The 129,121-nt window shown below is 42.0% G+C and overlaps 2 protein-coding genes and 1 pseudogene across 4 annotated transcripts; 2 read left to right on the top strand and 1 right to left on the bottom strand.

Moving 5' to 3' along the window:
- Positions 1–7,506: 7,506 nt before the first annotated feature.
- Positions 7,507–58,999, bottom strand: GEMIN5 (gem nuclear organelle associated protein 5). Of its 2 annotated transcripts, none has more exons than XM_055285503.2 (28): positions 58,671–58,999; positions 57,750–57,910; positions 56,377–56,558; positions 52,628–52,779; positions 51,982–52,101; positions 49,067–49,199; positions 47,936–48,101; positions 46,410–46,622; positions 45,350–45,435; positions 41,889–41,971; positions 40,521–40,657; positions 38,475–38,548; positions 37,542–37,723; positions 33,197–33,336; positions 32,019–32,190; positions 27,736–27,963; positions 25,513–25,626; positions 24,646–24,768; positions 23,181–23,276; positions 22,640–22,777; positions 21,432–21,579; positions 19,291–19,410; positions 18,537–18,747; positions 15,917–16,168; positions 12,054–12,216; positions 10,913–11,414; positions 9,008–9,104; positions 7,507–8,407 (listed from the first exon to the last, which is right to left on the bottom strand). In XM_055285503.2, exons 1-28 carry the CDS (start codon positions 58,834–58,836, stop codon positions 8,240–8,242), a joined length of 4,527 nt encoding a protein of 1,508 aa, XP_055141478.1. In that variant the 5' UTR covers positions 58,837–58,999; the 3' UTR covers positions 7,507–8,239. The 2 variants fall into 2 exon arrangements, with proteins under 2 accessions (XP_055141478.1, XP_055141480.1); XM_055285505.2 differs by having other exon boundaries at positions 51,982–52,098; positions 58,671–58,836.
- On the top strand, positions 58,499–91,668 carry MRPL22 (mitochondrial ribosomal protein L22). Of its 2 annotated transcripts, XM_055285502.2 has the most exons (8): positions 58,499–58,938; positions 61,662–61,864; positions 61,943–61,991; positions 71,599–71,716; positions 77,055–77,120; positions 77,819–77,896; positions 82,239–82,308; positions 88,941–91,668. In XM_055285502.2, the coding sequence occupies exons 2-8, from the start codon at positions 61,837–61,839 to the stop codon at positions 89,150–89,152; spliced, it is 621 nt and encodes a 206-aa protein (XP_055141477.1). In that variant the 5' UTR covers positions 58,499–58,938; positions 61,662–61,836; the 3' UTR covers positions 89,153–91,668. The 2 variants fall into 2 exon arrangements, with proteins under 2 accessions (XP_055141477.1, XP_055141476.1); XM_055285501.2 differs by lacking the exon at positions 58,499–58,938 and having other exon boundaries at positions 61,726–61,864; positions 71,581–71,716.
- Positions 91,669–117,383: 25,715 nt separating this feature from the next.
- On the top strand, positions 117,384–118,233 carry LOC129485693 (cytochrome c oxidase subunit 7A-related protein, mitochondrial-like; annotated as a pseudogene).
- The last annotated feature ends 10,888 nt before the right edge of the window (positions 118,234–129,121 follow it).

The raw sequence follows: 129,121 nt of genomic DNA, 5'->3' as shown, positions 1-129,121 counted from the left end.
CTCCCCCACGCCCACCAAATCAAACCATTTTTCGTTTCTTACCTAATAATAAAAAAATAGCCATAGTAGAAGTCAAGGACCTAAAGCAAACCTTAGCCATAGAAACCAGATATCAAGGTGTTAATGCCTGGCCGGAATGGATTAAATATTCCATTCACACCCTAAATAAAAGCGATTGTTACCCTTGTGCAACAGGCAAGCCAGAAACCCAAATTGTTCCCTTTCCACTTGGATTGACCTCCAACCAACAAGGCATGAGCTGTATGGTAGCTCTCTTCCAAAACCCCACAGCCTGGGGCAATAAGGTATGCTAAACTCTCGCTGCTATTCCCGGAAGTTAAAGGCCCTGTAGGTCAGCCCCCGAGGGCCTCCGATTAATAATGTAAATTTTACATGCCTCTCACGACAGGGGGAAAATTTGGCATTCCTTGGAAGCCTAATGGGTTCAGGAGCTAACCAATCATTCTGCCCTTGTTCATCCCTGAGCATCCAGATGTATGGTGGTATTGTGGTGGGCACTCTGCCAAGTAACTGGAGGGACACTTGCGCTGTAATCCAATTGGCCATCCCTTTCACCCTGGCATTTCACCAACCAAACAAAAAGAACAATTGTTAAGAGCAGAAGTCCCCCTTACATGTCCTTTGACCCTCACATTTATATAAATGCCATTGGAGTTCCATGAGGGGTGCCAAATGAGTCTGAAGCCCAAAATCAAATAGCTGCAGGATTTGAATCTATGTTGTTCTCATGGGTAACTGCAAACAAAACTGTGGACTGGATAAATTACATTAACTATAATCAACAATGGTTTGCTAATTATACTAGGAATGCCATTAAAGGAATAGCTGAACAATTAGGCCCTACCAGCCAAATGGCCTGGAAAATTGAATAGCCCTAGACATGATATTAGCTGAGAAGGGTGGGGTCTGTATCATGATTGGAGTCTAATGCTGTACTTTTATCCCCAACAACACAGCCCCCCATGGAACAATTACAAAAGCCCTAGCAAACGAATTGGCCAAAAATTCTGGAGTAAATGACCCTTTCTCTAATCTCATGGAAAAATGGTTTGGCAAATGGAAGGGACTCATAACCTCAATCTTTACCCCCCTTGCAATTGTTATAGGTGTACTTATTCTTGTAGGTTGCTGCATTATACCTTGTATTCGTGGATTAGTGCAAAGACTCATAGAAAAAGCTCTTACCAGAACCCCTCTTGCTTCTCCCCCACCCTGCTCAGATAAGCTCCTATTCCTAAGTGACCAAGAGGAACAATAAAGTCAAGATATGTTAAGGAGACTTGAGGAGGAAGAACTACCAAGAGGGGGAAATTTGCCAATCAGTTCCTCTTCAAACTTCCTTGTTCCTTTTAGCAACTAATGTCCTTTCACATTGCTAGAAAGGATAAATTCTTGTTCTCTAAACAAGACTTTCCACCTTTGCCGTGCCTAAACATGCCCAAACATGCCTTAATGGACAATCCCTCCCTCCCCACCTTTCTTTACAAGTTTAAAGGTTTCAGTTTACCCTATTCGGAAAAGTTTTACCACTCCTATCCCTTCTTCCCCGTCTACCCTATTTGGAAAAATTTCAAGTTTTAGCCAATTAGGTTAGCTTAAATTGTGTGGTCCGACTCCAGTCAATGGGAAAAGGACACAGAAACAGAAGCTGCATTAGGGATAAAAACCCTTCTCTCCTTTGTTCAGTGCGCTCTTGCGATTGTGACTGGTGCGGGCAGTGAAAGGGTGACTCTGTAGGCTCAGACTCAGACCACGCCACACCGGTTGCAGTCAAGAGATCTTTATTGGAGGAGTCTGAGGGAGAGCCGAAGCGGAAGAAGAAAGAGAGCGAGGGCTCTGCGGCCTCCGTCTTTTATGCCTAGGGACGTTACGTGGGGGTCACTCATTGGCTGAGGGGCTGGGTCTAGGCTGAGGCGGGAAGGCGTGACCTCTGATTGGCTCCTTTTGGCGGGCCTGTGTTGGGGAGGAAGAAGAACCCGGAACCAGCGCCATTAGGGTGCTCTTGTTACCTAACATTCCTCCCTTTTTTGTTTTTTTAAGAAGTGGGGAGGTGGGCGTCGCTGTTCGTCTGGCTACTTCCTGCTGAACGGGGGTGTCGTGGGGAAGGGATATTGGAGGACTGTAGGGGCAGAGCAACAGCAGGAGGCCAAAGAAGACGGCGCTGAAGGTGAACACTTCCCGGGGGTGTGAAGTCTAAAATGTCCCTTTTAAGTAGAGGTCATCTATGGACGCAAGCCATCCGTATGGCAGGGAAGGATCTGCTATGAGCCACGTATCTTCTTGGAGGGCCTGGAGGAAATCTAAGAAATTACAGGTCCTGGAGGTGGAGGCCATGGGTAGGTGAGTCCTGGTCATCTTCTTCGGTTGCTAGGAGTTGGTAGTGCCTGATGAGAAGCTGGTTAAAAGTCTGGTTAGATAAGGAGGAGATTCGTTGTTGCATGAACTTTATTAGGCAGAGGAGGAGAGTACAAAAGGCCGCTATTCCTAGGAGGGGTCCGAGAAATGGTAGGACCCAAGCTAAAAGAGGCATTTTTAGAGTGTCCCAAAGTGAGAAGCCTGTATTCGTTTCGAGGAGTTTTTGTCTATGTCATTAAGATTTTTTATGTTAGTCTCGACAACCTGGGACTCATTAATAAAGTAACAACAGCTTTCTTGGAGGAAAATGCATGTGCCTCCTTTTTCAGCTGTCAGGAGGTCTAGGGCTCCGCGGTTTTGGAGGACTACTCCGGCTAAAGAGGTGATTTGTCCTTGCAGGGCGGCTAGTGACTGCGCAGTTTGTTCAATAGTGGATTCTAGGTGTATCTTTAATTCATTAACCTGCGAGACTCCGTATCCGAGGGAGGTGGCCCCTAGAGCGGAGCCTAGAAGGGAGGTTGCAAGGGAGAGGCCAAGGATGGCAGGTATAAAGACAGCCTGTCTTCTTCTTGGGGCCTGATTTATGGGAGGGTGGTTAAGGTTGAAGGCGGTGGTCCCTTCGGAAAGGGAGAGGAGGGTAAGTTGTGGCAGGAGTGTGACGGGGAAGCAGGTGGTATTGATGGAGGAATTGATTGTTTTGTAAAGAGTGTGGTTACGCCAGAAGAAGTATCCATTGGGGGCGGAAGAGTTAGGGTAGGAGGTGGAGGTATTGCAGAAGGAAAAGGATTCAGGGGAGTCTGTGTAGCAGGTAACGGCCTGGGACGTATTGAAGAGGGGAACACCGGATATTAAGGGGGTGTTGGGGGGTGGTGAATGATCAGAAGTGTTGGTAGTGTTTGGGAGGGCGACAGGAACAGCAATAAGTGGCGGTTTATTAAGGCTGGCACATAGGAAGCAGTTGGAGGGAGAGAAATTAGAGGCGTTTAACAGTTGGATTCCTTCCCGTAGAAGTAAGAGCCAGGACTGCTGTACTGGAATGGAAACGGAGGAGGAGTCTAGCTGCTGGAGGAGGTCTTTGGCGGCTTGAGAGATGTCGCCGGAGATGCCGGGAAGCGAGATTTTGGGGGAGGGTTTGTAAATGCGGGTGATGGTAAGGGTCTGCACTGGGTAGGAGTATGCATTGCTAGGGTGAATGCCTCCAGTCACCCCTTCTCCCCAGACTGAATTGGCTGGGTCAGAAATGTGGATGCCGCGGCTAATATTCATAAACCCTTTACTTCGCGTATAGTACAGAAAGGGTTGAGCTGAGGGCCGGTTGGATTTGCCAAGGGTCCAGTCCGTTGCCTAGTTCATGTGGCAATAGCGCTAGGGACAGCCATAGCATTGAGGCCACTGTGTTTTGCACTGTTGGTCGGTCTGTTGGTGTTTGAAGCACAGTGCAAATTTAATTTATGTAGCCGTGGTCCAATGGTTATCTATCATGGTTAGATAAGGGATGGTGAGATTTATGCTGGAGGCATTGAGAGAACATTTGGTATAACTAAGAACATTTCTGTGAACCCTACGGCCTTGAGTATATGTCTCCTTGAGAGTGAAGAAGTAGTATGGGGCCTGCGAAAGGGAGGGGGAGTAGAAGAGTAAAGCTGTAGAGACGAGGAGGAGGAGCAGCATGTTAATCTTCGGGGATAGGTGGGAGGGAAGGAAGCTTGGAAATGCGGATTTTTAAAGGTTGGTTAGGTATAGGGGTAGAGATGTAGCGTGAGGCAGAGGTCCTGGTTTTTGGGCTGTCTGGACCTGCGGCTGGTTTCAACCTGGAAATGTGAGGCCAAGGAGTTAAGCGGTGAGGAGATTCTTGGAGCCTGGCTGCGGAAGGGGTACAAAGCATTACCTGGAGAGGCCCCGTCCATTTTGGAGTTAGTTGAGGGGTGTGGGAAGCCTGGGGGAGACAATAGTAAACCCATTGGCCTGGGGATAGAGGGAAGGGGGGGTGAGGGTTGGACGTATCCGGGAGTATGAGATCTTGCTGCTTCCATAATTGTGACCGGATAAAGGTAAGGAGGGGAAGGTGCATGTTGGAGGGGAGAGGACTGGAAGACAGGGTGATACCTGGAGGAAGAGGGGGGCGGCCGTACATGATCTCGAAAGGGGAGATTAGAGAGGGTTTTTTTGGGAGTGCTCGCAGCTTAAAGAGGCCTAAGGGTAAAAGTTTAGTCCAATCTAGATGTAGTTCGAGAGAGAGTTTAGTGAGTTTCTTTAAGGGAGCGGTTAGTACGCTCTACCTTGCCTGAAGATTGAGGATGATAGGGAATATGGAAGTGCCAGGGGATGTTTAGGGCTGTCGCAATGTGTTGTGAGATCTGGGAGACAAATTCTGGGCCATTGTCTGACTGGAAGGAGGAGGGTATTCCAAACCGTGGGATAATTTCGGTGAGGAGGAGTGAGGCGACTGTAGTGGCTCGCTTGTTGGTGGTGGGGAAAGCTTCGACCCACCCAGAGAACGTGTCCACTAAGACTAGGAGGAATTTGAATTTCTTGACTGGGGGCATGTGGAGGAAGGGGAAAGGAGAGAGAGGTTGGGGGAAGTGGTAAAGGGCGGGGCTGCCGCTGGCCGGGCGGCGGCCGGAGGATGGGGCTGAGGGTGGTGATATGGAGTTAAGATTGGGGGAAGGTGAGGGCAGCGATATGATGTTGAGGGTTATATGGGGCTATGGGCATAGGGGATCTCTTCCCATTCTCCTGTTCATTCACAATATTTAGAGGCCCATAAATGGGTCATTTATTTTGGTTGTTTAAGGGGTTGTGAATTTGATTAAGCGTTTAGGTTTGAGGTCGGTGGCAAGGCCTAGGGTAGCCAGATTGTCTAGAAGGCATTTTAGGGGGGAGTCGGCCGGCAGGGATGCGGAGCCTCCCATAGCGGGAGAAGGGGCAGTGATGGCTAAGAGGGCGTCCCCTAATTAGCCGAACACTGTAACCAGGTTCAGAGCCTTTGGTTGGTCGTCACCAAGGCGAAGGGACTGAAGGGCCAACAGGATGGCCGAGGGACCGTGAGCCACCTGGTACCAGGATTTTGTATGTAGCCAACAATATGGCGCGGGGCGGAGGCTCAGGCCGGAGGGGCGAGGAGGAGAGGGAGAAAACTCCGTTCCCTGCGGGTCGAGGAGGGAAGTGAATGATAGGGGCCTACCACTGCCGTAGGGGTGTCGGGCGAAATGTGTTTGTCACGGGAGTGGCTACGGTCTGGCGATTTGCCCGAGAGGTAGGCCCAGGAGGGGAAAACTTACCGAGATGAGGCCGGTGGTGGGCGAAGAGCGTGGCGAACAGGAAAATGGGTGAAGACTGACCGGGGCCTGGTCTGAGCCTGAGAGGGATTGGGGTCCCACCAAAGGCGGGGAGTCCCAATCCGAGTCACGGTACCAATGAAAGGGTGACTCTGTAGGCTCAGACTCAGACCACGCCACACCGGTTGCAGTCAAGAGATCTTTATTGGAGGAGTCTGAGGGAGAGCCGAAGTGGAAGAAGAAAGAGAGCGAGGGCTCTGCAGCCTCCGTCTTTTATGCCTAGGGATGTTACGTGGGGGTCGCTGGTTGGCTGAGGGGCTGGGTCTAGGCTGAGGCGGGAAGGCGTGACCTCTGATTGGCTCCTTTTGGCGGGCCTGTGTTGGGGAGGAAGAAGAACCCGGAACCAGCGCCATTAGGGTGCTCTTGTTACCTAACAGGCAGCAGCACCCTTCTGCAGACGTAAATTTACCTTGCTGAGAAGTCTTTTGTTTGAGTGCTCATTTTCTTTGTCTCTAAGCTCTTATTTCCAACACTGGGATTACAGACATGCGCCACCATGCCCAGCCAATTTTTGTATTTTTAGTAGAGACAGGGTTTCTCCATGTTGGCCAGGCTGGTTTCGAACTCCTGACCTCAGGTGATCTGCCTGCCTCAGCCTCCCAAAGTGCTAGGATTACACGTGTGAGCCACTGTGCCCGGCCATAATTCATTTTAAAAATTTTATTACTTATAGAGATGGGAGCTCGCTATGTTGCCCAGGCTGGCCCTGAACTCCTGGCCTCAAGCAATCCTCCCGCCTCAACCTCCACAGTATCCAGAGTACAGGCGTGCACCATAGCACCAGGCAACTGAGTGCAATTCAGCCCCTCCATATATACTGCCAAATGTTGGTCTCAAATATATACTGCCTCCATATATACTGCCTAGCTGGTCTCAAACTCCTGTCCTCAAGTGATTCACTTGCCTTGGTCTCCCAAAGTGTTGGGATTACAGGCATCCCAACAGGGCTACCACGCCCAGACTCAAATAGTAAATCTTGTTCTTACCAAAGCAGTAACTGAGGAGTGAGCAGGACTCCTCCACCCACAGGTGATGCTTCCGACAGATCACAAAGGAATTTAGAATTCTAGTTTAACAATATCACTCTTTACTCAAGTGGAAGGGAGTAAATATTTTTTCCACCTCTGTAAGTAAAGTTCATTTTAGCAGTTGGTAGAACTGGTGTCCAGTTTTCTACCTAGCCATGCCTATTTATTTATGTCTTTGCAATCAAGAAAGATTCTCCATCCCTGGTAACAAAGCATCGTCTTCCTAAAGTTCACTTAACTGTATGAAGAACTGTGAGGATCTAAATTCTACAGTATCTCCCTTTGTAGAGTTTATTAAACTCTAATGCCAGGCACATACACGTCTTTGAAAACTGCCTCAAACTTTTTCCTTCCTGGGACTTCCTGTAAATGAGTTTCATTCTTACTGTCCCAACAACCCCAATCCTAGGAATTAATTGAAAAGTAAACTACAAACGTGAGCAGAAAAGCCTTCACAATGAGTCCTAGAGAAAACAGTTCAATTATCTGAAAGGAGTGTTCCTTCTCACACCCATGCCAGACACTGATTTTCCCATGCTAGCAACTGTGACATTACAGAAACATCTGTTCCTGACACTGTTCAACTGTTTAAATAACCAAGGAGGAGAAAAAAAAGATTTATAATTGAACAGTATTTAGGGTCCCAATAGTCGGAATCCAATAATCCAAAGGTCATCTATGCAACATTAGGAATATGCATTTTTCTCCAAAGAGTATCTTTGGCTTTAATCTGATTCTCAAAAGGATCGTATGATCCAAGAAAGTTTAAGAACCATTGAAACAGTAATTTATTCCTGAGCTATTTAACTGCCATCAATCCATTTGTTATAAAACTGAAGGGAAAACACACATTTGAATCACTTCTTCTAAAGCTTTAGTAAGTGATATGTTCAAATAAGCAATTACATAAAAGAATAAAACCAAATTTCCAACCTAAAATTCTGACAGGAGAGTCAACATGATGGTTAAGGCCTATTTCATATTCAAACTTCAATCTATGAAAGAGTAGAGAGAGAAGGGTCTCCTCTTTCAAATTAAATATTATAAAAACAATTTTAAAAAGGTATCAATAGTCCTAAAATGCAGCAACTCCATCTCAAACAAGCATGACACATTTCTGATCAGATGAAGTATTTATAAAGGTAGCTTGTGTTTTAAGCATGTAACACTTTGGGTGACGACAGAAGTTTCTCCTCTTTGGGTGAAACCTGCCTAAGGCTGTAGAGATGGCCATCACTCTGCAGGTGTTAGTTCTGAATAACTACTGTGGGCTTTTCATGATCTTCCCTCTAGCAGGAGACCACAACTGAGTCTAAAGTCAGATCCACCGTGTCTATCGGTAGGCAGGGTTGATTCAAACTTAATCCTTGTTTGTATTCTTTTGGATAACTGCAAAAACATCTAGGGACCAGAATGAATGTCTGGTGAGGTGTAACTGCAGAGGTGAAAGGTGTCAAACATTTTCAATTTGGCAGTTTCTTCAAGGTGTGTGAAAATTCACGTGCAGAAGGTCTGGCAGTGTCTTCTATAAGTTTTCGTGTTGCCATATTTCTGAAGGAGCTCTTGGGCCTGCTGCTGCATTTCCTGGGCCAGGCAGCCAGGAAAGTGGGACCTGATGAGAAGCAGGACAAGGCAGCACTCCAGCACATCTGGGAAGGGCCAGGCCTGAAAGATGATGACATGAGGATGAATAAGGAAGCATTTGCAAAAGAGCCACAAACACCTGCACGAAGGCACCAGTCACTCAGGTTCATCTATAGACACTTCTTGGACACAGCTGAGCCAGCTCTCTCCTAAGGCAATGTCCTGTCTTTCTCTTCAACAGTTACTCCAAGGAGAAATGACACTCAAAACTGGGATGGCCACTGGGATGTCCTTCTCAATGGCACAATCTCTTTCTACAGCCCTAGGCAAATCGACCCTTAAAAATGGTCCTATTAATATTTGGGCCCACAGCCAAAAAGACCTGTCCATCTGTAAGCTATCTAATACATGGCACCAATTTAAATTTTACTTCTTACCTATTAAATTTATTTGGTTTCTCTGAAGACTGAGGTATAAAATTATTTCTGTGATCAATAATTCTACTCTCACAAAACATTCTAGCTAACCAAAGTAATTGGATTCTAAATTCTTAAGCACATATGAATGGGTAGAGATTTTAGAAACTGAACAGAGAGGTAGCTGACCTTTATAAGAATGTGGTATAGTCGAGTGATAACACAAAAAGTGATGCTTTACCAAATGAACTGCTTTAACTCTTACCTTAATGCTCTCAGGAAATTTCGCCATTCTCTGATTTGCCTCTGTAAGCCTTTTGGTTAATTCAGGCAGAGAAAGTGGCTCATTTTTTTCTTCTTTACTAGGGAAAAAAATAAAAAGTGTAAGTTGTATGTCTTGCCCTGGGTAACATTTTTCTCCCATTGTTTTTACTGTGGTAAAATGTATATAACATAAAGCTTACCATCTTAGCCATTTAAAAATATAGCTCAGTGATTTTAAATAAATTCATAATGTTGTGAAAAACATCCCCACCACCCATTTCCAAAACTCTTGTCGTTTTGTAAAACTGGAATTTTATACCCATTAAACATTAACTTCTCATTCTGCTTCCCTTAGCCCCTGTCAACATTATTCTACCTTCTGTCTCTATGATTTTAACTATTTTGAGTGGCTCATATAAGTGGAGTCATATAATGTATGTCTTTTTGTGACTGGCTTATTTCACTCAGCATTATGTCCTTCCTTCGTAAGGCTGAATGACATTCCACTGTATGGATGTAGCACATTTTGCTTATCCATTCATCTGTCAGTGGATACTCAGGTTGCTCCCGTGTTTTGGGTATTATGAATAATGCTGCTATGAACACAGGTGTGCACATATTTCAGACCCTGCTTTCAATTCTTTTGGGTGTATACCCAGATGTGGAAGTGCTGGATCCTATGGTCATTCTATTTTACATTTCTGGAGGAACTGCTGCTATACTGTTTTCCACAGTGGCTGCATCATTTTACATTCCCACCAACAGGCACAAGGGTTCCAATGCCTCTGCATCCTCCCCAACACTTGTTCTGTTTCTCTGATAGTAGCCTAATGGCTATGAAGTGCTGCTTCACTGTACCCCAATCATGAGATGTTGAGCATCATTTCCTGTGCTTATTGGCTTTTTAGAGAAATGTCTATTCAAGTCCTTTGCCCATCCTTGAATTGGATTATCTTTTGTTATGCCTGGGTAGCTTTTACCTTTTTTTTATTTTTAAAATTTTTTTAAAATTTAAACTTTTGCCTATGACACAGCCCTCAGGAAGCCCTGAGAGCATATGCTCCTGCCTGGGTAACTTTTATCTCATTTTATAAATAAAATTCCTTTGTCACCTGGCTTCTTAAAATTTAATTTTTTTTTTTGTAGAGACAGGGTCTGTCAACCAGGCTGGTATGAGTGGCACGATCGTATCTCACTACAGCCTCGAACTCCTGGGCTTAAGTGATCCTCCCACCTCAGCCTCATGAGTAGCTGGGACTACAAGTGCATGCCACCACAACTGGCTAATTTAAAAAAATTAATTTTTCTAGAGACAGGGTCTCAATATGTTGCCCAGGCTGAACTTGAGCTCCTGGCCTCAAGTGATCCTTCTGCCTCAGCCTCTTAAGTAGCTACAGGGTACATGCCACCACACCTGGTTATTTTATTTGTATTTTTAGAGATGAGGTCTCCCTCTGATGCCCAGGCTGGAGTACATTGGTGCGATTTTGACTCACTGCAACCTCTGCTGCCCAGGTTCAAGCGATTCTCTGGCCTCAGCCCCCCAGGTAGCTGGGATTACAGGCATGTGCCACCATACCCAGCTAATTTTTGTATTTTTAGTAGAGATGGGGTTTTACCATGTTGCCCAGGCTAGTCTCAAACTCCTGACCTCAAGTGATCCACCCACCTCAGCCTCCCAAAGTGCTGGGATTACAAGCGTGATCCACTGTGCCCGGCCTTTTCTTCTTTTTTTTTTTTTTGGAGAGACACGGTCTTGCTTTGTTGCCCAGGCTGGTGGTGAACTCCTGGGCCAAGTGATCCGCCTGCTTCAGCCTCCCAAAGTGCTGGGATTATAGGCATGAGCCACTGTTCCTAGCCAGCAGGGTTATTTTTCATTCCATCTTGTACTTGCCTCAGTACTTACCATTGGCTCTGAGAACTGCAGAGGGGCTGCTCTGCTTCTGCTTCCGGTTCATTCTTATCAGGACCATTTGCTGTGGATTTACAGAGTTGACTCTTCTGGTGTTGGCGGATCATTTCTGCCAAGGTCTCTTGGACTTCAGCAACAGTTCTCTGTGAGTTTTGGAGACTGGCATGCTTTTCTGAAAAGAGCTCCTTAAAAGTACTCAGCATTCGCTCACCTTCTTCTGTGAGTCTCAAGTCTAGTTCTGAAGGCCTGTTTGGCTCTGGCTGAGAAGTTTCAGGGTCCGTTTCTTCAGTGCTGGCAGTGTCTAACTGCTGGCTTGGCTCTACAGAGAGTGTTCTGTGACCAGCTCTTACCCAGATACTGGAATTTGGGCAAGGCCTGGAGAGAGACCACCAGAATTCATACAGACGCCCATAAAGAAAAAAGGCCTCCAAACTTTTGAAAGCTGGTGTGGCAGGGGATTGATGGTCCCCCAACTTGTCTCTTAGGTGGTCACAGCCTAAGAAAAGAGGAAAAAGATACTGGGTCATGCATTTCTCTAGTTGCCAGAAATCCGGCTTCCTGCCCTTATGTTCTATTTCTTATCACCCAAGAAGCAGACCCCAGGAAAAAGGACAACAGTGCAATCCACGGGGCCACATGCCTTTCCACCAAGAGCCAACTGGAGGCTGAACATTTCCTGACTTGGGACAATGTTCTCATTACTACATCCTAGGAGTCAAAGCATGATAGAGTATTCTATTTGTACTACTGAAGGCTCTGGGGCCACAACAACAGATCACATTGTCTCTCTGAAAAATCACAATGATTTAGTTCAGTGACTGACTATGCAGCCCAAGGAATGTCTATCTTTTTGCTGTTCTTTTCTGTTCTTACTAATATGTAACTACATTCCTATTTCTCTCTCCCTTAAACTGCGTGGAAAGTGGACAGGAGGCTGTAAGAGAGTAGGGCCAGGTAAAGGAAACAGTATAGTTGTTCTTAAAAGCTTGGGTAAGAGAATCCAAACTTTCTACTAAAATGACACAGCTGGCCAATCTCCATCTTTTAAGAATCTAGGTACTCCCAGTGCCACACCACTAGTGGTGGTGATGTTGTCCATTAAAGGGTGTGTCTCAGGCAGTGGGGAGTCATTTACCGTCAGGGAGAAAGGCTGAGTACACTTCCTGCATGATGGTGAAGCTCCCTGAGTCATAGCTCCGGACCACTGCCTGAAGGAGCGCCTGCACAGCCTCGTCCCAGGAGGCCATCTGTTGGCTCAGCACTGCCAGGGTCAAGTCATGGCAAATGTGAAGCAGGAGCTGGAGAGAGAAGCCAGAGTCTGAGTTAAACATCCTCCCACGGTAGGCGCAGAGGATGCCACCAAACTGTTCCTGTGAACCGCATTTGGAAACAAGTACACATAATTCACACTTTGAAAGTTCCTCTTCTCTCCGCCACCCATTTTTGCTTCCCACATCAGAAACTCTCATGTCTAGCTGCACAGCAGCACACGCACATCCCGGTGTTAAAGTCTGTTCACACTGAGAAAACACCTTTACATTTGCATTTAATTAAAACAAAAAGTGGGCCAGGCGCGGTGGCTCACACCTGTAATCCCAGTACTTTGGGAGGCCAAGGCAGGCAGATCACAAGGTCAGGAGTTCAAGACCAGCCTGGCCAACATGGTGAAACCCCGCCTCTACTAAAAACACAAAAATTAGCTGGGCATGATGGTGCTTGCCTGTAGTCCCAGCTACACAGGAGGCTGAGGCAGGAGAATTGCTTGAACCCGGAAGGTGGAGGTTGTGGTGAGCCGAGATTACACCACTGCACTCCAGCCTGAGCATGAGTGAGACTCCCTCTCAAAACAAACAAACAAAAAAAACAAAAAGTGAGTTTCTGGAACTAAAAGCTGTAATTAAAAACAAAATAAAGGCTGGGTGCAGTTGCTCACACCTATAATCCCAGCACTTTGGGAGGCTGAGGTGGGCGGATTACCTGAGGTGAAAGCCTGTCTCTAAAAAAAAAAAGCAAAAATTAGCCGGGCGTGGTGGCGCATGCCTGTAATCCCAGCTACTTGGGAGGCTGAGGCGGAAGAATCGCTTGAACCCGAGAGGCGGAGGTTGCAGTGAGCCACTACACCCGAGCCTGGGTGACAGAGTGAGACTCTGTCTCAAAACAAAACAAACAAAAAAAAACAAAAAAAAAAACTACCAAAAACAAAATAAAACAAAGCTTGGAGTACAACTAAGAAAAATGTGCTCAATTTTAAGTATGTAGTTTGATAAGTTCTGAGAAACATATATAGTTCCATAACTACCAGCAAAATCAAGACAGAACATTTTCATCAACTGAATATATGCCCTCCAGCTCCTCTGCAGGAGATCTCCTGGCCCCACCCCACTGGCAACCACTGAACTGGTTGTTTTGTCATTTTAATTTTTTCTTTTCTAGAATTTATATAAATGGAACCACAGAGTATATGGTCTTTTGTGTCTTTAATGCTTTTGAGATTCACCGATATTATTATTATTATTATTATTTTTTTTTTTTTGAGACGGAGTCTCGCTCTGTCGCCCAGGCTGGAGTGCAGTGGCGCAATCTCGGCTCACTGCAAGCTCCGCCTCCCCGGTTCAAGCCATTCTCCTGCCTCAGCCTCCCGAGTAGCCGGGACTACAGGCGCCCGCCACCATGCCCGGCTGATTTTTTGTATTTTTAGTAGAGACGGGGTTTCACTGTGGTCTCGATCTCCTGACCTTGTGATCCGCCCGCCTCGGCCTCCCAAAGTGCTGGGATTACAAACGTGAGCCACCGCGCCCGGCCGATATTATTATTATTATTATTATTTTGAGATGGAGTCTCGCTCTGTCGCCCAGGCTGGAGTGCAGTGGCACGATCTCGGCTCACTGTAAGCTCGGCCTCCTGGGTTCACACCATTCTCTTGCCTCAGCCTCCCGAGTAGCTGGGACTACAGGCACCCGCCACCACGACCGGCTAACACCGATATTATTTGTGTGGCAGTAATTTGTTCCTTTTTACTTTATCTTTTTTTGAGATAGGGTCTCATTCTCTTACCCAGGCTGGAGTGCAGTGGTGCCATCTTGGCTCACTGCAGCCTCTGTCTCCCAGACTTGAACGATTCTCCTGCCTTAGCCACCCTAGTACCTGGGATTACAGGCTTGTGCTACCACACCCGGCTAATTTTTGTATTTTTACCAGAGACGGGGTTTTCACCATGTTGCCCAGGCTGGTCTTGAACTCCTGAGCTCAAGTGATCCACCCACGATGGCATCCCAAAATGCTGAGATTACAGGTGTGAGCCACCAAGCCTGGCCCTTTTTATTGTTAAACAGTATAGTATGTCACTTTATAGACACAACACAGTTTGCATATACATTCATCAGTTAATGGACATTTGGGTTGTTTCTAGTTTTTGGCTATTGTTTGCTAAGCTGCTGTAAACATTTGTGTAAAAGTCTTTGTGTGGCCATCTGATTTCATTGTTTTAGTGGAGTATCTAGGTAGCAGAACTGCTGAGACATGGGGCATGTGCATGTTTAACTTTATAAGAAACTGCCTGGCTGGGCGTGGTGGCTCACGCTTGTAATCCCAGCACTTTGGGAGGCAGAGGCAGGTGGATCACCTGAGGTCAGAAGTTCGAGACCAGGCTGACCAACATGGTGAAACCCTGTCTCTACTAAAAATCTAAAAAATAGGCCGGCTGCAGTGGCTCATGCCTATAATCCTAGCACTTTGGGAGGCCGAGGTGGGTGAATCATGAAGTCAGGAGTTTGAGACCAGCCTGGCCAACATGGTGAAACCCCCGTCTCTACTAGAAATACAAAAAATTAGCCGGGCATGGTGGCAAGTGCCTGTAATCCCAGCTACTTGGGAGGCTGAGGCAGGAGAATTGCTTGAACCTGGGAGGCAGAGGTTGCAGTGAGCAGGTATCGTGCCATTGTACTCCAGCCTGAGCAACAAGAGCAAAATTCCGCCTCAAACAAACAAATAAAAAAAACAAAAGGAAAAAAGAAAAGAAAAAAAGAAACTGTCCAACTGTTTTTCAAAGTATATACCATTTGAGAAGTCTTGATCCTCATAAATATCATAATGTTCCCTCATTTTGAAATGAGGGAAAGAACTACGCCGGGCACAGTGGCTCATGCCTGTAATCCCAGTACTTTGGGAGGCTGAGGCAGGAGGATCACTTGAGGAGTTCGAGACCAGCCTGGGTAACAGTGAGACCCAGTCTCTACAAAGAAAAAAAAAAAAAAAAAAGAAGTAGGTATATTCACAAGACAGACATAGCAATTAAAATAAATCAACTGATCTCTTTTTATCAACATGGATAGATTTTACAAACAATGGCCTCTGAAATATGCAAACTGCAAAACAATATATGTGGCACTGACACAGGAGGTGCTTGTGGCGAGCTAGGGGAGGAGTGAAGGGCTGAGGAAAGGAAGAAGGACTTCAACTTCACCGTACTGTTTTCATTTCATAAAGTTCTCAAATCAAAATACAAAATGAAACCAGAAAACCCTACAAAGTAAAAATTACAAAATGTGAACATCTGTTAATTCTGGTTGATGGGTTACTACATTATTCTGCTTTCCTATATTCTTTAGATTTTTTATTTTACTTTTTTAGAAAAGGAAATAGTGGCTGGGCATGGTGGCACACGCCTGTAATCACAGCTCTTGGGAGTCTGAGACAGGAGAATCGCTTGAACCTGGGAGGTGGCAGTTGCAGTGAGCCAAGATCATGCCACTGCACTCCAGCTTCAAACAAATAAAACAAAACAAAACAAAACAAAAAAAGGGAATACTGATCTAATACAACTTTAAAGTTAAAGGGCTTTGATTAGTCTGAAGGGATCTTTCCAGGTGGCGTGGGCATGCCTTAGCCTTTTCTGAAACAGAGTCCGGTATTCTGCTTGTTTCCCTGTTACAATATACATGGATTAAGGAAGTCTTACCACTGAGTGATTAATGTCAAAAGCTGGTACAGACAGCTTACCTGTTTGGCAGGCGTGTTATTTGTAGCAGATGGGTACTTGATGTTCTGCAGCTTCTGAAAGGCTTCCTGATACTGCTCAGGGGTGTCAAGGCTGAAGATGCTCTTCCACACTGCAGTCACCCTCTCCACGAAAGGCCCTTCGGTGCCCGTGGTCCAAGTGTGGTAAGAGGAGGAGCTTTTGCCCTCTGAAAGCTGCTTTTCCTCCAGATGCCTGGACAGTAGCTCCAGAAGGGAAAACACCAATCTCTGACCCTGGAACACGACAACAAGGAAGAGGAACTGTTATAAAGGGAAAGCACTCGGATGATCTCGAGAGCTCTCCTGAGTCCTTCAAAGTATTTCCCTTTGTATCTGCAGCAACCAAAGCACATTAGTGAGCTACCTGCCCCATGTGAGTCATGCATGAAAAGGGACAAAAGGGGCGATCTGACAGACACTTCCCAGGTCTCTTTTGGGGGAAATCTATCCTTAGAGCTCAAGAAACCATTTTTATAACACAGAATCCCAACTGTAGCCCTACCCACAATGATTTAAGCCACACACACAGACCAGCCACTTAAACCTTGTAGCCTAGTTTGAGGAAAGATGGGCTGGGCTCATCAGGTTCTTTCTCCCTGACCAAACTTTGGACTCAGGAATAAAAGCATAATGGGCCAAAGGTGCTGGAACAGACAAGCTTTGTAGATCCAAGAGCTGGGACAGGCATTAGGAGCCATGTCCAAATACGTTTAATTGAGGAAATTGGCTGGGAGAAAAGAAAACAGAAGCACAGACAGAAGACCTAGCAAATCTATTTTCACTAGATTTTTAGTTGCCATGAGATTCCTTGTGTACTCCTACAACAATATCTTCTTAGTTAAGCTTGCAAGAGTCTCTGTTCCACAAAGCCAAAATAGCCCTTATCAGAATATTTAGCATATGCTTATTAGGTTTTCTTGCTTTGTTAAGGATGCTGTTTAAGAGTAAAAATAGCCGGGCGCGGTGGCTCACGCCTGTAATCCCAGCACTTTGGGAGGCTGAGGCGGGTGGATCACGAGGTCAGGAGATCGAGACCACGGTGAAACCCCGTCTCTACTAAAAATACAAAAAAATTAGCCGGGCGTGGTGGCGGGCGCCTGTAGTCCCAGCTACTCGGAGAGGCTGAGGCAGGAGAATGGCATGAACCCGGGAGGCGGAGCTTGCAGTGAGCCGAGATTGCGCCACTGCACTCCAGCCTGGGTGACAGAGCAAGACTCCGTCTCAAAAAAAAAAAAAAAAAAAAAGAGTAAAAATAAAATGCGAAACAGTCATTCTGGAAACTTTTTTTGATTGTGGATAAATTAAAATCTCTCCAGACTTGGTCATTTTATAAATAATGCCCAGTAGCATTATCTTTTGGGGTGTCCTATTTTCGCCTCCATTTTTATTCTGCTGTTCCCAGAAAGCTACCTCCCCATGTACCATGCTCCTTGGGCTCTAAATATTCAGCTAAAAACCATCTTTAGGCCCCGTACTCTGTTAGAGAACAAAGAACTTAAAAAACTCTTGTTAGTATCAAGTTATCTAAAGTGAATCAAATGTTTACATGTTTTAGAAACTAGGTAAGAGTGCCAATGCTTTAATTTGTTTTGATGTGTCAAAAAGGCAGTGGTATGTTACTGATTTTTAACAAGATGGGAACAAAAAAATTTAAGAGATAAGAGATTTCCATTCCCACACTTTTCTCTTTTTTTTCTGAAGAGTCTCACTCTGCCACCTAGGCTGCAGTGCAGTGACACAATCTTGGTTCATTGCAACCTCTGCCTTCTGGGTTCAAGCAATTCTCCTGCCTCAGCCTCCCAAGTAGCCAGATTACAGACGTGTGCCACCATGCCTGGCTAATTTTTTTATTTTTAGCAAAGACGAGATTTCGCTATGTTGGCCAGGCTGGTCTTGAACTCCTAACCTCAAGTGATCTGCTGCATCTGGCCCAGTTTTTTCCATAGCTTACAGTTAAGAGGGGCATTTACAAGTAGAGTTCCATGATTTCTGTTAGAGGCCAACCATTCTCTCTTCAAGGAAGACAGCGCTGATAACATCAGTGAAGAAATCCTAGACTGCCAACTCAAGGCCTGGGCTAAGGTGTTTTTTTTTCTTTTTTTTTTTTGAGATGGAGTCCCACTATGTTGCCCAGGCTGGATCTTGGCTCACTGCAACCTCTGCCTTCCGGGTTCAAGTGATTCTCCTGCCTCAGCCTCCCAAGTAGCTAGGATTACAGAAGCGTGCCACCACGCTCGGCTAATTTTTGTATTTTTAGTTGAAACGGGGATTCACCATGTTGTCCAGGCTGGTCTCGAACTCTTGACCTCAAGTGATCTGCCTGCCTCGGCCTCCCAAAGTGCTGGGATTACAGGCATGAGCCACTGTGCCCGGCTCATAGGTGTTTTGTACAAACATAAGCAATGGGAATTACTGTGAATGACCATATTATCTCTTACTCTGAATATGCCAACAAGTCATAGTACTTCAGTGGGATAGCATGGCCAGGGCTTGCTGCCAAATTGGCACAGCTTGTGCAACTGGGTTATTAACTTGGATTTGACTAGAAAAGGATTTGGGACACTTCCTTCTTATATACTAGGAGATGAAATAACGGACTGACCTGTAGACTTTCATGCAGCTGCAGGGCTTCCTGGGCTCCCACCCAGTTGTTGGCCAGAAGTAGCTCTTGGGCACATCTGAGAGCCAGGGAAGCAGACAACTCATCCTCTCCTACGATGGCAGCCAACTCTGCAGCCGTTCTAAGTGATGCTGCATCCCCCTTTTTGGCCAAAACTTTGGCTGCATCATAAGCACAAGTGGCCCCTAAATAGCTATAATATGAATAAAAATGTGAATAAAATATCATTAAACAGATCTTTTATTCCCACTCCTAGAGGATGGAATCGTTTCTTTCTATCCACTTTGCTGCATGTGCCTTCCTGTGGTCCCAGATATGTCACTGCCCCGGTTGTTCCTGTGAAGGCTGAGGCCAGCACAACTCAGCAGAGTGTATGAGAAACAATAGCATATAGGTTAAGGACATAAGGAAAATGAGAGGGAATGACTCCTCTGTTGGGTTCAATCCAGCATGGGTTGAGGTTCCTTTATTTGATGTTATAAGAGACCGTTAGAAAAATGCATAATTTCTGAATCTGCTACTGAGGTTTTTCTTGAATAGTTATAGTGACTTATATAAATAAATCAGGAGGTAGTTCCTGATGAGTGTTATGAAACTAAGTTGAATATACATATCTTTTAAATAATTTCTCGCTGCTTTACCTCCACCTCTAAACTTATTACTTGTATTCTTGTCCTCCCCCTTCCTGGCAAAAGCTATTCTATGTTGGATGCATCCCTCCACTCCTCAGGCTTACCATTTGGCTGCTATGGCATAGTGGCCATCTCTTTCTAGGACGGTTCCCCAGCTGAAGTACAAGTCCTTTAGGACTGGGTCTTCTGGGCGCAGCCGGGCCTTGGCAATTGCAATAGCTTCCCTAAAGGCAAGAACAGACCCTTTAGCCAATCTGAAAAGGCTCCTCTGTGTATGGTCCTAGGAGGGGCTGTAAGACAGGACAAATTGTCCCTTTTGCATTATCTTATTGTTCCAACTTCCTTTAAAAAACTGCACTTGCATTATATAGACAAATTAGAAACATATGCTGCATTCGTTTCTTCACTTAGATCGGCAGTTCTTAAATTGTCGTCTATGGATTCCTGGGGGGTCCTCAAGAACCTTTCAGAGGGTTCATGAGGTTAAAACTATTTTTGTAACAATGCTAAGAGTCAGTTACATGCTTTTTTATTAAAAAAAAAAAAAAAAGTGTTGACATTTGCACTGATTGTGCAAAAGCAATGGTTGGTAAACCTAGCATCTAAGAAAGAAGGCAGTGGCTCTTACAGTGGAAAAAAAGGAAGAATGCCCTTAATGAAGCAGTAAAAATTACGAATTTTACTAAATCCGTCAAGTCCAAAACACTTTAATATTCTGTGTGACAAATGGGAAGAACATTTTGTGTTCTCTGCTGCATTCCAAAGTAGGATGGTTGTCCCTAGGAAACACCTGTATGAACAAATTACAAGCTAAACTGGCTGCTTTTTTCATAGAACCTCCTTTCTTCTAAAAAAAAAAATGAATAACATAAATAACAGTTATTCAGTGTTGGGTATTTGGCAGATGTTTTTCTCAAAAATGAACAAAGTAGGCCTACCACTTCATTAAAAACAACCAACAGTATTTGTTACTAATGATAAAATGCAAGTTTTCTAGCAAAAATTAGAATTTTAGAAAACTTGTACCTACCACTTGTGTGCTTGACAGTTTCCCATAAGTAAGAATTTTCTGATGAGACTGATGGTGATAGTAAGGAATGTAGTATTTTATAAGATATGTTAACATTTGGAAGATCTGAACAACTCAGTAAACAAATATTTTTCAAACGACATACAACTGCTGAGTTGTAGCCAACATAAAGTTGTAGCTGGGAAAAAAGTGTTTTAGATTAAAGTGATCTAGAGAGAGCAATATTTTGAAAGTATTTTGGGACTTCTACTTCCAGCCATGATGGAATAACTGGGACCAGACCTACCTTCCTGCCATAAAACTAAAAAACTGGACAAAATGTCTGAAACAACTGTTTTCAGATACCGGGTAACAGGCAGCACAGGACGGTCAGCCCTAAGAGAACAGAAACAAATGATGGGAGCCCTGTCTTGGCACTGGCTTTCTGCCCAAAGCCATTTTCCTAAGGAAAACCCGAGCAAAACCTCAGCAGTCTCTGAGTTGAGAAGACAAACAATGGAAATCTGAGGGGCAGAATACTACGAAGGAGGAAGCTGTCCAGAGAAAGACATCCACAACTCTGCCTGGAGATCCCATTGAGTCTTTGGCTAAATTAAAAGCCACATATGTAAAGGAAACTCCTTAAGTCTAAACAAAGAATGACTAGGTAACTGTAAGCTGAACAATTCCCAGAGCTTACTCAGGACTTGGAGACGTCTGAGTTTTGATTTGTTGAATGCATAAGGCGTTCAAGAAAGATATCAGAATGCAGGAAGTCCAAACTAATTCTAGAATATGATAAACTTGCTCTAACAAAGTTTAAAAACAAGCCATGAAAAGATCAAGCTGATACACAACTTCACTACTTACCAAAACAAAGTTCAACACTCTCTAAAGGAAGACAACAAAACCAAAGCCGGGTAGAACAACAAGAAAATCTTGGCCAAGCATGGTGGCTCATGCCTGTAATCCCAGCACTTTGGGAGGCTGAGGCAGGAGGATCGCTTGAGCCCAAGAGTTGGAAATCAGCTTGGACAACACAGCAAAACTCTGTCTCTACAAAAAACTAAAAAATTAGTTGGATGTGGTGGCATGCACCTCCTGAGTGGTCCCAGTTACTCAGGAGGCTGAAGCAGGAGGACTGTTTCTTCCATTTATGTTACTTTAACAATAGAGAAGTTTAGGTTATTTTCACATTATGTCCAAGTATTATCCCAACTCTAGGACCACACAGACCTGTAAAAATGGTTTGACTTGAGCAGCTCCACAGCTTCATACACTTTGTGGATGGAAAGTAGGTGAGAAGCAGCCTTGACATACTGATCCTGAAAGCACAGCTGTTTGGCAAAAGCTTCCACAGCCCATAGCCACACATGGTAGCCAGCTGAAAAAATAAAAGATGGTGGTTAAAAAAACAGTTGAAGAAAAAGTAAAAACAATACCCAGTACATTTGGGTTGAAAAAGGCTTGTTTTCAGTCAATGCATTCAGCAGAACATTTAGATACCAATTCAGCTACCATTACGGATCATCTGCTTCATCTACACATTCTGAAACATCAATTGTTTGATTATGTAACACAAACAAAACAGTACAAAGCTGAAAAGATACAGAAAGGAATGTGTGAGCACAGTTAAATTCCTATAATCAGAATTGATGAGCCAAAGGTAACATGCCTACGTGCTTTTTTTTTTTTCCCTTTCCTTTTATTGTTTTTTAAGACAGGGTCTCGCTCTGTGGCTCAGGCTGGAGCGCAGTAGCACAATAATGGCTCACTGCAGCCTTAACCTCCCCGGGCTCAGGTGATCCTCCCACCACAGCCTCCCGAGTAGCGGGGACTACAGGTACATGCCACCATGCCCAGATAATTTTTTAATTTTTTTGTAGAGATGGGGTTTTGCCATGTTGCCTAGGCTGGTGGCAAACTCCTGGGCTCAACTGACCTGCCCACCTCGGCCTCCCGAAATGCTGGTATTACAGGCATGAATCAGGAATCACCACACCCAGCATTTTTTTTTTTTTTTAAAGAGACAAGGTCTCATGATGTTGCCCAGACTAGAGTACAGTGGCTATTCACAGGCACAATTAACAGTGCCCTATAGGTCTGAACGCCTAGCCTTAAGCAATCCTCCTGCCTCAGCCTCCTGAGCAGCTGGGGACTACACACTTGTGCCATTATATCTTTAAAATTTACTAGACATGGCCAAATTGTCCTTCAAGAAGTTCTCACCAATTATGCTTTTGCCATTAAAGTGTCAGTGACCTGCTTTTTTTCAAAGGGGTTGGGTTAGATTTATTAGTTTGTCTATTGCTGCAAACAGGATTAGCTTTGTTCTATTTGCAAGTGATTTCAAGCTTAAGACTGTGCTAAGAGCCATCTTTAGTGGGCATATCCTAGAGATGATAGAGCTTTTGTTGAAAAGAACAAACAAACAAAAACCATACCTGCTGGTGCCATAGCCAGAAGGTTGTCTGTCAGCTCCCCTCTTTCTGCTGCAGTCTGGAGAACACCTTTGAGATCTCCTTTCCAAAGCATAAGCTGGTGAAATAACTCAGGGTGGCCATTTTCTAAGTGACCTTTTCCTGTTTGAAAGAGAGATAAAGTTTGGAAGGTGTTTCAGAAACATTTGTTACTGACTTGTAGAAAAAGAAAGGCAAGATAGAAGAGAAAGTGAGCTCCTAAAATATGCAGTCATTCTCTGATAGGTGTCACCTACCAGAGTGATTACAATAAGATCTGACGCCCACTTGGTCACTGTACACTCTCCCACCTTCACATGTATTCAGAGTGAATGCTGTATGTTTAGTATCCTATGATGATGCAAGGGTTCTATCAATATGTAAATCAGGGAGCTTAAAACCTAGTTAGCTGACACGTAAAACTAACCATTATAACATCACAGGATGACAGCCATCAAAGAGGTGCACACAAAATGTTGAGAAAGCATAAAGATGGATGAGATTATGTTGACTGGATTTGCCTCACCTTCAATATCAATCATTCTGTACAGGGTAGCCCTGTCTGTGAAAAGCCCCAGATGAAATCTTTCCTCAAGATCAGCAGACACATCTTCATTCAGCTCTGTTAATTTAAAAAGGCAAAAAAATCAGATGAAGTCATTACATTGATTACAGTTTTCTGTCCAATAACTTCTGAGTATGTTTGGAACACCCACTTCAGACACTGAATCAGAGCTCTAACAGAGACTCCTGCAGTTACAAAGGGAGCAAAACACAAAAACACTTAAAATGTTAAAAGTGAACCCCAAATCAGAACATATTAAAGTGCAGTAAAAAACAAGCAAAACAATTATTAATAAGTAAAAGAAAGTCCTTAATATTCACTGGGACTTACCACAAGGGGATTTAATATTCATCCTTTGCTTAAAAAAGAAGTCAACTGAGTAATTTTCCAGTAAGGAAAATAAAGTGAAACTAGGTTAACTATGTAAGTTACAGGAAGTCATCACAAAGCTCCAAAAGGCTATGTATATAATAAAAGCATAAAACATTTCCATCAAGACACAAGAAACTGATAATAGACAAAACAGTACAAAAATTCAAAAGAAAGAAAGAAATGGAAGCCCAGGATAATGACCACCCTTGTTAGGGCAGCGGGAGAGAGTAACTGGGAGGGAGGATGGTCTTCCATTCCTGGGGAGGAGAAACAGAGGATTGGGAGGAAGATTTACTTTGAAAAAAAAAAAAAAAAAAAAAATTTTTTTTTTAAATAGAGAGAGGGTCTTACTATGTTGCCCAGGCTGGCCTTGAAGCGAGCTCAAGTGATCCTTCTGCTTCAGCCCTTAAGCATCTGGGACAACAGGCACGCACCACTGTGCCTGGTGAGATTTACTTTCTTTTTATACTGTTTCAATTTCATTTTATTATGTGCATCCCTTTTCCACATGTAAACTTCAAATTTAAAAAATAAAGTTATTAAAATATCAAAATAGTGGACATTAAATGAAGACTTTGAAAAACAAAAATAAAACAACCCTTCAAAACAAAACTTCCAAAGCAAAAGCTTCCATCAAATTTTTTTTTAAGAAACTGCCATACTACGGGCATATTTCCAATAAGAAAAAAAGATTTTTTTCTCCATAAGGATACTGTTCAATGGGGAAAAGAGTTGAAGGAGTTTATTCATGCTGATATATTTAGATCAACATACCAATTCTGGCACACAGATGGCTGGGAGGAATTAGATTTAGAATAAAAGCAGAGCGCTACATCTCAAAGCCATGGCAGTGCTGACAGTGGGTCACAATGGGGAGTTTGGCAGCAGGGTGTAGGGGTGTAGGGATGTGGAGGGAAGGGAAGGCTGGAGAACATAAAAATACAGAAAACAATTTTAGACATTTCTTTGGGCATTCATTTAATAAATAAGTAAACATCCCTTATATGCCAGTCCCGGAAGACTATGGATGGGCCAAGGAAGTACATTTTTGTACCTTTGGAGTGCTTTGCAGTTGCTAGTACCAAACAGTCCTGATGAAGCTCCTCTTTGGATCTGTGGTCCAGGCTTGTACTCAGGGGAAGCAAGGAACGAGCTTTTCTCTTCTTGATTAAGGTTTCTGAAATTTAATAAAGTACATACTATCTGAAGGAGAGCTGATCAGAAACATAAAATGGAATGCCTATTGTGTGAATGTAACCTACTGGCAGGACACCACAAGCAGAGAAAGTTCCTCCTCCTCCTCCTAATAAAGAGGCTTTCAAAATAAATTTGCTGGGGGCATTGTTCACAATACACACTAAAATGCTCTTGCTAACATTTATGATGTAATATCAACAATTGCAAAACATTTCATCAAGTGCTAAAAAAAATTCAAAAGCATGACCCAAAATGGAAGTGGAAGGCCGGGCACAGTGGCTTATGCCTGTAATCCCATCACTTTGGGAGGCTGAGGCGGGCGGATCAGTTGAGGCCAGGAGTTCGAGACCAGCCCGGCCAACATGGTGAATCCCCATCTCTACTAAAAATAACAAAAATTAGCTGGGCATGGTGGCGGGCACCTGTAATCTCAGCTACTCGGGAGGCTGAGGCAGGAGGATTGCTTGAGCCCGGGAAGTGGAGTTTGTAGTGAGCCGAGAGTGTGCCACTGCACTCCAGCCTGGGTGGCTGGAGTGAAAATCTGTCTCAAAACAAAAAAACAAAAAACAAACAAACAAAAAACCCATAATCAGAAAACCTACAAATATTTTGAACCTAAAAAAACAAACAAGAAACCACACTGCTTTTTGAGAGTTGCATGTAATAGATGTAATATTTTAGGCTGCTTTAACAAAATACTGTATTTTAATTACTAGATACCAACCTGGCTTCTCTTTTGGTGGCTCCTTTTTCAGTAAAATGACTTTGTTATTAATGGTGACTTTTGACTTTTCAAAGCCTGAGGAAACTGGAGTGCAGATAACTGGTTCTCTAGAAACTACATCATGGGGGAAAAAGGAAAAAAAATGTTGAGGATAAAAATAATATAGAATTTCAGTTCTTTTTAAAAATTAAGAGCCATTCCAAGCTCAGCAATATAATAAATTCATCCATTACCAAAGCTTTTGAGATAAAATGCATTGGAAAAGAAGTAGGGGTAGTTTCCCCTTTCCCACCTCCCAAACTGGCTGTTTTCAGGAATCTGTAAGTCTATTACTTTGGTTTTTTTTTTTTTTTTTTGAGATGAAGTCTCACTCTGTCACCCCGGCTGGAAATTTAGTGGCGCGATCTTGGCTCACTGCAACCTCTGCCTCCTAGGTCCAAGCAGTTCTCCTGCCTGAGCCTCGCCAGTAGCTGGCACAAGCCACCATGCCCGGCTAATTTTTGTATTTTTAGTAGAGACAGGGTTTCGCCATGTTGGCCAAGGTGGTCTCAAACCCCTGACCTCAGGTGATCCACCTGCCTCAGCCCCCCAAAGTGCTGGGATTACAGGTGTGAGCCACTGCTCCTGGCTTACTTTGAACTTTTTTTTTTTTTTTCTTTTGGTTAGAGATAAGATAAAACTCTGTTGCCCAGGCTGGAGTGCAATGGGTGCGATCACAGTCACTGAGGCCTTAACCTCCTGGGCTCAGGTGATCCTCCCCTCCTCAGCCTCCCAGAGTGGCTAGGACTACAGGCACAAGCCATTATCTTGGTAACTTTTATATTTTTTGCAGAGATGGGGGTTCCCTCTGTTGCTTAGGCTAGTCTCAAGCTCCTGGGCTGAAGCAAGTCTCCTTCCTTGGCCTCCCATAGTGCTGGGATTACAGGCATGAACCACCATGCCCATCTTACTTTGAACTTTGACTAAGGAAAAGGCTTCCAGCCCTCCACAACTTTATACCATAAGCCAAGGAGTTCCTATACTTTGCTCAAGTGACAAACCACTTTTTACATTTCTAGGTCATAAAGTACTAATTGCATATTTAATTATACTAACAGGAGTAACTTTAATAATAGAGAATATTAGGTGTATGCAATATGGTGTCACAATCCTGAGCACAGGAACTTTTTAGAAACAACTTGTTGATCCATGTTTTGTATAGCCATTTTGTGAAAGAAAGGCTTTTTTAAAAAAAGAAAAATAAAGAGATGGGGGGTCTTGCTGTGTTGCCCAGGCTGGCCTCAAGCGGTTCTCCTGCCTCAGCCTCCTGAGGAGCTGGGACTAGAGGTATGCGCCACTGTACCCGACTAGAAAAGCATTCTGATGAGCCAAAATAATAAATCCATTAGGCTTTTTGCTCTTTATTTACCCCAACTATGTGTCTAATAGCTATCCCTTGGGATGGAGAGCATCAGGAATGCCTTGTATCCTATATTCTAGCCATTTCAATACTGACACATCAGTGTATTCTGTTTTAGAATTAAGTATGAGTTATTGCTTCTACTTACACTGTTTGCTATTTAATCGTTTATCAGGGACCAGATATTTAAGGTAAATGTACAAAATAAAAAGAGTGCTAAAATTTTTACCTAACAGTTTTTTTGTTAGTGATAGAGCACTGTTTTGTGAGACATCTGAGAGCCACCACTATAGCTTAACTCACTAGAAGAACCTAATAACCATTCACACATTTTTTTTTCTGTGAGAAGACAGAAAGCAACGTACAAACTCCACGTAAGAGGGGTGAGAGCTTGCAAGTTCCCACAGTGGTGGTAGCTTCTAAGTCAGACATTTGTAGGGGACAGTGGTTTCTTTCACCAAATGTGGCTACTGATGTCATACTGTTAAAACCTTTCCCATGTAACTTCCTATGTACACTGTACACGACTACCCCAGCTTCGCTTTGTCCCACAGTTTTACCTTGCCCAAGTTGAATAAGAAGTTTTCTCTATAGAACTTTACTATTTCCACCGCAAACATCCACTAGAACCCCTTTAAAACTTCAAACAAAGATGCTTATTTTAGGACTTGAATAAAGCTTGAAAAAAAACAAAAAAAAAACTAATGCTGTTTCCAAGAGTTGGAAAAATGGCAACAGCGAAGTTTCAAACTGAGTAAGGACCCAGCTTAGTTTCCTAGACACGACCACGAAATCCTAGTGATACACAGGATTCTGCCACATACCCGCTGGAGCAAGGCCACAGGGTAATTCCGGCTCCCGTGCTTCCTCCTCCCCTTCTTGGTCTGACACACCATTCTCAAAAGGTCCCGAGTTCTCCTTCACGCTCTCTTCTTCATTTCCATCAATCGATTCCAGCTTTACAGGAGTTCTCACGGTGGGCTTTTTCTTCTTTTTAGGCTTTGGCTTAGGTTGAGAGAGCCGTTTTTTCTCTAATTCAATACTTTTTTTGCCTACGAGAATCACAATAAAGAAGGACAGACTAAAGTATACATTCTTGGTTAAAAGCACTCTAGGTGGTAAACTCCAGTATCTCATTACTCTTTAATATCATTTTTACCCATTCCCTTCCTTCTCAGTGAACTTTTAAAATTATATTATCACAATATTAACCAAACCCTTTTGAGATTTCATTAAATCATAAACATGATAAACAATAACACCCAAATATTTTAGTGTGTGTCTTATGAACAGGACATGCTCCAACATCACCATAGTACAACCACGGAAATCAGGAAATTAACATGATTCATTACTGCCATCTACTCCATACACTCTATTTAAGTTCTGCCAATTTTACCCAGATGTCTGTTTTTGTTTTTTTTTTTGGAGACGGTTTCGCTCTCCTTGCCCCGGCTGGAGTGCAATGGCGAGATCTCGGCTCACCACAACTTCTGCCTCCCAGGTTCAAGCGATTCTCCTGCCTCAGCCTCCTGAGTAGCTGGGATTACACGCATGCACCACCACGCCCAGCTAATTTTTGTATTTTTAGTAGAGACGGGGTTTCACCATGTTGGTCAGTCAGGCTGGTCTCAAACTCCTGACCTCAGGTGATCTACCCGCCTCAGCCTCCCAAAGTGCTGGGATTACAGGCATGAGCCACCATGCCCGGCCTACCCAGATGTCTTTTATAGCAAAAGGAATCAATCCAGGATCACATGGTACATTTGGTTGTCATGCCTTTCTGGTTCCCTTCAGCCTGAAACAGTTAGTTGCGTGGTTTTCCTTTGACTTTCATAATTTGAAACTTCTGAAGATGACAGGACAGTTATTTTGTCCAATTTCCTTCAATTTAGGTCTGCCAGATGTTTTTCATGACTAGATTTAGGGTATGCATCTTTAGCTGGAATGCACATTAGCGCTGCTATGTTCATCCAGGGCAATCTATGAGGTAGCAGCTAATTTTTATTCATCCCATTTGGTTTACTTTGATCATCTGATTAAGGGGGTGGCTTCCAAGTTACGCCCTAAAAGGGTATTTCCCCTGTTTAACTACTAAGTATTTGCTCTAAGAGTTTTAGTATTCACTGATGTTTCTTGATTAAAAATTGTTACTATGATGACTGCCAAATGGTGAGTTTGTTTTTTTTTTCTGAGACAGGCTCTTGCTCTGTTGTCTGGGCTAGAGTGCAGTGGCAGAATTTCAGTTCACGGCAGCCTTACTTGACCTTCCAGGCTCAAGCAATCCTCCTGCCTCAGCCTCTTGAATAGCTGGAACTACAGGTGTGCGACACCATGCCTGTGTAATTTTTGTAATTTTTTTTTTCTTTTTTGTAGAGACGGAGTTTTGTCATGTTGGCCAGGCTGGTATCAAACGGCAGCCTTACTTGACCTTCCAGGCTCAAGCAATCCTCCTGCCTCAGCCTCTTGAATAGCTGGAACTACAGGTGTGCGACACCATGCCTGTGTAATTTTTGTAATTTTTTTTTTCTTTTTTGTAGAGATGGAGTTTTGTCATGTTGGCCAGGCTGGTATCAAACTCCTGGGCTCAAGTGATCAGCTTGTCTCCCAAAGTGCTGGGATTACAGGCATGAGCTACTGTGCCTGGCCCACAGGGTGAACTTCTAGTTCCAGGATTTCACTCTACATTCTACCACAAGGAAGAGCTTGGCATCTAGTTGGCATCCTACCACAAGGAAGAGCTTGTGCTTCTCCCCATTTATTTATTATATCAGTCTGGACTCATGAATTCTTCCATTACTGTTACATTTACATTTTTAAGGTTTCTACATTTACATTTTAAGGTTTTTATCCTTTGCTTACTTTAAAATCATCTTTACTGAGGAGTAATATAATAAAATACACCCATTTTTTAATACTTTGATGAGTTATCAAAGTACCTACCACCACCACAATTACTTTTGTACTAATCTAATATTTCCATCAAGCCTCTTTGTGGTAAGATATACCCCCTGCTTGAGCCCTAGGCAATCACTAATTTGCTCTCACTATGGTTTAGTTTTGCCTGTTGAAGAATTTCACATACACTGGGCGCAGTGGCTCATGCCTATAATCCCAGCACTTTGGGAGGCTGAGGCGGGCAGATCACCTGAGGTCGAGAGTTCAGTACCAGCCTGGTCAACATGATGAATCCCTGTCTCTACTAAAAACACAAAAAATTAGCTGGGTGTGAGGCACGCACCTGTAGTCACAGCTACTCAGGAGGCTGAGGCAGGAGAATTGCTGGAACCTGGGGGGTAGAGGTCATAGTGAGCCAAGAGTGCACCACTACACTCTGGCCTGGGTGACAGAGTGAGACTCCGTTTCAAAAAAAAAAAAAAGAATTTCACATAAACAGAATTAGACAGTATGTCGTCTTTTGTGCCTGGCTGCTTCTGCTTGGCATGTTTTTCCAGATTCATCCATTTTGTTCTTTATCAGTTGTTACCTTCTTTTTATTGCAGAGTAGAAGTCTACCATAGGGATATACCACAATTAATTCATTTATCTGATGATGGACATTTGGATTGTTACCAGTTTTTGGTGATCACAGATAAAGCTACTATGAGCATTCTTTTACAAGTCTTTATGTGGACACATCATTTCATTTCTCTGGGTGTAAATTTCTAGTTGCTTAATATATTCTTTCATTTAAAATTAAAAAAAAAAATTTATTTCACAGAGACAATGTCGCCCTATGTTGCCCAGGCTAGTCCTGAACTCCTGGGCTCAAGCCATCCTCCTGCCTCAGCATCCCAAAGTGTTGGGATTATAGGAGTGAGCCAGCATGCTTGGCCAATTTTTCCTATTTGCTTTTATTTTGTAATTTTTGATAGAGACGGGATCATGCTCTGTTGCCAGGCTGGTCTCAAACTCCTGGCCTCAAGTGATCCTCTAGCCTTGGCTTCCCAAAGTGCTGGGAATATAGACATGAGCCACTGTGCCCAGCAGTTGCTTAATATATTTTGTCTGACTTTCTAGTTGCTTATGGCAAGTCTGATACCAATTAATCTTTCTTAGCCAGAAATGGAATTTTCCTCTTCTTTTTTTTTTCTTTGAGACAGAGTTTTGCTGTGTCACCGAGGCTGGAATGCAGTGGTGCAATCTCGGCTCACTGAAAGCTCTGCCTCCTGGGTTCACGCCATTCTCCTGCCTCAGCCTCCCGAGTAGCTGGGACTACAGGCACCCGCCAACACACCCAGGTAATTTTTTGTATTTTTAGTAGAGACAGGGTTTCACCTGTTAGACAGGATGATCTCGATCTCCTGACCTTGTGATCCGCCCGTCTCAGCCTCCCAAAGTGCTGGGATTACAGGCATGAGCCACTGCGCCCGGCCTCCTCTTACTTATGTTCAACAATTGTCCCAGATTTGGTCAGTGGGAGCCTCTTCAAGCTGTTTCTTCTGTCCTTTTGATATGTCTCCTAAATTCTTTTGAGTACTGCCTTCCTTTCTGGCATAAGAATGTTCCAGGTTCAGTTTGTATTCTTCCTGTCCCAGACTGGAACCAGCCATTTCTCCAAGAAGCCATGGACATTTTTAGTGGAGAATGTCATTTAGAAACCAAGATCTGGGCTGGGCATGGTGGCTCATGCCTGTAATCCTAGCACTTTGGGAGGCTGGTGGGCAGATCACTTGAGGCCAGGAGTTTGAGACCAGCCTGGCCAACATGGCTAGACCCCGTCTCTACTAAAAATACAAAAAAATTAGCCAGGTGTGGTAGTGCGCACCTGTAGTCCCAGTTCCTAGGGAGGCCGAGGTGCGAGAATCGCTTTAACCCAGGAGGTGGAGGCTGCAGTGAGCCAAGATCACGCCACTACATTCCAGTCTGGGTAACAGAGCGAGACTCTGTCTCAAAAAAGAAACTAAGATCTGAGTGCTAGGTATGCTCTTTCCTATTGTGGGTGTTGCTGTTCTCCAGCCCTTGTGGCTGCCTTCTTGCTTAGGCTCAGACCCTTGCCCTACTGACACTAATGTCCTACAAGAATGTCTTTCTTGCTCAATCCTGATCAACTCAATTATTAAGAAAGGGAGAAAAAGAACTAGATAAGCTCTAGGTTCTGACTGACCTTGAGGAGGCCGGGAATGATCTTGCATGGAAGTGAGCCACTTGTGCACACAAAAGTCATCTGCCCCTGAATAGATGCAGTCTGGATCCAAAGGAGACCACGCCACACAAAGCAGTCGACCTCGATGTCCTCGGAAATTGCACAGGGGCTCTTCCCGGAGAGCATCCCACACCTAAACCCAAAAGCACATGGCCGAATAGACATTTTCTGGTTATTCTATTGTTTGGGCGGTATGTTTTCTAATTTAAAAAAAAAAACAAAAAACAAAAACAATCTGCAGCCTCTTATTTCCTCAGGTGATTCAGAGTTTTCTCTTAGAAGTTTAATTTCAGAAGAGTACTATTTCCTGTAAGAGACTTCTGTGCTCGGAGATGCATAGACATTCCTACGGGGATGATTTTGAATGAGTTTCTACTGGTGTCCTATGGATTTCACTGTCTCGAACCAATACTGTATGTTAACTTTTGGGCTTGAGATTCTGGTATCATGAAGAAAATAGCCCACATCTAGTACAGAAATTAGAGTTCTAATTTCTCATAGGTGATTCTTTTGTCTCCAATTCCTTGAGTAATTGGCCAATTTCCTTTCTATTTCTTGAATTATTCTGAACTCAGTTTCACAGAAGGCAGCCCTTCGCGGCTCCCAGCTTTGTGCAGACAGCTCAATTACAACTCAACACTGAGCAAGATACATCACAGATGTTAGGTCCCCAGCTCTAGTTCTGATATCCACAAGTCCTCCCTCATAGATCTGGCTTGGCATTTCATCTTTATTTATTTAAAACTTGGAGATTTCTGACTTACCAATTTATTATTAAAAATTGTTTTGTGATTTTTAGCCAACATTTCAGTGTCTGAACAGAAGAGAGTACTTTGCATATCATATTAGTCCACCATACTGATAGTGAGTCAGAATGAAATCTGTAAAAATGTTAAGAGTTAGCTAGCTCCTATCAATACTTTCCCCTTCATCTAAGTAAAAAAAAAAAAAAAACCCAGTCTTAGCCTGGGCCCAGCTATATGGAATGAAACTAAAATGCCTCTTAGAGCCGCAGAAAATCTCCTTCTGTAGATGATGATAATGGGGGACGCGAAACCTGCTCACAACCGGGGGTAAAGAAGAAAGAATTTGTTAGAGTACACAGTGAAGGACCCACAGGGACAAGGACACAATAGTACCTGGGCTGTACCATCATAGGAAGCAGATACCAGCCTTCCATCATGATGTGGGCTCCACGCCACACTGGTAATCTTGGCTGTATGCCCTGAGAGGGTCCGGTAGGGCTCTGTAATGGTCACTGGAGACTCAGGGCTGCTCTCTAAAAGGCAAGGGAAAGACATCACTGCTGCTACTAGTAATAACAAAAAACAAAACAAAGTACATCCAGGAAGGCATTCACATGACAAGAATCAAGATTTTGCCATACACTTTCTAGGTGATTTTTTTTTTTTTTTTTGAGATGGAGTTTCGCTCTTGTTGCTCAGGCTGGAGTGCAATGGCGCAATCTCGGCTCACTGCAACCTCCGCCTCCCGGGTTCAAGCGATTCTCCTGCCTCAGCCTCCCAAGTCTAGGTGATTTTTAGTAGGCAACATTGTTAGTTATTAAGAGGCGGGCGGATCACGAGGTCAGGAGATTGAGACCACGGTGAAACCCCGTCTCTATTAAAAATACAAAAAAATTAGCCGGGCATGGTGGCGGGCGCCTATAGTCCCAGCTACTTGGAGAGGCTGAGGCAGGAGAATGGCGTGAACCCGGGAGGCGGTGCTTGCAGTGAGCCAAGATCGCGCCACTGCACTCCAGCCTGGGCGACAGAGTGAGACTCCGTCTCAAAAAAAAAAAAAAAAAAAAAAAAAAAAAAAAAAAAAAAAAAAGAGTGCAGGCACATCCACAGTGCTTAGCATATAGATCACCACAAAAAGTGTTAGGTCTCATTATCACTTACAGGATATTCTAGCTAAAATGTATAATTTGAATACAGTCATGAGAAAATACCAGACAAATGCAAAATGAGAAAAAATCTACAAAACGAGTGCCCTATCTTCCTCAAAAATGTCACATAAGATTTTAAAAAGTCTGGCTTGGCCAGGCGTGTCGGCTCACGCCTATAATCCCAGCACTTTGGGAGGCCAAGGTGGGCAAATTGCTTGAGTTCAGGAGTTCAAGACCAGCCTGTGGAAACCCTCACTCTACAAAAAAAATACAAAAATTAACCGGGTGTGTTGGTGCACACCTATAGTCCCAGCTACAGAGGAGGCTGAGATGGGTGGATTGCTTGAGCCTGGGAGGCAGAGGTTGTAGTGAGCTGAGATCGTGCCACTGTACTCCAGCCTGGGTGACAGAGTGAGACCCCGTCTCGAAAAAAAAAAAAAAAAGGAAAACATAAAAAACAAAAACCAACCTAGCTGGGCATGGTGGTATGCGCCTGTAGTCCCAGCTACTCAGGAGGCTGAGGTGGGAGGATGGCTTGAGCCCAGGAATTGGAGGCTGTCATGAGCTATAACTGCACCACTACACTCCACCCTGAACAATACAGTGAGACCCAGTTTCTAAAAAATAAATAAATACACACATAATTTTTTTTTTTTTTTTTTTGAGATGGAGTTTCACTTGTCTCCCAGGCTGGAGTACAATGGCACAATCTCGGCTCAATGCAACCTCCGCCTCCCAGGTTCAAACTATTCTCCTGCCTCAGCCTCCTGAGTAGCTGGGATTATAGGCATGCGCCATCACGCCCAGCTAATTTTTGCATTTTTAGTAGAGACAGGGTTTCACCATGTTGGCCAGGCTGGTTTCGAACTCCTGACCTCAGGTGATCCGCCCACCTCGGCCTCCCAAAGTGCTGGGATTATAGGTGTGAGCCACCACGCCCGGCCTAAATAAATAATTTTTAAAAGACTGAGAAATTATTATAGATGAAAGGAGACTAAAGAGACATGACAACAAAATGCAAATAGGTGATCCTGTGTTGGAATCTACACTGGAGAAAAAAAAATCATTATTAAGGACATTATTGGATCAACTGACACAACTAGAATACGGGTGGCCGATTAAATTATTTTACTTTTTTTTTTTCTAAAGAGACTAGGTCTTACCCTGTGGCCAAGGGTGGAGTACAGTGACACAGTCATACAGCTAACCGTAGCCTCCAACTCCTGGGCTCAAGGGATCCTCCCACCTCAGCCTGTGAGTAACTGGGCCTATAGGTACCCATCATGTCCGGCTAATCAAGTGATCTTCCTGCCATGGTCTCCTCAAGTGTTGGGATCATAGGCATGAGCCACCACGCCTAGCCTAAACTATTTGTTTAAATTGACAAATAATAGTTGTGTATATTTTAAGGGAAAGATTAAACTATTATATATTAAGTTAAACTAACAAATTGATAATTGGTAGGAAAAACTACATACATACAAGCACACAGAATAAAGCCAATATGACACTAAAAATTGTTGAATTAATAGGAAAAAGTATATGCGATTTCTTTGTACAATTCTTATAACTTTCCTCTATGTCTCAAATATTTCAAAATAAGAAGGTAAAAATTAATTCTGGCAGTTTTCTTCCTTTCTCTATTATTTAGTAGATATAAGTGGATGATTAATTTAGAATCCCAATAATAATCGTAAGGACCAGAATCAGCTTTCTAACTTATGTTCATTAGTTATACACTGTCTACTATTTATTACTAGGAAAATACATCTACATTTTAATACTTTTTCCATATTGCTTTTAACTCAGGAGTCACTACTAGAACCAAAAATATTTTTTCTTGTTACACATAGGATTCTTAGAAAACTACTGAAGTAAATTCTAGAGAAATGAAAAATGTAACTATTTTCACTATGGCTGAGAGCACATGTTTTACAGCACTCTGAAAACAGTTTAGTGTCAGATTGTAATTTCTTCATACTAGGAAAAAAAGTAATCCCACTTCACTCATGTTTAAAAATGGCTCTTCTGACCACCTACTGTGGTTTTCCAGGTGCCGAAGGGGCCTCAATGAAATTTAAGATTCCTTATGGAATAAATCAGGCCCATATGAAAGTTAACTCATTAAGCATGGAATAGTACTTGCTAGAACACATACAGACACTGCAATTAGACACTCTAAGGTTGAATCTAGGCCCTATCATGTATTAGCGATGCTACTTGCTTGAATAAGTTAGCTAACCTTTCTGGGCCTCAGTTTAATCATTGGGAAAATGAGGATAACGTTACCTATCACCCTCACAGGATTGTGAGAATCAAATGCAATCAAACACGGGAATGAGGTATGTGTCTTCTGTTTGTGTGTAACACTCAAAAACTGCTGGCGGAAGAATTAAATGGCATAATATTTTTGAAGAGCCACTTAGCAATAACTATAAAAAACTACATCTTTTTACCTAGCAATTCTACTTCTAGAATTTTCTGTACAAAAATTATTCATTCATGTTCATGAAGATCTATGTACAAGGCAGTTTATTGTAATAGTACTTAAATTGTAAAAAAAAAAAAATAATTTGAATGTCATTTAATTGTGGAATGGATAAATTATGGTAAGCCCATATAATGGAATGAACAGATAACTGTTTTTTTTTTTTTTAATTTTTTGTATAGGTGGGGTCTCCTTACATTGCCCAGGCTGGTTTCAAACTCCTGGTCTCAAGCTATCCTTCCACTATGGCCTCCCAAAGTGCTAGGATACAGGCATGAGCCACTGTGCCTGGTTGACAGATATTTGTTAATAACAGCAAGATAGATCCTTATGTACTGACATAAAAAGATGTCCATGATAAATATTGTAAATTTAGAGAAAAAAACTGCAAGCAGTATATATTATATATAGCAATTTATTTTTGGCTAGGAACAGAAGATTATTCTTTCACACAAGTACACAGAAGTGCAAATCTATTAATATATACTAACATATATACATATGTAGGCTATGACTTTATAAAATCTAGAGAAAATATGCAGCAAACTAATAGCACTGGTTATTGAATGATGAAATTTTAGGGGAAAACTTCATTTTTTTTTTCTTTCTTTTTTGAGATAGGGTGTGCTCTGTCACCCAGACTAGGGTGAAGTGGTGCAAATATAGCTCACTGCAGCCTCAAACTCCTAGTATCAGATGATCCTCCCAGCTCAGCCTCCCAAGTAGCTGGGACTACAGGCGTGCACCTCTAACCCAGCAAATTTGTTTTTTATCTTCAATTTTTTGTAGAGACGGAGCCTCACTGTTTAACAGGCTGGTCTCAAAATCCTGGCCACAAGTAATCTTCTCGTTGTGGCCTCCTAAAGTGCCACGATTACTGGTGTGAGCAACTGTGCCTGGCCAACTTCATTTTCTGTTACCATTTCTGTCATGTTTGAAAGAATTTTAAAATAAGATGAATCTATTACTTTTGAAACAGAAAAAGTAGTAAGAATAATACTTATTTTATTATAATGTCAAAAATAAAGTAAAAAGTAACAAAGATTAGAATGGAAAGTAGCTGAACAAACGATATCATCCCCAATATGAAAGAAACCAAAGTTACCTATGACAGTCTTCAGGTTGTGCACATAAATGACTGCATTGTTAGAGCCAGAGGCCATCAGATAGCTCAGTTCTGGCTGGCTGCCATGCTCATGATGCCAGCTAATGGTATTCACAAGCTTGTGATGCTGTTGGATAGTACAGATCAGTTTCAGGTTGGGAACCTGAAATATTTCTATTGATCTGGAACAGGAAACACATCAAAACAAGAAAGATGGATGATCAAATTACAAGTTACAATGCAAATAGTAGCTCCCTCATTCCATCAGTCAAGGAAAGATGAGGTGGAAAAGGATAACCCTTTCTATCACTGCAAAGGTCATTCTCTCATAAAAAATCAAGTATCAAAAGTTATTCTCCAAAAAGTATATTTAGCTTTTAAAAATTCTAGCAATATCCTAACAATACTTTTCTTAAAAAAATTAATTTTTAAAAATTTTAACTTTCCACACTACCTCAGTGTAACAATCTCCTAGCGTTCTAACAATGCTTGATAAAATTGTGTTCATCAGGCATTAATGACAAATGATGATAGGGAGAAGCTAAAATAATTAACAGATCAATGGCTGAATTAGGACTGTGTTACTATGATTAACACTGGTCAGGACATAGACCTAAAAAGCATTTCTGACTAGGCTTACTTTAAAAAAATGGAGATTTAGGCAGTTCAACATAGGAGGTGACCATTTTGTGAGGCACAAGACAGCCAAAATACAGTGTAGCCAAATACTCTCAATGGGCTGAAAATATCTAAATAATTCTGTAGTTCTCAAAGACACAAGGTGCTTCTGGATCAGTGGAGGATATCAAGAATAAATCAAAATACCAAATACAACTGGGCCTCCCCAGCTAACATTACAGATGGCATTAGTCAGCTTGTGATCAAATATATGTGCAATTGCAAATTTTTTATCTTAAAGAAGCAAATACATACCCATCTTCATTGCCAAGAGCCATGATTTTGCCATCTGCTTTCCAACTTATCTCTGTGTGTACAGGCAATTTGTACTAGAAAGCAAAACAAACCAATCTTGACTATATACATATCTCACAAATCAGCAATGACAGCATGAGAAAAAAAAATCCCTAGAGTTTAAAAACGTTTTAATTACACAACAGCTATTCTTGTAAATAATCTACATAATTAGTCAAAGGATTACTAAGAACACGCATTCTAATTCTCATTTCCTAACTGGGCCAAAAAACAAAACAAAAAAACCCCCAAGGCTAATAAGTACTAAATGTTTACAATGCTTAACCTTGTGAAATATATACTTAATTAAACTGATCTGTGCCCATCAGCTTGGACAACGTGGGGACCATGGGTCCTTAAAGAAAGCTATATACACTCTCCTTGTTTTCTATCCCTTCAAAGCTTCTTTCCCTGAATCATTTCCCTCCCATATCTATATGCTGGTATTTCCCAAGGCTGCCTGGGCCCTCTTCTCTTGTTAATTGTCTCTTTAGCCCACCTCATACATGCCCACAGCTTCTTCATCTATCATTATTGTGAAGGGATTCAAAATTTCTATTCCCAGCTCAGACTCCTAGTATGAACCTCTGATCCATACATTCAAGTGCCAATAAATTAAAAGTCTTAGGAACAGGAATTTTGTCTCTTTTATTCATTGCTGAATGTTAATGTTTAGATAAAATTAAGACAATGAGGGAATATAATCAACAATATAATCCAATTTATAACTAAATGTTACTTTTATACTGGCCATAAAAGTAATGAGCAATAATATAAAAATGCTCATTTGGGCTGGGCATGGTGGCTCATGCCTATAATCAGTATTTTGGGAGGCCAAGCTGGGTGGATCACTTGAGGCCAAGAGTCCGAGACCACAGCCTGGCCAACATGGTGAAACCCTGCCTCTACTAAAGACATAAAAATTAGCCAGTCTTGGCACGTGCCTGTAATCCCAGCTACTCAGGTGGCTGAGACATGAGAATCACTTGAATCCGGGAGGTGGAGGCTGCAGTGAGCTGAGATTGCACCACTGCACTCCAGCCTGGGCGACAGAACAAGGCTCTGTGTCAAAAAATACATAAGTAAATAAATAAAAATACTCATTTGAAAGGGTAAGGAGGCCAAGGCAGGTGGATCACTTGAGCTCAGAAGTTCAAAACCAGCCTGGCCAATGTGGTGAAACCCCATCTCTACTTAAAAATACAAAAATTAGCTGGGCATGGTGGCCCATGCCTGCAGTCCCAGATACTTGGGAGGCTGAGGCAGGAGAATCTCATGAACCCAGGAGGCCGGAGGTTGCAGTAAGCCGAGATCACGCCACTGCACTTCAGCCTGAGCGACAGAGTGAGACTCTGTCACAAAAAAAAAAAAAAAAAAAAAAAAAGGTAAGGAAATAAGGAAATCTCAACATTTAAGGTATGACTTTAAAAAGACAGTTCTGGCACAGATTGATAGAATGATAACACAAATGTAATTAAACGTGGGAATCTGGGTAAAGGATATAAGCAAATTATGTGTATTATTTTTGTAGCTTTGTGTAAATCTAGAATCATTTTACTAGAAAAACAAAATGACAATTTTGTCTTGAGTAAAACATCATGCAGTTGCATTTGGACACTATATTATTGTTATTTTTACCGCAGCATCACTTTGGTGAAAGTGGTTGGCCTGAAAAGGATGCTTTATACATAACACCTGAAAGTTTGTAATAAATCATTGTTGCAATTGAGACAAACCTTTTTTTTTCAGTAGTTCTTTTTTGGCTTTTTTATTTTTTTGCCTCATACACACTGTCTGAGAGGTACCTCTTTGTTTTATTCAAGGATAAAGACTCCTAAGATGTATGTTATAACTCACAAATTCATGCACAGCCTTATAAGAACATTTAAGAAATCTGACTTAGTATGATGATGGTAATCTCCAGTAACAGCATTTATTTTGCAAGATGGGAAACACAGAGGGATCTGTGATACAGAAAGAAAAGACTTTAGGACCACAAGAACTCACTTTGATTGAATTGGTGTCCCTGATGAGTTTGTTGATGTCAAAGGCTTCTCCACTAAGCTTCCAGGGGTTATGCTGTAAGACAATCCCTTCTCCTCCACAGCTGTATAAAGCAAGGGAAGGTCTGTCTCCTTCTCCTACTGTATGAAATAAGAAAAGAAACTTACCAGTTTTGTACTTCACCAGCTTAACTATTTGTTGCTATAGTATGACCATATCATACTACATAGTTGTTTTAAAAGAACTATGTATTTGAAACATTCTAATACATTGGAATAAAATCACTGTTCTTTCCATCTGAACACAGTTGTTGGGAGCAGAAGTAAAAAAACTATACCACTGTAATTCTAGGTTAATTTATGTGATGCAACATATTTGCTTTAAACATTCTTCTGGTATTCATAATAACAGGGGTTCAAAAGCTGGGATCAAAAAACATACATGTTCTCAAAGGCTTCTGAGAATTTGCTTTTTCTTCCAGAAATTAGTACTCTTTGGGAATTACATAGCACAGTAGGACTTTCTATGTCTTATAACAAAGAGATGTCATCAAAGCAGTGATGTCCTTAGTATCACAGCAATCTTCTTGTTAATTTTTAAGAAGCAAACAGTAATTCTCGTGGGTTTCTATAAGAGCAGGTTTTACTTTTACCACTGGTAGATTACAAATCAAATACCCAGTAAACATCTGTTGAATAAATGAACTACAAATTCCAATGCTACTTGAGTTCTGATAAATCTACTTATCCTCTCTATGCAATGCAATTCCTATAGAAATTTACAGATGTTTCATCATAGATGATAAAGAAAAGTTTATCAGAGACTTTTGATGAATACACTCATTTAAAAAGCTAATAGAAAAGACTCATTACTTTAGGAATAAGAAAAAGACAAGGCTGAGGGGCTAGAAGAGGGAAAGGAGCAGAATGCTGAATCAAAGGCAAGAGATCATTTCAGAAACTCTAAGTTTGCTTTTCCTGTGGGTGAAAACAGATATTATTCCATTAATATACTGAAGTATCATTCTAATTCTGATAAAATTAAAAAGAGACAGCAAGTTTTAGTGAGGAATATTAGACTGGGTATCAGGACCCAGCATGATAACTATACATACAACGAAAAATTTCAGATCAAATAGAAGAAACAATGCTTTACTGAGTTTGGGGAAGCTTATTATGGGTAAATGGTTTCTCCCAGGAATTGTGATTTATCGTCTGCCACTACTATCTTCATGAACCCCTGGAGACATAAGTAGCCCACATAAGCAGTCAGTGCACTAGACCATTTATGACTCTTTCCATCTTTAATATTTTAGGATTAAACTGAAGGAAGAATACTCTCTATTTGTTACGGAATTGTTCAGATACTTACCAAGTGACATGGGGGTTACTGGTGGCCCCCAGGCTAAAGAATATACAGTCTTCTTATGATATGTGCTAGAAATCTGTGGAGGCCTTTAGAAGAATGGGGAGAGAGAACAAACAGAGATTTAAACAAAAAGGCATAGTGTAGAACAGACCATCTTTTTCTAAAAGGTCCCCATTATAAACATAACTACTAATAATTGGAGAAAAATAATTCAATAATATCTTGCTCCAAATAGTTGATTGTAAAGCAGTTAATTATCATATATTTACTACATTTAAATTATATTTAAATATCAAATAATGACATTTACTACCAAAATGATTAAGTCCCAAACATATTTTACCCCCCCGCAAAAATGTTACTCTTACCTATCTAGCCAGAGCATATATTATCACCACCCAAATGTATTCACTTTACAGTCATGTAAAAGGTGAGAAGTCATTTTAGACTTACTCTGTGCCATTAACATCACATTTCCTAAACTGAGACAAGATTTCAGGGTAGAGAGATTTTCAGTTTGTGATTGTCTTTTAAAGAAGGCATACTCCTAAGAGTATTTTTGAAGGTTGTTGTGGTAATGATATGTGATGTGTCAGTAAAGAATGCTTAACTTTGTAGGAAAAAACCAGGCAGCATTATTTCTTTTACCATAAATTATCATACATTCTTTGTATGATTTTAGAATTCCAGAGCCTATGAATAATTAGCAGCTGACTTACTTCCATTTATCTGACACATTTATAGTGATCATTCTAGAGAATAAATCAAAATTTCTAAAAGAAATTTATATTTTATAAACAGGCTAATTTATACTTCAGCCTATTTCTTTTCTTTTTTTCTTTTTTAGAGACGGAGTCTCGCTCTGTCACCCAGGCTGGAGTGCAGTGGCGCGATCTCCGATCACTGCAAGCTCCGCCTCCTGGGTTCACGCCATTCTCCTGCCTCAGCCTCTGGAGTAGCTGGGACTACAGGCACCTGCCACCAAGCCCGGCTAATTTTTTGTACTTTTAGTAGAGACGGGGTTTCACAATGTTAGCCAGGATGGTCTCGATCTCCTGACCTCATGATATGCCCGCGTACGCCTCCCGAAGTGCTGGGAGCCACTGTGTCCGGCCTACTTTAGCCTATATCTAAAAGAAATAGAATAAGCAGTTCTGGCAAAATGCCTCATAATAGCTCTAGGGCAATACCCACCACTCCCTGGCTATTACATAGCTTTTGTACTGTTAATCTGAATATTCAGCTTATAATAACCAGGATATAATAATGTAATAGAATTAGCAGTTTCATGATGATATAGAACTATTTAAGTTTTATTTGATTAAAAACAGTGTACTTCAAATAATCTTTAAAATAGTTTTTTTTTTTTTTTGAGACGGAGTCTTGCTCAGTCGCCCAGGCTGGAGCGCAGTGGCGCAATCTCAGCTCACCGCAACCTCTGCCTCCTGGGTTCAAGCAATTCTCCTACCTCAGCCTCCCGAGTAGCTGAGGATACAGGCGCCCACTACCACGTCCAGCTAATTTTTTGTATTTTTAGTAGAGACGGGCTTTTACCGTGTTAGCCAGGATGGTCTCAACCTCCTGACCTCAGGATCCGCCCGCCTCAGTCTCCCAAAGTGCTGGGATTAGAGGCGTGAGCCACCGTGCCAGGCCTTAAAATAGTGGTTTTTTTTTTTTTGAGAGTTAAAAAAGGAGAATAGTCAACTGCATATAGGTTCTACATGAGTACTTCAAGAACTGCATATAAAAAGGACAGCTCTGGCCGGGCATGGTGGCTCACATCTGTAATCCCAGCACTTTGGGAGGCTGAGGAGGGTGGATCACCTGAGGTTGGGAGTTCAAGACCAGCCTGACCAACACAGAGAAACCCTGTCTGTCTCTACTAAAGATACAAAATTAGCCAGGTGTGCTGGCACATGCCTGTAATCCCAGCTACTCGGGAGGCTGAGGCAGGAGAATCGCTTGAACCCAGAAGGTGAAGGTTTTGCTGAGCTGAGACTGCACCACTGCACTCCAGCCTGGGCAACAAGACCGAAACTCTGTCTCAAACAAAACAAAACAAAACAAAAGGACAGCTCTGCAGTATCATAAATGATTTTCACTCAGAAATGAATGATCTAAGACAGAGGCCAGCCAACCTTTTCTGTAAATATTTCAGGCTTTGTCAGCCATGTGGTCCCTGCCACAATTACTCCACTCTGCTGTGGAAGTGTGAAAGCAGCCAGACAGAATGTAAACAAAGGAATGTAGCCAGGTCCCAATAAAATTTTACTTACAGACACTGAAATCTGAATTTTATTTAATCTTCATATGTCATAAAACATTCTTTTGATTTTTCTCCAGCCACTTAAAAAGGTAAAACCATTAATTCATGGACCATGGTTCACCAAAGCCTGGTCTAGAACAGTGTTGTCCAATAAAGTAGCCATTAGTCACGGATGCCTCTTGTGCATTTAAAATGGGGCTAGTGCAACTGAGGAACTGAATTTCTATTTCATTTTAATTACTTTAAGTATAAATAGCCACATGTGGCTACTAAACTGAACCACACAGGTCTGGATTCTAATCAAGCCTCTAGAGCAGCAGTGTACAAAAATAAACAATGTAAGCCACAAAGATGAACTGTATATGTAACCTAAAGTTTTCTAGTAGCTGTATTTAAAAAAAGCAAAAGAAAAAAGTGAAATTTTAATAATGTATTTTTTGCTGTTGTTGTTTTTTTTTTTTTGGTTGAGATGGAGTCTTGCTCTGTCGCCCAGGCTGGAGTGCAGTGGCGTAATCTTGGCTCACTGCAAGCTCCGCCTCCTGGGTTCACGCCATTCTCCTGCCTCAGCCTGCCGAGTAGCTGGGACTACAGCCGCCCGCCACCACGCCCGGCTAATTTTTTTGTATTTTTAGTAAAGACGGGGTTTCACTGTGTTAGCCAGGATGGTCTCGATCTCCTGACCTCGTGATCCACCTGCCTTGGCCTCCCAAAGTGCTGGGATTACAGGCGTGAGCCACCACGCCTGGCCTATAATGTATTTTATTTAACTCAGCACACTGAAAGTATCATTTAAAATATAATCAAAATAATTATTGAGATTTTAAATTTTCTTTAAATATTAAGACTCGGAACTCTGGTGTGTATTTTACATTTACAGCACATCTCAGTTTGGACTTGGCACCTTTCAAGTGCTCAGTAATCACCTGTGGCTAATGACTACTGTAGTGGAGAATGTAGTTCTAGACACAACTTCTAGTTCATACGAAACATAGGGAACAGGGAAATGAGTTAGAAGCTACCACAAGGAGATAAGTGACAAGTCCAAAATGTGGAAGAGTCTACCAAACAACTGATTTGTAGTCTTCAAATTGAAAAGGCAACATTATGAAAAGGAAAGTGAAGGATTATTCTAGAGCAGGGGTGTCCAAACTTTTGGCTCCCCTGGGCCACAATGGAAGAAGAATCACCCACTTCTTACTTGTTGGAGTAGGTGTCATACAATCCCACTTTTCCATCATCAGTTCCAAAAGCTAAGCAACCTTCCTTGGTTGGGTGCCAACACAGCTACAAAAAAAGAGTTTCCAAGTGAGAATATAAGAAGTGGGGCATATAGTTAAAGGAATCCTTACATTACCCTTTAAGCATCCAAAGGGAAAACTTTCTTGCTCTGATTTCTTCATTATTTAAAGGCGAAAAAGGGTATTAAAAACAAAGTCAATGTCATCTGTAATCTTTCATCCAAAAAACCAACTACAGATGTTGTAGCTCTCTTTCCAGACATTTTTGTGAATAAACTTATACACAACTGAAAAAACCAAATGAGTTCAAATACGTAAATGATGTGCATTATACACTGTCAAGTTGGAATAAGAGATTCTGGAAGAATTTAGAAAATACAGTTCTATTAATATTACGTAGTTTACAAAATTTGAAAAGATAGATCATAAACTGTCCACAGTGGTTCTCTGGATTATTCAAGTGGGGGACTGGAGTGGAGGGTAGGAAAAAAATGTTTCCTTTCTCTATTTTTGTGCTGTTTTATTTTCTTTTTAAACCATAAAAATTTATTACCTTTAGATTCAATAGCCAAAAGAAAGGTACCATTTTAGAGAAAACCAAAAAAATTACACATACTGTTTTGTAATCTGCTTTCCATGTTTTGTAATTGACATTTTTCATAAATCATTTATATACCTTTCCGCATCAAGGAAGAATCTACATTATCATTTTCAATAATTTGATGCCATTCCAACATGTGGTTATCTTATAACTTAATGTATTTTCTATGAATATACAGTCAGGCTGTTTCTAACTTCTTACTATTAGAAAAAAATGCTGAGATGAACAGAGCCTTAATAAATTTAAACTCTGGAGGATAATGGGTTTGGTTACAGGATCCTTCTGCTTTCCTAGTTTCAAACTTCATTGAAAATACTTTAAAACTTTTGATTCTCAACAGAGCTCATTTAAATGAACAGGCATAAAAGATAATTATTTGGAAAAAATGTTCAAAACAAGCTCAAAAAAAGAATCCTTACCGCTGTAACCTTGGACTTGACACCTTGCCAAAAATTTTTCACATCGTAGTTGTTCTTTATGGAGAGTGTATTCCACACACGGATCATGCTATCCCCAACACCTATGGCCAAAGAGCCTATATCCACAGAAGAGAAAGCCAGGCTGTATGCAAACCCACCAAGGGAAGGCAGGGTCCAGCAGCACTCCAGGGTGGCCATGTCCCAACATTTTACCTGCAAAGATTAATGGTAAGGGCCTAAACATAAAAAAGAACAGAGAAATAGGAATAAAAAACCTGATATGTCAAATGGGATAGGCTCAAAGACTGGGTAAGGATAATGTATGTCTTCCAGTAGGAATTGAAGAAAGCACTGCTAAGAAAAAAAAATAGTAATAAATTTTGTTGCTTAAAGGGATCTTAAAATATATTTATTCCCAAAGATGTCAAGTGAATTCTGGGTTACACAATGAATAAACCAGAACCCACACCGCCTGTCTCCAAGTTTGGTGGTCTTTCTGTCCTATTATAGCACTGGTAACCCCCTCATTTGGCAAACTCTAAGGAAGAAAATGGCCTCAGCACAGTAGAAAAATCAAAGAACTGCTCTCTCAAAAGGCAAAACACCTTATCATACCCAGGGAAGGAGAAATGGTAAGTTTTTAATCATCAATTGTTTAAGAGACAGGCTAGGGAGAAAATGAAGTCTACCAAATAAGCCTAGCTTAACTGCAAAACAGTAAGGTAACAGGCTTTCAAATAAAGTCGATTCTCTCTGAAAGATTTCTATTCTGCTACATAAACTACAAACCAGGATAAACCATAGCATGAGGACCTAACACAGGGGTGTCCAATCTTTTGGCTTTCTGGGGCCACATTGGAAGCAGAATTGTCTTGGGCCACACAAAAAATACACTAACACTAGGCCAGGCACTGTGGCTCACGCCTGTAATCCCAGCACTTTGGGAGGCTGAGGCGGGCGGATCACAAGGTCAGGAGATCGAGGCCATCCTGGCCAACACAGTGAAACTCCGTCTCTAGTAAAAATACAAAAAAAAAAAAAATTAGCCGGGCGTAGGTGGTACACGCCTGTAGTCCTAGCTACTCGGAAGGCTGAGGCAGGAGAATGGCGTAAAACCGGGGAGGTGGAGCTTGCAGTGAGCCGAGATCACGCCACTGCACTCCAGCCTGGGAGACAGAGCAAGACACTGTCTCAGAAAAAAAAAAACACTAACACTAACAACAGCTGATGAGCTTAAAACCATCCTGAGCCATGGGTTGGACAAGCTTGACCTAATACATCCTTCCCTGGGCAAAACTACCCTTCTTTATTATGTCTGCTTTAACAAAAAACTATTTTGGTGGGTCTTCACATTCTCCTTACATGTGAGCTATTGATATGTTCAGTGCTGATCTGTAGCAATAACTGTGAAATTGGAGTCAGGGGTGGAGTATTACGACTTGACAGATGCTTTGAAAAAGCCCTCTCATCCCACCCCAGTTGTAAACTGCTGCGCTACAATGCTGAGTGAAAATAAGCATTCTTACATCTCTATCCATTGATGTAGAAAGTAATAGCTGTTTGTCATCCTCTGTTTGTAAAGGACATAAATTAAACACAATTCTTGAATGATTTTGCCCTTCTGATGAGGCACTGAAGAGGGTGTATTTCCGTCTCCAAGATTGAGTGAGATCCCATTGCAACAGTTCACCTCTGTGAAGGAAAAACATACGCATTAGTTGTTTTACAAACAATCTGGAAACAAGTGACTGTTGAGACAGTCTGGGCTCACAGCTGCAAAATGATTTGTTGTCTTTTAAGGAGAGAAAAATTGCATATTCTGAAAATATGCACAAAATATCTCTGGGAAGGCTGCGTGCAGCAGTTCACATCTGTAATCTCAGCACTCTAGGAGGCCAAGGCAGGAGGATTGCTTGAAGCCCAGATCTCAAGACCAGCCTGGGCAACAAAGTGAGACCATCTCTACAAACAATTAAAAAATTAGTTGGGCATGGTGGTGGTCACCTATGGTCCCAATTACTTGGGAGGCTGAGATGGGAGAATTGCTTGAGCCCAGGAGGTTGAGGCTGCAGTGGGCTGTGTTTGCACCACTGCACTCCAGCCTGGGTGACAGAGCAAGACCCTGTTTCAAAAAAGTCTAATCACAGAAAGGGGAACCAAGTAGCTAGGGAAGACAGAAGGACAGTTTATTATATACTTGCATTCTTCTTGAACCATGTGAGTATATTGGACTACCCTTTAAACAGATTTATCTCTAGCCACTAGAAGCAGGTAGTCAATGAACTTTGTTTACTGAATGGGCATAGCAATCCAACCTAAGAGAAAATATTATAACCATCTCCCCTTTCTACACTTGAAGTGACTGAAGCTCAGGAAAGTAAAGGGTCTTGCTCATGAATACAAGGCAGTAAGTGACAAAGTGATTCTGAAATTTAGTTCTGACTTCAGAGTCCATATTCCTAACTGCCGGACTATACTTATTTGATCTTTTTACAGCTCTGTTAGTAGACAATACAGGCATTAGTCTCATAATTTTTCCATTTCAAATGGCCCATCATAATACAAGCCTTGGCCATTACTTTCTTCATCCTAGGAGGACTTGAGGCCAAATAGAAAAACAAAATATATCTGAGAAAGCATGACCAAAAAAGACTTACCCAAAACAGCTAGATACCAGCTGTGTTGGCTGATTGCTGGGCCAATGGAGTGTCAACCAAAGGCGCTCTTTAACAGTTGGGTCTATACCCGCTCCTCTTCTCTTCAGAAAGGGCAATTTCAAAATCATCACCCCTGCAGATTAAAAAGAAGCCCAATGGGCACTCAAGACAGTGAAACTACATGCATGAAGTCGCCGGTGGTTCATAATAGTCTGTGCTGTACAAGCTTGTTAGTTTGGTTACTTAGAATTCAGATCTCATTTTCCAATGGTTACAATTTTAACCATAATTATGGTTATAATTTTAATCACTATAAATAGTGGTTAATACTAGTCTAGCTACATTTAGGTCAAACAAGCTTCCATAGGCTATCTTGACAATCTCAACGTATTAAGAGTATTTTTTTTTTTTGGCCGGGCGCGGTGGCTCATGCCTGTAATTCCAGCACTTTGGGAGGCCGAGGCAGGCGGATCACGAGGTCAGGAGATAGAGACCATCCTGGCTAACATGGTGAAACCCTGTCTCTACTAAAAATACAAAAAAATTAGCCGGGTGTGGTGGCGGGCACCTGTAGTCCCAGCTACTCAGGAGGCTGAGGCAGGAGAATGGCATGAACCCGGGAGGTGGAGCTTGTAGTGAGCTGAGATCATGCCACTGCACTCCAGCCTGGGCCACAGAGAGAGACTCCGCCTCAAAAGAAAAAGTATTTTTTTGTCTGGGAAAATGAGTTCCCAAGTAAAACTGAGAACCTAGCTAGTAACACAGCTGAGTTGTGTACCCAAAAGTATTGCGGTGACATAACTCCAAAGCGAAAAGGACAGAGGTTGGGATTACTATTTCTAGTCGGCAAGAAATCCAACAAAGAAAAATTTGGCAGTCAACATGCTGTGGCTGGGGAGTACCTCCACCTGACATGCTTCTAATCACCGTTTTTTAAGCTGTATTGTATATCAGAACCACAGGTGGAACTTTAAAAAATACATACGCCAGGGCCTAACTCCTAGAGATTCTGACTCAGTAGATCTGAGGTGGGGTACAAGAACCTACATTTTCCAAAGACTCTCCAGCTGATTCTGCTGCACAACCACAACTGAAGGCCATTTTACCAGACACCTCTAAGTCTAGACGTTACCCTCCTGGAGGGATCCTCAGTGTTATGTTCCCACTTGGACTTTTAGCTGCAGTATGCCCAAAAGTAGCCTGTAAACCTTAAAAAAGTTCTGTCTTCCCAAATTATGCTATTAGTTACCTACCATTGATGAAGACTGGACGACATTCCAAGCGCTGTGCTACTTGCTTTACATGCATTTGGGCAAATATGATAAAACTATCATGGTTTCAAATAAAGTAGAAAGTACATCCATGCTCACAGCATATTATTTAGAATAGTAAAACATGGAAGCAACCCAAATGTCCATCAGTGTGTGAGATATGAGTTCTAAATTTCTCTTCAAAGAATCAATGTCAGTATGTTCAATTTTTGCCTTCTGTTTTTAAACTTAACTTCCTCGTAAAAGCAACCTTTTTCGATTACCTGCTCCATCCTGACTCATCCCGATTACCTGCTCCACCCTGACTCATTCTGATTTCCTGCTCTGCCATAACCATTTTTCCTGCCATAACCATTTTTTCCCGTCAAACCACTTACCCCGGCACTCTCTTTAAATTAGCCAATCAGAATTAGTTTAGCCTGTGTGGTCTAACCCTAGCTGACAGGGGAACGACACAGCAGCAGGGGCCACATGCGTCAGGGATAAGAACCCCTCCCCTCCCTCGTCCAAGTGTGCGCTCACCATTGCTCCATCTGTAAGGGCGCACCCTTCTATAGAAGTACACTGCCTTGCTGAGAATTAAAAAGAAAGTTTTATATTTGAGTGCTATTTCTTTTGCGGCACCGAAATTTTATTTATAACAAGTGAATGAATGGGTAAGTAAAATGTGGGACATACATACAATGGAATATTATTCAGCCTTAGAAAGGAAGGATATGCTGACATACGGTACAACATCAATGAACCTTGGGGATATATGCCAAGTGAAATAAGCCAATCACAAAAAGACATACCATATGTATAATTTCACTCAAAGGAAATACTCAGAGTAGTCAAAATCATAGAGCAGAAAGCAGAATGATGGTTGCCAGGGCTTGAGGGAGGGGGGAATGGAGAGTAGAATTCTGGAGATGGGTGGCTGTGACAGTTGCACAACTTTAGAGTGTACTTCATACCACTTAAATGTACACTTAAAAGTGATAAAGATGGCAAATGTTATATTTTCCACCACAGCTTAAAAAACTGCAAAAAAAAAAAATAAAATGAAGAAGCCTGCTAGAAAGAGAAAAGCAAGATTTTTACTATAAAGGTTATATTCTATGATATACTATAAATATTCATTATGCCTAGAGTTTCTCTCAATTTTTAAACTTAAAGATAAAAGTTCTGTTCAAAGAGACATTTGGGAAAGCTAAATGATTGAGGGGCTCTATAATTTGGATAAAATGAGCTTTTACACATAATTCTACACTGGGTGTATGTAATTTATTCTGCATTTGTGCATTAAAAGCTCTAACTCTTAAGATCTTTTCCATTCTCCTGGCTTAGGCCATATCATGTTCTAATATTCCTGTTTTTATTACAAATATTTTGTTCTCCATGCCAAACAGTGACCCTTCTTATAAAGCAAGAGATCCTTGTCTTCTCCTGGAATGCATCGGAAATACTAATCTCTAAGACCAGATGTTGAGAGAATAGAGAGTTCTAGCCCAGGCTCAAATGAGGAAGCAGAATTCTAGACCAAAAAGTGAAGAACTGCTCTCAGATAGATGACACACCCTCAGGGCAATAAGACAGAACAAAAAACCCTCTACTTACACCAGATCAACATAGGTTACATCACAAAAGAACGATCAATCTTACCTCGGCCTCTAGAACAGCTCCAGATTCGAATGGTTTGATCTTTGCTTCCAGTGGCTAAGTAGCAGCCTTTTGTTACTGGAGCTTGTGCTACAGCATTCCCGTTGGTAATTTCAGCTTCTTCTATAAGATAGGTGGCAATTTTGTTTTTAATTTGCATTAAACACACACTAATATAAAAAAATTAGTTTGCAAGAGTTTCCAAAACTTAGCTATCTCTTTCATAGGTCTGAACTATAAAATTTGAAGTTTTAGGTATAATTAAAATGATATAATTCGGCCTGGCGCAGTGGCTCATGCCTGTAATCCCAGCACTTTGGGAGGCTGAGGCAGGTGGATCACCTGAGGTCGGGAGTTCAAGACCAGCCTGACCAACATGGAGAAACCTGTCTCTACTGAAAATACAAAATTAGCTGGGTGTGGTGGCGCATGCCTGTAATCCCAGCTACTTAGGAGGCTGAGGCAGGAGAATCGCTTGAACCTGGGAGGCAGAGGTTGCGGTGAGCAGAGATCGCGCTCCACCCTAGGCAACAAAAGCGAAACTCCATCTCCAAAAATAAATAATAAATAAAAGACAAAATGATATAATTGTACCCACTCTGTTCTTCAGGTCTCAAGAGTACTTAACTTTCCCTTAAACCATTTCTACCTGAAGTTTCCTCTTGGTTTATAGATAAACAATCTTCACCAGGCAGGGGACACCAGGCTATGGAGTGGATTTCATCATCATGGCCTCGAAGCCTATGAATAACTTCTCCTTTCTTACTGATGTCAATTATCACCACTATGCCATCCTTGTAGCTAAAAAACAAGAGTTAGAAATATTACTAAAAAAATGAAGACAGAACAGAGTCTCTAGTAAACATTTTGGCTTAGAGTTACCATTGGTGCATTCCTTAAAGTTAGGTGCATTTGGGGTGGCGGAGGAGGGAAGAGGAAAAAAATAATTTTGTTTTTTCCTTTTTTTAAAGTGCTCACTTTATGCCTCCTGGTTTTGTTAAAACCCTTCTCTCTATGATCAAACTCTTGGCACTAGGTAATACTATGTATGTTGCCTGGTACAAAACTCACAGTGGACCATGATTTTGTTCTAAGAGAACTTTCACAGTTATTGCAAGGGTCCAGCAACTCTTCTTCTTTTTTCCCTCTCTGTTGCCCAGGCTGGGGTGCAGTGGCACAATCACCACTTACTGCAGCCTTGACTTTCCAGGCTCAAGCAGTCCTCCCACCTCAACCTCCCAGAGTAGCTGGGACTAAAGGTACGTGCCATGCCCAGCTAATTTTTGTATTTTTTTGTAGAGATGAGGGTTCACCATGTTGCTCATGGCTGGTCTCGAACTCCTGGACTCAAGCAATCTACCTGTGTTGGCCTCCCAAAATGAAGGGATTATAGACGTGAGCCACCACACCTGGCCAACCCTTCTAATTAGAGATAATTTTGTCCTAGTGCACTGGAAAATAATCTTTTTTATAAGTGATACTACTTTTTAAACTGTGAACTTAACAAAAGTTGCAGAATTCTACACTCTAGACCTGCATATTCCAAGGCTGTCATTTTATGAATTCAAAATAAACTGAGAAATTCTAATAGCTTTTTAAAAATGAACTACTTCAGATACATAAAAAAAGTAATCTACCACCCTGCCTAAGAAAAATAATTACCAATAGAGCTGAAGTCCTCTGTACATTCCACCTCAATCAAACCTCTCTCCTTGCCAGATCTCTTCTACTTTTCTTCCTTTACCCAGAGGTCAAACTCTATTTGTGAATTGTGTTATATCATTCCTAGCCTTTCTTTGTATATATTCCTAAATAAGATATAGATTTTGCATATTTTAAAACTGCACATAAATGCTATAATCTATTTTCCTGCAGCTTGTTTTTTTCACTCATTCTGCTTGTAATTCGTCCATGTTGATACACGTAACTCTAGTTCCTGGCCAGTCATTACACTATTGTATTAGTACTGCACTGTGTGAATATATCAAAGTTTATTCATTTTCCTTTTGAAGGGCTTCCATTTTTTACAACAAAAAAATGGTATTAATGTTCATGTACACGTCTAAGACAATTTCAGGTTTGATGCCTAGTAATGGAACTGCCAGGATGTTAAGATATATGCATCTTTATTAGAAAGTACAAAACTGCAGTCTACAAAGTGGCTGTACCTATTCACACTTCCTACACATTACAGAATTCGACAGGGAAGAACCCCAGCACAGCTTTATTTATTTATTTTTTAAAAGAAACACTAGAGTATGTCAACCTTTGAAGACCTAGACTTTGAAAACTGCCAAGTAATGCAACCTAATCGCCAACAGATCAAGCTATTTAGAAATTTGAATCAAGCTTTCTGGGAATAATACTATTCTGAAGATCCTCCCCTGACCCCTGCCTACCACCTTTCTGTTCACCCTATCAACCCTACTACAAAACTGCTCCCACTTCAAGAGACTGCCGATCCAGTTCCCTTCCATTTTCACTATCACTCACCCACACCTGTCTTTCCATACTTCCCCCCACCCAATGCAGCACAGATTTCATGATCCATCACTATCACTGACTTTTTTTTTTGAGATAGAGTCTCGCTCTGTCGCTCAGGCTGGAGTGCAGTGGTGCAATCTCATCTCACCACAACCTCCACTGCCCAGGTTCAAGTGATTCTCCTGCCTCACCCTCCTGAGTAGCTGGGATTACAGGTGTGCGCCACCACGTCTGGCTAACTTTTGTTTGTTTGTTTGAGACAGAGTTTCGCTCTTGTTGCCCAGGCTGGAGTGCAATGGCTCCATCCTGGCTCACCACAACCTCTGCCTCCTGGGTTCAAGTGATTCTCCTGCCTCAGCCTCCCTAGTAGCTGGGATTACAGGCATGCGCCACCATGCCTGGCTAATTTTGTATTTTTAGTAGAGACGGGGTTTCTCCATGTTGGTCAGGCTGGTCTCGAACTCCCGACCACAGGTGATTTGCCCACCTCGGCCTCCCAAAGTGCTGGGATTACAGGTGTGCACCACCGCGCCTGGCCTAATTTTTTATTTTTAGTAGAGATGGGGCTTCACCATGTTGGCCGGGCTGGTCTTGAACTCCTGACCTCAGGTGATCCACCTGCCTCGGCCTCCCACAGTGCTGGGATTACAGGTGTGAGCCACTGCGCCCAGCCTTATCATCAACTTTTAAAAATACCCGTACGCCCCGTCTCCTTCTCCCTCAAGTGTACTTACTCCACAAAGCCCCAAACCTGGCTGAATCCAACCATCTCCTTTCTCAAACAGTTTGAGTTTACTTTAAATTTATGGCCACGATTCTTTGTTTGCCACTCAACAGTGAACACTGGGCCTATAATTTTCCTTAGTACATTCATTTTCCTATTCTCTTTGACCATTTTCATACCTTCTTCGCATATCCGGTTTCAACCCCATGATGAACTTGACTCTACCACTCTGACTTATGCTTCACTGAGAAAATCAGAAATCCCAGAATGGTACACCTTTTTCTTCCAAACACATCTACAAATCTACTTGCACCTATTTCTGTATTCCCGGCTGTTCTTTCTTCTTGTTATCTGAATCCAGTCCCCTCTTGACTTTTCAGCAATACCCCTACATTTATCATAGTTTACTCCTGCAACAAGCTCTTCCTCTTTTCAAGCCTTACTTCCACCAGCATAAAAACAGGTCCCTGGTATTTCCCATTTAATACTCCCTTGACCCCATCTATTCCCTCTGGCTTCATGTCTATGCACATTTTTACAACAAACTTTGTGAAAGAGTTGTTGTCTCTTTGTATATCTCTATTGTCTTAGTCCCCAGTCTTTCAAATTCACTCCAATCAGAATTTCTCCTTCAACATTCTAGGGAAATTGCTTAAGTCTTCAAATTAGAGAAAATAGACATCTTTCAGTGAGAAGTACATGAAATGGTGAAGGAAAGGGGGATGTGTATTCAGGCAGCTCATGTGAAACAACCTTGGTGATCAACGAGGAAACAGATCCCAATGCCATATCACTTTCCCTAAAGGGAGGGATCCTTTCTCTAAAGGGAGCGCTCAGAACTAGAGAGACCCAGCAAAGTCATCTGACACCTGGGAGTTCATGTTATATCAACGGGCAGTAGAGAAAGCGAAAAAGGTGAAAGAGGACATTTCCTACATGTAAAGGTTGACTGGAGGAGTTAGATCCGAAGAACGAAGAAAGTACAGTACCATGGAAACTAAGGAAACAAAAACGGAGTGGCGGAGACAGTAAGGACCTAGAGGAATAAATGATGCCAAGGGCTCAGGGGGAGTGGTTAACATCTATAGATGGTTTCCTTTGAGGAATAAAAGGACAGAAGAAGGTAAAGAAAATGCAAAACACGATCATAAACAAACAAAAATCATCAATACAGATGGCACAGTACTTACCCAATGGCTACTAAATCTTCATGATGAGGTGAACAAGTAAGACAGAAAATTGTCCTGGGTTCTATAAAGAGGTGCTGGCTATCATTTCTGTTAAACCAGTAACAGAAAACTACTCCTTTTTCATCCCCAGATACTAGTAAGTCCTTTACTCGAGGAGACCAATGTAATGTTGATATCGTATGCTTTAAAACAAAACAAAAATTTGTTATTGTCAATGCTTAAGTTTTACCTAATTTTTTTTTTTTTTTTTTTTTTTTTTTTTTGAGACGGAGTCTCGTTCTGTCGCCCAGGCTGGAGTGCAGTGGCGCAATCTCGGCTCACTGCAAGCTCCGCCTCCCGGGTTGACGCCATTCTCCTGCCTCAGCCTCTCCGAGTAGCTGGGACTACAGGCGCCCAGCCGTTCTACTTAATTTTTAACTTGTATCACAAACCAGCATAATGCTACATATATACATTAAAAGTAGTTAATATGGCAGGGCACGGTGGCTCACGCCTGTAATCCCAGCACTTTGGGAGGCCGAGGCGGGTGGATCACGAGGTCAGGAGATCGATTCCATCCTGGCTAACACGGTGAAACCCCGTCTCTACTAAAAATACAAAAAATTAGCCGGGCGTGGTGGCAGGTGCCTGTGGTCCCAGCTACTCGGGAGGCTGAGGCAGGAGAATGGCGTGAACCCGGGAGGTGGAGCTTGCAGTGAGCCGAGATCGCGCCACTGCACTCCAGCCTGGGCGACAGAGCGAGACTCCGTCTCAAAAAAATTAATAAAAATTAAAATAGAAGTAGTTAATACTTATTAGTAGTACTTGTATAGCAACACGATATTAACAAAATGGTGGGAAGATTTAGACTACTGGAGATCAAATAATCATTAAAAATTTTTTAAATAGCTTAATGCAAAGTTCTTATTAAGCAGGTCTTTTCCTTTGTTCTCTCAAAAGGCAGGTACATCAAGTAACTATCTAGCTTAGAAATGAGTTTCATTCACTCATTTACAGTCTATATCAGGAGTCCATTTGTATCAATAACCGGAGGGTAATTGTTTTAGACCTTGTGGGCCATACCATGCCTGTTGCAAACTACTCAACTCTTGTAGCATGAAAGCAGTCATAGACAATACTTAAATGAATTAGTGTGGTTGTATTCTAATAAAACCTATTTGCAAAAATAGGCACAGAGCAGTTTGCCAACCTCTGGTTTGTATGTATCTCCTTTCAAAAAAAGTTGAGACATCTTACAACATAGTTTCTTATCTAATTAATGAACACAATTACAAGTTACTTTGCACAGATGAGCTAGCAAAACTAGCCTGCAACAGAAGAACCCTCAGCACAGATAGATAAAAACGGTTTGAGAAACCAGTAAGTCATGGTACCTGATGGAGTGCATGTTCTGTCACAACTGTTTTTGTCTCTACATCCCATATTTTCACAGTCCCATCGTCGGAGCTGGTGGCACAGAGATTGTACTGACCAGGGTGATGAGAAAATGTGAAGCCAGAGACCCTTTCGGTGTGTCCCACCAACTCTCCTATGACTTTAAGCAAAACCAGACGCTAGGTTAATCGAGGTGCTATCCAAGGTTCCCGGCGAATCATACTGTTGTTGGATGATGAGTAAGCAGATGCTTTAGTTACTCAACCCATGGTATAACTGAAACACCGACAGACTTACAATCAGAATTCCCAAGTGCTGATATTGGCTGTGCCACGTGACTTCGAACAAGTCTCTGAGCCTCAGCTTCTCAACTGTGAAATGAATGTTGATATATCTTGCTCTGCTTAGTTCACAGTCTGGAAAGCAGCTCAAATAATGTGAAAGTGACTCTTATTTAGATGTGGCCAGAATAAATTACCTGGCATGTCATATCCTAAGGCACAATCAAAGCCTAGTTTGGAGCCTGAAAGCATCTGCTTCAACCCATTCATCTTACAGTAAGGAATGCCACACGTTGCAGGATCTTGCTTAGGACCCCCTTAGGAAGGCTCCCGGGGGTCTGGCGCGCACCGGGCTGGGCGGGAGAGCCATATAAATGGGCGGGACTATACAAGGCTAACTTTTCAGTAAGCAAGCTGCCCCACGTGGAAGCTCCAGGAGGCGGGACCGCTAGGCCACAGCATGGTGTATCATTGGGAGACCAGAAGCAACTCAGCTTAGTGACTGTGGGCTGCCTCTCCTCCCAGCCTGGGCCTCAGTTTCCCTAGCTGTAGAAAACGGGGTGGCTGGAGACGTCCACTCGGCGCCCCTGGGGAGCGTAGAAAGGGCAGTAAGTCTCGGGCCCAAGGGTGGTGAGTTACCTCGAAACGGGGGTGTCCCTGGACTCTCGCCTGCGCCCGGGCCCACGCGGACAAGGAAGACGGAGGTCCGCGCGGCGAAGCCAAAGAGGCCCCCGGGCACGGCATCGCTGCAGCGGGCGCAGTACCAGTTGGGGGAGGGCGGCAGCGTCCGCGGCTCCTGCCCCATAACTACAAGCCGTCAGAGCAAAGAGAAGCTGCCACAGCCAAGAGAAGCTGCCACAGCCAAGAGAAGCTGCCACAGCCGACCGCTCGCAGCCTCACGCTTTAGGTAGGGAGCGGGGCGGGGCGAACTCCGAGCTCCGCCTTCTCGGGCAGTCGCTACGGTGCGCGTCGAGGCCCAGCCAGCACCGCGAGTTCCGTTCCCGCTGCCGCCGGGCTGGGAAGGGCGGGACCACGCGTGCTGAGCTAGCCCTCAGTACCTAGCCCGCGGGAGGCGGTCCGCCCCAACCCTGGCTAGGGTCGGGTGTTGCCTGAACACAGCCCCGAGGTTAAGCATTCTCACTTCCCACAGAAAGGCACAAAATTAGAGGATTAGACTAGTGGAACCACCGCCCCACGCTACCAGTTTATTCTTTGGACCTGTTCAACCACTATCCCGTCTAGCGTTTTTTGAACGCTATGTGCCAGAGCACTTTGCTAGTTGTGGAGGTGTTTTAAAGATATGCACAAGAGGCCGGGTGCGGTGGCTCACGTCTGTAATCCCAGCACTTTGGGAGGCCAAGGCGGGCGGATCACGAGGTCAGGAGTTAAAGACCGGCCTGGTCAACATAGTGAAACCTCGTCTCTACTAAAAATACAAAAATAAAATAAAATAAGAAAATAAGCCGGGTGTGGTGGCAGGCGCCTCTAATCCCAGCTGCTCGGGAGGCTGAGGCAGGAGAATCGCTTGAACCCGGAAGGCGGAAGTTGCTGTGAGCGGAGACCGCGCCACTGCACTCCAGCCTGGAGACAGAGCGAGACTCCATCTCAAAAAAAAAAAAAAGTAAAATGCAACAATCCCTAGACAACCAATACTAGGGAGGCTGAGGCAGGAGAATCGCTTGAACCTGGGAGGCGGAAGTTGCAGTGAGCAGAGATCGCGCCACTGCACTCCAGCCTGGGTGACATTGCGAGACTCCATCTCAAATAAAAACAAAACAAAACAAAAAAAGGTGTGCACAAGAGGCCACTTAACAAAAATATTGTTGTACCTGAGCGAGTTAGAGAAAACGCCACACTTTGAGACGAATTAAGAGTCCATTTAGCCGGCAGCCAAGAGATGGCTAACGCTCAAAGTTCTCTCGGCCGGAAGAAGGGGCTAGATTTTCTTTTATACTTTGGTTTAGAAAGGGGAGGGGGGTCTAGTTAAAACAATTTTACAGAAGTAGGCAAAAAGTTAAAAGGATAAATGGTTACAGGAAAGTAAACAGTTCCAGGTGCAGGGGCTTTAAGACTATTACAAGGTGATAGACTCGGGGCTTTGGGCGTTATCCATCAGACGAATTCCTGGGAATTGCGGATATTGCTCGCCACAGTATCTTATCAGTTAATTGCATTCTTGGATGTGCTGGGAGTCAGCTTGCACAAGTTAAGTCCTTGAGGAAGGGGCTGCCAGTGGAAGAGCCAAGATGGAGTGTGTCTGGCTCTCTTAGCTAAGGGAGAGTCAATTCAGGTGGAAACAAGGCTAGGTGATCAGAGGAAAAAGGGAGAGTCTAAAAACAGGGTTAGTAAAAACAAAGTTGGCCATTACAATATGGAGCCCGGGAGACAGGCTGGTGTGAGCTGTGATCGAGCTACTGCACTCAAGCCTGGGCAAGAGTGAGACCCTGTCTCAAAAAAATAAAACAAACACAAATATGAAAGTACAAATCTGGAATTAAAAAGAGAAAGAACAGTTTCTGCAACTGGGTGGAAATTCTGGCTCTGGGTTCTGGGTACTCAAAGATGAAAGAGAAGCAAATGGAATGACTCTTGATTTGCTTGATTGAGGGCCAGCTGTGTGAAGGAAGCTGTATGTGGTAAATGGTGTGGAACAATGTTTCCTTTCAACTCAAAAATGCTGAAATGCTCAGATTCTGCACTACTCGTGTGTTGCTTGTTTGCGTTGGGTATCTGACACTCCTGCATATGTAGCAAACCAAAATCTGAATTACCTGTTATTCTAATACAGAGAGGTCAAATACATATATTTGCAGGCGTCTAGGGGCACAAATGTGGAGGCACCTAGCCGTAGATTGATCACTGGTTTGCCAGTTGTTAGTTGAGAGACTTTAACCTATCCTAAATATGTTTCCTCATTTGAAGAAGGAAAATGATAATCCATGCTTTGTTGGATTGCTGTGAGGAATAAATGAGATTTAGTGAAATACCTGCCGGACATAAGGCAGTAAATGCCAGATGAATATTAACTCATTCTTGAAGGTCAACCAGATTAGTAGGGATTAGGACAGCATACATCATATTTGAACTATTTGCTCTTTAAAAGAGATTTTAGGCTAGGTTTGGTGGCTCATACCTCTAACCCCAGCACTTTGGGAGGCCAAGGAGAGCAGATTGCTTGAGCCCAGGAATTTGAAATCAGCCTGGGCAATTTGGGGAAACTCCTTCTCTATAAAACCTACAAAAATTAGCCGGGAGTGGTGATGTGCGCCTGTAGTCCCAGCTACTTGGGAGGCTGAGGTAACAGGGTGGCTTGAGCCCGGGGTCGAGGCTGCAGTGAGACTAGGTCGTTGCTACCGCACTCCAGCCTGAGTGAGAGAGAGACCCTGTTTCAATAAAATGAAATAAAATAGCTTTCATACGATTTCAACTGATCTTTACAACAAGCTTGTGCCCTAAATTTAGTCATTTCTGATAAGAAAACTGAGGACCACCGGATTAGGTGGCTTGTTCACGGATTCGGTTCCCCTACTCCTTTCTAGTTTGTGAGTTGGGGCTTCAGTTTTTCTGAATCCAGGTGAATTTTCAGAAGTCCACGTGCTTTCGGCCTTTATTAATTCGTTCATTCCCAAGCCAGGTTCGCCTGACCACACCGCGAGCGCCGGCCCAGTGCTGGCGATCTTAGTGACAGCACCGCGGGTGTAAGCACTGCTTGTGGGAGAGCCCCACAGGAAATCCAGAGTATTGCGCATGCGTGCTGTCCAGAAGGCGCTTGAACTCGGAGGCTTCCGTAGCGGGAGGGCGAAAGATGGCGGCGGCAGTACTGGGACAGTTGGGTAAGGATTTCTTAGTGGTTAAGCGACTGAAGGGAGTCGAGATGGAATCTGAGTTGACGGCTTGTGTTGATGTTACAGGTGCGTTATGGATACATAACCTGAGGAGCCGGGGGAAGCTGGCCTTGGGGTAAGTCTCTCGCTTCGGAGTTTCGGAAGGGCCCAAGGCATCTTTACCATTCTGCCAGTTGGTAACTGAACGCCTCCGTGCCTAACTGTGTTTTAGGCTCTGGGGCCACTGAGGCGAATGAGACAGCCCGAGTCTCTGCTTTGTCACTGTGTTTTTTCGCCACCTTATTGCATAAGCTCTGCAGGGATTAGGATTACCCATAACCCAAGAGCGATTGTAAATGCGATTTCTGAACGTCTACTGTGATCATTCTGGAAAAGGTTAGACTATTCCATCTCCATATGGAAGCGTCCAACTTTTCAAGTTACCTCTCTGGTTACTTGCTTACATGGGCAGGGACCGTGTTGTGGACAACCCTGGTTTACGTCGTACCTGACATTGCGTTTAGCGGTTTATATGCCTTAACACATTCTCATAACATTCTACGAGTAGGTACTGCTATACCCGTTTTTCAGACAAGGAAATTGAAGTCCCCAAACGTAACATAACTTGCCTAAGGCCACTCAGTTGTAGGAAATTTTGAAGCTTTATACCAGAGCATTCTGTAGCCTTAGGACAAAAGCATTCATTAAAGGTTAGGGTAAGTAGTCGCTGTATTTCTCCCCAAAAATTAATTTTTAAAAAATCGGTATTTGAAAATTGATAATCTAATTGTAAATTTTCTGGTCTGTCCATTTGTTAGCATTGATTTTGGTTTAGTTCATAGGCTTTGCAGACAGATGAGTTGTATATGAATCCATTTTTTAACTGTGATTTTGGAAAAATTACTTAATAAGCTTCAGTTATCACTTTTATGATATGAGTGTTATATTAGTACCTATCTCGTAGGTTTTTAAAAATTTTTAAATTTTTATTAATTTTTTTTAGATGAGGTCTTGCTATGTTGCCCGTGCTGGTCTCAAACTTAAGGACTGAAACAATTCTCTTGCCTCAGCCTCCTGAGGTACTGGGATTACAAGCACATGCCATGCGTGTAGCTCTAGTAGATTTTAAAAATGAAGTTCAAACAAGATAATGCATATGAAGTATTTAGTATGTTTATGGCATGTGATAATCCCACTCTGAATTCTAGTTGCCATTAATGTTTTTATTATTATAAATTATTACTGAGTTCCCAATTATATTTAACCCTTTTCTAAGTTCTTGGGTCCGAGGGGGATGAAGAGGTGGGCTAAAGAAGAAAATAGGAAGCAGTAGCTCTTAGGATTTGTCTGTACTCTTCTTAGATAATCTTCTGTCACTCTTCCCCCAACCATGCTGATTAACTTACTTTTTCTGAATATACTTTGCGCTTACTTGCTTCTTGGCATTTCCTACTATGCCCTCACATCTTGTCTATAACAGCAGTCCTACCCATTATTCAAACCTCTATTCAGATGTTTTCCCTTCAGGAAGTTTTCACTGGTCTCTCTAAAACGGAAAGAAATTAGTTTTCCCTTCCTTTTAGCATGTGTGTCTTCTGTGATGACTTCGTGTATATGTGTCTATGCCCTTTACTAGCTTGTGTATCTTGGAGAAGTGGGGACATTTATTTGTTGTTGTAGCTCCAGCATAAGGTCTTACACAAGGTGAATATTTTGATGTTGATTTGAATTGTCTTGCACCAACTTGTATTAAGAAGCTCTGAGCAAGAAACTTAAGCAGTTTGCCTTTAGTCTTTTCCTCTATGTCATGATACAAGAGTGTTGGATTTTGCTAGATAATCTCTAAGGCTATTTGCAATTCTGAAGTTATTACATAATTTTGTGAATCCTTATTTTGGATTTTCTAGTGGGGAAAATGACCATAAGAAAACTAAGTAGAAAGGTATAAATAATGTTCATGATAACCATGTAAAATTTTAGCATATAATCTGATTCAGTGATTAGAAACTTTTTTTTCCTTTTTTTTTTTTGGAGACAGGGTCTCGCTCTGTGCCCAGGCTGAAGTGCAGTGCTGTGATCATAGCTCACTGCAGCCTCAAACTCCTGGGCTCCTACCTCAGCTTCCTAAGTAGCTAGAACTACAGGTGCATGCCACCACACCTGGCTAATTTTTTAGGGTCTTGCTATGTTGCTCAGGCTGGTCTCTAACTCCTGGGCTCAAGTGATCCTCCTGCCTTGGCCTCCCAAAGGGAGGGATTACAGGCATGAGCTGCCAGGCCAGTGATTGGAAACTTAATTGCATATAGGCCCCAGACTAGAAATAAATAAACTAAGGAAGTTGTCTATGTAAAATGAAAGAGTGGGAGGACCTGTGGTGGTCAGTACAGTGTATTCCTCATCTAAAAACATTGAATTAGGTTAAGAAAACTGCTGCTGACCAAATAAAACATTTCTGCAACAGCTATATATATACATATATACACATATATATACATATATACACATATATACACATATACACATATATACATATATACACATATATACATATATATATCTATTTAAAATTTTTTTTTTTTTAAAGACAGCGTTGTGCTGTGTCACCCAGGCTGGAGTGCGGCGTCATGATCATAGCTCACTGCAGCCTCGATTCAAGCCATCTTCCCATCTCAGCCTCCCATGTAGCTGGGATCACAGGCGTGCGCCACTACACCTGACTATTTTTTTTTTGAGTTTTAGTAGAGATGAAGTCCTGTTATATTGCCCGGCTGGTCTGAAACTCCTGGGCTTAAGTAATCTCCCACCTCAGTCTCCCAAAGTGCTGGGATTACTCTGTAGGCTATATTTGTTAGCTGACTGACAGTTTTCAGTTTTTGAATTCCAAGTCTCCTATTTTACTGATGCATACATTTGAGAAGTTTTGTGACTTACTGAAGGTTACACAGTTAAATGTCAAAGTGAGGATCTAAATAAAATATTTTCTGGGACTACAGGTGCACGCCGCCACACCTGGCTAAGTTTTGTATTTTTAGTAGAGATGGGGTTTCACCATGTTGGCCAAGCTGGTCTCAAATTCCTAGGCTCAAATGATCTGCCCGCTTCGGCCTACCAAAGTGCTGGGATTACAGGCGTGAGCCACTATGCCCAGCCAAAAAAAATTTTTTTTTTAAGAGACAGAGTCTCACTATGTTGTACAGGCTGGTCTCGAACTCTTGGGCTCAAGTGATCTTCCCACCTCAGGCTCCCGAGTCTCTGGGATTACAGACGTGAGCCACCAAGCCTGTCTGTACCACCCTTTAGATGGGGGCATATCCTCTTAAGCTTTCCTCAGTTTCCAACCATGTGTAAAATTTTGGCATAGTTATTTACACTCAGTCCTCTTACCTTACCTGTGTCTGTATTCTTTCATTGATTCTACAAATACGTATTTAGTGCCTGCTCTGAGCTGGGAACTATTGTAGCACTAAGGATTTTGCAGGGAACAGAAACAGACAATAATCCCTTGCCATTATGGAGTGTACAATATAGTAAGGGGGGCAAATAAGGAAAATATGTAAAATATAGATTATATTAGATAGTGACATCTGCTTATGAGAAAATAAAAGCAGAGATTGGGAACAAGAAGTATGTATGTTTGAGAGAGGAACTTGTAGTTTTAGATAGGGAAGACCTCACTAAAAGATAACATTTGAGTAAAGATTTGAAGGAAATGAGGAAGCATGCTGTGCTAACGTCTGAGCAAACAGCATTCCGTACAGATAGAATAGTAAGTGCAACAGCTCCAAGGAACCATATCTGGTGTCAGGAACAATGACAAAAAGGAGAGGGATGGTGATAGGAGATGTGGTCAGAGAGGAAGGGGGAGTCATAAATCATATAGAGCCTTATTATTTTTTGTAAATACTTTGGCTTCTATTCTGAGCAAGATGGGAAACTATTGTAAGGTTTTGAGCATAGGGGTGATATGATCCGACTTACGTTTATGAGTGGTTCTTTCTGGCTGCTGTGTTGAGAATAGACGGGTGGGGATGGGGAGCAAGGATGGAAGCAGAGACCATTGGATATTTCAGGTATGAGATCATGGTGGCTTGGATTAGGGTGGCCGTGAAGGTAAGTGAATGGTTGGATTCTGGCAGTATGTTAACCACAGCTGACAGATCTTGTTGATGCATTGGATGTGAGGTGTGAGAAAGAAGGGTGACACCAAAGTTTATGACCTGAGCAACTGGAAGGGTAGAGTTAACCATTTACTGAGCTAGGAAGACTTCCAGAGGAGCAGGTTTGGGGAGAATATTAGTAGTTCAGTTTTGGGTTTGTTAAATCTGAGCTGTTCAGTAAGCATCCAAGTAGAGATATGAGTAGGCAATTGGGTATATGAGTTTACAGAGTTCAGGCAATGGATGTAAATTTGGGAGTCATCAATGCATGGTGAATGTTTAAAGCTGCAAAGCTGGTTGACTTCACCAAGGGAGTGAGTGTGGATAGAAAGAGTCCAAGGATTGATTCCTGCCTAAGGCAGCCAACATTACAGACCAGGGAGGGAGACAAGGAAACAACAAAGGAGACTGGGGGGGAGTGGCCAGAGAGGGGAGAAGAAAACCCCAAGTGTCCTGGAACCCAATTAAAGAAAGTGTCTCAAGGAAGAGCAAGTGACCAGAGATACTTAGGTCACTCTCAGATGACGACTGATAATTAGAATTAGAATTAGAATTTGTCTGTATTTTCTGTTTTAAGGTTGCTTCATTTTGTTTTAATTTCGAGTGTTATTCCAGCAATTGGCCAGGAGAGGGCACATAGGAACTTTTGATTTAATATTCTGTACTTCTAAATTAAGTACCCCATTTGGAATAATACTTTAATTTAATTTGACTATAATAGTTTGGACTTTGCTTGATAATTCAGTTTATGAATTATTTGAGTCCTGAAAGTATTATAAGAATTCAGAAAGCTTTGACATTATTAATTCATAGTATGTTTAATTTATGAAGCAACGTATTTAATTCACCAAATATGTATTGAAGATTTGAAGAGTGCAAGGTACTGTGCTAGGCGGGTGCAGCAGGTGTGGGCCTGACTCAAGAAATCTTTCAGATTGGTTTGTAGCAAAGGGGTTCATGTTTCTGTCATGCTGTTGGTGATGAGATTAGAGATAGAATTAAGGTTAGGAGAGGCCTTATAGATGATGTAGTCTAATTCCTCTTTTCACAGACAAAGAAACCAAGGTCCAAAGAGGTGACAAACATAGTGTACCCTACTCACTAACTACAACTACATAGAACCATAAACATTTATGTTTATAAACTTGAGAAGAAACTTTGAAATTGTGTATTTAAAGCTTACAGTTCACAGGACTTATTTGGGGGGTGGGGACAGGAGAGATTAACTGTTCAAAGGGCCTAACTTTGTTTTATTTTTTATACCCTTAAAAAAAAAAAACACGGGCGTGGTGCCTCACACCTGTAATCCTAGCACTTTGGGAGGCTGAGATGGGTGGATCACCTGAGGTCAGGAGTTCAAGACCAGCCTGGCCAACATGGTGAAACCCTGTCTCTACTAAAAATACAAAAATTAGCCAGGTGTGGGGTGTGATGGTGCGTCCCTGTAATCCCAGCTACTTGGGAGGCTGAGGCGGGAGAATTGTTTGAACCTAGGAGGCAGAGGTTGCAGTGAGCTGAGATCGCACCATTGCACTCCAGCCTGGGTAACAAGAGTGAAACTCTGTCTCAAAATAAAATAAACAAAACAGAGGCAAGGTCTTGCTGTGTTGCCCAGGCTGATCTTGAACTCCTGGCCTCAAACAGTCCTCCTATCGTGGCCTCCCAAAGTGCTGGTATTGCAGGCGTGAGCCACCATACTTGGCCAAAGGGCCTAATTTAAAAATAACACTAGCCATCAGTGTTTATCATGGGCTAGACATTGTAGGATGCACTATATTTATTAATCCATCAACAGTGCTAAGTAAGTATTATTTTCCTCATTCTACAAGTAATAATATCTAAAATTTATTGAGCCCTTTTAAGTGTCAGGTTAAGTATTTTACTTGCATTTGAGCTTCTTAAGAAGGCTATGAGGTAATTATTATTAGTCTATTTACTAATGGGAAAACTGAGACCCAGAAAGTTGTATGACTTCCCCAAGGCCATTCACCTAGTAAATTAGAGTTAGGGTTTAGACCCAGGTCTGCTTGACTCTAGCCTCAGCTGTCACCACCCGGCTTATATTTCATTAGCAAAATAGGCCTTCATACATCATGTATCCTAATTTTGTGCTTCTCAGTTAAGACATTGGAACCTAAGTGTGGATGGCAAAGGTATAGACTTTATTAGGTATTTTGATGGCACTAATCTTGATATTAGGAAAGGAGATAGTGAAGTTGGGGTAAAAATGATACACTAGAAGAATAGATTTGTTTGAGTCTTTGGTCTAAATGGCTTGAAGACTAAAAACAAAGGTTTTGTTTCCCAAGTAAATCATCCAAGTTGCATATTTGTATGAGAATATGCCAATGTACAACCACTTTGAGTATATAAGTCTGAGTTAAATGTTTACTCAGTATCCACATACCAGACATTGTTCTTGGTGCTAGAATACAAAGAAAGTCGGACTTGCCCTTTAAATGCTCAACATCTGTACCCTTAGGACAATAACTCATTCTATCATAGCCACTTATGGTAGTACAGTGGTCTAAGTCATTGCTGTATGGCTGGCAAGAACAAAGTATTAAGACAACGCGAGAATCATGATCAGAGAAGGGATTAGGTGATGTTTCACATTGAGGTGACATTTGAGCTAGAACTTAAAACAGGATAAGCATTTCATTCAGGAGATAATAAGACAAGAGAAAACAATTTGAGTAAAGGCTTGGTCAGGGAACAATGAACATCTATGTGGCTAGGCTATAAGGGCAGATTGGGTCTAGATTATGAAAGGCCTTCTATGTCTTGCTAAAGAGTTTGGACTTCGTATTGTGGGCAGTAGGGAAATACCAAAGTTTGCTGTGTTAACTTTTTATTTGGATATGCCCAGACATATACAAAAGTAGACAGTTTGATGAACCTCCATGTATCTGTCACCCAACTTCAACACTTAATACTTATGGCCAATCTTATTTATAACCTGTACTCTCCCTCATCATATTTTGAAACACTCCCCCCAATCATTTTCACAAATATTTTACTATTATCTCATTAAAAAGCATTAAATATCCATTTGATATTTAAACGTCCAATGGCTTCATAACTGTCATACTTTTTAAATTATAATAGTTCACACATTGAAACTAACTGGTATTTCTGTTAAATCTCTTACTCTGTAGGTTTTTTTTTCAACCCTCTTTTTTTTTTCTTGTAATTTATTTGTTGGAGACAACTGGTTGTTTTGTAGCATTTTCTATACCTTGGAGTTTACCGAGTGCATCCCCATGATATTACATAACATGTTGTCTTTTCTCTGTGTTTCCTATTTTGAATCTAGGAGCTTGAGCCCCCAGTTTCATTTTGGGCAGGAAAGACTACTTTGTGGATGGTGGGTGGTGTGTTCTTCCATAAGGAGGCACATAACGCCTCCTTTATCCATTAGTTTATTAAGGATTACAAGATGATGCTATTATAATTTGCTATTCCTTCATTACTAACTTTATACAAGTAAAACTTTTCCTCATCTACTACTTGGAAACTTAACGGTACAGTTTGTATAGGAAAGGCAGGGTAAGTCTTGTCTTTTTCTTCATTCTTTCTCTTCATTCACCAATTTTCAAAATAACAAGTTGGCTCACTAGCATCTTCTAATGGTAACTAATTTGTATTTTTCCTGGTTTTATTATAAACTTATGGCTTTAAACATATTTGATGTGTTTCAACCCGCTACAATTATTGTCCTCATTAATGTTTGGCTTGTCCCATCTTTGGCTTGTTGGGCATCCACAAGTTGGCTCCTGAGTGCCTTTGACATGACATTGGTAATCTTTGATGGCTTCTTTGCTTTCTGATATGACAAGATGTTCTAGGCTCATTTTGTATGTTATCTGCTTGAGATCTGCAATCAGCCATTTTTCTCAGAAGTTTTGGTTCTCTTCAATAGGAAATAGTATTTCAAGACCGTAATCTGGGAAGTAGGGGTGCTAATTGCTACTAGATTGTTCATTGCTTCTACACCTCTTCAGTGGAGAGATCTAGTACTTACTGGATTTTGGCTGAACCTCTTCTGCTTGTTTCCATACCAAGAATCCCAGTAGTCAGTGACGCTGGAAAAAAAAGGATAGCATTAAATATTAATATTACATAACTATTCATCTGCTTATTTCAACAGATGTTTTTAAGCTGGAGGATGACATGTGTAGCTCTGAATTATAGAAGGGTAGCTCATTTGGTACTCAAGCAGAGAAAGATGGATTGGAACTGGGCAAGTTGATGGAAGAGAAATCAATCTAGAGGCTATTGCTAGATAGGATGGTGGCAATTAGAATGGAGAAGAGGTAAAGCATTTGAGAACGATTTCAAGGGAATCTTTATTTTATCTGTAAGATTTGGTGACTAGCTCTGGCAGGATGAAAATCATTGGGAAGTTGAAGATAAACTCTAGAACACCATTCAAGAGTGATTTTATTTAGTGATATAGGGGAGTAGCTGATGCCGGGGAAGATGGGAGAGGGAGAATGACTAGTTGTATATTATTAAAGCAGTTGAAGTGTGGGGGAAGAGGTCAAGGAATAGTGAATTTGGGATCTTTATCATCAAGTCTCAGCCCATTAATTTAGCATTCAAAGACAACCACTCTAGCCTCAGTGACCTTTCCAATACTTAACAAATTCTCTGACTCAGTCAGACCTCCCCTTATTTCTCAACTCTGTACCTCTGCATGGATGATATATGTCGTTGCCCCATTCTTCTGATAATTAGTGTATTAGTCCATTTCACACTGCTTATAAAGATACTACCTGAGACTGGATAACTCATAAACAAACAAGGTTTGATTGACTCACAGTTCTGCGTGGCTGGGGATGCCTCAGGAGACTTCGAATCATAGGGGAAGGTGAAGGGGAAGCAGGCAACTTTTTCACAAGGCAGTGGGAGAGAGAGACAGCGCAGGGAAACTGCCACTTTTAAATCATCAGATCTCATGAGAACTCCCTCACTATCACGAGAACAGCATGGGGGAAACTGCCCCAGTGATCTAATTACCTCCCACCAGGTCCCTCCCTCAACATGTATGGATTACAATTGAAGATGAGATTTGGGTGGGACACAAAGCCAAGCCATATCAATTAGGATGTTCAAGATTCACCTGAAGTCACCTCTGAAATCCTCTGCTGTTTCCCATATTTTAGTTATGTGGTTTTATATTGTCTTCTAATTGTTTTGTGTATTTGTCTTAGTTACTCAACAAAGTTGGGCAACCTTACAGGTCAGATCAGAGAGCTCATTATGTCTTCTCTAAATCTTTCTTAGGAGTGGGTGACTTATAAAAGACAGTGTTATTGGCCAGTCAGGGCAAGAAATCTTGGGTTAATATCTATTAACGGTTTGACTTATGTGCGTTTACTTTCTCTCCCATTAGCCTCTAATAAACTGTCTCTTTGTTGTGTTTAAAAGTAGTCTCTATTAATGAATACCTCTAGAATATTTCCAGTTGTGATCCTTAAATTGTTTTCATCAAAATGGAGCTGAAGTGGTTCAAAAGATATGTAAACTCTACAAAAAGTCGCCTAAGTGTCTGTTGTTTTATAGGCTTCTTTCATTTCACAGTGTTTTACCTCAATCATATATCCACACAAGTGCTTCTCTTGACATTTCTCGAAAATGGGAGAAGAAGAATAAAATTGTTTATCCTCCACAACTGCCTGGAGAACCTCGGAGACCAGCAGTAAGTTTGTGGGTAGAACTAATCTCTTAATTCTGGTAGTGCTCTTACTCTTAAGTGATTAGTAATGATTTATTATTTTGTGTTAAAAAAATTATACAACCATTTGCTCTAATTGACACAGAAGATGTACTAGATTTATCTCTTTGATAGTTGAAAACGATTGTTATACTTTACTTACTTGTTTGTCTTTACTTAACCTCCTGGATAGGGACCTTAACTCTAAACTAAGCTAATAGTTTAAGACATACTGATTTTCGACTCTGAGAGGCTTGCTGATGAGCTCTTATGATGGAGCATGTGGAGTTGGCAAGAATGACTTAAACTATTGGCCAGTGTTTAAATTATGTATATGATTTTCCAGTGTTATATATTTGAATATAGACACACTGTTTTTTTGTTTGTTTGTTTTGCAATTTGAACCTAAAGTTTGAACTTAATCAATGGGTTCCTACTGGAGATTTATCTTATCGTTAGCTGCACAGAATAAACAAATAACTTTGCAACTTTCATATTTTGTCATGACATCACAACTTGAAAGATTTGTCAGTCTAGGCTATTAAGTATTGACTCCATGGGACAGAGTCTTGCTCTGTCACCCAGCTGGAGTGCAATGGCACGATCTTGACTCACTGCAACCTTCGCCTCCCGGGTTCAAGGGATTCTCCTGCCTCAGCCTCCGGAGTAGCTGGGATTACAGGTGCCCACCACGATGCCTGGCTAATTTTTGTATTTTTAGTAGAGATGGGGTTTCACCATGTTGGCCAGGCTGGTCTCCATTTTGTAATTAACTAAAATTTACTAAATGAAATGTTACACAGTTGCACAAATATCATAAATAAAAATTTTTCTGTAATTAATGAACTTTTTTTGCTTCTTACCTAAGGTCTTTGAAATCAGGTTTTTTTTTTTTTTTTAATTTATTTATTTTTTTTGAGACGGAGTCTCACTCTGTTGCCCAGGCTGGAGTGCAGTGACGCGATCTCGGCTTACTGCAAGCTCCGCCTCCCAGGTTCGCGCCATTCTCCTGTCTCAGCCTCCCGAGTAGCTGGGGCTACAGGCGCCTGCCACCGCGCCCGGCTAATTTTTTGTATTTTTAGTAGAGATGGGGTTTCACCATGTTAGCCAGGATGGTCTCGATCTCCTGACCTCGTGATCCGCCTGTCTCGGCCTCCCAAAGTGCTGGGATTACAGGCGTGAGCCACCGCGCCCAGCCTGAAATCAGCTATTAATTGGAAATAAATTATAACAGTATTTGTCAAGTCCAGAATCTATAACAGCACAATTTTGTTGTGTGTTTGTTTTGTTTAGTATCTTTAGATATTAAAAAAATGTACTTTAGGATATATCCCAAGTGGCAAAATTCAAATAGTTGGTAGTATGTCATCTGCTTAACTCTAGCAAATGATGAACACTATTCAATACAGTAATTTGTTGTGTGTTATATTTAATGAAACTATTTTGATTAACTTTTTTGTATCATTTATCCTTCTTATACAAGTGCCTGTGGGAAGATATTTGATTTTATATAGGAACTTTGGAAAACCTTAATTTCTCTATTTTGCACAGATTTTGTTTCAGTAATCCTTTGGGGGACAAATTATGACATTTGGGAAATATGAACATTTTCTGACTTTAAATAGTATTTAGTAATTTAATATTGGTACATCAGTTGTACCTGTTATGACTGGGAATACCGCTACCCTTCATAAATACCTGACTTACCAGAAGTAATTTATTCACTGGCCATATAGTTCATAATACTGTGCTATAATGTACAATGTCCCTTAGAATTTCCAATCTGCCAGCTGCAGCCATTATTAAAATTAGTTTTATCTCTAGCTGAAAAGAGGGCCAGATAATATCTACCATTCTACCTAATTCTGATCTTCTGCATTAGAATATATAGTCAATAAATAATAGTGGATGGGATAGTGAGCAAACCCCGTAGCAGTAAATTAAAATGAATGTTACCAATGTAGAGTTGTTCTAGGCTACTCCTCGTATTTTTAAGACTAACTTCGTAGTTTAGCTAGCACCAATTTCCAAAGAATATAGATTCTTATGTAGATTTTATCTTATGTGGGGCTTCATATAAAGAAAATGAAGGCTGGGTGTGGTGGTTCATGCCTGTAATCCCAGCACTTTGGGAGGCCGAGGTGGGCGGATCACAGGGTCAGGAGTTCAAGCCCAGCTGGCCAATATGGTGAAATCACATTTCTACTAAAAATACAAAAATTAGCTGGGTGTGGTGGTGTACACCTGTAGTCCCAGCTACTGGGAGGCTGAGGCAGGAGAATCACTTGAACCTGGGAGGCGGAGGTTGCAGTGAGCTGAGATCGTGCCACTGCACTACTTCAGCCTGGGTGACAGAGCGAGACTCCGTCTCAGAAAAAAAAAAAAAAAATAATGAGCCAGAGAGAAATTAAATGGCTTTATGATAGTCACACCTTGTTAATTTGGGCGTCAGTTTACTTTTGCAGTATCTTTGAAAAAAGCTATGTTAAATAAATGAAAAGTGTAATGAGACTGTGTCAAAACTCTTTGAGCTACCATTTCTTACTTTTCCTCTTTTTCTTCACTCCCCCAACAACCATTTCTATATGAGACATATTTTTAATTTATGGATTAGTCAGCATACTGATAATAATACATTAATGTGAATCTGAATCTTCTCATAAAGCTCTAATAAGAACTTTTTTTTTTTTTGAGACACGGTCTAGCTCTGTTGCCCAGGCTGGAGTGCAATAGCATGATCTCGGCTCACTGAAGCCTCTACCTCCTGGACTCAAGCTATTCTTGTGCCTCAGCCACCCAAGTAGCTGGGATTACAGGTGTGTGCCACCACGCCCGGCTAATTTGTATTTTTAGTAGATATGGGGTTTCTCTATGTGGTCCAGGCTGGTCTCCAACTCCTGGCATCAAGTGATCCACCCACCTTGGCCTCCCAAAGTGTTGGGATTACAGGTGTGAGCCACCGTACCTGGCCTAAAACTTTTTTTTTTTTGAGACAAGGTCTCACTCTGTTGCCCAGGCTAAAGCGCAGTTGTGCAGTCATGGCTCACTATAGCCTTGACCTCCTGGGCTCAAGAGATCTTCCCACCTCAGCCTCCTGAGTATCTGGGACCACAGGTATGTGCCACCACTCCCGGCTAATTTTTGTATTTTTAGTAGAGATGAGTTTTTGTCATGTTGCCCAGGCTGGTCTCAAACTCCGGGGCTCAAGCGATCTGCCTGCCTCGGCCTCCCAAAGTGCTGGGATTACAGGCATGAGCCACAGCACCTGGCCAGAAATTTTATTAGGTAACACTTTTTCCTCATTTAAATTATTATATGCATTTAAAAATAAATTGATTTATTTAAAAGTTATTGATTTAGACATTTTATAATTTAGACATACATTTATTTCATTTGAATAACTATTTTACGTATCCTATCCTCACTTTATCTAATTTGCTGTATAGGTCAGTTAATGGCAGAGATATGTAACTAGGTCTTCTGACCTCCACCTTTGTTACTTTATTTGCTTGATACTTATGTACTGAGACTTTGTCTCCTTTATCTTTAGAAAGTGCCCTTAGACATTTCACCTGCCCAAAGTAAATGCTGAGGGTTTTTTTTCAGTTTTGGAAGAGGATGATTAACTTTTGCCTTGTAAACACTTCATTCCTTTTTGCCATCCTCTGATCAGGATTACAATTTTTTATATGTGTAAAATTTGAGGGTAATCATACAAAATTAAGGTTTAAAGTTATCCCACCACAAGAATGCACAAATTAAAGGGTCTCTTCTATATGAAAGATTTCGTTGAGTGGATTAATTTTTGCAGATTATTATTATCAATCATGATAGTTCTTTCCTCTCCCTGTCTCCCCAGGACACTTTATTGCTGAAAATGTAATTAGGCTGTTGCTATAGTTTCAGGCTGTCTGTTTCTATTGCAACTGAAATCTGCCACATATTAAAAGATGGCGACTTGAGAAAACTGCTCTTTCTAAGGCATTTGAAAATTTCCAGCAGGAGTCAGAATGTTAGAAAGTTTTGAAAGTTTGCTATAGTTTCCCATAATACATGTTTTCTAATTTTTTTTTTTAAGTGGCAGTTTGGTATAGTAGTGGAAAGAAAGTAGAGGAACTTTTGAAAGTAGATGTGCTAGACATTGTATCAGGTGTATCATACTTCTCTGTTCTTTGAATTCCAACTTTGTCTCTTGCAAACCTCTGGTCTTAGACAAGTCACTTGATTTCTCTGATTTTCAGTTTATATATAAAATGTTTCTCTCTCAACTCATAGAGTTAGACTAAATGAAATAATGAGTGAAAAGTGCTTTTTGAACTATACATTGTAATTAAACAGGACATACCTACAACTTTATTTTTTTTTTTGAGACGGAGTCTTGCTCTGTCACCCAGGCTGGAGTGCAGTGGCACGATCTCGGCTCACTGCAAGCTCCGCCTCCCGGGTTCATGCCATTCTCCTGCCTCAGCCTCCCACGTAGCTGGGACTACAGGTGCCTGCCATCACGCCCGGCTAATTTCTTGTATTTTTAGTAGAGACGGGGTTTCACCATGTTAGCCAGGATGGTCTCGATCTGCTGACCTTGTGATCAGCCCGCCTTGGCTTCCCAAAGTGCTGGGATTACAGGCTTGAGCCACCGCACCCGGCCAACTTTAAATAGAACACAATAAAAGCTAACATTTACTGAGAAGTTACCATGTGCCAAGCACTATAAAATGGTTTCATGAAATAGGTTATTTTATTTCCCTCTAATTATCGTTTTATTTATTTTACAGAAGAGGAAAATTAGAGAGAGGTTAAGTAGCTTGCTCAAGATTATGTAGCTAGTAAATGGCAGAGTTAGGATTCAAATCCAGGCAGTCTGATTGTAGAACCTATGCTGTTGACCAAACACCTGGAATATTGGCTTTTCACATGAAACAGTTATTTTGTCCATTTTGCTATTTTTCTCCTCATTAATAATGAACGTTTTCTTCTTGTACTTTTTCTTTTGTTCTTTTAATCAGCTAAATGTTTTCAAGATACTTTCATTTAAATCTTTTGGGATTTCTTTGGATAGAAATGTTGCAAGTGTTGACACAAACAAGCCCTTGTATAGTTTCTATATCTCCCTTAGTAATCTTTTAACATAGTGAGACTTTGGAAAAATACAACTTTGTGTAGGGGAAAAGAATCTTTAAATTCTTAGTAATGTTTCTATTTCTTATGGCAACGTTTTCTTTAGGCCTAGAAAGTAAAAACTTAAATAACAGTATATGTTATTGTCATTTTGTGGTAAACCTGCTAAAATTCTCTTTCTGTCCTTTGTTTTCCTATTTGTAAGGAAATCTACCACTGTCGAAGACAAATAAAATATAGCAAAGACAAGATGTGGTATTTGGCAAAATTGGTAAGCTGCAATGACTATTACCATATAATTAATAATTTAGGAAAGAAGCTATGAGTTCCCCTCCCCACCCCTCACCCCAGGATTTGAAAAATAAAAAAGATTTGTGAGGAATATGATATAATTGGTAGGTAGTCAAAAGAATGATTGTTCAGAGATGTATGATTTTCCTTAATTTTCACCTTTTTCTGAGAAACTAAATCACATTGGATAGATAGATACTAAAAGGCATCCGGAGTTTGGCTATAACCAGAGAATCCAGGAAACTTACTTATTTGTCTGTAAACTTGATTCAACCTGTTTTAAAACTGTTGCTTTTAAGTTTTTTTCCCTAGAAAATGAAATTTATAGATGAGGGGAGACAGAAGCAGCAAATATACATGTAATACATTTATCCTATAGGAGAAGGAGATGCCTTGAATGCGTAGTGTAGTTGTTACCAACCTGTGGTCTCTCTGTCATGTTTGCTGCCTTTTAATGTTATCGAAAGTATTACAATCTCAGTTTTATGGTTAAAATGTTTGTTTCATTTTGACTGAAAGAGAATAGTATCTCCTCTCAAACTTGTTTTCTTCTCTTTTGTTTGGGTTCAATTCACTGTTTTTAGAAGTTACTCAAATTATGTAAGGCTTTCATTGAAAAGGAAACATTGACTTTGTAAACTAATTTATTTTCTTTTGTCTCTCACCCTTTAATTCTAGATACGAGGAATGTCTATTGACCAGGCTTTGGCTCAGTTGGAATTCAATGACAAAAAAGGGGCCAAAATAATTAAAGAGGTAAACTTACAAGTTTGGGTGTGGTAGGGAATGGGGAACTGGGGAATGCAGCTGTCTTGCAATTATTAGGAAGCTTAGCCTAAATCATGAATTCCCTAAATTTTCTGTTGTAAATGCATACTTTATATAATACAGATTTAGGGTGCTCAGTTTATTAAATATGTGTATACTTTAGGAATGTTGTGTGCTTTAGGGTTTATTTCCTGAGGTGCTTTTGTTTCCACCAAATATTTATCTGTTTTTTACTGCTTATGATGTGATGAATCTTATTTTTAATGATTTGGGGCTTGGTATGTATATGTGTGTATTTGTGTGTATGTATGTGTGTTTTTGTGTATATATTATTTATTTATTGGAGCAAGGCTGAACTTCAAGGGTATATTTTTTTGAAGATTTTTTTTTTCCTATAAAGGAGAGTTTTTATAACTAAGTAATTCTGTAACTAAATGGAAAGACCCCTGGACTGGAACTCAAGAGACTTGGACTCTAGTCCTTTCTCTGATCTTTTTCTTGTGACCGTGGGCATGACACTTAACCAGTTTCTATTTTTCTCACCTAAACTATGTGGGATTGGATTAGATGACCCCTAAAGATCCTTCCAACTCTAAATGTAGCTAATTAACTAGATACAAATGTGCTGACGGTAATTGTGGTGACTCTTTCTAGGAACATGAATATTCTTTTTTTATTACATATATATTTTTCTTTTTTCTTTTTTTTTTTTTTTTTGAGACAGAGTCTAGCTCTGTCACACAGGCTGGAGTGTAGTGGTGCCATCTTGACTCACTGCAATCTCCGCCTCCTGGATTCAAGTGATTCTTCTGCCTCAGCCTCCCGAGTAGCTGGGACTACAGATGTGCGCCACCATACCCGGATAATATTTTTGTATTTTTAGTAGAGATGGGATTTCACCATATTGGCCAGGCTGGTCTTGAACTCCTGACCTCAGGCGATCCGCCCACCTCAGCCCCCCAAAGTGTTGGGATTACAGGCGTGAGCCACTGCACCCAGCCTGTTTTTCTTTTTTAATATTCTTTTTTCAAAAAGTTGTATTGATTTTTGTCCCTTACCATCTGGGGATATCAGCATTATTTTCTATATATTCAGTTAATTCTCACCAAAAGTCAGTTCATACCTTTCAGTTTAGTAGTAATAGTTAAATAGTTGAGATTGATAGATTCAGACTTCTAAAGGGTTCCTTTGTAATGCTATGATTTTGCTATATTTAATTCAATTCAGAATGCATTTACAAGTATTTGTTGTGTACCCAGCCTTGTACTACATTCTTTATCTTTTAAGGCGTAAAAGACCTGGTTTCTGCTATTTCTGACAATTGTCTTTTTTTTTTGAGACGGAGCCTCGCCCTGTCACCCAGGCTAGAGTACAGTGGCGCCATCTCCGCTCACTGTAACCTCCACCTCCTGGGTTCAAGTGATTCTACAACCTCAGCCTCCCGAGTAGCTGGGACTACAGATGTGTGCCACCACGCCCAGCTAATATTTTTGTATTTTTAGTAGAGACGAGATTTCACCATGTTGGCCAGGATGGTCTCAATCTCTTGACCTCATGATCTGCCCACCTCGGCCTCCCAAAGTGCTGAGATTACAGGCGAGAGCCCCTGCGCCTGGCCCAATTGTCATATTTTTACAAAAATGTGTTCTGGAGGAAGTTAATTCAAAATATCTACGGAGAGTAAATTTGATAATTAACCTCTTCAAGGAAATTATTATATCAAGTGTGATTTTCTCTACTTGTCTAATGTTAATGGTTACTTTGCATCCAAAGTTTAAGAATTTTTATTTTATTCTAGTTTTTAATTAGATTTTTGTTTTTTTTAAAGGCAGGGTCTCACTCCATTGCCCAGGGCTGGAGTATAGTGGCATGATCACAGCTCACTGCAGCTTTGACTTCCTGAGCTCAAGGGATTTTCATCCTTCAGCTTCCCAAATAGCTGGAACTGCAGGTGTGTGCCACCACGTCCAGCAAATTTTTTACTTGTGTAGAGATGGGCTGGTCTCGAACTCCTGGCCTCAAGGGATCCTCCTGCCTCAGCCTCCCAAAGTGCTGGTATTATAGGCATGAGCCACCATCCCAGCTAAGACTTTTCAGTAAGATTAAGCTATTGAGTTTCATGAACTTTGTGTTTGTTTTTTAAGATAGGGTCTCTGTTGCCCAGGCTGGAGTGCAGTGGTGCAATCTTGGCTCACTGCAGCCTCCACCTTGTGGGTTCAAGTGATCCTCCAGCATCAGCTTTCCACATAGCTAGGATTAGAGGTATGTGTTACCACACCTGGCCGATTTTTGTATTTTTAATAGAGGCGGGGTTTTGACACGTTGACCAGGCTGGTCTCAAACTCCTGACCTCATGTGATCTGCCCATCCCATCTTGGCCTCCCGAAGTGCTGGGACCATGGACATGTGAGCCACTGCATCTGGCCTTGGGAACTTTTTTTTTTCTTTTTTTTTTCCTTCATTTTTTTTTTTTTTTTTATTATTATTATACTTTAGGTTTTAGGGTACATGTGCACAATGTGCAGGTTTGTTACATATGTATCCATGTGCCATGTTGTTTTGCTGCACCCATTAACTCATCATTTAGCATTAGGTATATCTCCTAATGCTGTCCCTCCCGCCTCCCCCCACCCCACAACACTCCCCAGAGTGTGATGTTCCCCTTCCTGTGTCCATGAGTTCTCATTGTTCAATTCCCACCTATGAGTGAGAACATGCAGTGTTTGGTTTTTTGTCCTTGCGATAGTTTACTGAGAATGATGTTTTCCAGTTTTCATCCATGTCCCTACAAAGGACATGAACTCATCATTTTTTATGGCTGCATAGTATTCCATGGTGTATATGTGCCACATTTTCTTAATCCAGTCTATCGTTGTTAGACATTTGGGTTGGTTCCAACTCTTTGTTATTGTGAATAGTGCCGCAATAAACATACATGTGCATGTGTCTTTATAGCAGCATGATTTATAGTCCTTTGGGTATATACCCAGTAATGGAATGGCTGGGTCAAATGGTATTTCTAGTTCTAGATCCCTGAGGAATCGCCACACTGACTTCCAAAATGGTTGAACTAGTTTACAGTCCCACCAACAGTGTAAAAGTGTTCCTATTTCTCCACATCCTCTCCAGCACCTGTTGTTTCCTGATTTTTTTTTTTTTGAGACGGAGTCTTGCTCTGTCACCCAGGCTGGAGTGCAGTGGCGTGATCTCGGCTCACTGCAAGCTCCGCCTCCCGGGTTCACGCCATTCTCCTGCCTCAGCCTCTCTGAGTAGCTGGGACTACAGGCGCCCGCCACCACGCCCGGCTAATTTTTTGTATTTTTAGTAGAGACGGGGTTTCACCGTGGTCTCGATCTCCTGACCTCGTGATCCGCCCGCCTCGGCCTCCCAAAGTGCTGGGATTACAAGCGTGAGCCACCGCGCCCGGACCTTTTCCTGATTTTTTAATGATGGCCATTCTAACTGGTGTGAGATGGTATCTCACTGTGGTTTTGATTTGCATTTCTCTGATGGCCAGTGATGATGAGCATTTCTTCATGTGTTTTTTGGCTGCATAAATGTCTTCTTTTGAGAAGTGTCTGTTCATGTCCTTTGCCCACTTTTTGATGGGGTTGTTTGTTTTTTTCTTGTACGTTTGAGTTCATTGTAGATTCTGGATATTAGCCCTTTGTCAGATGAGTAGGTTGCAAAAATTTTCTCCCATTCTGTAGGTTGCCTCTTCACTCTGATGGTAGTTTCTTTTGCTGTGCAGAAGCTCTTCAGTTTAATTAGATCCCATTTGTCAATTTTGGCTTTTATTGCCATTGCTTTTGGTGTTTTAGACATGAAGTCCTTGCCCACGCCTATGTCCTGAATGGTATTGCCTAGGTTTTCTGGTAGGATTTTAATGGTTTTAGGTCTAACATTTAAGTCTTTAATCCATCTTGAATTAATTTTTGTATAAGGTGTAAGGAAGGGATCCAGTTTCAGCTTTCTACATATGGCTAGCCAGTTTTCGGCCTTGGGAACTTTTTAACAAGTTTCTGACTCAAAGACATAATGTTCCTTCCCAAGGGTACTGCTTACAAGCACCGCTATCTCCTTTATAGCTTACACATGTCATTAAAAACTTAGTAGGATGGGCTGTGTTCTATGCATTTACAATTCTTGGTCTAAGGAAGGAAAGCTCCCTTCTCCTTTTGTATTCTTATCATTTGATATTCTCTTTTTAAAGTTGACTATGGAAGCATGTGATTAGCAGTCATAGTACAGAGATAATGAGAGATGAGAAACTTAATTCCATTTTACTTCAGGGTTAACCATATAAATGCTTTTCTTTTTCTTATTTAAGGTTCTCTTAGAAGCACAAGATATGGCAGTGAGAGACCACAACGTGGAGTTCAGGTCCAATTTATATATAGGTAAGATTTTTAATATTCTTAGCATTAGAAAATGTCTTCAGTAGTAATGCCATGTTTTTTATCTAATGACAGTCTTTAATATCTAACTCCTCAGGACTTGGTTTGTCAGTGAGAATTGCTAATAATGGCTTATTCTTCAGCCGTATGCATGTCAATTTTAATTTAGTGTAAATGAAAATAACTGTACTGTTTTACCTGTTCTGTAATGAGACTGAGATCATAAACCCAATTGCTAATAATTATTAAATAATAGATACCAAGACTGGGGTACATAGAGTGGTACTTTAATTGTAATATTATAACAAATAGTATTAACACATTTTTAAAGTTGTTTGTCAACCAGAAGGAGGTAAATAATCACAGGTGCATTTAAAAAATTTTTATTTATAATGTGCCAAGCCAGGTGCCTAATCCATAAAGGTGTCCTGTAATTTAACCTTCCAATTATCAAAATGGAAGGTCTGTTGAATTGTAAAAGCCAAGGGGCCTTGGACGGCTCAGTTGACCCAGATGTGTTTGTTCCACTTTGTTACTACATCCTGAAGCATTGTCTCTGCTTTTACATGCTTGTTCCACATCAAATTAAATTAATATAAGTTAAAATGCTTTGGGAAGCATGATGTGCTGTACAAATTTAAGGAATCTTTTTGCTGCAGACCGTCACACAGTTCTTTTCCGAGAAGGAGATTAATGTTTATTACAAAGCTCTCTTGCCTCCTGCCAACACCACGGGAAAGTGGAGCAGTGGTTGGAGTTATTATTTTTTTCTCACTATAGCAATTACTCCTAACCTCAGCAGTTTTATAATCAAACAAAAATGTTGATGTTGAAGCAAAATTTTCTCAATCTGCCATACCAACATATAAAGATTATTTTACTTAAAGCTATTTTAAATTCAGGATATGGGGAACAGCTACTCTCCAGATGGAGGAGAAAGGGCTGAATCAGTATAGGGGGAATTAGTTGTATTTTATAATTTTTCAACAATTAGAGTAAAAAAAAAATTATCTAAATTCTACTTTTTCACATAGCCTCTGTGCTGATTAGGTTAAAATCTCATTTCAACTCACCCGGAATTGATGCTGGCCACCACACCTCCTGAAATTCAAATTAGTTGATTTTCAGTTGAAATGCTTTATTTTAAAGCTGAATCTTGTATAATTTTATTGTGATACATGCAAAGATGCAAAGGGAAATCAAAATGGCAACTCAGAAGATGCAGGGCCATAGTAGTTAATCATAAGCATTTTCTTCTGGGAGCATTATGAATAAATAATGTTGGAGAGGGCTTGGAATCATTGGAAGGGATGAGGAGCAAGACCATTTGCTTAAAACCTCTTGGTGATTCTTCCTGCTCTGTGACTCTGAATATCAAATCAAATTTAATTAATTTTATGCAGTTTCACAGGAATGTGAGATTCGTAGCTGATAGACTTTCTAATGGACTTCAGATACAAATGAAATACGATTTGTCTTTAAGCCTTTTTCAATAACTGTCTTTAAATCCTTTTCAATAATTGTAGTAAAGAGAGATAGGATAAAAAGCTTAATCCTGTTCTTCCAAATGAAGGGGCAGGGTCCACTGTTGTCATTAAGCAAAAACATGCTTAACCAATCCTACATAAATAACCCTTTATTTTATCTTTTTTTATTTTTGGAGATGAGGACTTGCCCTGTCACTCAGGCTGGAGTGCAGTGGTGTGATCACAGCTCACTGCAGCTTTGAACTCCTGGTCTCAAGTCATCTTCCTGCCCCAGCCTCCTGAGTAGCTGGGACTAGAGGCACATACCAGCACACCTAGCTAATTTTAAAATTTTTTGTAGAGACAGAGGTCTCGCTTAGATGCCTATGCTGGTCTTGAACTCCTGGCTTCAAGCAGTCCTACTACCTCAGCCTCCCAAAGTGTTAGGATTACAGGCATAAGCCACATTGTCTGACCCTTTAATCCGGAGTTCTTTTGCACATTTCTGCTGAAAAATCTCTGCCTTACCTGTACTCTCTTCATCTACTTCTGTGTTGATGACTTAAGTAAGGATAATAAATGTGGATTTATATTATGATTTTTAAAATTTTTCATTCACTAAGTATTTTGATGCCTAATTCCATAATCAAAAGAGATGAGTTCCCTCAGGAAGAGTATGATGTGTCAGATATTTTATCCCTGTATTTGCCAAGCTTTTTCTTAAGAATCATCTTGAGGTTGTTACTTAAAATATAGATTCCCAGGCCTCAGCACAGACCCACTGGACTTGAAACCCCAGTGGAGAGGCCTGGGAAGCTGTTTATTTAATAAACAGCTTAATAATAATCGGTAGTTTAATAAACTATTGATTCTTAACCATAAAATATGGGAAACTGATTTATCTTACTGTGTTCTTGGAAAAGGCCTAGACATTTCATTCCATAGACTTCTGTTAGAGTTTTGAAAGACTAGTTACTTATTGGCTACTATTTTGGTTCAGCAATGGTTCTTTCAGTACCCTGAAATAAGTATAGGCATTTTAAAGGAAGTGCTTTTTTGATAGCATATATTCTCATTATATGGTAATTCTTTCAAATGCCCGTCATTGGTCTAAAGCTAATACCTGGTGTTGCATGACCACAGATTTAGAAAGTTCATTTCCCTTTCAAACTTTAATGATGACTAATGATACTGTGAATAGGCCTTAACAAGTGGACATGGACTAATAAAATGTCACTGCTTAGTGATTCATGGCATCTAAAGCGAATCACTTTAGGGAAAGTGATCAACTGACCCTGTATATCAATCTTATTGGCTAAGAGTGATGAAGGTGGGAGGCGAGGGCTTCTAATGTTACAATTTCAAGATTTGTATTTACTAAATACTACTAATAGGAAATATTCGCTGTGTGTATATATACTTACTTACTTATTTATTTATTTTGAGATGGAATCTCACTCTGCACCCAGGCTAGAGTGCAGTGGTGCGATCTCAGCTCACTGCAACCTCTGCCTCCAGGGTTGAAGCAATTCTTGTGCCTCAGCCTCCCGAGTAGCTGGAACTACAGGCGTGCATCACCACACCCAGCTAATTTTTGTATTTTTAGTAGAGATGAGGTTTCACTGTGTTGGCCAGGCTGGTCTCGAACTCCTGACCTCAGGTGATCTACCTGCCTCAGCCTCCCAAGATTTTGGGATTACAGGTGAGAGCCACCGTGCCTGCCCTGAAAATATTGGCAATATTTTAAATTCATTACACCTATTGGGTATTATCTATAGAAAAACACAGGTTGTCTTCATTTTTGAGATATCTTAATGTGTTCTTTCATTCAAAAAGTATTTGAGTACTTTCTGTGTGCATACTATCCACATTAAATAGGTGATGTTATATCTTTTGTGTCATTTTAAAACATTTAACACTTGTAGTTCTTTGACAGTAGTATTTCTTTGGAAGAATGCACACATTGTTCTTCTGAAGTATAATAATACCGTGTATACCATTAGTATTATATGTACTTGAAAAACTTTGAAACATATTTCAGAATTTGAGCAGATTTACCAGAGACCTCTGTATTGAAAAAATGATATTAAGTAGCAGATTATGTATTTCAAAATTATTTTTGTTTCTATGGATCATGAACTTTTGGGGCAATACAAAAAGGGTATAAGTTTGGTTGAGGAGGTGACTTTTACAGATGAAACACAGATGCTTATAAAGACAGCATATGATTTGGGACCAAAAAGAGTAATACAGACAAATGGTATTGTTGGAGTAGAGAAGAAAAGGTCAATATGGGTTAGAATAGTCGTGGAGACTTTGTAGAAAAAATTGGCATGTGAAGATAGGCTTTTGGGAGTCTGGAGGAATGTTCTTCCAGGAGAAGAGCAGATTTTTAAAGTGGGGTAGCCATACATGCAGAGGCACATAGGTTGGAATAAGCAGTAATAGTGTAGTACAATGCGGAGAACAGTGTGAAGGAAGTAGAAATTTAACTTCGAATAGATAAAATGGGAAGGGTAGATTGGGCCTATATTCCAGAGAACTGAACATGGCAGGCTGTGCATTTGGTTCAAACTACATCAAAGAGGTTTGGGTAAGAGATTTATGTTATTAAGATAGTGTTTTAAAAGTATTAATGATAAGCGGTAGTTTTGAAATTGTGCTCTGTGAGGTGTCTAGCAGTGGGACCCTTGATATCTTCATCACCACTATATCCCTGGAGCCCAGGACAGAGCCTGGTACCCAGGAGGAACTCAAAAATGTTTGTTGAGTGAATGAATGGCACAGTTTTGGGTCTTCCTTGACCCACGTTTCAATAGGAGCAGATCAGCATTACAGTGTTTTATATATCAAGCTTCTACATATTGTTTGATTTTGCTTGAAATGATTCCGTATACAAAAGCAGTTTGAAACCCCTAAATATGGACTTAGTGGAGGAGAGATTGGAGGAGAGGAACCAGAAAACAGTTTGGCAACTATGTTCTAAGTCCTGATTTCATTTACACCTCAGGGTGGCTGTGTTGGGTATTCCCATTACGGTGTACTAAAGAATCTTAGGATGTTTCAGAAAAATTAATGTTTTTGTTTTGACATAAAGAAATGATGGCATCATGGCTTTAAGATATGCAGATGATCTTTTATGCCTTTAAGATGAAATCATGACTGACAGCAGGCATTGAGCTTCTGCTTTTGTGCAGATTTCTGTAAGTTTGTGTTTTGGGGGAGATAGAAGGGAAATGGGAGCCGACGTAGACCCTGATGGGGTTGATCATTGTGATCTAGCGATCCATTGAGTATTTGGAAATTGGTGCTCAAGTTGGATAGAGAAATGATTTTGGATAGAAGCAGCTATCACATTTGTAAAATGCTTTTTAGAAATTTTCTGGTCTCACTGTTCTTATTTGTAGGTTTCTTCTAGGCAAGTTGATCCAGGGGACGCGCCGTGATGGGGTTTCCTTATAAAGTGATTTATGTAATGCTGCTTTCTCTGGAAATTTGTAAACTCATTTTTTCATTGCCCACTAAATGAAGTTAATAAAAGGGCAGTAGGTCTTTCCCTATCTAACTTAGACCCTAGGCAGTTTTCCTTTCATTCTTGGCTTTCCCTTTGGCAAAGCTAGGAGGCTTCTGCTGAAACCCACTTCACTAGAGGATATCGTAGTTAGAGAGTTGTCAAGTGCATACTTTGGTATAGTCCCTATATTTATAAAGTATGTCACAGTAAGTGTATAAGAATGATGAGTGTTGAAATGGATAATTTGATATGTATTCTGTAGATTTTACCTTTTTAAAAGGCTTATTAACTAAACAAGTAGCTGACTAAATACATTCAGAAAATAGTAGAAGGTAGCTGGCTACTACTCTGACTTATTGGGGGTGAACAGGTGAACAGTTCTCCTTATGTACTTTTTTTTTTTTTTTTTTTTTTTTGAGATGGAGTCTTGCACTGTCACCCGGGCTGGTGTGCAGTGGTGGATCTTGGCTCACTGCAACCTCTGCCTCTTGGGTTCAAGCGATTCTCCTGCCTCAGCCTCCCGAGTAGCTAGGATTACAGGTGCCTGCCACCACAACTGGCTAATTTTTTGTATTTTTAATGGAGACGGGGTTTCACTATGTTGGCCAAGGTCCAACTCCTGACCTTGTGGTGATCTGCCCGCCTTGGCCTCCCAAAGTGCTGAGATTACAGGCGTGAGCCACCGCGCCCGGCCCTTATGTACTATTTAAAAGATTTCTTTAAACTTTCAAGGTCAAATTTTGATATACAGAATGGGGGAGGGGAGCTGAGGGGGCCGTTGTGCCAGAGTTCCTAAAACTGGCTGTGAATCAGAATTTCTGGGGAGAGTTGGGGTACAGGTGTTTGCCCAGGATGTAATTTCCAAGGCCCACCCCAGCTATACTGAATTAGAATCCACAGAGGTGAGTTCTCAGCATCTGCATTTTAATTACATTCTCTAGGTTAGTCTGATGTAGCTTGTCAGAGAACCAGCATTTGGGAGCCATTGACTCCAGTGGCTTCTCATCACAATTAGAATAAAATAAAAAACTCCTTGCCGGAGCCTACAGGGCCCTGTGTAATCTTGCCCTGGCTTTATCTCTAATCTCTTTCCCTTGTTTGTGCCCCTCTTCCCCTTGCTTACTATGCTTCAGCATGGTAGTCTTCTTTCTTTTCCTAAAACAAGCCGAGTACATTCCCACCATTGGGCCTTTGCACTTGCTGTTTCCTCTGCCTGGAATACCCTGTCCCTAGATCCTCACACAGATGATTCATTATGCTCTTAGATCAAATGTCTCTTTCTCAGGGATGCCTCTTGACACTCCCAGTCTGAAGTCCCCTACACCCCATCATTGTCTGTCATCTCATTCTGATTTATTCACAGCACTTGTCACTAGCTGAAATTATTTTATTTTACGTCTTTCTTCTCCAGAATGTAAACTGTTCGGAGGCAGAGGCCTTGCCAGTCTTGTGCACTCTTACTTCTCCAACACTAGAATAGTGCCTGGTCCTTAGTTAGTATTCAGGAGATAGTTGTTTTGAGACGAGCCTGCGCTAGCCAACCAGTGAGCCTATGTGGTCTCGGAATCCAGTCAAGTAAAGGACAGAAATTGCTCAGCTGATCAGGCTTGTGGATAACACTCATTTCCTGTAATTCTCTTTTTCTTCCCATTTAGCTGAGTCCACCTCAGGACGAGGCCAGTGCCTGAAACGCATCCGCTACCATGGCAGAGGTCGCTTTGGGATCATGGAGAAGGTTTATTGCCATTATTTTGTGAAGTTGGTGGAAGGGCCCCCACCTCCACCTGAGCCACCAAAGACGGCAGTCGCCCATGCCAAAGAGTATATTCAGCAGCTTCGCAGCCGGACCATCGTTCACACTCTATGATGAGGAGATTCAGACTCCACGGTGTATATATTTTGCCATTTATTTTCTAAAAATAAACAAAAATTGAAGACAAATGCTTTTTATGATTTCTCATTGAATTATTGAAACAGTGTATAACTGCTAGTTGTAAACGAATATTTATAAGGCTTTGCCCATTTCTTTTGAGCCTCTGGGCATATTTGTATGCATTTGCGACTTGGAAGGGGAAATCAGCTTTAAACATAGTAACAGACTATATTTCAAAAGGCTTTTGGAGTAACTTTGGAAGGGAATGTTAATTTTCCAACTAGTGTCCTGCAGGTGGCTGTTTTGATACTGGACTTGAATAGAGTGTTATGAGGTAAGAAAATTGCTTTTATTTCACTTAATTTTCTCTTGGGACCATGGGAAGTTAGAGTGGCTGCATGTTTCATTACAGTATTTTAGGGTGTTCAGTGGTACTGTTTTTCCTTTCACTGTTGGCACAGGCCAGTGAGTCAAGAATTATATTTTCCTTTACTGTTTTAGCAGTAACTTGAAACTACAGGAGTTTATTAGATATACGAATCCAAAACTGCAAAAACCTTTAACTTTGAAAATTTTCTTTTGATTAAGCAAAGCCTGTTTTTATTTCTTCTTCCAACAGTGCTTTATATTGTTTGGATATCTTGTTTAGGATTGATTTATTTTTCAGGGTAAATTCAATTACTGAGAGAGGAATTGAACCAACCTCAGCATTGCATTCTAAAATGAGGCAGTAGTTGGCACCCAACCTTTTATTAGCAGAAAATTGTTAGTTTCAAATTAGAGTGTTCAACACTGCTTCGCTCTCATTCATACACGTCTTCATTAAGAAGAAATACTCTTTGTCTACAGCCCTAGTCCAGCTTTTGCATGCAAAAGAAGAATGGAGGATGCTTGCTTGTTAATGCAGACTTCTGGGCCCCACCCCAGTGATTCAATTCACTAGGTCTGATGGGGGGCTGGTTTCAGAAATCTATGTTTTAAACAAACACTTCCAGGTAATTCTGTTGTAGGGGACTATGCTTTGAGAATACGGCTCTAGGAGAATGAAGAATGTAGTTTTATTGCCATGTTTTAAGATGGCATTAATAATAGTTACTGTTTACTGGGAACTTGTTATTTGCAAGCTCTGTATTAGTATTTTACATAATTCCTCACAACATCCTGCAAATGTAGGTATTGTTTTGCCACTTTACAAAGGAAGAGACCGAAGTACACAGAATTCAAATAACTATCTGAAGTCACACAGCATGTAAATATTGGGGCTATGATTTAAGCTAGGTTTCTAAAGTACCTGGTTCTGCATACCTAATGAGTATACAGCTGGGTTTTTGTGTCTCTCCAGTTAACCTAATGCATGGGTAAAAAGACATCAGGGGTCAGTGGAATAAACCAAGGTGTAGGACAGATTGATTCTGGGTCCTAAGCTGTTGTAGCATGGAGTCATGGAAATAACACTGGAATATTAAAAGGTGACCTTCATTCTAGTCTGCATTCTCATTAGCCAGAAAGAAGACTGGATAGGTCTCTTCCCTTCCTGGCCTCCGTTTCATTCATTTATGAAACAAGAGACTCAATGTACTCTGTAGAAAACCTTTTTTAGAATCACTTGAAGAATTTGTTTAAAAATGCAAATTCCTGGGTTCTACTCTCAGACTAAGTGAATCAGAAGCTTTGGTGTGGGAGACCATGGAACCTGCAGTTTTAATAAATGCCCCAGTGATTTGCATGTTAGAGAATCACCACACCAGGTCACTGTGCTCTCATGTGGTGGGGATGCTCCACGATTGGTCTTGGAGTTGTGACTTCCTTGGGTGTGACTAAAATAAGCCAGGTGGTGCCATGGACATCATAAATACAAATTATGTAAGTGAAGGCACTGCTTCAGTCAGGCTATAAAAGCTATTTTGAAAGAGGTAAGGAAAAAGTAGGATTGTAATGAAGAAAATTTCCTTTGCAGGTTAAGCCTTCATTTGGAACTGCTTCCTGTATGTTACAAAAAGTAATAATAGCTAACCTGTGTCACTGACTGTACCTGGTACTATTTTAAGCACTTTATATACATTATCTCAATGAATCTTTCCCGTTGTGACATCCGGCTAGTTTTCGTGGCTAAGAGTGTACTTTCTAACATCCATGAACATTGTGGTCCCCACTTGAAGTTTCACTTTGCATGTTCAGTGATATGGTTTGGCTCTGTGTTCCCACCCAAATCTTATCTCAAATTATAATCCCCATGTGTCCAGGGAGGGACCTATAATACCCACCTAGTGACGGAGGGAGGTGATTGATGATGGGTGTGTTGTACCCCATGCTGTTCTCATGATAGTGAGTGGGTTCTCATGAGATCTGATGGCTTTGTAAGTGTTTGAAAGTTCCCTCTTCACTCGCTGTCTTGCCTGCTGCCATGTAAAATGTGCCTACTTCACCCTCTGCCATGATTGTAAGTTTCCTGAGGCCTCCCCAGCCATGTGGAACTTTAATTTAATTAAATGTCTTTTCTTTATAAATTACCCAATCTTGGGTATTTCTTTATAGTGGTGTGAAAATGGACTAATACATTCAGAAACCATTATCTGTTATTCTTTAATGGCAATCTCTGAACACTTGTAATTTCCTTCTTTTCCAAAGAATTACTGTAGACTCAAATTTTCATCATTTGAGTGTAGCACATTCAGAAGTACACCAGTTGCAAGTATACAGCACAAATTATGATCAGCTGATGAACATGTACAAATAACCCCCATTAAGACAAGAAATAGAACATAAATAGCAACCCTGAAGCCTCTACCTGCACCACCGGTCACTGCCCCATCTCTCCTCTCAAAAAGTAATCATGATAGATTAAAAAAAAAAAAAAAAAAGGTCAGCTTTTGTTTTTTCAACTCTATGTAATTTATTGGGCAACTATTATATACATGGTACTGAAGATACAGGCAGTGAACATAGTAAATACGGCCCCTGCCTGAGGAGTTCACTGATGGGAAAGACAACTGTATATCAGTCATTGAAAGTGTCTGTTGTGGATTCAGAGGGACAGGGGGCTCTGAAAAATAGTTACTGCTTCTTTGGGAGTTTACTTAATGAGATACAATCAGGAGAAAGGATAAAAACAAATATATGGTTCAGTAAAGAGCTATGATATCAAATGTCAACTTAAGGGATTTTATTTTATTCTTACTATTTTAGAGACAGGGTCTTGATCTGTTGCCCAGGCTGGAGTGCAGTGACACGATCACAGCTCATTTTAGCCTCAGCCTCCTAGGCTCAGGTGATCCTCCCACCTCAGTCTCCCAAGTAGCTGGGAGAAGAGGCATGGACCACCACACATGACTAGTTTTTGTATTTTTTGTAGAGATAGGGTTTTGCCATGTTGCCCTGGCTGGTCTCAAACTCCTGGGCTCAAGTGATCCTCCGACCTCGGCCTCCCAAAGTGCTGGGATTATAGGTGTGAGCCACTGCACCCGGCTTATTACAAATACTTTGAATGAAAGCAAGGAAATATTGGTAGGTGAATTATACTTGTGCACTAAAATAAAATTTTTAAAAATATCCAATGGGGACTTGAATGATTATTTTCACTTATGGCCCAAGGAGGCTCATACAAATTCTACTTTGGAAAGGAAGGGATGGCAATATTAATTTCAAAGTGCAATTTAAGGAAAAAGTTAAATGACCCTAAAAATGTTGTTCACACATGCAGTCAATTTGAGAAAATGTACAAGTCTTCTGAAGAGCATTTGTAAATTCCATGTGTCCATGGTGGACCCCAGTATAAGAAATACTGATTTAAGTAGTTTATCTATTTGTCTGTTTATCTAAATGGTCACAGTTCTTTACTCTTTTCATATATCGATGCTCTTTGCAATGTGACTTTGTATCTCCTCTTATTAAGAGGTGGAGTCTTTGAATCTGGGCTGGCTTTGTGGCTTCTTTGGCCAACAGAAAGTAGCAGAAGTGACAGTTTTCCAGTTTTCAGTCTAGGCCTCAGAGGTCTTGTTTGCTTCCTCTTTTTTTCCTGGACCTTTGCTTCTGCCAGGTCAACAAGCCCAAGCTAACCTGCTGGAGGACTAGAGACCACATGGAAGAGAGCAGTGAATCACCCACTGACAGCCAGCCAACTCCTAAACATGTGAGTGAGCCCAGCCTACATCAACAGAGCTGCCTACCCCATGAAAAACTGACTATATGAATGAGCCCAGTTGAGATGAGAAAACCCACTATAAACTGACTTACAGAGTCATGAACAATAATAACTGCTTATTGTTTAAGCCATTGAGATTTGAGGTAGTTTGTTACACAGTAATAGGTGTGATAAATATTTCAAACTTTGTACCCTACAGAAAATACCTATCCTTTTTAAATGGCTGTAAAAATTTATGAAATTGATTCTAGGGTTATCATAAAGGAACCTTAATAGATTCTTTCATTCTTTCAAATAGAAACTATATAGATAACTTTTTGAAATCATACTGCCTTAAAACTAGAAATTGTTCCTTTTTAAAAAAAGTTTAAATATAATTCAAGCTACTTGATAATTGAACACTCTTAACTCTTGGTTCTTTGGGGAAAAAGGATCATTAAAGTGGACGTGACCTATGAATTCAATCAAATACAAATGAAAAAATTCGATGTGGGAAAAGAGCATACAGAGAAGATTAAGAATCCTATGTAGTTAAAAAGAAAAAGAAAAAAGAATCCTTTGTAGGAATGTGCTGTATCATAGCCAACCTGGAAGTACATTTCTCAGAATTCCGTTCTCTGTAGGGTTGTGGGTTAGAATTGGCTGAAAGATGAGTAAGAGCTGGGAGCTGGAAGTGATGCTCTCACAGTCATTTTGGCATCCTGATACCTATTGTAGTGGTAACTCAGTCAAAGACACCATGCTAAAGCAGCAAGCATCCCATTCCAGCATCTTGTAAGACTAATGTAAGCAAAAATGAATTATTAAAAGAATATTGGATTGCTCAAAGAATTTCTAAGTGGCCCAAGAACTAGATTTTAAAGCTACGTAGCCAGGAACAATGCAATCAGATGACATAGGAGGAAAACCATACCTCCTCACAATAGGACTGTTCTAGTAGAAAGACTAGGATTCCATCATAGCTGCTCCTACAGGGCCAGATGCCTGTGTACTGTCTGGGTATAATAGAATCTGTAGTCTCCTACTCTGTGACCACCTCCTCACATTGTTCTCTTCCATCTCTGAATCAGTGTGGGCATAAATGACTGGCATATATTATATGAATGAACCTTAGTTGTAAGTACAGAAATGTACTTTTTAGTTTTCTGGTTTCTAAAGCATGCCAATGTCCTCCAGTCAGAGACTACCACAAATATAACTCTAGTTGAACAAGTTGGGTTTATTACTTGTTGCAGCGAGGGAAAACACACCATGGGGAGCTATGGGGTGTCTCAATAAGAGGTGTTAGAACCTATTATAGGATTTGGGCATTGGTTGGGTGATTTGTGGAGGGGCTAAGGAAGCAGGTATTTTTTTCTAGATTGGATGCTGTTAGAAAGCAGGTGCAATTCTATGATTATCTCAAGTTTTATCAATAAGGAGGGCAAACGAGAGTGAAAAAAAAGGGGGTAAGTGGTAAAGAGTTAACAGTTACTCATTTTGGCCATGAGAGAGGAATGTTTGCTATTTTGTGAGGGGCACAGTGAACTTATTTTTGTCTGAGCTTCGGCAAAATGATGGTGTGGACTCGCCTTATTTCATTGAATCATGATCCCAGAGTAACTTTGCCTGGCTTTGATATTCTGTGACATGGTTTATGTCCAACAGAGGGCAGCATGGCCTAGCTGTGAGTGCCTGGCCAGCTTCTGAATGTCAAGGGCTGCTCTTTTCTTTCTCAAATGCAAGAGAAGAGAATTGTTGAATAAGTTGATTTATTGTTTCTGCCACAGGTATCACCATACTTAAAGTGAAGCTCTGGTGTTTCCCACTAAGTTCAGGTACAAGACAAGTATGCTGACTATCCATGATCATTTAATATTTTCTGAAGGTTTAGCCAACACAGTAAAACAAATAAGAGAAAAATCTTTGGAAAGGAGGAAGCAAATTATTATTTACATATAATTGCCTATCTAGCAACCCAATAAACAAAAAATATTTGAAGTAAGTAGAGTTCAATAAGGCAGTTGGTTACAAAATCAATATGCAACACACACACACACACACACACACACACACACATTTAAGAGACAGGGTTCTCACTGTTTCTGTTGCCCAGGCTCAAGCTCTGGGGCTCAAACCCTCCCACCTCAGCTTCCCAAGTAGCTAGGACTACAGGCACATGCCACTGTGCCCAGCTAAAGCTTATCTTTCAAAATCAACAAATCAAAAGAAAAGATAATTTTTAAAAAGTATTAAAAGTAGAAACTAAAATAGAAAATAACTAGGAACAAACTTACATAAGTAGGCAGGACCCACAGAAATAGAACTGTAAAACTTTACTGAGGGATTTGAAAGAAGACTTGAATAAATGATAGGGCATACCCATTCTTGAATGGCATAACTCAAGAATTCAACCACTTCAATTCTAATAAAAATGTCAAAAGTATTTTTTTAACTAGAAAATATAATTCTAAAGTCACCTGGGAAGCTTAATAAAGGGATGAAGAAATTTTGGAAGATTGAGGGGTGACTGACACTGCTAGAAAGAAAGGTTTATTATTAAAGCAGCATGATTCTTATGTAGCCTCCCAGACAGGCTCAAGTATATAGATTTGATATAGGATAAAGGTGGAATTGAAATATACTTACACTTCTGCTTAGGATATAGCTGCAAAGCTCATCACTCTCACCCTAACAATGAAAATGACAGGTAAATGACAAAATCATTACTTTTGTTGAGCCCGTGAGAAAGAATAGCTTCTGAGGCAACCAAATAAGCTAATTCAAAAGGGAGACAAGTTCCTCCAAGGAGAGATGGGCTATACAAACTGTCTTAACTATGTCAGAGCACAAGAGGGGCCACCACTTTTTAAGTGGATTAGAAGAAATCAGGGAAATTGTTACATGCTGTCAAAATCCATGTGTGGATTAGTGGGCATTTGTTTTATTATTGTTCATAACACTGTGCAGCCTTCTGTTTATATGATGTATTTTAAAGTAGGGAAAAAGTAAATTTGGGATCCAAATGTAATTTCCTGCATTTTTACACACAGGGGAATTTAGGCACAGAGAGGCTGGATCCATTGGTGAAGATCAATTACTCCCATTTCCCAGTTCAATTTTCCATTCCCTATCCAACGCTCTGCCAGCTAAAGCAGCCACATGATTTAGCGTAAGTTAATCGACTCTGAACTTTTAAAATCAAGGCCAGTTTAAAAGAACTTAAGTTGCAGATATGAGATGTTTAATAAAAAGTGAACACACATGGGTGAAATTTATCTGACTTGGGATGGAGAAAGCTTTTTATAAAGCAAAAGCAGAAGCCATAAAGAAAAAGATGAACATCTTAGGAGTATTACGAGATATATCTGGATGATAAGATTATAGGCAACCTAGTCGGGCGCGGTGGCTCACGCCTGTAATCCCAGCACTTTGGGAGGCCGAGGGGGGCGGATCACGAGGTCAGGAGATCGAGACCATCCTGGCTAACACAGTGAAACCACGTCTCTACTAAAAATACAAAAAATTAGCCGGGCGAGGTGGCGGGCGCCTGTAGTCCCAGCTACGCGGGAGGCTGAGGCAGGAGAATGGCGTGAACCCCGGGGGGCGGAGCCTGCAGTGAGCCGAGATCACGTCACTGCACTCCAGCCTGAGTGAAAGAGCGAGACTCCTTCTCAAAAAAAAAAAAAAGATTATAGGCAACCTTTAATTTTACTTTGTGTGATTTTCTATATTTTTGATGTTTTCTAAGTGAAATATATATTACCTAGGTAATTAGAAAAAATAGTAAAATTAAAAATAAATATCACTTTGAGTACCGTGAGCAGAACCAGGAATGGAAGAATGCAGCTAACTCAGGAGAAATATGTGTTTTTGGCAGCTATCATTACCTTGAGTTTTCACATTAAACCTTAAGTTTTATAGGTGGAGAGAAAAACCAGGGGAAAGCACCTGATTAAGTGGCATTAAGTGGATGCTGGTGAAAATGTGACATTAGAATATTGAAATATGATGAAATTGTGGCACAGGTCATCCTTGGATGTGCAGGTTGTGACCTGAGCAGAACTGTCTTCTGACCCATCCCTGCTCATCACAGATATTAAGAGTCTGAAGAAAGCTTGGCACAGGCAGGGTATAGAGAACACAATAGGAAGTCTTGGTAAAGTCACAGAAGCAAGAGAAGCCCTTATATCCTCCACCCAGTGATTTCTAGTGGGAGAGAAAGAAAGAGAAGTTTCTTGGAATTTATGCTTAAGCCTCACCTGACTTTATCACTTTGCTACATGGCTAGTTTCTTTTCTTTCTTTCCTCTCTTTCTCTCTCTCTCTCTCGTCTCACTCTGTTACCCAGGCTGGAGTGCAGTGGCGTGATCTCCGCTCACTGCAACCTCCGCCTCCCGGATTCAAGTGATTCTCCTGCCTCAGCCTCCCAAGTAGCTGGGACTACAGGAGCGTACCACCACACCCATCTAATTTTTGGCCAGGCTGGTCTCAAACTCCTGACCTCAGGTAATCCACCCGCCTCAGCCTCCCAAAGTGCTGGGATTACAGGCATGAGCCACTGTGCTCGGCCTAGTTACTTCTTTAGATCCAAGTTCCCTGCTCTGATAAGATGGTGCAAATTGAGTGTATTAAATGTGGCTTTTCTCTTAAAGACTTGTTTTCCCATAAGCCAACAGTGTTGATTGTCTGTGTTAATGGAGAGGATTTGTAAACCCATGACTAAGTGAAAAGTAGAGACATCTACATGCCTCAAACCTTAGCTTGATTTTTACTCCCCTCTCTGCCCTCTTTTCTAATGTTTCTGCACTGTTAAAACCTTCCAGTGGCCTTCCACAGGTTTCAGGATAAAATTTAAACTTCTTGTCTTACAAAGACCTGCTTTTCATTATAGCATCAATGCTCATTACCACATACTTCAATCATACCAAATGAGCTCTGAATACTTACGGCCTCTTATTTCATGTCTCTGGGCATTTACAGTCTTGCTGATATTACCAAATTGTGTCTGGAATTGTTTCCTTCCGGTGGGTTCCTGGTCTCGCTGACTTCAAGAACGAAGCCACGGACCCTAGCGGTGAGTGTTACAGTTCTTAAAGATGGTGCGTGTGTCCAGAATTTGTTCCATCAGATGTGTCCAGAGTTTCTTCCTTGGTCTTGCTGACTTCAGGAGTGAAGCCGCAGACCTTTGCAGTGAGTGTTACAGCTCTTAAAGGTGGTGCAACCGGAGTTGCTCGCTCCTCCTGGTGGGTTCGTGGTCTCGCTGACTTCAGGAGTGAAGCCGCAGACCTTGGCAGTGAGTGTTACAGCTCATAAAGGTGGTGTGGACCCAAAGAGAGAGCAGCAGCAAGATTTATTGTGAAGAGCAAAAGAACAAAGCTTCCAGACCTGGAAGGGGACCCAAGTGGGTTGTCCTCGCTGGCTTGGGTGGCCAGCTTTCATTCCCTTATTTTGCCCCGCCCACATCCTGCTGATTGGTCTATTTTACAGAGCGCTGATTGGTCCATTTTACAGAGCGCTGATTGGTCCATTTTACAGAGTGCTGATTGGTGCGTTTACAAACCTTTAGCTAGACACAGAGCGCTGATTGGTGCGTTTTTACAGAGTGCTGACTGGTGCGTTTACAAACCTTTAGCTAGACACAGAGCGCTGATTGGTGTGTTTTTACAGAGTGCTGACTGGTGCGTTTACAAACCTTTAGCTAGACACAGAGCACTGATTGGTTTGTTTTTACAGAGTGCTGATTGATGCATTTACAAACCTTTAGCTAGATACAGAGTGCTGATTGGTGTGTTTACAAACCTTTAGCTAGACAAAAATGTTCTCCAAGTTCCCACTCGACCCAGGAAGTCCAGATGGCTTCACCTCTCACTATGTGCCCGGCACTCTGCTAAACGTATGCTCTTCCTCCTCATAACAATCCTTTCTTGTTGGCTTGAATACTTGAATATTGTTTCCATTTAACAAATGAGAAACCTAATGTTCAAAGAAATTAAATAATTTGTCTAAGGTCACACAGCTAGTAAGCAGCAGAGCCAGAATTTAAACCCAAGTTTGACTCCAAAGTCTGAATTCTTTTTCAAAGATTATGGTAAACTACACATCATATAAAATATACCATCTTAGCCACTTTAAAATGTATAATTCTATGGCAGTAAGTACATTTACATTGTTGTGCAGCCATCACCACCATCCATCTCCAGAACTTCTAAATCTTCCCCATCTGAAACTCTGTATCCATCAAACAATAACTCCTCATATCCCCTCCCAAGAACCCCTGGCCATCACCATTCTACTTCTGTCTCTGTGTATTTGACTACTGTAGGCACCTGTTATAAATGGAATTGTATAATATTTGTCCTTTTGTGACTGGCTTATTTCATTTGGCATAATGTCTTCAAGATTCATCCATAGTGTGGCATGTGTCAGAATTTCTTCTCTTTGAGGCAGAGTCTCCCTCTGTTACCCAGGCTGGAGTGCAGTGGCATGATCTCGGCTCACTGCAACCTCCGCCTCCCGGGTTCAAGCGATTCTCCTGCCTTAGCCTTGAGAGTAGCTGGGATTACAAGTACCCACCACCATGCCCAGCTAATTTTTGTATTTTTAGTAGAGACAGGGTTTCACCATGTTGGCCAGGCAGGTTTTGAACTCCTGACCTCAAGTGATCTGCCTGCCTCAGCCTTCCAAAGTCCTGGGATTATAGGTGTGAGCCACTGCACCCAGCCCAGAATTTTCTTTTTTAAAGCTGAATAATATTCCATTATATTTATATACCACCATTATCAAGTCGTCTGCCAATGGACACCTGGGCTGCTTCTGCCTTTTGGCTGTTGTGCATATTGCTGCTATGAACATGGGTGTGCAAATACCTCTTTGAGTCACTGCTTTCACTTCTTTTTAGTATTTACTCAGCAGTGGAATTGCTGAGTCATGTGATACTTCTGTGTTTAATTTTTTTGAGGAACCTCCATACTGTTTTCATGGTGGCTGCACCATTTAATATTCCCACTAGCAATGCATGAAGGTTCTATTTCCTCCACAATCTCGACAATGCTTTGTATTTATTTATGTTTTAATACTAGCCATCCTAAAGGGTGTGAAGTGGTATTTCACTGTGGCTTTGACTTGCGTTTCCCTAGTGATTAGTGATGTTGAGCATCTTTTCACATGAAAGCCTAAATTCCTAGGCCGGGCGTGATGGCTCATGCCTGTAATCCTAGCACTTCAAGAGACCGAGGGGGGGTGGATCACGAGGTCAGGGGATTGAGATCATCCTGGCCAACATGGTGAAACCCCGTCTCTACTAAAATACAAAAAATTAGCTGGGCGTGGTGGCAGGTGCCTGTAATCCCAGCTACTCAGAAGGCTGAGGCAGGGGAATCGCTTGAATTTGGGAGGTGGAGGTTGCGGTGAGCCTAGATTGTGCCACTGCGCTTGAGCCTGGTGACAGGGCAAGACTCTGTATCAAAAAAAAAAAAAAAAAAAGAAAGCCTAAATTCCTAACCTCTGCTTATTTGGAAATTAATGAAATTTAATTTTTACCAAAGTAATAAATGTACATAGGGATATGGTTTGGCTCTGTGTCCCCACCCAAATCTCATCTTGAATTGTACTCCCTTAATTCCCACGTGTTGTAGGAGGGACCTAGTGGGAGATAATTGAATCGTGGTGGTGGTTTCCCCCATACTGTCCTCGTGGTAGTGAATAAGTCTCATGAGATCTGATGGTCTTATCGGGGGTTTCCACTTTTGCATCCTCCTCATTTTTCCCTTGCCACTGCCATGTAAGAAGTGCCTTTTGCCTCCTGCCTTGATTCTGAGGCCTCCCCAGCCATGTGGAACTGTAAGTCCAATTAAACCTCTTTTTTTCCCCAGTCTTGGGTATGTCTTTATCAGCTGTGTGAAAATGGACTAATACACGTAGTTAACAAAATCAGATACTAAGATTGATAGAGAAAAGTAGTGGCACCCATTTCCCACCCCACACTAGCACCTGGTGTCCCTAAGACTGAGGTCATGTGTCAGGTGCCATTCTTTATTGTACTTATGCAGCTTTTCTTACAATAATGGAAAACAGCTATTTCCTACAGCCATACCACTATCAAAGAGAAAAATAAAAAGTTGCCTGTTTCAAGGAAATTGAAAGAGCACATTTAAATAAAAATGATTTCTTTTGAGGCTGGGTGCAGTGGCTCACACCTGTAATCCAAGCACTTTGGGAGGCCAAGGCGGGTGGATCATGTGAGGTCAGGAGTTGGAAATCATACTGGCCAACATGGCAAAACCCTGTCTCTACTAAAAATACAAAAATTAGCTGGGTGTGGTGGCGCACCCCTGTAGTCCCAGCTACTTGGGAGGCTGAGGCAGGAGAATTGCTTGAACCCAGTGGGGGCGGAGGTTGCAGTGAGCCGAGACCGTGCCACTGCACTCTAGCCTGGGTGACAGAGAAAGACTCCATCTCAAAAAAAAAAAAAAAAAGATTTCTTTTGAAACAGTTTCAAACTCATATGCAAGTTGTAAGAACAGTATATAGAACTTTGGCATACCCTTCATTTAGAGATGCCATTAAAGCTTTCCTAATAGTCCCAGTAACACTCCTGATGGCAAAGGATCCTATCCAAAGTTTCATCAGCAACGCAACCAGTTGTCCTTTTCTCTAGTTTCTTCCAACCTGGCATTGTTCCTCAGCCTTTTCCTGGCTTTCATGGCCTAGACATGGGTGAAGACTATAGACCAGTCATTTTGTAGAATCTTCCTCTATTTGGTCTTGTCCTGTTTCCTCCTAGTTAGACCTAGGGTGTGCATTTTGGCAGGAATGTCACAGAGCTCTATTTTCTTCATTGCAACCCACTGGGTGGCACATGATGTGTATTTGGTTGCTGGTTTTTTCACTCGATTACTTATTAGGCTGGCATCTCCCAGGTGTCTCTACTGTAAAATTATTCTTTACTCTCTTTGTAATTAATAAGGATCTTGTGAGGAGAGACTTTGAGACTCTGTAGATATCTATTTCCTCATCAACCTTTCACTGACTGGAGTTTTAGCATCCATTGATTTTTCTTGACTGAATTAATTATTACTATGATGTTGCCAAATGTTGATTTTCTGTTATCATTCCTTCTTCATCTATTAGTTGTCTTTCTACTATGAAGAAAAGCTTTCTCCTCTCATGTATTTATTCATTTATTCTTATCAATATGGATTCATGGGTGCTTTATTTAATGGATTGTAATCTGTTACTGTCATTATTTTAATGCTCAGAATTTCCCATATTTGGCCAGTGGGCACCACTTCAAATTAGTTCCTGTGTCCTTTTTATGTTTCTCCATCATTGAGCACCACCTTACTTTATGACTTAAAAAGATGTTCCAGGCTCATCTTACTCATTCTCTGGAGTCAATGATTTGAAGACAGCAGATTTATTTGTAGAAATAGGACTACGCCTAAATGTTTAAAATGCAAAAACAGTGTGTTATCCAGTCTGCTTCATGTTCATACACTACCACCGAGTCACCCAGATTTGAGATTTCACCCCTGCGTTGCTGCCACATTTGTTAGGTATCAACCCCAACAGAAGAGGTGTGCATTTTTATAGGCAATTAAATATTAGCTGTGAACTTTAGCACTCATGAGGGGGAACACAGAAAGGAATGAACACTGATCTATGTTGCAGAATTGTTTGGTTTCCTCCTCTCAGATACTCAAGAGGCTGCCAGCATAGGAGCTCTGTCTAGAGAGAAAACAGTTTTTACATATTTCTCTTTAATGGTAGTAGAAGCAAAACTACTGTTGTGAAAAGACACTGGGTTTAGACTACACCATATGGCCCTGAGAGGGGTTCACCATTATAGCCTCTAATGGCTGAACTCAAAATAGCCCATATTTCTACATTGATGGAGAACTAGCTACTGACTGCCAGGAAACACCCATTGTAGCAGCTCTTCAGCCTTGTAATTTAAAATAATTACTAATTAAATGAAAATAAAATAGAGTTCATAATAACAATAATAATCACTGTAGCATTGGTCATTACCCAAGTACTGTTTGTAGGAGTGTTACCTAGGGGAACATCGCTTGCAGAAGGGTGGAAGAACTGTGGAAGGAGCTGGGGTTTATTATTACTGCTAGGTAGGGAATCAGGACCGCTCCAGAGTGCTTGGCAACCATAGTCCTAATTTGATATTCCATCTATATTGCCAATCTCATGTTGTTTCAAGGAATTTGTTCACTAATACAGAAGGCAGCATGCCATTAAAAACCAAGGAACAGGAACAGCTGTGTGGCGCTCGCCAACAGATTTATATCATTGCAGGAAACAACTCAAGCAATTACCTTGTCTTTGACAAGCATCACTCTTATCCCCATCTCAGGAAAAGTGAGGCCCTTTTGCAAGAGGGCCTTTGAGTGTATATGACCAACATTAAGTGGTTATGACAGGACATATGGAATACTGTAGATGGAGCCAGTTTCAGATAACTGTCCAGAGGCCTATCTGTGTATCTAAGAAAGTAAAAGGTGGAGGCTATCTAGTTAAAGGAAGACTTTCTGTTTTTATTGTTTGGGTGACCTAAAATAACAGGCATTTCTTTACATATTCATTCACCCAACAAATGTTTGAGTTTCCTCAATATGCATCAGATATTGTTCTAGGTGCCGGGAATATTAAGATAGACATGGTTGCCGACCTCAGGAATCTGACAGTCCACTGGCTAGGGAGGAATATACAAATATAGACATGTAAAAAGTACCATGGAGGAAAAGAAGAGAGTGCTTGGGAGGATAGCAGGGGGACCCTTTCAGCAATGTGGCATCTGTGATGGGCTCTTTGAGGAGGTGCCATTTTTGCTGAGACCTGAAGTCAAAGGAGAGATTAGCCAGGAAATCGAGTAGGGGAGAATGTTCCAGGCAAAGGCAGTGCCATGGGCAGAGGCCCCAAACGAAGATGAACCTAGTTCACTGGAGAAACTAAAGCAGAGTGTATGGAGAAGCACAGAAACACAGAGTGGGGGAGGATGCGGCACAAGGTACGAATAGGTCAACTGACTTCCGGGACAGGTGGTCTTGGAGAGGAGTCCAGATTTCACTGTAAGTATAAAGGGAATCTTTGAAGCTGGAGAGTGGCAGTGCCTGTTTGATGTCTGTAAAAGCTCAGTCTTGTCTCTGGTAGACAATGGCCTGTGGGTAGCGGGGCCTGAGCTGATGCCAGAAACCAGGTAGGAGGCCATTTAAGAATTCAGGTTGGCCGGGTACGGTGGCTCATGCCTGTAATCCCAGCACTTTGGCGGGATTGGATGCGAGTGGATCACGAGGTCAGGCGTTCGAGACCAGCCCAGCCTGGTCAGCATAGTGAAACCCCGTCTCTACTAAAAATACAAAAAATTAGCTGGGTGTGGTGGCGGGTGCCTGTAATCCCAGCTACTCGGGAGGCTAGGCAGGAGAATCACTTGAACCTGGGAGGCGGAGATTGCGGTGAGCCGAGATCGTGCCCATTGCACTCCAGCCTGGGCAACAAGAGCAAAACTCCATGTCAAAAAAAAAAAAAAAAGAGAGAATTCAGGTAAGAAACGGCTGTCCCTTGGACCAGGGAGACAGTAGGGAATGATAGGAAGTAGACTGACTGGAAATTCATTTAGGCAGTAGCACTGACTGGGGGTGGTCAGGAGTGTGGCGGTTTCAGGGCAGGTTCCCAGGTCTCTGGCTTGAGCACAGGGTGAACAGATGTGCAGTATGCTGAGGTGGGAAGCATCAGAGGACAACTAGATCTGGATATTAAAATACCCAGATTCATTTATTGTGGTAAAATGAACATAACATAAAATTTACCATTTTAGGCCAGATGCAGTGGCTTACATCTGTAATCCCAGCATTTTGGGAGGCTGAGGCAGGAGGATCACTTAAGCCAGGAGTTCAAGACCAGCCTGAGTAACATAGTGAGACCCCCATATCTACCAAAAAAAAAAAAAGGAAAGGCAAAAAAGAGCCTTGCCATTTTAACCATCTCTAAGTATACAGTTCTATTGCATTTGTTGTGCATTCATCATTAACTGTCCATCTCCAGAACTTTACCATCTTTCCCAACTGAAACTCTGTACCCATTAGATAACTCCTTATTCCTCTTCTCTCCCTATCTCCTGGCAACCACATTCTACTTCCTGTTTCTATGAACTTGGATGCTTTAGATGCTCCCTATAGGTGGAATTATACATTATTTGTCATTTTATGACTGGTTTATTTCACTTAGCATAATGTTCTCAAGGTTATTCCTGGTTGTAGTATATTACAGGATTTCCTTCCTTTTAAAGGCTGTGTAATGTTTCATTGTGTGTACATATCACAGTTTTCTTATTTATTCATCCATAAATGGACTTTCGATTGCTGCCACCTCTTGGCTATTGTGAATAATGCTGCTATGAATATGGGTGTGCAAACAGCTGTTCGATCCCCTGCTTCTACTTCTTTTTGGTATTTACCCAGAAGTAGGATTGCTGAATTATATGTAATTCTATGCTTAATTTTAAAATTTAATTTAATTAAAAAAATTGACAAATAGGCTGGGCATGGTGGCTCACACCTGTAATCCCAGCACTTTGGGAGGCCAAGGCGGGCAGATCACGAGGTCAAGAGATTGAGGCCATCCTGGCCAACATGGTAAAACCCCGTCTCTACTAAAAATACAAAAATTAGCTGAGCATGGTGGTGCGCGCTTGTAGTCCCAGCTACTCGGGAGGCTAAGGCAGGAGAATCGCTTGAACCTTGGAGGCGGAGGTTGCAGTGAGTCGAGATCGTGCCACTGCACTCCAGCCTGGTGACAGGGCAAGACTGTGTCTTAGAAAAAAAAATTGACAAATAATAATTGTATATACTTATGCAGCACAATGTGATGTTTTCTTATATGTGTACATTATGGGATGATTAAATCAAGCTAATTTACACATCCATCATCTCACATACTTATTTTTGTGTGTATGTGTGGTATAAACATTTAAAACCCACTCACTTAGCAATTTAAAAATATACATTGCATTATTATTAACTGTAGTCACTGTGGTGTGCAATAGATCTCAAAAACTTATTCTTCCTGTCAAGCTAAGACTTTGTACCCTTTGACCATCTATGCATCTACATTTAATTTTTTGAGGAATCACCACACCATTTTCCACAGTGTTGTACCATTTTATATTCCCATTAGCAGTGCACAAGTGTTCTATTTTCTCCACCTTCTTGCCAACACTTAGAATTTTGTTTTTCTTTAATCATCATCCTAACGCATGTAAAGTGGTACCTCACTGTGATAAAACATTAAAATTTTTAGATATTAAATTTGAGATGCCTGATAGTCACAGTTGGATATTTCAGCCAGGATTTCAGAAGAAAAGTCTTCTAGTCAGTTGGAATTCCATCAATGAAGGTGTGCAGAGAACTCTTATGAATAACTCATCATGGCCAGGCTCAGCAGCTCACGCCTGTAATCCCAACGCTTTGGGAGGCTAAGGCTGACAGATCACTTGAGCCCAGGAGTTTGAGGATAGCCTGGGCAGCATGGCGAATCGTCATCTCTACAAAAAATATAAAAATTAGCCAGGCATGGTGGCATATGCCTGTAGTCCTAGCTACTCAAGAGGCTGAGGTGGGAGGATTGCTTGAGTCCAGGAGGTTGAGGCTGCAGTGAGCTGAGATGGCACCACTGCACTCCAGCCTGGGTGACAGAGTGAGACCCTGTCTCTAAAATAAAATAAAAATAAATACCTCACTCATCATAGTGGACCTCCCATGTTTGTTTTTAAGACTTCCTACTCCTACCAGTGTGTCCACTATTTGAGGATGTGAACATTTGGGTATTTCAGTTCATTTCTGGTGAACAAATAGCATTTTGCACCAGGTTCTTCTCTTTCTAATCCATGTTGTCCTCACTCCTGTGGAAATTAATGAAGAATAATTAAATGTCAGATGCAAGTAAAAGTGGTGAAAAGCTTCAGAAAGTAAGAGTTTATTGTCTTTTTCTTGGTAGGTATAGCTAGCTGAAGTCAAGTAGTTTTAATAATCTTTTAGAGTGAATGGAAAGCATTTTTGTTTGTTTTTCCTTTTTTGTAACAAAGAAAATTCAGTTTTAAAGTGGTTTTCAATTTCTCTGTGAGCTTTCTTTCATTCTCTGATTTCTTTGCTTCTCAGTGGGGTAATATAAACCAATTTTCTGTTGTCTATTATTCATCAAAGCTGTCGATTTACCCTGAACAGAACGAAGAGAAGGATATTATTAAAATAAAACAATTTCCAATTGAGCTGCTAATAAATGCTGAAATGCATCTACATTTCTCCTATTGATTATCTCCTGCTGACAAAGGCAAACACAAGCTTGTATGGCATGCCGCCCGTGGAAATGAAAGATTTAATTAGATGAAAACCGAATGAGCTGGAAGATCTACTGCACTCAGTCAACAAGCGATTGTTATTCATAATTGGCTGTTTAAAATGTCCCTGCTTATTGAGCCTTTTTCACTTAAAAAAATTCCCTACAGTGCATTAAGATGAACGCAATCGTTAGTAAATTTTCCCCTGTGCATTTTATAAGCTCAGGGTTGTGGACTAGAATGAGTCCTGTCAGGCCATAAATCAGGTGTAATAGAACATCTTGAAATTGGAAACTAGCAAGCAAAAGCAGGGAGATAGTTTCCTCTCTAGCCCCATATCCAAGTGCTGAAGGTGGAAAAAGAGGTGCTAGTGGAAGAGAGGTAAGAAGCCCAGAAACTTAGGGAGTGGGATTCTTTAGAACTCACTAGCTCTGCAGGTGCCTGCATTTAAAATTTAGTGTCTGGTAAATGCACTGATATTTAGTGAGGGGAGTATATTACAGAGTCGGTATTCATTTCACCAGGAGGATTTCAGACACCTCTCAAGTTCCCTGCTCTTCAAGACACAGTGGGGAAAAGAAAGATGGATAGAATTGTTGCCTGTGGCAGCCACGTGCCATTTAGCCTATACGAATGTTTGTTCTTGGAATCCCAAGCAAGTCATGAACCTTTGAAGGCTTTGGTTTCCTCATTCACACAATGGGGATATCGACCGCACTGTTCTAATCCATTCGCTATGAGGATTAAATGAGATAATGTAGGTAAAGCTTTTAGCACAGTGACTGGGAACATATAAGCCCTAAATGACTCTCAGCTATTAACAATAATAATTCACCTTCCACATTTATAGTCTCTTGAGGAGAAGACAGAATTTCCTCTGTTTCTTATATTTCCGATAGCATCTTGCCCAATGCCTTACACTTCTGCTCTCCATAAAAATTTTTGAATGAAAGGGAATGTCAATCTCTCAATCTTGAAGTTCTTAGAGATTCACATAGGAGTTGACAATTGTTCAACAAATACGTATTTAAAATCTGATTTTTAAATAAAATTTTAAGAGACAGGGTCTCACTTTATCACCCAGGCTGGAGTGCAGGGGCCTCATCTTGACTTCTCGGGCTCAAGGGATCCTCTGGTCTCAGTCTCTTAAGCAGCTGGGACTAAAAGTGCATGTCACCATGCCCAGCTAATTAAAAAAAAATTGTTTCATTTTGTCTTTCTTATTACAAAAGAAGTGACAGCTGCTCCTTGGCAGAGACAGTCAAGAGGGGAGATGTGTGTGAGCCAGACTGCCTGAATATGCATTTCTTTTCTCCCCACTACTAGAACAATTGGATTGTAGAGGAATAAATACGTTAATACACATACAACACTTGGAAAGTGCCTAGAACATAGCATGTGCTCAATAAATACTAACTAGCATTGAACAAAATACAACAAAAAACAAGAGATCACTCATTCTCAGGATCTTGAGATAACTGCTAAGAAACACTTATTGAGAGACCATACTATGTGAGTGACAGAGTGGTAGGCATTGTGGGGCATATATTAATAGCCCATTGATTGAACTCTTAGTGACATCAGGCACTGTGCTCAGTGCTTTGCACATATTGTCTTATTCAATTCACACAACAATCCTACGAGGTAGGCATATTATTATCCCCTATTTTTGAGTTGAGAAAACAGGACCAGAGAGGCTTGGTAACTTCTCCAAGGTCATACAGGTGGTGAACGATGGAGCTAAGATTCAAACACAAGTCTCTTTGATTCCAGAGTTAACCTTTATGCACATCCCTAGAAGCCTGATACTAAGATGAGGCAGCCCAGATGAAAGAGATAAACATGATCTAAGTGAGGTGAGAGAGCCAGCAGACGACAAAAAACCAGACAATTGTAATACATTTGCTCCATGCTATAACTGTGACTCTTATAATTAGGCCTCAGACACTTTCTTAACACAGTGATTTGGACATTTGAACAAAGCTGGCACATGAGATGAAACCCTTCTGCCATTCTTAGCACAAGCTTTGTATTAAATACAGACTCAAGAAACTCAGAGGGATTCTTCTGAAAAGCCTTTACGGAGTTCCTAATGACCAGGTCTGATTCTTCATGTCATATTACGCTGCATTTATGTGGCACCAGAATCTGAAGGCTAGATTTTTTTTTTTTTTTTTGAGACAGAGTTTTGCTCTTGTTGCCCACGCTGGAGTGCAGCAGCATGATCTCATCTCACCACAACCTCTGTCTCTCAGGTTCAAGCGATTCTCCTGCCTCAGCTTCCCAAGTAGTTGGGATTATAGGCATGCACCAGCATGCCCAGCTAATTTTGTATTTTTAGTAGAGATGGGGTTTCTCCATGTTGGTCAGGCTGGTCTCGAGCTCCCGACCCTGGGTGATCCACCTGCCTCGGCCTCCCAAAGTGCTGGGATCACAGGTGTGAGCCACCGCGCCCAGCCCGAGGCTAGATGTGTTTTAATATCTGGCCCCCTTTAGTCACCACTCCCATATAAAAACACTATGCTATGTTAGTTCATGTTTCTCAAGTGTAATCTTGAATCAAGTGGAACAGATAAACAACGTCAATGAAAATATCTTTTGCAGACACTGGCAGGATTTATCCTTTTGGAAATGAAGAGATAAAAGATGCATAAATGTTTAATTTTACTTTTGATGTTAATGTAACCATTGAGCACACTTGGTCCCCAAGCAAATTAATTGCTACAAAATGAGAATAAATGGCACACAGTCTGTACTGAATGGTTGTCTGTTGGATTAGCCACCCCTCTGCATGGTCTCATGGAAGAAGCTGACCTCTGTAGCCAAGTTTGACGCACAGCTGTGCTGCATTAAGCACGTTGGAAGGCTCCTTGGAAAACCTGGGGTCCTGATCCTCTAGGTTCAGGTTGGTTCTTGGCGTGTTGTTGAGTGAAAGTTGTTTGTGCAGTGAAAGTTCCCTCTCCCTTGGGGAGGATGTGCAAGGCTTGACTCAGAAGTCCCAGGGTAAGCCTGGCCAACATGGTGAAATGCCACTGTACAAAAAATACAAAAATTAGCTGGGCGTGGTTGTGTGTGCCTGTAGCCCCAGCTACCTGGAGGCTGAGGTGGAAGGATCAATTGAGTCTGGGAGTTTGAGGCTGCAGTGAGCTGTGATTGCACCACTGCACTCCAGCCTGGGTGACAGAGCCAGACTCTGTCTCAAAGAAAAAAAAAAAGTCCCAATGTTGAGGCTAGCTTCCCCAATCCCTAGCTGTGTGATATTTAAAAGTCAAAGATTCTTTGAGCTTTACTTGGTTTATCTGCAAAACAAAGTTGTGGCTAATAATTATATATATATATATATATATATATATATATTTTTTTTTTTTTGTAACTTGTATTTTTAATTGTGGTAAAATACCTATAAGCTAAAATGTATCATCTTAACCATTTTTTTTTTTTTTTTTTTTTGAGACGGAGTCTCGCTCTTTCACCCAGGCTGGAGTGCAGTGGCGCGATCTCGGCTCACTGCAGGCTCCGCCCCCCGGGGTTCACGCCATTCTCCTGCCTCAGCCTCCCTTGTAGCTGGGACTACAGGCGCCTGCCACCTCGCCCGGCTAATTTTTTGTATTTTTTTTTTTTTTTTTTTGAGACGGAGTCTGGCTCTGTCGCCCAGGCTGGAGTGCAGTGGCGCAGTCTCGGCTCACTGCAAGCTCCGCCTCCCAGGTTCACGCCATTCTCCTGCCTCAGCGTCTCCGAGTAGCTGGGACTACAGGCGCCCGCCACCACGCCCGGCTAATTTTTTTTTGTATTTTTAGTAGAGACGGGGTTTCACTGTGGTCTCGATCTCCTGACCTCGTGATCCGCCCGCCTCGGCCTCCCAAAGTGCTGGGATTACAAGCGTGAGCCACCGCGCCCGGCCTAATTTTTTGTATTTTTAGTAGAGACCGGGTTTCACCGTGTTAGCCAGGATGGTCTCGATCTCCTGACCTTGTGATCCACCCGCCTCGGCCTCCCAAAGTGCTGGGATTACAGGCGTGAGCCACCGCGCCCGGCATCTTAACCATTTTTAAGTTCACAGTTCAGTAGGCTAACAATTGTATTTAAGTATAATTTTAACTGTACCAATATTACCCTCGCTAGCCTGGCAGAATCATGGTGAGGGTCAACTGAGAAGGATGTGAAAATGCTTTGTAAGGTACAATGTCCTTTGCAGATATCAGTTGCTGTGGTGGGCATGACCCCATCCTCTTTCTGTTTTCCCCCTCTGGGTCTTGGACTTCAGATCCCTTCAGTTCTAACCTTCTGTGGAAATGTTACTTCTTACCTGGTAGAGATTTCCATCTCAATAAGGAGTCGGGCTTTACACCAAAAGCCTGGAGGTTTCTCTAGGGAATCATCAAACACATAGCAGTTTGGTTACTTTTCTTGTCACCCTATGGAGGAAGCCACTGGTAAAGTCTTTCTGGCTTGTTGGTGATCCTGGTGTATCTCCATAGCCATATCTATTTATTTATTCAAAAATATTTATCCAGTCCCTTCTAATTGCTAGGTCCTGTTTGAGGTCCTGGGAGCACAGCCTTGAACAAAAGAGACAAACTCCCTGTCCTCATGGAGCTTACCTTTCCTTGGGGAAGGCAGGCAACAAAGTAGATATAAAATATCAAGTAGGAAGTTCAGCTTGCAACTGAAATCTTCTAGCCTCGCTCTGGTGCTTTGAAACAAATGGGACTTTCAGGAGCTGCTGATAAAGGATGAGGATGCCAGCTGGGAGGCTGAGGCAGGAGGATTGCTTGAGGCTAGAAATTGGAGACCAGCCTGGACAACATAGTAAGACCCCTTCCCTACAAAAAATTAAAAAAATTAGCTGGGTGTGTGGTGCACGTCTATAGTCCCAGCTACTTGGGAGGCTGAGGTGGGAGGATTGTTTGAACCCAGGAGGTGGAGGCTGCAATCAGCTATGATTGTGCCATTGTACTCCAGCCTGGGTGACAGAGTGAGACCCTGTCTCAAAAAAAAAAAAAAAAAAAAAAGATGTCAAATTCTTTTAAAACAGGGCTGTGAAATTTGGTAAAGAGGGGACAACCCTGTTAAAAAGAAGAGGAGATAAACATTTCTTGAGGCTTTCTGATGTACCAGGCACCCAAATTACCATAATTCATTTATAATTTTGCATTCATTTGGATATTGGTCTAGCTGCTTTAAAATAGAACAAAATAATAGAGGCTTTAATGAGGCAGGAGTTAATTTTTCTCTCAGATATCCAAGTCTGGGCTAGTAGGTGGTTCTATAGAGCAGAGCAGCAATATTCCCCAAGGTTATTCTAGAGCCTGGGCTCCTCGTATTCAACTGCTGCACTGTGTATGTCCCAGAGCGCTGCCACAGTGGATAGGGTCAAAGATGATGCACACCACCCTTGATAATTGTGTTGCAGCCAGTGGGAAGAGCAACGGGAAGTGAGGGCATGCCCCCTAGTCTTAAGGTCATGGCCTCGGAGTTACAGACATTACTTTCTCTTATATTTCATTAGCCATAGGGTTGTCAGATTTGGCATATGAAAATGCAGTACACGGCCGGGCGCGGTGGCTCACGCTTGTAATCCCAGCACTTTGGGAGGCCGAGGCGGGCGGATCACGTGGTCAGGAGATCGAGACCATGGTGAAACCCCGTCTCTACTAAAAATACAAAAAATTAGCCGGGCGTGTTGGCGGGCGCCTGTAGTCCCAGCTACTCGGAGAGGCTGAGGCAGGAGAATGGCGTGAACCCGGGAGGCGGAGTTTGCAGTGAGCCGAGACTGCGCCACTGCACTCCAGTCTGGGTGACGGAGCGAGACTCTGTCTCAAAAAAAAAAAAAAAAAAAAAAAAAGAAAATGCAGTACACCCAGTTAAATTTGAATTTCAATAACTATACTTTTTTGTCCAAATGGGGCATACTTATACTAAAAAATTATTGGGCCAGGCACGGTGGCTCCCAGCACTTTGGGAGGCCGAGGTGGGTGGATCACTTGTGGTCAGGAGTTTGAGACCGGCCTGGCCGACATGGTGATACCCCAGCTCTACTAAAAATACAAAAATTGGCTGGGCGTGGTGGCACGAGCCTGTAATCCCAGCTACTTGGGAGCCTGAGGCAGGAGAATGACGTGAACCTAGGAGGCGGAGCTTGCAGTGAGCCGAGATCACGCTACTGCACACCAGCCTGGGTGACAGAGCAAGACTCAGTCACACAAACACACACAAACACACACACACACACACAGTATTGGACTTTTAATTTGGTACATACTCATACTAAAAGATTATTAGTTGTTTATCTGAAATTCAAATTTAACACTGCATCCTGTATTTTATTTGGTAATGCTAATTGGCCAGAATCTGGTCACGTGGACACACTCAGCTGCAAGAAAGCTTGGGAAATGTAGTCTTTAGCTGGGTGGCAATGTGTCCAACTACAGCTTGGGGTTTTTTTTTTTTTTTTTTTTTTTTTTGAGACAGGAGTCTCGCTGTCTCCCAGGCTGGAGTGCAGTGGCGCAATCTCGGCTCACTGCAAGCTCCGCCTCCCGGGTTCACGCCATTCTCCTGCCTCAGCCTCCCCGAGTAGCTGGGACTACAGGCGCCCACCACCACGCCCGGCTAATTTTTTTTTTTGTATTTTTAGTAGAGACGGGGTTTCACCGTGGTCTCGATCTCCTGACCTCGTGATCCGCCCGCCTCGGCCTCCCAAAGTGCTGGGATTACAAGCGTGAGCCACTGCGCCCGGCCGGGGTTTTTTAATTACTGAAAGGAAGAAGGGGAGAATGGATATGGGGGATGTGGTGGGATTAAGGATGGATATGAAGTAGGTACTAGCATCATCCTCATCTTGGAGATGAGGGAGACACAGAGTCAGGACTGGAATCTAGGTCTGTGTCACTTCACTGCTCTGCCAGGAGGTGGCGAGGAAGGCAGCTTTGAGAGATGGCGGGAATTATTCAGCCAGCCCTTGATTCTGACATTGTGGCAGGAGCAAGAGGAAGAAGAACCGAGGCTGAAGAGGACCACTTTCTCCACTTCCTCCTGCACTCTTCTTAAGCACTCAATTCTGTCTGAGACTTTAGATCTAAGATAGTCTTATTTGTTACTGGCTTCAATAGAATAAAATCTTGTCTCTTCCACCATGAAAAATAAAAGGAGTACATGCTCATGGAAGTTGGTAGCTGTGATACCAATAGAAGTGTAAACTCTATGGCTAGGCACGGTGGCTCACGCCTGTAATCCCAGTACTTTGGGAGGCCAAGATGGGCAGATCACTTGAGGTCAGGAGTTGGAGACCAGCCTGGCCAACATGGCAAAACCCCCATCTCTACTAAAAATACAAAAATTAGCCGAGCATGGTGGCACACACCTGTAATCCCAGCTACTTGGGAGGCTGAGGCAGGATAATCGCTTGAATCTGGGAGACAGAGGTTGCAGTGAGCCGAGATTGCACCACTGCACTGCAGCCTGGGTGACAGAGGGAGACTAAGAAAAAAAAAAAAAAAGAAGTGTAAACTCTAGGAAGAGGAAAGTGACTTTTACTCTTTGCAATCCTCAGGCCCTGGGTTGTAAAGGAAACAAGCTTTGGAATCATGAGGGATTCATACCTGGTTCTGAATCCATTTACCAGCTGAGCCTTGTTTTTTTTGTATCTGCAAAGTGGGACCATAGCACAGCTGCTCCACATAATTGCTGAAAGCATTAAAAGCGAAAATGTAGGCCAGGCGCGGTGGCTCACGCCTGTAATCCCAGCACTTTGGGAGGCCGAGGTGGGTGGATCTCGAGGTCAGGAGATTGAGACCATCCTGGCTAACACGGTGAAACCCCGTCTGTAATAAAAATACAAAAAATTAGCCGGGCGTGATGGCGGGCGCCTGTAGTCCCAGCTACTCCAGAGGCTGAGGCAGGAGAATGGTGTGAACCTGGGAGGCGGAGCTTGCGGTGAGCGGAGATCATGCCACTGCACTCGAACCTGGGCGACAGAGCGAGACTCCATCTCAAAAAAATAAATAAATAAAATAAAAGTGAAAATGTGCTTGAATCTAGAAGCCTCCAATAAGAGCGATTCATTTCCCTTTCTTCTGCATGAACAAGGCAGCCGTGGTCAAGTGGCTGCCTCTTCCACTCTGCACCTGCAGTATCATTTTGAGCAGCTCTGAAATTTTCTCCTACCTTCTCCAAGCATAAGGGAAAAAATTTGTAGATAGGAATATGATAAATCAGGTTCAATACTCATTGCCATGGCTACTACATAAAGTACCGGAATCAGTTTCAAAAAAAAAGAGATAATTTATTATAAAGATGCATACAGTTCAGAGCCCCAATGCTGAGGGTGAAGGCCAATGGCGGAAATAGTTCAATTATGTGCCTGTCCACTGAGGACCCTGTGCTCAGGTAAAGGTGGCTTTTTGGACTGCTGACCTCCAATCAAAATCAGTCACATTTTTGACCCTCTTGACTCTGTCAAGCCAAGAGGATAAACATTGAATCACTGAGGTTTCCTCATCATCTGCTCAGGAAAAGACATACTCCCTAGCTCATTGATTGAGTAGGTTTTGTTTAGAGTGGATGTGAGGTGGATATAGGCGGAAAATTGGCCCGTCAAGGAGAGAATCGCCAAGGGGCATCACAATAGCAAAGAGGGAAGTCAGGGTAGGCATCAGAAGGTGAATTATCTCCAGCCTGTGCTTTGGGAATTGGTCCCCTATCTATAAAATGAGTAGCTATCACCTATGTGCCTATGAGAAATCTCCTGGAGGAGATTTCATTTATATGTAATATCCAGAAGAGGTAAATCCGTAGAGACAGAAAGCAGCTTAGTGGTTTTGAGAAGCTGGGGAGAAGGGGCAATGGGGAGTGATGACCTGATGGGGCTTCCTTTAAGGGTGATGAAAAGGTTTTGGAACTAGATAGAGGTGGTGGTTGCACAGCATTGTGAGTGTACTAAATGCCACTAACTTGTACCATTTAAAATGGTGAAATTTATGTTATGTGAATTTTATCTCAAAAAATAGAAACTAAAAATAAACAAAACTCTCTCTCAGATCCCTTTCAACCACATTGATGCTGTCAAGGCAGCCTCTGGAAAGATAAAGATAGTGGCTGGGCTCTGACCCCAATGCAATGCCCATGGCTAAATGTTGTGGGGATGTGGGTAGTCCTCACTCCCTCTGACCTGTTCCTCTTCTTACCCCTCCCAGAAGAACCTGCAGGGCTGTGTGCACCAATGCCAAGTGGTTAAGAGTATGGGTTTTCTGGGGATCTTAACCTACGTGTGAATCCTGACCACGCCACTGTTGATGGTGTGAATCTGGAGGTTACAGAACCTCTCTGAGCCTCAATTTCCTCACTTGTCAAATGGGGATGAGAATATCATGCTTTTGTTAGCATGAACTAAGCATGTAAAGCATTTAACACAATGCAGGGAGTATTACTACCATTCAGTAAATGGTAGTGGCTATTAATAATTCTGTTATCTGTTGTATCTGCCTGAGCATAGTATTGATTGCCAAGATCCAGAGGTAGCAAGAAGTTTTGTCTTCAGCTAAATCCTTTAAAAACAATCCCAAACCCCAACAGCCTATTGCGGGGTGGGAGGAGTAGAGACTTGGCAACAATTGAAGATATTATTATTGTCTTAGTTTTTTTGTTTTGAAAATATCTAATAAATAGCGTTCTTTTTCCTTGTCTGAGTGAGTCTTAAACCAATTGAAAAATAAGACAAAGCGCAGTTGCTCAGGCAGCAGATGCTTCCAGGCCCTGGGCATCATGCACTACAAATGTAGTGGCTTCAAGCAGAAGTTGGTGGAAGAATGGGCTTCGGAGGCCTAAAGCCCGCAGGGATTAAAGCCTGTGGTTTCCCTTCCCCTCCTTTCCCCTCCTCTCCTCTTCCCTCCCCCCTTCCCTCCCCCCTTCCCTCCCCTCCCCTCCCTGCCCCTTCCCCTCCCTTCTTCCCTCCCCTCCCCTCTCCTTTCCCCTCTCCTCCCCTCCCCTTTCCCCTCTCCTCCCCTCCCTCCCTCCCTCCCTCCCTCTCTCCCTTCTTTCCTTCCTTCCCTCCTTCTGTCTTTCTTCATGGAGTTTTGCTCTGTTGCCCAGGCTGGAGTGCAGTGGCGCAAACTTGGGTCACTGCAACCTCCGCCTCCCGGGTTCAAGCAACTCTCCTGCCTCAGCCTCCCGAGTAGCTGAGATTACAGGCACCAGCCACCATGCCTGGCTAATTTTTTATATTTTTAGTAGGGACAGGGTTTCACTATGTTGGCCAGGCTGGCCTCGAACTCCTGACCTCAGGTGATCCACCTGCCTCGGCCTCCCAAAGTACTGGGATTACAGGTGTGAGCCACTGTGCCCAGCCAAGCTTGTGGTTTTCACAGAAGCACCACCTATATCATGTCTGCCACACCAACTAAACTGACCTCCAATTCCACTGCATGTGAATCTGCTGGGAAAAACAAAGTTCCAGAACTGCAGAAGTTTTTCCAGAAATCTGACAGTGTTACCATCCACCTGAAACAAGGCCTGCCTGACCAAATGCATTATGGGACAGCCATGGCGCTGAACTGTGGGAGGGACCATCTACTACCTGATTGCCCTCTACATGGCTTCACAGCCCCAAAACTAAGGAGTTATTTAGGTTGCAGAGGACTGGTTTGCTTTTTGGTGTAAACCCTTTGAATTTTCATTTTTCCTTTTTCTTTTTTTTTGAGATGGAGTCTCACTCTGTTGCCCAGGCAGGAGTGCAGTGGCACCATCTTGGCTCACTGCAACCTCCGCCTCCTGGGTTCAAGTGATTCTCCTGCCTCGGTCTCCCAAGTAGCTGGGAGTACAGGAGCCCGCTACCACACCCAGCTAATTTTTGTATTTTTTAGTAAAGACAGGATTTCGCCATGTTGGGCAGGCTGGTCTCAAACTCCTTACCTCAGATGATCCTCCTGCCTTGGCCTCCCAGAGTGCTGGGATTACAGGCATGAGCTACCTTGCCCAGCCTGATTTTTCACTTTTCATTGTTTCTGTTAATTTTTTTTTTTTTACTTGGATGGCTTACTTAACATTATTGCAAGAAGAATAGAAACATATGAAGACAGTATTTCGGTTTGTTTAGGAAAAGCATGTGGCTTCAGAGCTCATTCGATGGTTAAAACTATCATTTAAACAAGTGATGCCGTGCTTTATGCCTGTGTTCCTGATTTCCCTGGTGGTTCTGGATGCAGTTTGCCCACGGGCTTATTCACGTCAGTCTGTGCTGAGGACCTTAGGGACTTACTTGAGGTTGCATTTTTGAGCATGGGGTAGAGAAGCCTTTTTGGATTTGGATACAGCTGAGGAAAGAAGACAGAAGCCAAGGCCAGGAGCATAAAATGAGGGGCTCAACTTAGTACTCACCTTGGGAATTTTTCTATCTTGCAGTAAAATCTTAATAGTAATTATCTGTAGTCTGCCTCTATTCATTGGGCAGTTCATTTCAAAGGGCTATTGACCTCATCTCTGATCTTTAGTGAAATTGTATGTGTAATGGTGTGTATTTATTCCATGATGGGAACAGAGAACACCTGTTTAGTGTTGCACTTTAGACCGGTGTCTGCTTTGCTAATGCAGCTGTGCCACTAATTCTCCGTTATCTTTTAAAAATATTATGGCTTTAGATTATGACTTATTTTGACTGTGGAATAAATACATGAATGAACAAAAAAAGAAAAATAAGACAGAAGCCTGGGGAGATATAACTGATTTTGGAGACTGAAGGGATTTTATATTGCTGAACCCCCGAATGAGACTTCTCACCCCACCATGGACAAGGCTGGATCACTGGACAGCTGCCCATATTGGGGTCTGTCCTTGATACATTTACAGTATGAAGGAACAGAGGGCATGCTAGCCCCTTGCAATAGGGCACATTCCTAAGCCCACCAAACAGGGCAGGCACTCTGCCTCTAGGAGCGAAGCCAGGAATGGCCCTAGGGGACCGTCCTCCAAATAGAAGGAAAGTCATGAGAGAGGGAGATGCCTCTTCACATTGTTTAGCTATAGGCCCATCCGAGTGGTCTCCATGACAAGGCAGGGGCTTCCTAAACAATGGGACAGCTGTCCTACTTCTGCCCCCATGTGGTCTGACATGGGGAACGCCACTCTACTGCTGGTGACCCTTCCTTTTACATTCAGTAAGAAGTCCTTTGTTACAAAGGAAATAGAATAGCAGACAAATAAACACAAAACCTGGAAACAGCCTAATTTTGCCCAACATTAGGGGAATAAAGTAAATTATAGAATATCCATTCAATGGAATGTTAAGAAGCCATTTAAAAAAGCTGTTTACAAAGGGCTTATAATAATGTGGGAGTTATGTGGCATTATGTTATAACGTCAAATGAAAAAAGTATGATACAGAATTGCACATGTAGTATGAACTTGGCTATATTAAAACCTCGCTAAGACTATACATAGAAAAATGAACAATTTGGGAGGAAGTCTCCAAAATATTCACAGTGGTTGCCTTTTTGGTTAGTTTTTTCCTATAGCTTACAAATTTTCTATAATAAGCATGTATTTCTTTTGCAATGGAAAAACCCAACTTTATTAAAAAAATAAAACTTTTTTATAACGGCAAAGGTTACTCATTATCAGTCAAATCAACAATTTAGAACTTTATGGGTTCATAAGATTACAGAATGCTAATGCTGCAAGGGACCTTAGAGATTGTCCTAGTTTAAGAATTAAGACTGGGCGCAGTAGCTCACACTGGTAATCCCAGCACTTTGCGAGGCCGAGGCGGGCGGATCAAGACATCAGGAGATTGAGACCATCCTGGCCAACATGGAGAAATCCCATCTCTACTAAAAATACAAAAATTAGCTGGGTGTGTTGGCATGTGGCTGTAGTCCCAGCTACTCAGGAGGCTGAGGCAGGAGAATCGCTTGAACCCAGGAGGCGGAGATTGCAGTGAGCCGAGATTGCACCACTGCACTCCACCCTGGTGACAGGACGAGACTTTGTCTCAAAACAAACAAACAAAACAAAAGAAAACAAAAAATAATTAATTTTTTTTTTTTTTTTTTTTTGGTGAGGGAAGGTGACAGATCCCCTTCAAGGATCTCCTAGGAACTATGGCTTACTTCCTGATAACTTTTTTTTTTTCTGAGGTGGAGTCTCACTGTCACCCAGACTAGAGGGCAGCAGTGCCATCTCAGCTGACTGCAACCTCCGCCTCCCAGGTTCAAGCAATTCTCCTGCCTCAGCCTCCCAAGGGCTCCCAAAGGGCTGGGATTAGGGGTGTGAGCCACTGCGTCTGTCCCCTTCCTAAGAACTTAACACATTTAAACAACTACCATTTAAGTTGCTTTTAGTTTCAAGTTACAGAAAGCCCTGCTCAAAGCTGCTTAAACAATGAAGAAAATTCACTGGCTCATGTAGCTAAAAACTTCAGCCACCTCTGCCTCTTAACAGTTACATCTCCACCACCTTGTCTCTCAACAGCTACAGCTGCAGAAAAATCTCATGCAATTGATGGAACTTATCTTGCAGCTGGAATCTTAACTTTGAGAAAAATGGATTAGGTTTCCAATCTCTCCAGGTGGAAAGAAGACAAATGGCAGTTAAGAAAGCCAAGCCACGGATTCTGCCATGATGGATGCACAAATACTATGAGAAAACAGATAGAGGAGCAATTGGTCATCAGTGTGGTCACTGTATGGCCTTCAACAAGCCCTTTTCTACTCTGGATCTCCATTTCCTCATCTCTAAAATGAGGCCGTTCAATTATGTGATTTGTAAGGGCCTCTTCAGTCCAGCTATTTCAGAAGTTTGTGAAAGACACCCTAGCTCTGACCCAGAGTTAAACGATTTTCTTCCTGGGAGTATTATCTTCCCAGCCGACAGGCCAGCCCTACACATTTGAACATAATCATTAAACACCTGGCAAGAAGTGCCACCCCACATACAGTTTAATAATTCACATTCCAATCCAATTACTGCGAGTTTCATAAACAAGGGCTTATTAGAATATGGTCGCTTCCTCTGAGTAAGCAGTGTTTTTAGAAAGGAAATTACAATGATTATCTTCAAGATACAGGCATGAATAATATAATCGTTCCTCCTCCCTCCTTGTTTTTATCATTTCCTTTCATGCTGTCTCAGATGGGAGGTCTCTAGCCAGCAGCGACTCAAGGCAGCACCTCTCCCACACCGGGCCCTTTCGGCTCCTGGACATAGTTCTTCCCTGTCTCTTCATTAGAACCCATCTGTCCTGGGTCCTTAGGGAGCTTAGGGATTTGTTAAGTGTCCCACTTATTATTTATTCATCTCTGATTTACTTTTTTTATTATTACACTTTAAGTTCTGGGATACATGTGCAGGATGTGCAGGTTTGTTACATAGGTATACATGTGCCATGGTGGTTTGCTGCACATATCAACCCGTCATCTACATTAGGTATTTCTCCTAATGCTATCCCTCCCCTAGCCCCCCAACCCCCTGACAGGCCGCAGTGTATGATGTTCCCCTCCCTGTGTCCATGTGTTCTCATTGTTTAACTCCCACTTATGAGTGAGAACATGTGGTGTTTGGTTTTCTGTTCCTGTGTTAGTTTGCTGAGAACGATGGTTTCCAGGTTCATCTATGTCCCTGCAAAGGACATGAACTCATCCTTTTTTATGGCTGCCTAGTATTCCATGGTGTATATGTGGCACATTTTCTTTATCCAGTCTATCATTGATGGGCATTTGGGTTGGTTCCAAATCTTTGCTATTGTGAACAGTGCTGCGATAAACATGTGTGCATGTGTCTTTATAGTAGAATGATTTATAAACCTTGGGGTATATACCCAGTAATGGGATTGCAGGGTCAAATGGTATTTCTGGTTCTAGATCCTTGAGGAATCGCCACACTGTCTTCCACAATGGTTGAACTAATTTACACTCCCACCAACAGTGTAAAAGCGTTCCTGTTTCTCCACATCCTCTCCAGTCTGTTGTTTCCTGACTTTTTAATGATGGCCATTCTAATTGGCATGAGATGATCTCATTGTGGTTTTGATTTGCATTTCTCTAATGACCAGTGATGATGAGCTTTTTTTCATGTTTGTTGGCTGCATAAATGTCTTCTTTTGAGAAGTCTGTTCATATCCTTTGCCCACTTTTTGATGGGGTTGTTTTTTTCTTGTAAATTTGTTTAAGTTCCTTGTAGATTCCGGATATTAGCCCTTTGTCAGATAGATAGATTGCAAAATTTTTCTCCCATTCTGTAGGTTGCCTGTTCACTCTGATGATAGTTTCTTTTGCTGTGCAGAAGCTCTTTAGTTTAATTAGATCCCTTTTGTCAATTTTGACTTTTGTTGCCATTGCTTTTGGTGTTTTAGTCATGAAGTCTTTGCCCGTGCCTATGTCCTGAATGGTATTGCCTAGGTTTTCTTCTAGAGATTTTATGGTTTTAGGTCTTATGTTTAAGTCTTTAATCCATCTTGAGTTAATTTTTGTATAAGGTGTAAGGAAGGGGTCCAGTTTCAGTTTTCTGCATATGGCTAGCCAGTTTTCCCAACACCATTTGTTAAATAGGGAATCCTTTCCCCATTGCTTATTTTTGTCAGATTTGCCAAAGATTAGATGGTTGTAGATGTGTGGTGTTATTTCTGAGGCCTCTGTTCTGTTCCATTGGTCTATATATCTGTTTTGGTACCAGTACCATGCTGTTTTTGTTACTGTAGACTTGTAGTGTAGTTTGAAGTCAGGTAGCGTGATGCCTTCAGCTTTGTTCTTTTTGCTTAGGATTGTTTTGGCTATATGGCTCTTTTTTGGTTCCATATGATATTTAAAGTAGTTTTTTCTAATTCTGTGAAGAAAGTCAATGTTAGCTTCATGGGCATAGCATTGAATCTATAAATTACTTTGGGCAGTCTGATTACTTTTGCATGTGAGTGGAAGAGCTTTGGGGGAAAAAGCAGCACAATGACAATCAGTGGACTGTGTGCCTTTGGGCATTCATGACACTTTCCGGTCTCCAGAGCTCTATTTCTAAAATAAAGTGATTGAATTAGACCAGAAATTCTTAACCTGGGGAACATGGGCAGGTTTCAGAGAGTTTAAGAATGAGGCTCAGTTATACATAGTAAGTTGTGTGTGTGTCAACATTCATATCTCCAGTTTCTTTTTCTTGTTTTAAGTCAAAGTCTCGCTCTGTCAGCCAGGCTAGAGTGTAGTGGTGCAACCTTGGCTCACTGCAACCTCCGCCTCCCAGGTTCAAGTGATTCTCGTGCCTCAGCCACCCAAGTAACTGGGATCACAGGTGTGTGCCACCACGCCTGGCTGATTTTTTGTATTTTTAGTAGAGACAGAGTTTCACCATGTTGGCCAGGCTGGTCTCGAACTCTTGGCCTCAAGTGATCTGCCCGTCTTGGCCTCCCAAAATGCTGGGATTACAGATGTGAGCCACCACGACTGCCCCCCAGTTTCTATTTGGGAAATCATGTGGTCCCCAGGGGCATGAATTCCATATCAGCTTCAAAGCAGAACAGGTGATCTAGTTAAGGCAATCAGCTCTCTAGGTATCCCCTCACATATTTTTTGTTTTTATTTTTATTTTTTTAGAGACAGAGTCTTGCTCTGTTGCCTAGGCTGGAGTGCAGTGGCACAATCTTGGCTCACTGCAACCTCTGCCTCCCGGGTTCAAGCGATTCTCCTGCCTCAGCCTCCCAAGTAGCTGTGATTACAGGCCCGCACCACCACACCTGGCAATTTTTTGTATTTTTAGTAGAGATGGAGTTTCCCCATGTTGGCCAGGCTGGTCTTGAACTCCTGACCTCAGGTGATCTGCCTGCCTCAGTCTCCCAAAGTGCTGGGATTACAGGTGTGAGCCACCGCACGTGGCTATTTTTTATTTTTTAGATGATGTCTCATTCTGTCATCCCAGCTGGAGCACAATAGTGCAATCACGGCTCACTGCAGCCTCGACCTCTCTGAGCTCAGCCAATCCTCCCACCTCAGTCTCCTGAGTAGCATGAGGCACGTGCCATCATGCTTGGCTGATTTTGTTTGTTTGTTTGCTTGTTTTGAGACAGAGGCTCTGTCACCCAGGCTGGAGTGCAGTGGCGCAATCTCGGGTCACTGCAAGCTCTGCCTCCCGGGTTCACGCCATTCTCCTGCCTCAGCCTCCAGAGTAGGGGGGACTACAGGTGCCCGCCACCACGCCCGGCTAATTTTTTGTATTTTTAGTAGAGATGGGGTTTCACCGTGTTAGCCAGGATGGTCTCGATCTCCTGACCTCGTGATCCGCCCGTTTCGGCCTCCCAAAGTGCTGGGATTACAGGTGTGAGCCACCGTGCCCAGCCTAATTATTGTATTTTTTATAGAGATGGAGTTTCACCACGTTGGTCAGGTTGGTCTCCAACTCCTGGGTTCAAGTGATCTGCCCTGCTTGGCCTCCCAGAGTGCTGGCTGGGGTTGTAGATGTGAGCCACCATGCCTGGCCAGGATGGCACCTTAATCCAATATGAGTAGTGTCTTTATTAGAAAGAAGAGAGGCACAGACGGGAGAATGCCACATGAAGACATAGAGACACAGAGAGAAGATGGCTGTGTGAAGACAGAGGCAGAGATTGGAATGATGCTGCCAACAGCCACAGAACACCTGGGGCTACCAGAAGCTGGAAGAGGCAAGGAAGGATCCTCCCTTGAGGCTTGTGAGGGAGCATGGCCCTGATGACACTTTCAGTGTATGGAACTGTGAGAACAGAAATCTCTGCTGTGTTAAGCTACCCAGTCTGCGATTCTCTGTTACAGCAGGCAGCCTGAGCAGACTGACACACTGCTGTTGCCAGGAGAATGCAGGAAGGCAATTGGCGAGGCCCCGGGCACATGGCCACCCCATGTGTCATGCTCACTCAAATAACCAGAGCTGTGAGAGAGGGAAAGCTGGTCCTCTAAAGGAAAATTGAGGAGCAGTTTCAAAAACAGGAGAAATGGAACCTTGCATAGGCAAAAACTGGAAGTGTCCACCATAACATTTAATGCCCTATTTCGGCCGGGCGCGGTGGCTTGTGCCTGTAATCCCAGCACTTTGGGAGGCCGAGGTGGGCGGATCAGGAGATCAGGAGATCGAGACCATCCTGGCTAAACAGTGAAACCCTGTCTCTACTAAAAATACAAAAACAAAATTAGCCGGGCGTGGTGGCAGGCGCCTGTAGTCCCAGCTACTCAGGAGGCTGAGGCGGGAGAATGGCGTGAACCCGGGAGGTGGAGGTTGCAGTGAGCCGAGATTGCAACACTGCGCTCCAGCCTGGGCAACAGAGCGAGACTCCGTCTCAAAAACAAAGAAACAAACAAACATTTAATTCTCTATTGCAGGTCCTCAGCACTTCTTGCCTGAGTTCCTGATGGAATCGCCCAACTTTCCTTCAAGTTTTCCTCCTCTTCTCTTTCCATCCTATTTTATACAAGATGCCAGGTTATTGTTCCTCATTTTTGGTTGTGCTCTTACCACTCTCCTGTGCAAAATCCTTCGAAAGTTCCCCAGACCAACAGAAGAAAAATCCCGCTCTTTAAACTGACCTTGACAGGCACTTTCAGGCTGGCTTCCGGCACCCACCATCTCCATATGTAGAAATTTGACTTGCCCTCTAAAGCCTGCATCAAATACTGTCTCCTCCAAGAAGCTTCCCAGATGTTTTTTTAGCTGGAAGTTTTTACTGGCCTCTGGACTTTTTCTCCATTTTCATTAAGGTACTTGTATTAGTTTGCCAGGGCTTTCATAACAAAATACCATAAACTGGGTTGCTTAAACAATATAAATTAATTTTTTCACAGTTCTGGAGGCTAGAAGAGCAAGATCAAGGCATTGACAGGCTTAGTTTTCCTGAGGCATCTCTCCTTGATTTATAGACAGCTACCTGCTTACCAGGTCCTCTCATGGACTATTTTTTTTTTTGAGACAGAGTCTCACTCTGTGGTGCAGGCTGGAGTGCAGTGGCACAATCATGACTCACTGCAGGCTCAATTTCCTGGGCTCAAGCAATCCTCCCACCTCAGCTTCCCAAGTAGCTGGGGCTACAGGTGCATGCCACTATAACTGGCTTTTTTTTTTCTTTTTTAAAGAGATGGGGCCGGGAACAGTGGCTCATGCCTGTAATCCTAGCACTTTGGGAGGCCAAGGTGGGTGGGTCATTTGAGGTCAGGAGTTCGAGACCAGCCTGACCAACATGGTGAAACCCCACCTCTACTAAAAATACAAAAATTAGCTGGGCATGGTGGCGGGCACCTGTAATCCCAGCTACTCGGGAGGCTGAGGCAAGAGAATCACTTGAACCCAGAGGGCGGAGGTTGCAGTGAGCCGAGATCGTGCCACTGTACTCCAGCCTAGGTGACAGAGTGAGACTCCATCTCAAAAAAAAAAAAAAAAAAAAAAAAAAAGAGATGGGAGTCTCCCTGTGGTGTTGCTGGTCTTGAACACCTGGGCTCAAGTAATCCTCTTGCCTTGGCCTCCCAGAATTCTGGGATTACAGGCATGAGCCACTGCAACTGGCCTTTCTTCCTCTTATAGAGATACCAGTCATACTGCATTATGGTCCCATCCTAGATGCCTCATTTTAATTTACTATTTGAAATCCTATACCAAATACAGGCACGTGGATTAAGGCCCACCCATATGATCTCGTGTATCCCTGAATACCTCTTTAAAGACCCTGTCTCCAAATAAGGTTACGGTCTGAGGAACTGCATGCTGGGACTTTGACATATAAATTTTGATGGGAGGACACAATTCAATCCATAACAGCACTTAAAACTTTCTATTTTATTTTATGGATATTTGTGTACTTATTTTAACTCCCTTAGAAGATGGTAAGATCCTTGAAGGCAGGAAGTATATCTTATCTATATCCTTTTATTTCCCATAGTGTTTAATGGACTTTCTTGGACTTAGTAAATGCTCAAAATTTTTCGTTGAGTGAATGAATGGTATATAAAATAATTCTTGATTAATAATAATTTCTCATTTCCCAAATTTTATATTAAAAAACTATATAGCGGAGATAACATTGGGCTTGATGTCAAAGGCTTGGGGTTTTTTCCCAACTCTGTCACTTTCTAGTTGTGTGCACTTGAATAAGTCACCTAATCTCTCTGGGACTCCATTTCCTCATCTGTAAAGTGGGAATAATAACACTGTCCTGTTTGCTTTACAAGTCATTAATGAATATTAATAAAATAGTTTAGTCACCCTCAAAATATCTGGGGGCAACTACTATATACCAGGCATTGTTCTGGGCACTTGAGATATAATAGTGAACAAGCTGGGCCAGGTTCCTGTTGACAGAGGATTTTTCTCTCGGCCCCTTTGCTGGACTTGCAGCAGTGGTGCCCTGTCTACTTGGCCTCACTCAGCCCCTTCCGGGAGGGAGCACATGAGTGAGCCAGTGTGGGATCTGGCCAGCCACTCCGAGCATGACACAGGAGCAAGCTCTGTGTGGGGCCCATGGCCAGACCAGGTGCAAGGGTGCCCATGACAGAGAAGCCCCAGAGGGAGTGTTAGGGTGCTAATTAGCTCTTTTAGTTCCGCCATACACAGCCTGATGGATGGTGGCATGTTAGCAGCTCAGTCAGCCCCTGGCCCCATCACATGGAATGGCTGCCCTCTGCTGGCAGGGGCAAAAGGCCAGTGTCATAGCCTTTTTGGGTACCCATTCTCAGTGGGTCCCAAGCTCTTGTCCAGCATCCAAGAAGAATGAGGATATGCTGACAATCAAAGAGTGAGCAAGGCAGGGAGTTTTATTGAGTGATGAAACAGCTTTCTGTGGAGACAGGATGTTCCCCTAACCGAATGCGGGAAAGTCCCCCCCAGTGTGGCTGAGTCCAGGGTTTTTATGGGCTCAGAATAGCAGGGGCAGGCTGTAGGAGGTATTGGAAAAGGCAACATTCGATTGGTTAAGAGGCGTTATTCAGAAAGACTCAATAGGGAAAGGGTGGACAAACAAGAACAGAAGTTCTCACTCTGGCTTGTGGGTTTCATCTGGGACCAGCAGTCCGATCTTTCAGACTTTAGGCTGTTTTTTGGCTGGAAGGTGGGGTTTCACTGGTGATCTGCCCCTATTTGCCTGGGCATTTGGTTGCCTCCTGTCACTATCACTGTCCTCATTCTTGTTCTTGTGGGGAAATAGGTGATTAACAAGAAATTATTACTGATGAGTATCCAAAACAATTTCAGAAAGTGCTAAGTTCAATGCAGACTACAAAGCAACATATGTGATGGTGGGGGCTTACCTCCTAGAAAGGGTGGTTAGGAAAGACCTCTCTGAGGAGGCATTTGAGCTGAGATGTGAAGAATGAGAAAGAAGTGGCTATTCTGGGGAGTGAGAGGTAGGAGGGATGAGTATTCCAGGCAGAGGGAGGACAAAAGGCCCTGAGGCAGGAGAGAATGAGTGTGAATATTCAAGTAAGCTAGTAGGGTAATGACATGTAAAATTTGCAGCTCAGTCAAATGCAAGGCTTCCCACCCATCACAGAAAGACCCTAGGGTTGGGGTTTTATTTC

Source organism: Symphalangus syndactylus, chromosome 7, assembly GCF_028878055.3.
Source record: "Symphalangus syndactylus isolate Jambi chromosome 7, NHGRI_mSymSyn1-v2.1_pri, whole genome shotgun sequence".
NCBI lineage: Eukaryota > Metazoa > Chordata > Mammalia > Primates > Hylobatidae > Symphalangus > Symphalangus syndactylus.
Note: the sequence above shows the minus strand (reverse complement) of the source record. Positions and strands in the feature narration are given on the sequence as shown.

What these genes read in the sequence shown, in the direction of transcription:
- GEMIN5 (XM_055285503.2), bottom strand. Translation starts at nt 58,836, where the DNA reads ATGGGGCAGGAGCCGCGGACGCTGCCGCCCTCCCCCAACTGGTACTGC. An exon ending in GCTCTTGGCAATGAAGATGG is followed by an intron (nt 37,724 to 38,474) that starts GTATGTATTTGC and finishes TTCCTGTTCCAG; the next exon opens with ATCAATAGAAATATTTCAGG. An exon ending in AAGTCAAACCATTTTTACAG is followed by an intron (nt 19,411 to 21,431) that starts GTCTGTGTGGTC and finishes TCTTGCCTTTAG; the next exon opens with GGAAGCTATTGCAATTGCCA.
- MRPL22 (XM_055285501.2), top strand. Translation starts at nt 61,837, where the DNA reads ATGGCGGCGGCAGTACTGGGACAGTTGG. An exon ending in GGCAGTACTGGGACAGTTGG is followed by an intron (nt 61,865 to 61,942) that starts GTAAGGATTTCT and finishes TTGATGTTACAG; the next exon opens with GTGCGTTATGGATACATAAC. An exon ending in CGGGGGAAGCTGGCCTTGGG is followed by an intron (nt 61,992 to 71,580) that starts GTAAGTCTCTCG and finishes GTTGTTTTATAG; the next exon opens with GCTTCTTTCATTTCACAGTG.